Source organism: Sorex araneus, chromosome 5 (genome assembly GCF_027595985.1).
Source record: "Sorex araneus isolate mSorAra2 chromosome 5, mSorAra2.pri, whole genome shotgun sequence".
In the NCBI taxonomy this organism is placed as follows: domain Eukaryota; kingdom Metazoa; phylum Chordata; class Mammalia; order Eulipotyphla; family Soricidae; genus Sorex; species Sorex araneus.
The window spans coordinates 33,626,760-33,763,319 of NC_073306.1; the positions used below are offsets into that span (position 1 = coordinate 33,626,760).

Here is a 136,560-nt window from a genome sequence, read left to right on the forward strand (position 1 = left end):
ATGATAGCCAGTGGCAATCTGTTCCCAGAGGTGGAGCTGAAGGGAAGGAAGCTGCCAAGCAGGGGGTTACCCTTGAGCCCAGCTGGACCCCAAAGTCTGAGTGGGCCTGTGAACAGGACGGATTGGGTTCTCCCAACAAACACTGCACTCAGAGCTTCCATTTGTCCACGCCAGCACAGAAAATATGCCGAAATGATGTCTACACGGAAACTTACCACAGTTTTGAGAAGCAATTTAGCATAGCCATGAAGAATTTAAACATGTTCCCAGTTTTTTGACCATGTAATTTCAACCATATGAATCTGCCCAATTATTCCAGTTGTGGTTGAAGTACATTCGTCTGAATGATTCCCAAAAAGCATTCAGGGGCTGGATGGAAGAGAGTTCAAAGGGCAGGAGCCCCAGGTGCTAGCACATTGCACTAAAAAGTCAGTAAGAGGCTGAAGGGTACTAGAGAGATACTACAGCCGGGAGGGTGCTTGCCTTGCACGTAGCTCACCCAGATTCGACCCCCCAGAACCCCATATGGTTACTGAAGCTCCACCAGGAGTCATCCCTGAGTGCAAAACCAGGAGTAGCCTTGAGCACAGCCGGGTGTGGCTTCAAAACATAAAGAAACCCAGGAAGAGGCTCAGAAGCTCAGAAAAGTCTAGGATCTCTCTCACCCCTTTCCACTCCCACCCTGGGGCCAGGGCACAGATGTCGGGTTTCTGGGCTTGTCCAGCCCTAAGTCAATGGCAGCTGTTTCTCAACACGACACCCCAGCTCCTTCCACTCCCCTCAGCGCTCACTTTTCATCGCTCTCTGGTTCTCCATTATTCAAGTTTCTACAGTTCCCCTCAATCGCCAGGGGCATTGCCTCTTGACTAGCGGTGTTTCCTTGTTGGAACTAGAAGGAATCGGGACCGTTATCTTTCTGAACAGGACAAGGAATGGATCTTCTGCAAGTTCCAGGATGAATGCCCTTTGACTAGCGGACACTCTCCCCCTCACACCACTCTCCAACTGGGGCTGAGGGGACAGCATCCCACCTCACCCCCATTCCATCCAGTGGTGGAGCAGGTTTTCTTTGAAAGGGTTTTGGATAGGCAAGTCCTTAATGGGGAATGACCATATAGACATCAGAACACAAGGAAAAGATTCAGCAGCCAGGGGCTGGAGTGATAGTACAGCAGGGAGGGCGTTCCCCTTGCATGCGGCTGACCCAGGTTTGATTCCTGACATCCCTGTGCCAGGAGTAATTCCTGAGCACACAGCCAGGAGTAACCCCCAAAGCATCACTGGGTGTGACCCAAAAAGGAAAAAAAAATTCAATAGACACCATAAGATACTTTTACAAGACAAATTGAAAAGCTCTAACGTTTTATGATAAAGTCTAGGTCTGGAGCAATGGCCAGCTGCTGAGATGGCTTTGAAAATCAGTGAAGAGATGCAAAATAAGAGAAAAAAAAAGCAGGTCATACAAAACACAGTAACAGTACACTCAGTGTTCTTGAAGGAAAAATGACATGTTTCTTGCTCTATTTTCCCTTTTTTCGGGGGCCAGATGAGCTCAGAGGCAGTAGCCAACAATGCTGGGGACTTTGCAAATGACCAAACCAGAGACTGGGGCGTGGGTGTATGGCTGGTGCTCATCGACGGATGGCGACACCCCTTTGAGCGGTCTCTGAGGCTTGGCATGTTCCTTTTCTAACTGGTAAGGGCAAGTTAATGGGCTCTAGTGCCCTAATGGGTTTGGCCGGTCCTTCCCTCCCCTCCCCTCCCCTTCCCTCCTCTCCTTTCTCTTTGGGTCACACCCAGCGATGCACAGGGGTTACTCCTGGCTTTGCACTCAGGAATTACCCCTGGCGGTGCTCAGGGGACCATATGGGATGCTGAGAATCAAACCGGGTCGGCCGCGTGCAAAGCAAACAAGGCAAACGCCCTACCCGCTGTGCTATTGCTCCAGGCCCTCTCTTTTCTTAAAAAAAAAAATAATAATAATAAAACAACAAAAAAAAAACAAACCACACACACACATATGCATGTATTTCTTTCGTTCTTTTGGGGCTTTAGGTCACACCCGGCGCTACTAGGGTCTTAGTCCTGGCTCTGGGCTCCGGGGACGCTATGGGGTCCCGGGGATCCACCCCGGGTCGGCTGCGGGTGAATGCCTGACCCGTTGGATTCTCTCTCTGGCCCCGCCACGCCGCCACCCCCGTCGTCCCCGCCTTCCGCCTTCCGGCCGCGCGAGTCCCCGCCGGCCATGGCCCCGCTGCGCTTCTCGGCCAACGTGTCGTGGCTGTTCCCCGAGCTCCCCGGGCTCGCGGAGCGCCTCCAGGCCGCGGGCCGCGCGGGCTTCGAGGCGGCCGAGGTGGCCTGGCCCTACGCGGAGCCGCCCGAGGAGCTGGCGCGCGCGGCGCGGGGCGCGGGGCTGCAGCTGGTGCTCATCAACACGCCCCCGGGTGCGCGCGGGGTCCGGGAGAGGGACGCGGGGGTCGGGGGCTGCGGCTGGTGCTCATCCACACGCCCCCGGCAGCGCGCGGGGGCCGGGCGGGGGGCGCGGGGGTCGGGGGCTGCGGCTGGTGCTCATCCACACGCCCCCGGGTGCTCGCGGGGACCGGGAGGGGGGGGCGCGGGGGTCCGGGGCTGCGGCTGGTGCTCATTCAAAAGCCCCCGGGTGCGCGCGGGTGTGCGGGGCGCGGGGCTGGTGCTCATCCACTCGCCCCCGGGTGCGCGCGGGGACGGGGCGGGGGGCGCGGGCCGCGCGGGGCTGAAGCCCCTTCTCCCCGCAGGAGACCGAGAGAAAGGGGAGCTGGGGCTGGGCGCCGTGCCCGGGCGCCAGGCGGCCTTCCGAGAGGGCCTGGAGCAGGCCGTGCTGTACGCCAAGGCGCTGGGCTGCCCCAGGTACCGGGTCCCCACGAGCCTCCGCGCTCGGGAAAGCGCCCCTAGCGCTGGCTCCGTCCTGAGTCGCTCTCGCCCCCACCGAGGCCCGCGGGAGGGGGCTCGGGGCGGGCGGGGAGGAGTGGGCACTCGTGCCTGGCTGCACGCGAGAGGCCGCGTGCCCGCGTGGAGCGAGTCCAGGGTGGGCGCGGAGAGTGCCCGCGATGCAGCGTGCCGGGGCTGGTTGGGGGCCGGGGAGGGGAGGCGGTTCCGAGCGGCGCTAACGGCCAAGCCTGTGGCGGCAGAGAAGGAACTGGCCGGTGGGGCGACTGCTGAGTGCCCGGAGCCGGCCAGGGGGAGAGCCCAGGCAGGGAAACGCAGGCTTTAATAGCTGCGCCTCATGCATACTGGCTGTGAAGGGCCCGGGGAAAGACAGGTTAAAGGTACGGGGCCCGGCGCTTGCTTGCCTTGCACACGACCCACCATGGTCCCATCCCCGGCATCTTAATCCCTTAGTGCAGAGCCAGGAGTAGCCCCTGCGCATCTTTGGGCGTGGCCCTCCAACGAGAGAACAAGGGTCCAGAGCCTGAGTGTGGAGGCAGGAAGATGACACCCCCCCAAGATGTGGGGGTGGGGGAGGCCTGAGGAGACCTGAGAGCTGGCCAGGTGGTGCAGAGGGGAGAGGGGGCAGCTGGGAGAGATGCGCACAGGGACTGAGGGTCCCCTCAGCACCGACGGGCTGCACAGCGCCCCCTGGCGCCGTCCTCCCCCAGGATCCACCTGATGGCCGGCCGAGTGCCCCAGGGGGCTGATGCAGCGGCCGTCAGGGGTGAGATGGAGGCAGTGCTCCTGGATAACCTGCGGCACGCCGCTGGGGTTCTGGCTCAGGTGAGACCGCAGGAAGGGCCACATGACTGTGCGCCGAGGAGGTGGGGACGAAGCTGAGGTGCAGGCTTGGCGCCTGCTGGGCTCAGTGGGGCTGGCGAGGGTCTGATGGGAGACAGAGACGTGGCGGATCCTCCAGTCCCGGATCCCACGTGGCACTAGGAGAACCTCGTGGGACTGCTGGAGCCCATCAACACCCGTGTCACAGACCCCCGATATTTCCTGGATACGCCCCAGCAGGGTAGGACACCCCCCTGCCCCCCGCCCGACCCCGCGGTCCCTCCTGCCCTCTGGTTCTTGTGCTGTCCAGGGCCTCACGGCCCCTCCTGGTCTCTCTGCCAGCGGCTGCCATCTTGCAGAAGGTCGGAAGGCCCAACCTCCAGTTACAAATGGTGAGTGGAAGGAAGGAGAGCACCCCGGGTCTGGGAAGAGTGGGGGGCCCGGAGGGTCTCTGACTGGGACTCTCCGCGCCAGGACTTATTCCACTGGCAGATCATGGACGGGAACCTGACGGAAAACATCCGGGCGTTCCTGCCCATTGTGGGTAGGAAGAGCCCCTTCCCTCGCGCTCCTGCTCTGCAGGGCCGCTTCCTCCACCGTTCCCCCGTCCCACCCCCGATCTGAGCCCGCTGCTGCCCGTATCTGTCGCCAGGGCACGTGCAGGTGGCACAGGTGCCGGGCCGGGGGGAGCCTGACAGCCCGGGAGAGCTGAGCTACCCCTACCTGTTCCAACTCCTGGAGGACGAGGGCTACGGGGGCTTTGTGGGCTGCGAGTACCGGCCTCAAGGTGAGGGGCTGGCTGAGGCGCGGGCTGGGGAGGGGAGCCCCGAGGGGCAGGTGTCGGACAAGCACGTCCCTCTCTCCTCAGGAGACACGGCGGAGGGCCTGAGCTGGCTCCGGTCCTACTGGGATAAGCGGGGCTACCCCCGGGCTGGCCAGTGAGCCGGGCAGTGGAGTCACTGAATAAAGACGAGCGGCCGGACCTTTTCGCGTGTCTGTTATTGGGGCGGGGGACGGGACACACAGTGTCTAATCCTTCAGTTCCTGCGGGCCACTTCCCTCCTGCGGAGAAGGGATCTGGGCCCCTCCAGTCCTTGGGCGTGCCCGGGAAGGGGAGAGCTCGCAGCCCACCTCCTCGTTTCCGGACAGGACCGAGGGACCCGGCAGGGGACGCGCCTGTGCTCCCAGGGGCTTAAAGGCACGCCGGGGTGGCAGCCGCCTTGTCGTGTCCATGGCGATGTCCAGCTGGAGACCGGAGGGAAACGAGGTGGGGCAGGGGCCCTCAAAGGCGCGAGTGCCCGTGCTCAGGCCTCCCTGGGCTCCACCTGGTGTGGCACAGGGCGCGTCTTTCTGGAAGGGTCGGGTGGCTGAGAGGAACTGATCCGACCCTCCCGCGTGCTGGGCTGGTCAGCAGCTGGGAGTTCTGGCTGCTAGGCCGAGAGATGTCACTGAGCTCTCAGTGTCCCAAGTCTCTGGCCTGCTCTGCGGTGGCCGCTTTAAGTGGGCGGCGTGGTCACTCCGGGAGCGGAGGAAGTGGGGTTCAGCTCTTCCTCAGAGGAGGCGGGTCCAGAGGGTGAAACAGGCTGTGTTGATGACCGACTCCAGGTGGTGGTAGGTGGACACCAGCTGGGCTGGGGGGCTCTCGCTGTCCTGGGGCTGGACCGGGAAGGGCTCTCGGAAAACCACCGTCAGCGACTGTGAGGGACACGGGGTGCAGTGCTGAGGCGGCGGGGGTGCACACGGGGGCCGGGCTGCCCCAGGAAGGCTGCAAGCCCCGACCTCAGAAGGTCTGAAGGGGCAGCACGGGGGTACCGCCGCCCACCTGGTGGACCCTGTCCTCACCGTCTTTCCCAAGTGGGAGTCCAGAAAGACGAGCACGAAACAGTCGGTGAACTTCTGATTCAGCACGACCTGTGGCGAACAAGCAGCCGGGCGGGCAGTGGGGCTGGCTCGGCACGGGGGAGCCTGGCGCTCTGAGCTCCCACTCAGAGCCTGCCTCTGTCCCACACCTGTCCCCTCGTTCGGGCCCGCCCACTGAGCCTCACAGGGTGAGGGGTGCTTGTCGGGCAGGTGCCAGGCTCTTCCATGGGCAGGCCCTGCACTGAGCTGGCTGTGCAGAGTTCCGAACCCGGGACATGACTCTCCTGGCACCCTGCCCTGGAGCTTCTCTCTCGCGATTCCTGGCACTGCCTCTGAGGTCTGCCCCTGACGCCCAGCTGGGCCTCAGCCTTTTCTTCTACTTCTGGGACCTCCATCGCTGCCCCTGAGCTCCGATCCCCCATGGACACAGACTTCCCAGACTGCCGGGGTCCTGGGGGGTCCTCAGTCTCATCACCTCCCCTGGATCCACGCCCGCTGCACATTTCCACCACCCACCCCAACTCCCAGTGTTCTCCTCGTGTCTGGGCTGCTCCAGATGACCCTTCAGCCCTGACCCTGCTCTTCCCACCAGCAGCTGCACGAGCCTGGCATGGTCCAACTCCCCCCATCCTGAGTCTTCCCTGGCAGCCTAGACTGGGCCTCCTCTGTCGCCCAGGGTCGACACAGCAGGGTCTGTACCCCCTGTCCAGCACCGCGCTCCACCGCTAAATCAGTCACTAGGGCCGGGCGGGTCTGGGTGACAGGCTTGTGAGGTCTCCAGCCCGGAGTCCGAAGGGGCTCTGGGGGCGTTTCTATGGTAAGTCCAGAGCCGGCCTTGTGACTCTGGCCAAGGCGCGTTTGTGTGCCTGTGGGCGGCCTCCCTGGCCTGGCTTGGGGACACGTGCCGTCTCTGAGGAGGGTTCTGCTGTCTCCCCTTTCAGCGCGGGGCCCAGAAGCACTTACCAGGTACTGAGTGCTCAGGTCTGGGCTCTGGAAATGGCGACAGCTCTGGGGAAAGCGGCTTAGGAGAACCTTGATGAGACTCTGGTACCAGGAGACCGTCATGGACAGGAAGCAGTCCTGGGGGAGGGTCCACAGGCCCTGACATGCAGCCTGAGCCACCCGAGGCACTCCCCGCACCCACCCCAGCCCCCTGTGCATCCACAGCCTCTCACCAGCTGGGGGTCAATGTCCCCGATGGACTTGGCATGCACCGCTTCCAGGAGCTCCTCCAGCTCGGCCAGGGCCAGCCGCCCCCCGAGCCGCAGCCGGTCAGGCCCCGGGGGCTCGAGCAGGAAGAGGCGCTTCCAGAGCGTGTCCCGTCGGCAGTGCCCCCCCGCCAGCCGCACCAGCTGAGCCAGCCGTGCCCGTGCAACGCCCACCTCTGCAGCCAGAGGGGGGAACATGGGAGCCAGTCCAGGGCCCAGACCCACACCCGAGGCCTCCCCAGGGCTCCCGGCTGAGGTCCCCGTCGCCTCGGGCTCAGGAGGCAGCCTGGGGGGCTTCCGGAAGCGGCGGATGTCGGCGGTGAGCCTGGGGAAGAGCTCGCGCTGGCTGGTGAGCACCACGAAGAACTGCAGCCTGCAGGGAGGGAGACAGGCGCGGTGGTGGCCACGGCGGGACCCTCCCCAGGCCGGGGCAGGAGGAGGGGGAGGACAGGCGTGGCCAGGACGGGGGACCCACTGACCGCAGGACGTGCCGCTCGGCCTCTCCTTGCTCCTCGAAGGGCGCCGCAGAGTGACAGACGAGCAGAGACACGTCGAAGTCGTCCTGGTGGCGAAGGCCCTCCGAGTCCAGGTAGGAGCCAGAACTGGGGGGGCGGGGGGGAAGTCAACCCGAGGCGCTAAAGCAGCCGGCCCCTTCTGCCCACCAAGGGCAGTCTCTCCTGCAGGTGTGCCCGTGCCCGCTGTACCTGTGCCACGCCGACACCAGGGCATACTCATTCTGCTCTGGACCCCCGGGCCGGGCCATGCGCAGCGGCTTCATGTGGTAGGAGCTGGCGTGGTCGGCCACGTAGTTGTAGAGCTGGTGGGCGGCGATGAGGGGGGTGGGGAGCTCCAGGGTCCCTGCCGGCAAGTGACAAGACACCCCTGTAGAGCCTGGGCCAGGCGGTGGTCTGGAGGGGCCAGGGGTGGGGCCGCGCTCAGGGCTCTTGAGGACAGGCTCGGGGGAGGCCCCGTGGGACCAGGAGCGGGGACGGAGTGGCCCAGGACACACAGAGAGTGCGGGCCGAGACCCTCGGTTCCAACAGACAGCCTGAAGAACCGAAGGCTCGGTATGGCGTCTGAGTGCGGCACAGCGGCGGGCAACACCCACACCGGGCACCCGCTGGGCTCGCCCTCGGCACCCACCTTGGTAAATGTGATTGCGGCCGAAGTGGGGCCCGTCGGGGTGGTGGGCCAGGAAGTGGTGCAGGAAGGTGGTGAGGTGGTAGCCGTGGCGCAGGGCCAGGTGGGTGCCCAGCACGTGCTGGTGCACGAGGCGCAGGTGAAAGTCGTAGCTGAACGAGTGCACGTGCATCAGGTCCCGCACCTTGTCGCACTCCTCCGTGAACAGCAGGGACAGCTGCGGGCACACGGCACGGTGAGGGGCGGCACTGCCCGGTGCCTCACCTTTGCCTCATGCCTTTTTTGATTTCTTTTTGGGTCACATCTGGCGATGCTCAGGGGTTCCTGCTGGCTCTGCATTGTGGTGTCGGGGGACCTTATGGGATGCTGGGAATCGAACCTGGTCGGCTGTATGCAAGGCAAACACCCTACCCACTGTGCTATCACTCCAGCCCCAGAGGGCAACTTCTGGGGGGGGCCCTTCCTCCTCCCCCTCTAGGACACTGCCCGTGCTGAGAGCGGGCCATTGCTTCTCTTCTGGGGTGGAGGGGCAGCCCCAGGGGTGCTCAGGGGACCTTCGGGGAACCCAAGGCGCCTGTACGTAGAGCCAGGTGGGCCTTATTCATCTGTCCTTAGGGGAGGGCCCAGGCCCGGGGGTGCTCGGGAGGCGGGGGCCACCCCTGCAGAGCTCTGCCTGAGGGGGCAGGCCTTATGGTTCAGTGCTCAGGCTCAGGCTCCCACTGGGGTGACCTCCTGGGTCCTGTGGTTTTACAGCCCACATGCGGCGGTGCCGGGGGGATGCAGTGCTGGGCTCGGGAGGCCTCACGCGTGCAAACTGCATCCTCCACCACTGAAGCCTAACACCCACTCCTGAGACGGGCCTTTTCACGCTGCCTCCCGCGGGCCCTGAAGCCTGGCCCAGGTTGGCGGACACACAAAGGAGTGCCTGGCAGGGGCCGACCTGGCACTGCTACAGCGCTGGGGATGCACCAGGCCAGGGAGCCCGACCCAGCCCTCCTGGAGGGCACGGGAGCCAGGAAACGGGGCGTCGGGAGAGGTCCACAGCACACCCAGAGGAGGGCGTGTGGAAACACCGTGAGTCATGTGCCTGGCCCCTTCCCGGCTCCCCAGCCCCCTCTCCCCAGCTCACTACCGGCTCTGCTCAAGAACACGACACTGTTCTCCCCTCCGCACTTTCGTCCCGTGTGCCTGGAACACGCTCCCTGGTCCCCAGAGCTGGCAAATGCCGACTCACTCATACAGCTTCACCTGGGAATCCTGCCAGGGCTAGGTCAGGGCAGGCCTCCTGCACTCGGGCTGTGAATGAGTGGACAAAGCCGGGATGGAGAGAGAAAGGAGGCCGGGACACGGAGCTGGCACGCCTCTGGGTGGACATGGCATTGGCGGGAGGGAGCAGCGGTGCTGGGGCTCGGGATGCAGTGCTGGACAGCGTTGCCAAGGAGGAAAGAACGGCCGGCAAAGCAGCACCAGCCCGGGGCTCAGAGGAGCCGTGTGTCCCAGACAAATGGCCGCTTCCCCATTTCAGAATCATAAAGGTCTGGGGCCGGAGCGACAGGACAGCACGAGGGCGTTTGCCCTGCACAGGGCCAGCTGGGGTTCCATTCCCAGCAACCCATATGGTCCCCCGGGCACCTCCACGGTGATTCCTGAGAGCAGAGCCGGGAGGAGCCCCTGAGCATTGCTGGGTGTGGCCCCCAAACAAACCAAACACCAAACCAGATCATCTGGGTCTTCCCAAGGCCAGAGGCAGCGTGCTGACCCGAAACGACCAAGAAGAGCCCCCAGAAACCGGGATTTCAACTCTGTAGTGCTACCAACTGTGTGCCCAGGGGCCACTTAATCTCCAGGAACCCATTTCTCCTTTGGACTGCAGAAGTAGCTCTCCTTTGTACTCAGTGTAGGTACTTGAAGCCTGACACACAATTGCAACAATGAAGCAATTCAGAAATCTAAGTAGAAGCAGAGATTAGATAAGGCGGAGAGAGGGTAGGGTGGGAGCCAGAGGGTCTCCATTAGCTGGAGCGTCCGGGGCGGGGGCGGGGGGCTGCTTCACCGTGGAGGCTCTGGCACCGGCCGGCCCCTGCACACACTCCCCCTTCCTACCAGCTCCACTATCCCATAACCTGGTTTTCACACCAAGTCAAAGGCGGTCACCCAGGGGAGCTGAGAAGGGTCTGTCTGTGCTGGAGGGGACGGCCTGGGTCCTGTCTGGTCCTGGTCTCCCAGACCCTACAGGTGACAGGCCCGGCGCTAGTACAGGGCCTCCTGGGCCCACCCATCCCTCCCACTCACTCTGAGTGCTCCTGGGCCTGGCTCCCCGGCAGCTCTCACTCGGTGTGACTGAACGGTGACCCTCGGCCCAAGTGCCGGTGTCTGGATGGGCACTGTCTCACTAGGCCCAGCCAAAGCCCACCCACGCTAGACTGTTCTCTGCCTAACCGACCAGGCATGACCACAGGGTCACAGCGGCCACTGCGAGGGACAGCCTGGTGCCCTCCAAGCTCTGAGCCTGCAGATGGCACTGCAATGGCCTCTGAGCTTGCTGGCCCCCTGTGCTGATCGTCACTGGGCCCCGTCAGGCACTGCTCCTACGGGCCGAGCACACCAGGGGTGCATGGACAATGCCCGAGACCTCCGGGCCTGTCTCCACCACCTACCTGAGAGTTGACGGCTTGTCCCATGGGGATCCGGGAACACTCCAAGGCAAACTGTTTGACACAGAAGTAACAGCCCTGGGGGAGGGTGGAGACGAGGTCAGGAGGGCAGCTGAGAGGCAGAGTGGCTCCCTCAGCGCCCTGCTGCTCACCTGGAACGTCAGCTCTATGAGGATGATGCCCCCGGGCAGCGCCCGCTGCAGGTGGTAGGTGGTGACCGGAGAGCCCGTGCTCTGGAGAAAGGAGAGGCGGGCTCAGCGGGGAGGCCGGGGGGTGCCAGCCAGGAGCCGGCAGGGAGGCAGCCCCCCGGGTTCGGGCTGCAGGGGTGGGATGCAGGGCACGCTCTCGGGCCCGGGGGAGGAATCCAGGCCCCGGGCAGCAGCCACACGGCCAGTTTCACTGTGGTGAAGGTCTGTGGCCCATTACCTTGGGGCTCCCATCGGTCTTGGTTTTGGGGCAGGAGAAGGACCCGCGGCCCTCTGTTCCGAGGATGGCCATGGCCCGCAGCCGGCTGGTGCTACAGAGACAGAGAGGGAAGAGGATGCGGTGGGCACCCCTAGCAGGTCAGCGTGCACGGCACCTGCTCTGCTCGGCTTGCGGGGGAGCCTGCACCGGGCACTGCGGGTGCTACGTGACGAGGCGGTGAGTGGAATCCAGCAGCCGCTGCCTTCTGGGCCGTGCAGGCCGGGCGCAGTGGGACGCTGGGGTGGGGGGTGAAGGCAGGAGAGACACTCTGCAGTTGGGACACACCGGAAACAGGGATGTCTGAGACCGCCAACAGGGACGCCCAAGAAGGTGGTGATGCCTGCCTGGACTCTTCGCTCCTCTGATGGGGGAACAGCAGCTTCAACATTCCAGAGGCCCGCTCGGGTTCAAGGAGGTGCCATGAAGCACGAAACAAAAGGGCAGTGGGCTCACACAGGGCAACTGTACTCTGCAGAGGGGCTGCTGTGTGTGTGTGTGTCTCTGAGGGGAAGAAACGTCCCATTTAATCCTCTAGGAAACTGTGACGAGACTTCACTGGTGACGGCTACAGACTGGTGAGAAGGCCTAACTTTAGACTCTGTCCTAGAAACGTATTTTGTTTTTAACCCAGTTGTCTTTCATTTTAAAAAAGGAACTCAGAGGCTGAGAGAGAGTATAGGGTTAAGGCACTGGCCCTGCACGTGGCTGGCCCTAGTTTAATCCCCAGCACCACAGGCCCCTGAGAATTGCTGGGGATAGTTGTGGAGGTCCCTGGCACATCCTCAGGCCCCGGTGCTGAACCACTGATCTGGCTAGCTGAGGAGTGTCTGGGGGGAACTTTCTGGTCTCCTGAACGCTGTCTGAGAGATGCCACTGCAAAAAAAAAAAAAGGAATTTCTGGGGCTGGAGACACCACACAGGAATTAAGGCCTTGAATGCAGCTGACCTTTTACATTTTTTTAGCTTTTGGGGTCACACCTGGTGATGCTCAGGGGACTATGTGGGATTATGGGATGGCGGGGATTGAATCCAGGTTGGCCGCATGCAAGGCAAACACCTTAGTATCTCTCAGGCTCGAATGCAGCCAATCCTGCCTTGATATCTGGCATCACATATGGTCCTCTGTGTACTGCCAGGAGTGGTTCTTGAGTACAAAGTCAGTCCTGAGCACAGCAGGGTGTGGCCAAAAATACAAAACACGTAGAAAAAGAAAAAGCAACTTTCGCTAACTGCTCTGACAAGGCTCTGCTCACTATCTTAAAAACAGAAAGAAAATGCCCAGTTTAAGTCACAGATGTGGAGGCTCAGAGTAACCTGCCTTGTGAACAGATACTTCCCCAGACAGCCCTGGGAAGGGGCTGGGATCCGAGACGCCGAGAGCAGGGGATCTGGGAGCAAATGGGGTCTGAGGGCTGACATGGAATGGGGAAGGTGGTGTGGAGGTGTCTATGGGCTCTGGGGAGATGGAGGGCAGAACAGGCCAGGGAGACTGAGGCCAGGGGACCCAGGTGGAAGTCCCCGGGCAGACAGAAAACTGGCCTCGTGAGAAGTCCCTCCTGGGCTAGTAACCAGGAGAGGTGACGATTCACCAGGATAATCATTCTGACGCGGAACCTGCAGCTTAGGTGCCTGTCCCCAGTCCACATGGCGGGGTTGTGTGTGTGTGTGTGTGAGAGAAAGAGAGAGAGATATGGAAGCACTGAGTTCAGAGAGTCAGTATGTGGTTGTGTGTCCTGATGGCAGGGTGTGTGGTGTGGTGTGTGAATGTGTGTGTGTGTGTGTGTGTGGTGTGTTTGTGTGTGAGATGGAAGCACTGAGTTGGGATATGGCTGTGTGTCCTGCTTCGGTGGAGAGTTCCAGGCTCCGTGTGGGGTGGTGGTACGTGCCCGTGTGTGCGCTGAGGTGCCGGGGGCGGGGGGGGACGCACCTGCGGGCGGGCGAGGGGGGCCGCAGCGGCACCAGCACGAAGCCCACGCTCTGCAGGTACTGCACGTACTGCTGCAGGAAGGCCAGGCTCAGCTCCTTCAGCCAGGGCTCCTCACGGGGGCCGGGCGGGGTCGCATCCGACGGCTCGCAGCCGCCGGGGGCTTCTCGGCTGCCAGAGGCTGACTCGGGGCGCCGCCGCTGTGGAGAGGGGGACGAGAAGGCTCCAGGCACCGCCAGCCTGCCCCGCGGGGTGCCCGAGGGGGCGCGGCAGCCTTACCTGGCCCTCGGGGGGCGCGGAGGGCTCGGGTGGGCCGTGCAGCCAGGCGGCCGGGTGGAAGAGCAGGGCCGTGGCACAGTAATGCACCAGGCGTGACGACTGCTTCAGGGTCTCCAGCTCGCCGGCCTGGCGGGACAGGGGCAGTGAGTGCCGGCATGGGGTGGGGGCCGGGCCGGGCCACGGGCGGGGGGTGGGCACTCACACTGATGGGCATGCCGGCCGGGGCCGAGCGCTGCTGCCAGGTCACGAACAGGTTCTCCATCTTCATCTGGCGTTCCAGCTCTGGGGACGGAGACCACCGTGACGGCCCCGAGCCGCAGAGGCCGCAGGGGCGCCCTGGCCCCCCCCACCCCCCGCCCCGCTTCGTGCCCTCACCTCTGCGCTCGGCCATCTTGATCTCCAGGAACTGCTGCCCGTGGTAGGTGACGGGGTCGGGGGGCCGGGGCGCGGGGCCCAGTGAGGAGCTGGGGCGAGCAGCGGTGATGTCCCTCAGGGTCTCGTCGAAGGGGAACGTGTCCAGGGCCAGGGCGCCACCACCCCGAGAGGAGCCCCCCAGCCGGCCCTGCTCTCGGCTCAGCGGGGGGCTGGCGCTCCGGATGAGGGTCTCGGCTTCCATGCTGGGTAGGAGGAAGGGGTTTGGGTCCTGAGAGAGACGGAGCCTCACCGTGAGTGAGTGGCCCCCAGAGACCCCCCTCCCTGAACAGCACTGTCAAGCCCCAGGGCCGCAGCACGCAAGGGCGGGGCGGCGGGCACCTTCTCGTCCCGCACGGGGAAGTCCAGCTGCCCGTAGTGGTGGAAGAGGCCGAGCTTCTGGCTGAGGAGGCAGAAGATGAGGTGGGCGCGTGCGTTCTGCCACTGCACCAGGCGGCCCAGCGCGCGGCCCAGCGCTGCGCCCAGGTCGGGAGCCCAGTTGTAGGTCAGGAGCTGCAGCTGGAAGGCAGGTCAGGGTCAGCGGGCTGCAGCAGCTGCCCCGCCCCCCGCCCCCGGGCCCCCACCTACCTTCTTGTCCACCACCTCCAGCAGCAAGAACCTCTGTCGGGGAGCGTTTCGCCCCGCGCTCCCGTCACTGCCAGGCTCGAAGCGCTGCATGGTTTTGGCAGCTGAGGAGGACGGGGAGGAGAGCAGCAGAGTGAGGGGCGGCGGGGCGGGGGGGAGGCCCCACAGGAGCAGAGTCCCCCCCCCCAGCACCCCCAGCCAGGCCCTCACCCTGCTGGGTCGGTCGCCTCCACTGCAGGAAGTTCCTCCCCAGAAGCAGCAGGTGCCGCTGGGCGGCCGGGTGGGGGTTGGGGCCGAGCTGTCCCAGGGAGCAGGGGCTGAAGACCGCGGGCTCCGGACCCCTGGGGAGGGAGGGCACACTGCAGACCAGCCCCCGCCAGGCCCGGCCCTGCCCCTGCTCAGCCTCCCTGCCACGTGGAACTCACACGTGCTCCTCAAAGACACGGACACTGGTGTCTCCGGCCATGGAGGTGACCAGCGCGGTGAACTCCGCCAGGATGGACGGCAGGAGGAAGCGGGACACTGTGTGGGCGGCACTCTTGGACACGGAGGCACAGCCTGGAAGCGGGGCAGAGGCACCGGGTGGAGCGGGCTGGGGGCCGCACGCGGGCATGGGGCGGGGCCGGGAGAGCGGGGCGGCGCTCACCGATCTGGACCATGAACTCCATCCAGCGCTGGGCGACATGCGCGAACACGGGCTGCAGGGTCCCCGCCTCGCCCTCCTCAAGCTGCGTAGTTCGGCGTCTGAGAGACAGAGGGAGCAAGACCCCCGCAACGCTCACGACACTGGGTGACGCCCGCCCAGGACCCCCCCTAAGGGAGTCCACGCCACACCCTAGAGACACAAGTCATGCTCACTTCGGCCTCTGGGCCCCGGAGTCCGGGCCGGGCGCCCGCTCGGTTCCACCTGGCGTCCGAACGTTTTCCGTTTTGTGGCGCCTCCGGCCCCGGGTGTCTTCTGGCCGGTCCAGGACGATGTCGTCTGTTGTTTTGGGGGAGCCCAAGTCCCCACACTCTGTTTTACTCTGCAGTGCAACGCAGTGAGTGAGGACGGGGCACGGGGTGGGGTTGGGCGGGGGGCATTGTGCAATGGGGGTCAAGCCAGAGGAGGCAGGGCCAGGCGAGGCCCGGCTTCCCCCGAGGCTGACCGGGGGGCCCTGGAGGGGCCTGTCTCCTCACTGGCCCAAGCCTCGTCTCGGCCAGGCGCCGAGGCCCTGATGGGGAGAAACGGACGCGAGGCACTGACCCGGCACAGAGGCCCACGGCCTGTGAGCTCAGGCCAGGGACGCGGCATTTTCACGTGAAAGGAGATGGGCGGGTGGGGACTGGGGGGCAGGCTCAAAGGGCCGGAGAGCATGCTTCACGTGTGGGGGCCCGAGACCCCCTGCCCGCTGCTGGGAGTGGTCCCCGAGCACTCTACCAGGAGGAGACCCTGAGCCCGGAGCACTACAGGCGTGGCCTCCCCAGCCGCCCGCGGACGAGAAGGAACCCGGCAGGGCCTGAGGGGGCACGAGGAGGCAGACGAGGAGGCAGAGGCCGCGCGTCCTCCCCTGCTCCATTACCAGCATGTCCCAGAAGCTCCGGCGACCAGCTTTGCTGGGGGGAGTCACAGGCTCGCCGGGGCCGGGGCCCGGGGGGAAGGTGCTCGCCCGGCACGCGGGGCTCTTGGTCTCCAGTGAGCCGCCCCGGAGACCTCCTGTGGACAGCGGACACTGCAGAGCCCCGCCCCCCAGCACCACCCCCTGTGCCACACGCGCCGGCCCCCGGGAGGGGGTGGCTGCAGGGGCTCCCTCGGCGTCCACGGTGTGGCCCGGCCCTGACCTGGAGGGGCGTCCTCTGAGCACAGCGGGGCGGGGAGCAGCTGCAGCTCCAGGACGGCGTCGGCCAGCGCCTGGCGCGCTGCTGCCCGCAGCTTCTCCTCCAGCTGCACGATGCTGATGTTCCCCTTCTCCCACACGTCCAGGCGGAGCCGAGGGGCCCCGCTCTGAGCTGGAGGAAACGGGGGGGGGGTCACCTGAAGATGCTCCTCACCCCCACAGTGCTCTCGGGAGCCCCACCCTCTGACCCACCTGGAGGGCTGTCTGTCCCGAGGGGGCAGCGAGTGACCTGGGTCAGCTGCTCAAAGTCCTCCTCTTGCAGGAGGTCTGGGGACCCCAGAGGAGGGGGTGCCCACGGAGCCAGCGAGATGGGGGCCCCTCTCTCGTCCACAAAGGCTAGTGTGATGCAGGCGACCCCTGGGGGGGAAATCCACGGGAAGGCTCAGGCCGGGACCACCACCTCCCCCCCTACCATTCTCCACAGGCCCACCACCGCCGAGACACGGTACCTTTGCCCCCGGTGCCCTGTCCCCCGGGCTTGTTATATAAGTAGATGTCCAGGTCGGGGAGGCCACCCTGGGGTGGGAGAGGGTGCTGGGGAGAGAAGGACGCAGAGCCCTGAGACACGCACACCGGGGCGGCGTGGGCCGTGGGGGGTGGGGGCGGGTACCCTAGAACACCGGAAGACACAGGGACCGACTACAGGCGTGGGGAGGGGACAGGTCCAGAGGCAGACGCAGACTTGGGGCAACAGGTGAAAGGGCTCACGGTCCGGGGGGCCGGTGGGCGCGGGGATGGACTGGCACCTGGAAGTGGTTCCGGCTGTTGCTGTCGGTGTACTTGGGGGAGTGCAGGAAGATGAGCAGGTTCTGCCGCAGGTACCAGGCCAGGGCCGGGAGCCAGGGCCGGCAGGAGGTGGGCAGGCCCAGGTGCAGCACCTCGGAGGGGGGGCTCCCGGGGGGCTGGATGAACTGCGCGGCGGGGAGGGGCAAGAGTCAGGGCCAGAGCGGCTGCCCCGGGCCGGAGGAGGGCTGGGCTCGGGGAGCAGGCTGACCTCCACGTCCGCGGGCGTCAGCTTGCAGTTCCGGACCAGCATGACGGTGATGACGTCCAGCGTGGCCTCGTCCAGGCGCCGGCGCAGAACCCGCACCAGCTCATCCGTGATCTCCGGACCTTGCCGCGGCCAGGGGAGGGAAGGAGGATGAAGCCACACCCCCCCATCCCCGCCCTCACCCTCAGACGCACACGTCACCCCGTGTCCTGGAGTTAGCCAGCACGCCATTCACTGTGAGGGGGGACCGGTGGGCCTTGCCCTGGACCCTCAGTGTCTCCATCCACAAAATGGGAATAACAACGGTAGCAGCTCAGTACATGGGCCCAGTACTCACTGAGTGAGCCGGAAATGTTCGCGGGACACCTCAGGTCAACACATCTAACAGAGCCCCTGCCGTCAGCTATGGACCCCCGTATACCCAGTGTCGCTCTCCGTGGCCCCTCCGCACTCCAGGTAGCCTCAGCCCCGAGCCCTAAGCGTCCCAGGGGCCTGTCCTTCACCCGCTCAGCAGAGCTGGACAGAAGCCAGAGCGCAGCACAGGCTGATGTCAGTGGAAGGCTCCGTGAACACGCCAGAGGATTCCGGACCCTCCCCTGGGCCCCCGCCCCCACCCGTGTGCTCCCTACCTGCCTGCCCCACGCCGTGCACCAGCAGCTGGATGTGTCTGTCCACCTGGCCCACGGGACGCGCGGTGTCCGAGCTGCGGCTGGCAGCCATGTCCAGCGGGGAGCGAGGGGGGCCCTGTGGGGAGGGCAGGTCAGGGCCCGGCTGCGGGGCACGGGGCGGGCGGGGGCGAGTGGGGGCGGGCGGGGAGACGTGCCGAGGCCTCCTCCGAGCAGATGGGCTCCTGGCTTCGGGACAGGGCAAGTGACGGGGGCAGAGCATCGCCATCCCACGGCCGCTCGCTGCACGACGTCTCCAGGAGCCTGGGGAGAGGGGGAGAGCACCGGGTCTGCGCACGGCGCCCTCCCACCACCACCCCCGACCCAGGCGCGACCTCCCCGTCCCGGGGCCCCTACCGGAGATAGTACACCGCCTTCGTGGCCCGTTCCTGATACACAAACATGTTCTTCCGGTTCACCACCGAGAAGGCATTGAGCACTGAGCGCAGGGCCTGGATGGCTGTGGGCAGCAGCGGGGGTCAGAGGCGCCCTCTGCCCTCCTTCGCCCCCCGCACCCCCCGCGCCTGCTCATGCCGGCCACGTACCCCGAGAGACACCCATGCTGGGCCCCATTTTGAGGCGCGAGTGGACTCGAATCACGGTCCCCCACACAACGTCACAGGAGAAATGGCCAGGGACGAACTGCATGGTGGCGGCCAGGTACCCGCGGGGCGCACAGCTCTCGTCAGCAGCGTAATCTAGTGGGAGGGGAGACCCCGGACCCTCAGCCAGGGCCCAGCTCAGACGTCTCCCCCAGGAGCCGGCCTGCACGGTCTCACTCCCCGTGGCGCCTCTGCCCGCAGGAGGACGGGGCCAGGCAGGTCAGAGCACAGGGAGAGGAGGAGGGACTCCAGATGCAACTATTCCGACTCGTGCTGTGAGGCCTGCCGTAGCTCTTATCTGTGTCCTCACGGGCGCGGGTGGAAAGCACCCCCCCTGAGGAAGGCGGGCTGTGCGGGTGCTCTGGAGCACTGCGGGCCTGGGGCACGCGCAGGGCTGTGTGAAGAGCCCCGGCACGGCCGGGCCCGGCTGAGCCCCTCTGGGCTTCCGGGTTCCCAGGGCTGCTTTCAGCAGGCCAGAGGGAGCCGGGAGGTCCCCCCGGGGAAGCTGCCACGAGACCCGAGCGGCCCTGAGGGGGCCCAGGGGTGGCTGGGGGCTCCGGGGACACCACACGGCGAGCCTGCACCGCGGCTGGGCCTCATTCTGCGGCAGAAGGGCCCGGCTTCCCCTGCCTGCGGGGTCTCACCGCGGCTGCCTCCACGTCCCCGGGAAGCCCCTAGCTGTGGGCATGGCGCTCTGTCGCGCAGACAGCCCGGGATTCGGAGACACGCGCTCCTGCCCGGCAGTCGCCAACAGACTGGCTCAGGATGTGGAAGCAAGCAGCTGGTTGGTTTCACCTTGACCGGGAGGGCGGAGGAGCCAGGGGAGGACGATGACTGCGCTCTCCTCCCCGAGCCAGCGAGAGGCCGCGGGAGGAGGGACAGCAGGGACTGGGGAATGGTTTCCCCATCGCCCAGGGGGGCCGGGGCCTGCTTGCTGGAGGGAAAGCCCACTGGGAGGCCCCTCCCCGCACCAGGCCTCAGGCCCGTCCACCCTGGTACCCCCCAGAGAGACGGTCACCCTGGGAACTGAGGCAGGCCAGGCAGAGGCTGCCCAGGGAAGGCAGGCCCTGGAAGCCCGTCCTGCGTCCCTTGGCCTCTCCCGCCTAGCGGCTCTTCCTCTCGCTCCCGTGCACTCACGCGGTCTTCACTGCCCAGCTGCCTGGCAGAGCCGTCATGCCCCCCCTGCCCCCGAGAGCCCTGTGGGGTCCCTGCCTCTCCTCCCCTGCCACTCCCTGGTTGGGGCTGCAGTCCGTCCTGGCACTGGTCACCCGAGAGCTGGCCGGTGCTGCCCTCCTTGCTCTCCCCGGGCGCCACGGCCCCCAGACCAGGCGGGGACGGCGACCGTCTCTGGCTTCTCACGTGAGGACTGGGTGAGGGGCGGGGGGGGGCGCTCACCATCGCTGGGCAGGGGGGCCCGCTGGCGCGAGTGGAAGAGGCTCTCGCTGCGCCACAGGTCCTCCTCGCTCTCGGCCACCAGAAGCGAGTTGCACACGTGGCTGTCGTGAAGGTCCTGGAGCAGCAGCCGCTGCAGGGGCAGGCGGCAGCGTCAGGCACCCTGGAGGGGTCCCTCGGACACTAGCGGGGGGGTGGGGGGAGGAGAGGCGAGCAGAGGCCAGGGAGCTCTGCAGGGGCCGCTCAGCAAGCACTGGGCAGTCTGCGGTGGCCCCCAGCCTCTGGGCTCCAGCCAGGACCGCCTGCCCCTGCCCCAGGCCAGAATCTAGCACCACCCTCGGGTCTCAGCGTAGCAGGCACCGCCCCCAGGGCTGGACCCGCCGCCCTTCTCTGCCCCTCCTCGGCAGTCCTCCACAAGAACACTGGAACTTGGTAGACTTGGGGGGCTCCCTGGCTCGCTCCCCCACCGACCTCTGTCCCAGAGTCACCTGCTTTCTCCTCTCCCCTCATGCCGGCACTGAGCCGATCCCAGTCCCCAGGGGGAGTGGCAGGGGGACCCGCATTATGGGGCAGGAGCGGAGAGGCAGGTTTAGATCCGGGGAAACAACGCCCCGGGAAGCAGGGGTCACGGGCGACCTCCCGGCAGCCCCTCACCTGGTTGACTTCCCTGCAGATCTCCCCCACGCGCCTCACCAGGAGCTGCTGCAGGTGGCGGCACTCGGAGCCGGGGCCACTGCCCTCCCGGTGCAGGCTCCTGGGAAAAGCACACCACGCAAAATCAAAGCAGGGAGAAAAGGGGCGCACTCGGGCAGGGGTGTCGGGCCACGGGAGGGGGCCACGAGGACCCGTGAAGGCCAAGGAGAGCAGGGGAGGAAGTGGGGAACCGGGGCTCCCCACTCTCTGGAAGCTCCGGGTCCTCGCTCTGGTTGCCCATCAGCCGCTCCTCCCCTCCCAGGCCGTGCCCACCCCTCTCTGGTCACAGCAGCGCCGAGCCAGCTGCCGGGGGGGACTGCCACCATGGCTGGCTCTCCGGGGCCCAGTGGGGAAGGCAATGCCCCCCAGGTGGCCGACCTGGGTTCTATCCCCGGCACCCCACATGGTCCCTCAAGTCCTGCCAGGCATGGTCCCGGAGCACAGATTGAAGAGTAAGCCCTAAGCACTGCCAGGTGTGGCCCCCAGACAAACAGAAGGACAGCAATACTTGGCGGGGCTGTTACAGAGCAGATAGCAAGGCCACTAGGGAAGCACGCGTCAAATGCCACCCACGCCCCCTCCTCTCAGAAGCCCCTCAGGCTCTGCGCCTCAGGTAGGAGCCCAAACCCTCTCCGGCTTTCCGACCCCACCTGGGAAGCCGAGGGACGAGCTTCTTGCTCCCCATGGCAGGAAGTGGCCGGGCGCCCCCCACTGCACACCGTCAGTGCTGACCCTGGCCTGCCCCACCCTCGGGCCCGGGGAGGGCTGTTCGGGACAGGGAGCGCGGCTTCCCGCTCCTCCTACCGCGCGTGCGCGTAGACTTCCACACGGTCCTGCAGCACCCGCGCGATGAGCCAGAAGTCTGGCAGGCCGGGGCCGGGGAGGCTGGCGAGCGCAGGCTGTGGGGGCACCAGTCCCGGAGGGGTCCGCAGCGCGAAGGGGGCCTTCCCGCCCAGGGTCTCGCTGGGACCCTCACTGTCAGAGCCGCTGCTGCCACCGTCATATCCTGCGTCAGATGTGCCCGAGCTGAAGCCTGCTCTTAGCGGCCTGGTGCACCCGCTGAGGCCCGGGGGCATGCAGCCCGAGCTGTAGCCTGTTCTTAGAGGCCTGGTACACCCGCTGAGGCCTGTTCTTAGCCGGCCTGGTGCGCCCGCTGAGGCCCGGAGGCACGTGGCCTGAGCTGAAGCCTGCTCTTAGCCGGCCTGGTGCGCCCACTGAGGCCCGGGGGCACGTGGCCCGAGGCGCCGCGCGCCAGACCTTTCTGCATTTCCCACCAGCTGAGAGTCCCTCGTCCCCGGGCGCCCACTTACCCAGGTGGTCTGAGTCCACACTGCCCTGACTGGACATAAGGCTCAGTCCCCGGCGAGGCCCCGGCTGGCCCCCTGGGGAGAGAAGGAAGACGCCTGAGCGCTCTCGGCCCTGCCCAGGACGGCCACTCTGCCGGTGGCAGCCAGAACAGAGCCAAGACCGGGGCGGGCCCCACCTCTGCTGCGCGGTCGTCTCTTACCTCCCTGCGGCAGGCTAGGGGGACTGCTGAGAGGCGGCCCCTCGGAGTCCTCTGGAGAGCCGGGGGCTGGGGGGCTGGACGGCAGGGCCTGCGGGGAAGAAGGCTGGCTGAGAAAAGGAGGGAAGACGAGACACCCCACCCCCGCCAGGACGCCCCCCCTCCGAGACCCACCTCCCCTCTGATGCCTTTGGCCTCAGGGCTGTGCCACGGCCAGGCTGCTGCGGGGGGCACCCCTGGAGCCCCGTCTGGCTGCTGGCCTGCTGCCACGAAGTAGAAGCCGCTGTCAGGGTCCTCCAGAAGAACGTGGCCGGGGAGGTGGAGTCGGCGGAACTCCTAGGGTCGGGAGCCGAAGTCGGAGTCAGTGCCCGCCTCTGCCCGGACCCTCGTGTTCCCTGCACGCCCTCGGCCGGGGCGGGCACCAAGAGGCTCAGTGGCCAGATGGGCGGGGGTGCAACAGGCTCGCTGGCAAGGCTGGGGGCTGGGTCTCTGCTCCCGGGGGGGCTGCCTGGGGTATGTGAGGAGACGAACGGGTGGGTAACTCTAAGCCCCAAGGCTGGAGGGGCCTCCCACTGTGCCCGCGGCCCAGGGACTGTCGCGTCACGGCGTCAGGAGTGTTCCGAGGGCAGCAGACCTCCTTGAACTGCGCGAGGGAGCGCTCCGGCCCAAACACAAAGCTCAGCGGCAAGGTCTGGCGAAGGCAGGTGGAGCGCCCGGGAGAGCTGTGGATGTGGGCAGCCGCGCGGTGCAGGGCGGGGCTCTGCGGCAGGCCCCCTCTCCGGAGTGCCCCCACCATCTCGTCCTCCAGCAGCCAGCGGATCTGCAGAGAGAGCAAGCCGGGAAGCAGGGGCCAGCTCACAACCCCGGCTGAGTGGCATCAGTTCACTTCTATGTATATATATATATTTGAGGTGGGGGAGGGAGGGGGGCACAGCAAGCAGTGTACGGGACTCGCTCCTGGTTCTGCACTCAGGGATCTCTTCTGGCAGGAGCCGGGGATCAAGCCCAGCTCAGCCGCATGCAAAGCAAGTGCCCTCCCTGCTGTACTGTCTCCGCCCTCACTAGAAACTGCCAGGAGAGACAGCGTCGCACGGGCTCGGGAGGCCAGCGTGGTCCTGAGTCAGGAAGGCTTCCTCCCCCTGTGCTCCCTGAGCCCCGGCACCGCTGGGGCCCCTACCTCGCTCATGGTGGTCTCAACTGCCAGTCTGTGGGGGGCAGCCAAGCTGGACAGTCCCGGGTGCCTGGTTGGAAGGAACGTTCAGATACTCATTTCCCGAGGCCAGTGCTGAGGGGGCTGGGAACTCTGAGGGGCACAAGGAAGCACCTGTCGTCATCTGGGGCTGGCAGGGGGGGGCCCAGGCCATCGTCGGACCTCAGGGACGACGGCTGTCCTGGAGAGCGTGGGAAGGAAGTGCTGCTCTCAGAGGCCGACCTGAACAGGGGGAGCACAGGGCAAGGTCAGCTGCTGCCAACACCCACCACCCTGCGCCCTGGCCCCCAACCTCCTCAGCACTCTCTCTTGGAATGTGCTTAATCCCCCACTCCCCGAAGTCCTCACGGCCACAGGCCCATACCGGTGGTGCTGAGGGTCTGACGTCGGGGGCAGCTCCACTTCCAGGGGCAAGGTCAGCACGAAGACATCCAGGGTGACGCTCAGGTCCCTCAGGAGCACGCGGCCTCCGATGGGGGGGCCTTCCAGATTGGCCAGCACCTGGCCTGGGAGGGGGAAAGCTCGGGGTTATAGAGATTCTCGAAGGCTTAGCGCTGTAGAGGGAGACCCGAGACCGCTCTCCCACCTCCCAGGCAGGCGGGCGCCCCCTGCCGCTGCACACGGGGACCGAGAACCGAGCTGGGCCGCACCCCAACATGACCCACCCTCCCATGTGCTCTCGTGTGCACACACACACACATGCATGCATGCATACACGCACACACACATACACATACACACACGGGCTGCCCCGTGCCTGCAATGCACCCAGGCAGGTGGGCTATACAAGGGGACTGAGCTGTGTTGTCCCCCTCACCTGTGTGAGCGCGCGCACACACACACACACACACACACACACACACACATACACATACACACACGGGCTGCCCCGTGCCTGCAATGCACCCAGGCAGGTGGGCTATACAAGGGGACTGAGCTGTGTTGTCCCCCTCACCTGTGTGAGCGCGCGCACACACACACACACACACACACACACACACACATGCACACACACACACACACATGCACACAGGCACTCACGCAGGCCGCCCCGTGCCGGCACGCACCCAGGCAGGTGGGCAGGCTGCACACGGGGACGGAGCTGTGCTGCCCGCGCAGTCGCACGGAGCAGGTGAGGTGCAGGAAGAGAGGCGGCAGGTCATGCACGAGGCTCTCGGGGCCCGTGGGCGAGTCGCCCCCCAGGATGCTGAAGGAGTCCTCATCCGGGTTCACGGTGTCTGCGTCCGAGAGCGAGGCGGAGTCCAGCCCCACGGGCCCCAGCTCGGCCTCCCGGCTCTCCCGGTACTCCACCTCCAGCTCGGGGTCACTCTCGGTGACTGCACAGCCCGCAGACGTGTCTCCTAGAGAGGCAGCCAGCCCGCACGGTCACGGGGGCCGGGGGCGGGGGGCGGGGGGCTGAGCTCTCCCCACCCCCACCCACCTGCCCACACACCTTCTTCGCCCAGGAGCTCAGCCTCGGAGAACTCCAGGTCACTGACTTTCCTGTCTACCGCGTCCCGGGGACCCTCGTCCTGGGCAGGAGGAGAGACAGCTGGGCCAAGGCAGGGTGCGGGGGCCACTGCTAGGCCTTAGGGGTGGGGAAGGTGTGGGGCTGGGAGGAAGCGGGCCTCACCTCCCGCCTGCTGCTCGGGGGGCAGTAGAAGAAGTAGTGTGGGTTGGAGGGCACCGTGCGGAAGTGCAGGCCGCTGATCTCCAGGAACTTCTCCTGGGTGGGGGGCAGGAGGCCGCAGTGTCAGCCGGCCCTCGGCACACCCCCCCCCAGCCCGGAACAGCCGAATGGCCCACCTGGATGAGGCAGTGCAGCGCCTCGTGGGCCTCCCCCCTGAGCTGGCACACGTCCGCCAGGGAGATCTCCAGGCCAGGGTCCAGCGGGCCCGTGACGCGCGTGCTCTGGAACTCGGGCTCGCTCAGGTCCTCGGTCTCGATGCTGCAGGTCGGGGAGAAGGTGCGGGATGTGCACGTGCCGGGCGGGGGAGCCCCGAGGAGCAGCACCCCAGTCTGCCGGAGTCTCGGGGAAGGGGGCTGAGCACGATGTATCAGCAGGCAGGGGCAACAGGAACCCGCCCACACATGTGGGCTCCCCAAACTGTGGGGGAGCCTGGACTGGTCAGAGCTCAGAGGGTTGGGGCTGGGGGGGGGGACCAGACCCTTCAAGTCACACCCCAGCCCTGAGTCCCTTTGTGCTGGACGCTTCTGAAGTACAGGAAGGAGTGAGGGTGACTCCGCTTTCGGTCTGGGATCTGTGGGTGGGGGGTTCCCAGGTCCTGGTCCCTGAGAATCGAGAGCCCAGGAGGAGCCGGGAGGAAAAGGCAAATGCCAGGCACGGCCGGTGTCTCTACCTCCCGCCCAGGACAGCAAGGACGCGGCTCTGTGCCCAGCCCAGGTTCTGCGGGAAGCGCCTGCCAGGCTGTGACTGTGCTGTCCTGCAGGCGGATTTCTCCGTTCACAGGGGCCTCCCTGGAGCCCCAACTCGGGGGAGAGATGGGAAGAGTGCGGGAGGGGGAAGGGCAGAGCCAGGCAGGGCACGACAGTGTCCTGGGGCTACCGAGCGTGGCCACCCTCCACCCTTGGGGGGGGGGTCCTTGCCAGTGGGCTGTGGGTGCCACCGTCCCGTCTCTCAAGAACACGCTTCACCTGGACTCCGAAGCCAGGATGGTCCGCTCCCGGGGCTCGGGGCCCTCCTCGAGGCTGCTGCTGAAGAGCCCCGGGCTCGGGGGCGCCTGGGGGAGGGCCCTGGCGTGGCCGCACAGGGCGAGCAGGAAAGGGGTGATGTCCACCTCCTGGAGGAGCTCCTCGCAGGCATCCACCGCCAGCTGCAGGTCCTGGGCCGCCACGCTCTGTGCCTGCTGTAAGCTCCGGAACAGCCCTGCAGAGGTGGGGGCCCCGGGGCTCGAGCTCCAGAGCGACCCCCGGGGTCCCCCCACCCGCCCAGCCCGGGTCTCCTGGGGCCCCTGGCGGGCGTGGCCTGCTCACCGCGGACGTAGCAGCGCTGCGCGTGCTCCTGCAGCAGGGCACAGTGGTTGGCCGCCTCCTTGCACCGGGGCTCCATCCAGGCCGAGGGCGGGGAGGGCTGCTCCAGGAACTGAGTCCTGGGGCCCCAGGGGAGAGTTCAGCCGCCTCCCAGCCGAGCCCTCGGGCTCACCCGCCACCCACCATGTGCCACTGGCGCCTGTGCGGGACCCTCCCCGTGGGCTGCGGCAGGCCAGCCAGCCCCCGGTAAGCAGTGGAGTTCCTGCACCGCCCCCACCCCCCCGCCCTGTCCGAGCCCCCAGCTTCAGCACTCACCGGAAGACGAGGTCCCGGGGCACCTGAGGGGGCTGCAGGCCAACCATCTGCTCCCTCAGCGCCTCCAGGGCGCAGCTGTAGATGTAGACAGGACACCGGGTGCGGGGCCCATCGGCACCCTCGGTCTGCAGAGCCAGACGGCCCGCGCCCGCCTGGGGGTCCTGGCACAGAGGGGAGCTCAGCGCCTCTGGGCCCGGGGCGCTGTCCGCGGGCAGAGGGCTCACGCGGCCCTCCAGGCCTCCACTGAGCCCCACCCCTGCGTCCCCTGCGGAGTCGGCAGCCGCGCCGCCAGCCGGGGTGACGCTGACGAGGGGCACGTGGGCCCCGGGGGCCCCGACGCCAGAGCCTCCCGGGTCCTTCAGGCTGGGGCCCCCACTCCAATCCCCAAACTTAGGCTTCGGGTCCTCCTGCGAGGGTCCCTCCAGGCCACACGCGGCCAGATGCTGGACGTCTGCAGAGGAAAGTAGAGGCCGGCATCAGAGCCCGGGGCGGGTCCCCAGGGTGCCCACGAGGCAGGCGGGGTGGGTACCTGAGAAGGTGGCTGGGAGGAAAGTCAGAAACACGTGCTGGGGGGTGACCAGCCTCGCATAGCAGCGCCACTGGGGGGGCTGAGCAGAGAGGAGCGGCCTGAGCGCCTCGGGCGGGCCGACGCTCTGGAAGAGAGAAACCGAGTCAGCTCTCCGGAGGGGACATCCCACACCCGGCCCCCCTCCCCACTGAGGTCAGTCCCTGCAGTGTCCAGCGTCTGGGCACAGGGGGCGGACTCCCCATCAGGGACAGAGGGGCAATGAGGCCCAGGGCGGTATAGCTCTCGGGGATGATGGCACCACGCTGGGAGGAAGGAAGGAGAGGGGTGGACGGGGGCCGGGGCTGACCCAGGCGGGAAGCGCAGAGTCTCCTGCGGCCTGGCTGCTGCTGACCGCTTGGCCCGTCAGGATGCCATGGCCCCCCGCGGGTGGGTCCTCCGGACCTACAAGGAGAGAGAGGTGGTGGAGGGGGGCACGGCCAGCAGGGAGGCGGGGAGGGGAGGGGAGTGGCTGGGCGGGGGCGTGGGGCTCACCGGGGCCGGGGCAGCTCCGCCGCTGCACCTCCCTCAGGAAGGTGGCCTGGTCCGCAGGGGCCAGCGGGATCTCCCGGTCACTCAGCTCCTGCCCCAGGCAGCTGTGCAGCAGGCACAGCACCATGTCGTTGGCGGGACAGGGCCCCTCGGCGAGAGGGACGCCCTCTGGCTCTGCCCGACACACACGCGGCTCAGCACCAGGAGCCTCCTGCTGCCCCCCACTCCAGCCCGGCCTGCCGCCCCTCTGCTCCCCACCACCACCCCGGGGCGGGCACAGCGCTCAGCCACCTCTGGAAAGCAGCAGGAAGGACATCTGCAGCTGCTGGCACTGGGGCAGCAGTCCCATGAGGTCAAAGTGGAAAGGGATCTCGTGGACACAGGCGTCGCCCCGCCGGTCTGACCCTGGTGGGGGGGAGACACGCCCTGTGATGGGGCCTGGGCGTCCCTGGGCGCAGCTGCACCCTTCCCGCCCACTGCCCTGCTGCGGGGGCTCCGTCCGCACTGACCATCGGCGACCCGCAGCTCCGGGGGCAGGGGACTCCACTCCTTGCTCTGGCACAGCTGGATCAGGTACTCGAAGCTCAGCAGGGAGCCTATGCAGGCCGCGTCCCGAGGGTGGAGCTGCGGGAGGACGAGCAGAGGTCACGGCCCCCCACCGCCCCGCCGGACGGCCCCGGGTTGGGGTCCACCGAGGGGGAGGCTGGGGGCCACTCACGGCTTGCGGGATCTCCGAGTACGTCAGACCCCGGAGGTGCCGCCAGCTCTCGGGGCCAGGCCCCACGTGCCCGTACTGCGGCTCCACCCACACCTCCGTCACCAGGTTGAGCTCCGAGTCCCCCTCCAGGGCCTCCACCTCCACGTCGTTGTCGTCATCTGTGGAGAAGCTGGAGGAAGACGGGGCTGAGTGTGGCCGCAGGGCTGAGCCCATGGCCGCAGCGGGCGGGCGGGCCGGGCCTCACCTGTCTTTGGTGGAGGTGGAGTGCGGGGGGAAGAGGATGTACTGGACCACGCACGTGTGCCTCTCGTCCGCGGCAGCCTGGCCCGGGGGCTCGTTCTGTGGGTGGTGGCCAGCCAGGTAGAGTGGGCAGGACCCGCTGGCCCTCAGAGCATCAGCTCCACAGCACCCCTGCAAGGCGGAGTTTCCCGCCGCCCCCTCCCTCCCCCAGCTCAGGGGGGCGCATCCCAGGGACGATGACGACAAGGCGTGGTGGGGAGGGGTCCGCGGGCTGCCACCCACCTGGATGGGGAGCTCCAGGACCATGTTGATGATCCCTTCCCCACTGCAGGCAAAGTGGAACCCCTCAGAGAGCCGGACCCTGAGCCAGAGAGCAGGGCAAGGGCGGGATGAGACTGGGTGAGACGCAGAGGACTGCCCTGCCCCCGTGTGTCCACCCCCCGGCAGCCACCACGGTCCCTTCACTCTTAATAGGCGAGCGAGGGCCAGGGATGGGCAGGGCGTGGGACAGGGCAGAGGGGCAGTGCCCGGCGCGCTTCCGGCACGTACTCGGTGAGGACAGACAGCAGCTGGGCGATGGCGCTGAGGGGCAGCGCGGGGGCCAGCCCCGAGGGCACGCTCCAGAGCCAGCGCTGGTGGTACAGGTAGCGGGACAGCGAGGCGAGGCTGGAGGAGGCGGAGCGGCCCGACACCAAGGGCAGCGGGCCCGGGGGCTCCAGGGTCAGCAGGAAGGGGGCCCGGTAGTCCAGGGGCAGCTTCTCATACCTGGGGGAGGAGGCAGCTCCCAGGTCACCTGCCCTGCCCCGGCCCGGCCCGGCCCCTGGCCACGCCCCACACCCACCTGATGAGCAGCTTGTCCAGCGGTTTGTGCAAGACCACCAGGCAGGGCCGGTCAGACAGGGCCTGCTGGGGCCCCAGCACGGCGGGGGACTTGGAGGGAGAGCTGCCCCCCGCCACGCCCCCCAGCCCCTTCCGCTTCACCTTGGGGGTGGGCTCCTTGCTCTGTACCCGGTGGGGGAAGCGCAGCCGCAGGATCTCTTCCCGCAAGTCCGACACGATCTGGGGAGAGGGGGGCCCACAGGGCTGGGGCCGGCGTCCAGGGCGCCGGGAGGGGCACCGCGCCCCTGGCCTGCCCTCCCAGGGCCTACCTTGTGCCGGGCCTGGGCCGGCGTGCCGATGGGGAAGCCCAGGCGCAGGACCATGCAGGGGGCCTTGGAGATGATACGGACCATGTAGAAGGAGAAGGGGGGCTGGTCGGGGGCGCTGGGGAGGAACGGGAGCCGGTGAGCTGCTGGGGGTGGGGCTGGGGCGGGGGCGGGGGGCGCCTGGGGGGTCCCGCCCCACACCTGGAGAGCAGCTTCACGTAGGAGTAGCCCTCGACCAGCACGAAGCTGCTCCAGTCCCGCAGCAGGGAGGTGAGGGACGAGTGCGAGATGCGGCACTGCACGGTGCTGTAGCGCCCGTTGCTGCCCGGCGCGTGCAGGTGCTTGGGGATGGGCCTGGGCGGGGGCAGAGGCTGCGGTCACACCTCCCGGCTGGCAAGGGCCGGGCACGTGCGGCAGCTGCTGACCTCCCCTCACCCCCCACTTTCCAGGAGGTGACGCACGTGTCGTGCTCCAGGATGAGCACCAGGCGGTGCATGTGCAGCCACCGCTGCCAGGAGTTGGCATCCATGGACAGCACCGGCTTCCAGTAGGCAGCGAACTGGGCATGGGATGAGTCAGAGGCACTCTGCTGCAGGGACAGCACCTGGGCAGGACAGACGTGCGGGGGGCGGGTGGGCAAGGGGGCACTTCCGAGCAGCAGCAGGGCAGCAGACGCAGCAGTCGTGTTTTTTTTTGTTTTGTTTTGTTTTTTAACGCTTTTCTGAGTTTGGGGCCACACCCATCAGTGCTAAGGGCTCTTGGCTCTGTGCTCAGGGATCAGGTTGGGGGACCCTATTTGGTGCTGGGGCCAAACCCAGGCTGGTCCTGTCCCGCAGGCCCCAGAGATGGCAGAGTCTTGGGGTTACAGGAAGCTGCAGCCCAGCCTGGGACGCCCAGCCTGAGAGTTTTGGTTAGGAGGCACGGGCCTGGGATTTTGGGGGGCCCCTCAAAAGCTGAGCACAAGGGCCGGAGAAGGTGCTGCAGGCTGGAGCTGGGGTTCCATCCCCAAAAGCCACCAGGAATGACGCCACCCCTGTGGCAAGAGCCTCCTGCACTTCCGGCTAGGCTGGCGGCTGCAGGCCAAGTGCCAAGGGATCGCGGAGAAAGTGCCGTCTCCAGGAAGGGCCCGTTCACGGTGGCCGGCAGGGGCTGGCGCAAGGGAGGGCCAGGCCAGACTATGCCAGGAGGAGATGGGTGAGCGGGCCCGCGCCTGCTGGGACACCACCCAGCGGCCTGCAGGTCAGGCTGCGCACAGCCTGGTCTGAGGCGGGCAACAGTGCCGCCACAGAGCTCGGCCCCCAGGCTGGCGCACGGGGCAGGACCTGGGCGGGCAGCGGGAGAAAAGGTGGCTGGACCCAAGGCCAGGCGGGCAGGCCCGCGGCACTCACCGGGGCGGTGGAGCCGGGAGGGATGTAGAAGAGGGGCACTCCGCTCTTGGTGCTGTCGGGAAGCGTGAAGTGCTCCGGGACGGAGGAGAAGGACTGCAGGTGAGCGAGCATCTGGTCTGTCTGGTTGATGCTGGGGGACGAGCCGCCCTGAGCCACAGGCCCCGGGGACGGGGGGATGGGGGTGCCCCGGGCAGCTCCACCCCCACATGGTGGGCGCCGGCCCTCCCTCCCTCCCTCCCTCCCTCACCTCTGCAGCGTGTTCCAGAACCGCCGGATGACGTGCGTGCGGTAGAGCGAGCGGATGGGCTGCCTGAGCGCACAGGACACGTCGTGCAGGATGTCGTAGCCGCCTTCCATGGTCACCTCCACCCGCGTCCCCCGCGGGCCCTCGGGCTCCAGGGGCCAGGGCGCCACCGCCATGTACTCGATGCGCATGTTGTGTTTCCACAGCAGCACCAGCTTCACCTCCAGCTGGGCCCCGCCTGCGGCGAGAGGGGGCGGAGGGGGCCCTGGGTGTGGCAAGCCACCGGGGGAAGTTTGGGGGCGCAAACAGAGCGGAGCTCGGGGGCCCACCTCGCCCTCGCTGCCCCCGGGCGAGGACAAGGAATCGGGATGCGACGTGCCGCTCAGACAACCAGCACAGCCTGTCACCGTGACGCGCATGAGCTGTGGGTACGCGTGGTTGGGGGTCAGCGGAGACACAGCGGGGTGCAGAGAACCCTCAGGACTCGGTGACCCTTACCTTTGGCCAGGGTGACCTCGCGGACACTGTAGCCCTCTCGGAGCCGCACGGACACGGTGCTGACCAAGTCAGCCGGCACCTCCTTCTCCGTGTGCTTCTTCCGGCGCAGGGCTAAGGCGGGGTTGCTGCTGGCGGAGACCAGGTGCTCGTTGAACAGGCGGTGCTGGGAGCCTAGTGTGTGAGGACAGGAAGGGAGAAGGCTGTCCCCGGGCTGGCAGAGAGACAGAGGCAGGACTGCAGGGAGATCCCGGGATCTTGGCATCTGTGCCCGGGCACCCAGACCTAGAGGGGTTCCTGCAGGGTCAGTGGGCCCCTCTCCGTGGCCCCCGCCCACCCCTCACCGCAGTAATACTCCGGGTTCAGGGCTTCTCCACTGCGCAGGAAGGAGTAGAGGAGGAACGCCCGGTGGTAGACGGTCAGACCCAGGTTGCCTGGCTCCGGCTCGGGACACGTGGACAGGTAGGAGCCGAACGTTGCCATTGCGATGAACTTCATCAACTCCACGTTGGGCACGTGGCCGAAGCTGCAGTCGTAAGAGTAAACTCCTCCCACCTGGAGAGACGAGCCATCCGGGACCCTTGCTCCAAAAGGGGCCCCAGAGGAGGAGGTCCCTCTCGGAGGAAAAGCCTGCGTGGGGGCCGTGCCCAGGCTCCGGGTCACCGAGTAGGAGGCCCTCTCCGCAGGGCCCCTGCTCTGCAGGCTGCCTTCCCCGGCCTCTGTCTGGAGCCCAGCCTCTGACCACACCCTCAGCTGCAAACGCTGGTCCCACCCGAAAGCCCCTTGGCTCCTGATGTGGGCGAAGGGTCCACTGGACTCTTCGCAAGACATGTGAGGATCCCTCTATCCTATGGGAACGCAGCCACATCCCTTATCTTCAGGGGTCCCTGTCTGCCTTCGCGCCGCTGGATCGGAGATGGGCACAGGCGTCCCTGACGCATCATGGCGTTCCTTCCCAGTTTCTGGACTTCATACCAAGGTTACACCCATGTGCTCAGGGCGTACTCCTAGCTTTGTGCTCAGCGATCACTCCTGGTGGGCTCAGGGGGCCATACTGGATGCTTGCTGGGGATCAAACCTGGGTTGGTCGCATGCATGGCAAATGCTCTGCCCACTGGACTAGCACTCTGGCCCCGAGGCCCATCCGTTCAGAATACTGACTGGCCCTTGTTTGCAGCGCACCTTTGGAAACCTCACTCAACTCTCCAGCCCCTTAGCCCTTAACCTCATCTTTAGGAATCGTCTCTTTTACCCCCACGCCCACTGCCTGACCTGGGACGAGCTCACTGTGCCTTACTGGTCACACAGGCACCCCCTGGGTCCCTTCCACACAGCTGCCGCTGTCTAACTTCACCGAGACGGCTGGTCACGAACCTCTGCCTTCTCTAGGTCCGCATATCCTCCCAGCCCCCTCTGAGTTCCAAACAGGAATGTAACGTAAGCACATTTATTAGACTCACTCTCAATGTCCTGATCCTCCTCACTATTTTCTATTTTTGAGGCTGGGGAGGGGGGGGGGGAACCTGCCGTACTCAGGGAACCCCCATGGTGGCGATCAAAGGCTGGTCGTATATGGTGCTGGGGACTGAACCAGGGCTGGCCGCATGCAGGTGTCTTAACCCCTGGACTGGCTCTCCGGCCCTGTTCCCTCACTGTTTTCTGCTTCCCTCCCCAACGCCCCGTCAGGTTCACCCCACTGACCCCCAAGTCCTACGTGGCCAACACGACACTGCTGTGCAGGCAGGCAGCACCTCCGCTCTCTGCACCCCACCCAGCTGGCCTCCACCGGTCCCGTCCTCCTGAGACCAATCCCCCACCCAGAATTCAGCCCCCCTTTCACTTCGGAGAGAAGCTGAAGGCGCGTGGCTGAATTATCTGCATCTCTTCATCTGTCACCTGACGGGGGGACACTCCCGCTGCGGAGTCCCTCCCCCTGTCTCAAGAGCCAGTGTCCCCGTCAGGCCAGGGCCTTTACTCCCTCCGGCCTCCTTCTATTTCCTTACTGCAACCTCAGCTTCATGATGGTCCTTTAGGAACACGCTCAGGTTTCTAGCTCAAAAACAAAAAAAATGACATAACCCTCCTCCCACCCTGCACTTGGCCCTGCCTCTCCCGCCCTCCCCCACCACTTGATCTGAACAGTCAAATTGCCAAATTCCGTCTGTCAACACTTGCCCGACCCTCCTCCTCTTCTACGCACTTCTTCAGCCACTGCAATTATTTCCCCTGCCACCTCTTCACAGAAACAGCCTGAAAATGAGCCCCGTGACCTCGGCACCACCAGATCTGAAGGACACTTTTCACTCATTTTACATCCTCTTTCTGTTGTTTTTAGCCATTTCTTTTGTCCCCAAACTTTGACTCTTCTGAACAAACAACAAACAAAAAATCAGAATTCACCAGAGTCTCCTGCTTCTTGTCTGTTTTCCTACATCCTCTGCCGGGCCTCTTCTTCTGAAAGCCCTTTATTCACAGGTATTCTCTTGGTTCTTTGGGGATCCTCTCTTCCTCTTAATTGCCATCCATAAGTTGATAAATCTCTCCCCTCAGTGCTGTCTCCTGAGTGTCAGATCTCTATCTCCAACTGCTAACTGCTATGAATACCAACCATTTTTTTCCTTTTTCTTTTTTGGGCCATACCCAGTGATGCTCAGGGGTTGTTCCTGGCTCAGCGCTCAACAATTATTTCTGGCAGTGCACAGAAGACCATATGGAATGCCGGGAACTGAACCTGGGTCAGCCATGTGCAAGGCAAATGCCCTACCACCGGTACCACCACTGACTCTGAATTCAAATCGTTTTTATTTATGAAACATTACTGATTGCAGTGATGGGAGGCAAACCCAGGTCTTATACCTACAAGGCACACATTTTATACAGTGTCAGATCCCAAAGAAGTAGGTACTATATTATAACCGCCAATCATAAGTGAAACTGACCAAGAAGTGATGGGTCAAATGTTATACAACTCACAAGTGGAACCAGATTGGACCCAGACAAGCCTAACTCCAGAACAAGGATCCTTACGACTATCCTGCTTTCCCATAAGCTTTTTTTTTTTTTTTTGAAGTAAAATAGTGTTTATTCGGAGGTTTTGAAGGGGAGGAGGAGGAGAAAGTGGGAGAGAGTGGAGGGGAATGTGCTCAAGAGAGAACTCGGGCTTCTCCAAGGGCAGAGAGAGTCTCTACACACATTCCAGCATTAGACAGGAGAGCATGAACGTGCACATCTCAACACAAGAGACACGTATGCCACACGTGCTCATGCACCACATGTGCTTAGCCATCTGGGCACAAGCAACACATCCCATAAGCTTTTTGAACACATGCACAAACCTGAACTCAGACCCTTAACTCACTCTTTTTTTAAAAAATAATTTATTTGTTTATTTGCCTTTTTGGGTCGTGTCTGAAGAGGCTCAGGGTTACTCCTGGCTCTGCACTGAGTAATTACTCCTAGCAATGCTCAGGGGGCCATATGGGATGCCAGGGATCGAACCTGGGTTGGCCACGTGCAAGGCAAACGCCCTCCCTGCTATACTATTGCTCCGGCACTATCTTAACTCATACTCTTGTCTTCATCCTCGGCAGCTGCCTTGCTTCCTGCTGACTTTGCTGACTTCCCCAGGAATCCCTGAAATCAGAAACTCCAGGGTCTTCTTAATGCCTCGTTCTCGCTCAGCCCTCCTGTATCTCCATGCTAATCTCTCATTTTCTCAATACTATCCTCTTTCTCCTCTTACTCTTAACCCCTCTCATTTAAGCTCTGAGGTAGCACTGAACGCTGCAATAGATAGCTTCTTTCACCCAGATGCAAGCATGGTTTTATGCGCATCAACCCAATCTGCGGCATTCTGCCCACACATCTGCACACGCCTGCTCCATGCTGCAACTTCCCACTCCAGCTTCTTCCGCCTCAGTCCCCCTGCTCTCCAGCTCCTTGCCCCCACGTCTATGCCTCCCACTCGCCGGTATGTTGGTTTAAACTGGCTGTAGTTCTGAGTTTAGGCTTATGGAGCCCTACCCCTTCGCTGTGTAGATACTTTGAGCTGAACTTTCTGATCCTTGCACATAAAAAAAGGAATTGGGGGCTGGGATGGTCAGGTTAGTGCTTGCTGTGACTCCTGCCCCACACCCTGAGGGAAGGTGACCAAGCTCAAGCCTTCTCCCTCCCCTGCACTAGGCCCTGTGGTAGGCACGACACCTCTCTCCTCCACCCCCCCACCCAGCTCTGTTGCTGGCTTTCCCAAGGACAGCCAGCCGTGCCCCCTTGCCTTCCTCACCTGCACGAAGGAGCAGGCCACGGTGCCACTGCGCAGCTGGTTCAGCAGCGTCTCACAGACAGCAACATCGGGTACACTGGTCACGCCGTCTGTGATCACAATGATGCCTGGAACAGGAAACCCCGGGCTGAGACCTGGGAACGTGGACTGCTTCGAAGACACGAGGGCAGGCACTGATTCTCGGGATGGGGCCCTGGGTTAGCCAACCAATGTGCTGCTACCTTTAAAAAATATATGACCCGGGGGCTGGAGCTATGGCACAGCGGGTAGGGCGTTTGCCTTGCACGCGGCCGACCCGGGTTCGATTCCCAGCATCCCATATGGTCCCTTGAGCACCGCCAGGGGTAATTCCTGAGTGCAGAGCCAGGAGTAACCCCTGTGCATCGCTGGGTGTGATCCAAAAAGCAAAAAAAAAAAAATATGACCCTTTGACTTTGACTCTCAGAGGGGTCACATCCAACAGAGCTTGGGGGAACAGGGTAAGGGGGGGAGCAGGGCTCCCCTACAGTATATATATATGTAGTTTCCCCCCCTTCTTCCTGTTGATTTTTGGACCACACCTGGTGATGCTCATGGGTTACTGCCGGCTTTGGCCTTGGGAATTACTCCTGGAGTATTCAGGGGACAAATGAGATGCTGGGGATTGAACTCGGGTTGGCCACGTGCAAGGCAGAAATCCTGCCCACCACAATATACTACCGCTCTGGCCCCCTGGAAACTATTCTTGCTGACCATGGCCCCCCCCACATCACCATCCCCATTGAAACCTATTTCTCCAGTTACGCCAACATTCTCTCTACTGACCTGCGCTTGAGTTCGAGGGCAGCAACTGCAGTGCCAAGATGCCCTGACGAATCATACTGACCAGCCCAAGGTCAGCGGTCACCATGGAGACTCCCACCTTCCGGCCGGGGGGCTCCCCCGTGTCTGGAGACTGGTCTTCTGCCTGACCCAAGGGACAGAAAGGGAAAACGGGACACACGGCACTGTGGTTCCCAGGCAAGCCAAGGCAGAACATGCAGTGCAGCACTGCCCGGGCCAGACGAGTCGACCGTCAGAGAACCCCAGAGCCTCTGCTCTGCCATGGGGTCCTGACTAGGCTCCCCACCTGTGTGTGAGGAGCTCAGCATCCACTCCGGACCAGCAGCCCTGCCCCCCACTTTGCTAATAAGGCCCCTTTTCCTTTCCCATTATGAAATATTAACTAGATCAACCAGCTTAAGTCTTCGGGCAGAGAGAACTGACATTTTCTTGGCTACTTCGAGGCTACCCAGAGGAACCAGTGCATTCTACTGAGCTCAAGCAGTTTCAGCCCTGATCATACAAAATGTAACTAGAGATCAAAGTCACCCCTGATCGCCTCCTCAAGTCCACTGTGAGGGGGGGAGAGGAGGCCCAGGGCTGACATACACAAGCACCAGCTACTGGCCTCTCGTCTTCTCCCAGAGGCGTCTCGGAGAGCGCCTCTGAGCTCTCTGCCAGGGCGACTGTGCTCAGCTGGTCCCTCTCCCAGCACCCGGGCCCCTCCCCTGCACGTACCTGGCCCTGGGGGTCATACTGCTGCTGCAGAGTGGCCGCCACCTTATCCTCAAAGAGGCAGAGCTGCTCATTGACCTGCTGCAGGAAGACCTCCCGCTGGGAAGGGTCCAAGAGACAGCCCTGCACCAGCACCTGAGAAGCACAAAGGCGTGACGGGGGTGGGGAGGCGCCGGCAGGACCCCTGTTTATGCTTCACCGCTCCCTTGGGTGATTCTGACTTCTACTCCACGGGGTCTGAGGTGGATGAAGTCCACAACCAGTTCTCCCTCACTAGAACATCTCTTATCTGGGCCTTCCCTCCCTGACAGGTTCACCCTGTCACTCCTCAGGGTACGAGTCATTCAGCACCTACCTGGGGTGGCGGGGGCATGGGGGGGAGGTGCTACCTTCTGCTCAGAGTCCTCTCCACTCCGAGCTTCCCCAGATTCCCGCATGGGGGCGCCACAGACCTAGCTCCTTCCATCTTGGGCCACTAGACTGGCCCTGGGGCAGTGGGCCAGAGCCCATTTCATTCTAACTCACACTTTTCCGGTAGGTTTGGTTTTGGTCTTGGTGTTTGGGCTACAGTCATTGGTTCTCAGGGGCTACTCCTGGCTCAGGGCTCAAGGTTGCTCCCAGTGAGACTGGAGGAGGGTGGGGGGGAAGGGGACGAAGTGGTGTCAGGGATAGAACTGGGTGTCTAGCCTGCAAAGCATGCACTCAGCCTGCTGAGCTCCGTCCCTTACTCACTGGAGGGGGGAGGGGGACTGCGGGCTGGGGAGCAAGCCAGGAGGTCACACAGGTGCTCTACTGCTGCCCCATCTGTTTTTGTTTGGGGGCCACCCAGCACAGAGGATACTCCTAGTTGTGCTCAGGGGAACCCTATGTGGGAAGCTGGATACCAAACCAGGGTAGGCTGCGCCAAAGGCAACCCTCCTGCCCTGTCCACTTCACTGGAGAAAGGAAACCAGTCAATAGGAAATCCCCCCTTTCCTGAATCCCGGGGTGGGGGGACTCCAACGAACTAAAAATGCCTCAATGGACGCTGAGTCTCTTTTTAAAGTTTTGGTTTTTGGGGATACACCGGGTGACGGTGATGCTCAGGACTTCTACTGACTTTGTTGTTTTTAGTGGTGGTGGAGGTGCAGGAACTTTGCACATCAAAACCACAATGTTGGCATCACTGGCACCATGTTCAACTAAGATAAAAATAAATATTAAAAACTAAAGATTCATGCTTTCAAGAATATTCAGTGACAGACAAAAGTGACCACAATATACTAAAAATAAAACACTTAAAAGGAGTGTCTGGGAGGAACCCAGCACCACTCCTCTAGCTGGGTGGAGGAGTGTCTGTGAGGGAGAAGGCAGACAGACTCAAAGACAAGGCTGGGGTGTTATGGGTGAGTTTTTTTTTTCTTTTTGGGTCACACCTGGCGATGCACAGGGGTTACTCCTGGCTCTGCACTCAGGAATTACCCCTGGCGGTGCTCAGGGGACCATATGGGATGCTGGGATTCAAACCCGGGTCAGCCGCGTGCAAGGCAAATGCCCTACCTGTTGTGCTATCGCTCTAGCCCCACATCCTGAGCTTTTAACTACACATTCAACTCCTGTACAGAATCAAATTCAAGTCCTTTTTTGTTTGTTTTTAATTTTTGCATCACCACACCCAGTGATGCTCAGGGGTCACTCCTGGCTCTGCACTCAGGAATCACTTCTACCAGTGCTCATGGAACCATACAGGATGCCAGGGATTGAACCTGGGTTGGCCATGTGCAAGACAAGCACCCAACCTCCTGTACAGGCTAACATCTATACAGGCTCCAGCCACCTCAAATTAAAGTCTTTACTGACTACACTCATTTGTGGAATATAAAATAACATAACGTGAAACTGACACCCAAGGGCTGTAGACACAGGGCCAGGAATATTGCTCCATAGTTGGGAGTCTGTCTCATGAGCTGGGGGAGAAGACAGCTGGAATAGAGAAGTCAGTGATGGTTGGAGGGATCGTTTGGGATGGGAGATGTGTGCTGAAAGTAGATAAAGGACCAAATGTGATAGCCTCTCACATTATTGCAAACCATAATGCCCAAAAGTAGAGTCAGAGTATGGGGGAAATTGTCTGCCACAGAGGCAGGGGGAAGACTGGGAAGCTGGGGTGAAGGGTGGGGGTGGGGGTGGGGGTGGGGGATACTGGGGTCATTGGTGTGGAAAATGTGCACTAGTGGAGGGATGGTTGTTTGATCACTGTATGACTGGAAGTCATATTTTTTGTGCTGAGGGATCACACCAGGTGGGAGTCGAGGGCAGCTGTGTATAAGCAAAGCACCCTCTCCATTGTACTATCTCTCTGGCCCCGCCCTAGTAGACAGCTCTAAAGAATCTTGCTTTTTTGCCCCTCTGCCTGGTGAGCCCATTTCCCTTTCTTTGAGTGGTGAACCTTAATTCCTCCTGCAAGAACCAATTCAAATGCCCCTTTGTCCAAAAGTCTTCCCCACTGCTATCCCAGGCCTAGCTGGGTGCTTCCATATCACCTGCGTCATAATTTATCAGTACCCTTATCACAGTCCTTTGAAATGAACTTTTTTTTTTTTTAATTTTTTATTGTGGAAAGTTACAAAGTTACAAAGTTTTCAGGTTTAAATCTCAGTTATACAATGCTCGAATACCCATCCCTTCACCAGTGCTCATATTCCACCACCAAGAATCCCAGTATAGCTCCACCCCGCCCCCTCACACCCCAAACACCCCCACGCCCCTAGCTGAAATGAACTTTTCATCTGCCTCTGCTACGAAGCTTTCAACTCCCCGGCTCAGGATAGAGCCATTTTCTAATTTATCTGGTTAGAGCAGCTAACCCAAGCTTCAGGGTGTTTTTGCCCAAATGGAACCAAGTGTTGAATAATTATCTAACATCCGGGCTTTCTAAATCTGGGCCTTCAGCACCTACAAAGCCTGGTCTCTGTCTGAAGAGGAGGCCCCCAGCCAGCAGTGCCCAGGGCTGTATCAGGACAGGACTTCAAACCAGGGGAGACCTGGGAGCCATTCATTGCGTGGCTGTATATTTCAAACCCTTGGGTGTTATTTCCAGTACCCCGTCTCTCAAAGCTAGTTTGGTAGCTAAGGAAATAACCAAATGATCAGGGAATGATCTGGGGTAAGCTCCTCCTGATGATTTCAGGGTGGTTAAGAGAAGAGGAGGGGGAAACAGGGCCATTGCTTATCTAAGCCAAAAACTGATATTCTAGTAACAGACTTGGCCATTCTCCAAAAGGAGTGCCCTGCAACCGCCCGCATGGGGGCCAGATAAGCCCTACATCATCCGTGTGGTGAGCATGGCCCCAACAGATCACAGGGCTCTCAGCAAACAATCTTTCTCTGCCCTCAGAAACTATGTCTGTGTATTTTTTATATGTAAAAATCATAAAACTATTCCAAAAGACCATCTCCTAGGGGTTCATGCCTGGATACTAGCAAACCTGATCGAATAAAAGGAGGGTTGAAGGAAGGCAGAGAGAACAGACACCAGCAGCCAGCACCAGAGAGAGGAGAGAGACATGTGGACCAATCAATACTAAACTGACAGGAAGTTCCTGGGATGGCCCTAAAGACTAGAGGAATGGAGACTTCTCAGGAGGTGAGAGGCTCAGGGAGATGACAGGCCCAAGCAGGCAGCAGAGCTGGGGACTAAGGCCAGGACAACAGAGACAGACTAAGGGCTTGGTCTGCGGACTGCCACAGGTGAGAGCTGAAGGCACAAAGGCTGCAATACCTGGTGGGACTGTAGGCCAATGATGGAGGAGTAGGCCTGGATAGTTACGTAGATCTCGGGCTGGAAGTCAATGCAAGATCCGGGCACTCGGAAAGGTCGAAGCAGCCCCCCGAGGCAGCGAGAGAGGGCATGGAAAACTTCATCAAACAAGATCTCCCCTGTGGAATCATCCTGGGGGCAATGCAAAGAAAGGTCTCACGAGGGTAAGCAGAGGCCCCCACTGACAGAGGGCAGAAAAACAAGCCACTTCCATGGGTAATGGGACTTTCATCTTCAGGTTGACTGTCCCCAAATCCAGTGACACAGGTAGGACAGGGTTTGTCTTCCAATACCCACCAGTCCTTTACGAGCCTGACCCTCCCAACCCTGACAGGCAGGAGTCCTTTCTCACCTCCTTCCACCCTTTCCCGATCCTTCTCGCCCCCCCACCCGATCCTTCCTTCCCACGGCCTTGCCAAACCCTTACCACGATGCCTGTCGAGGGGCTAAGGTCCAGTTCAATAACAAATCGATACTGCCAAGCCAGGAAGGTGACCCGGGTGGAAGGCACGAGGAGGAAAGGCCTTGGGGTCACTGGTTCATCCGGCTGCCACCCGGGGGGCAGCACACTGAGGACTTCCAACTCCTGCTCAGACTGGAGCTGACAGTCAGGGTGGGGAGAAGAAGAAGAAACACTCAGGGAACGGCCACTCCTTCTTGCCAAGAACATGCTGCAGTCTCCACTGTGACATACCACTGGACCCACTGCCCACAACCGAGCCATACAGCCTTCCTCCCACTAGCTGGAAAAATTATTCAATAAAACTGCCCTGATGAAATCAGCGTGAGTGGGAAAAGCCACGTGGCCCTCCCGGAGTTAGAGCCCTCAGAGTTAGTCTCCTTCCCCATCTGTTTCCAGCACCCTCCTAAAAACACTCCTGATGGGCCAAGCCCCTCTAGTGCTGTGTGTCTCTGGACCTCACCAGTGTCTCCTGAGGTGTGGCCTGCACCGTCTGATGCAGGTGATTGAGGAACCAAGCCAGGCGAACATTTCGGGAGATTCTATAATCCTTTTTCATCAACAGGAACACCTGCCCAGCTTCTTCCACCTGGAGACAAAAAAAAAACATTAATAGATGTCTAAAGAATTACTGCTTTATATTTTGGCTTGAGAGCTGAAACAGGATAGGCTTTCGGTGTGCTAGGATTCCTCCTGATTTTTATACTGATTCACAGTGATAAGGATGAGTCCATAAATTGTACATCAGGTTCCATCTTAAAGTTGGACATACACTCTTTTTGGCTTACATGCAAACCAGATTAAGATGTACCTAGAAATGGCCTCTCTGAAAACAGCACGTGGCTGATCATTTTGAGTTCCTTTGGACAATTACTCCTTGTGCCATTAGGAAGTGTTAATGCCCATGGAGCGTTCTCACTGAAGGGCAATCATGTATGAACCAGTCAGTATTGTTTTTAAACAGCAGCTACTGTGTAGACTTATCATCTCTATTTGAAGAAACATTTATCCAAGTTTGTGCAACAATAAAACAACAAAACCCATCCACAGAGAACAGAGAATAATTGTAGCACATAAGCACTTAGAGGGCCAGGGGCATGAGAAAGTTCAAGGTGATCTCCCGTAGAAAACTTGTGGGCCCATTCAGGATTGTCATTTGGGAATAGCTCTTCCCTTGTTGAACTATTTCATTCTTTTGTCCCTTGGTTTTTAGTAATGAAAATATACATTGCAGTGGGTACATCAATCTCTTGTTGTAGTTGCTTGTTGTTTTGTTCGTTGGTTGGGGGACACCACTGGAGCTCAGGCTTTACTCCTGGCAGTGCCCAGGGGAACATACATGGTGCCAGGGACCGAACCAAGGTCAGGCACATGCAAGGTAAGCCCTCTTCCCCCCGTACTGTCTCGAGCCCAGGCAATCTTTCTAACCTTCATGCTTTGATCATCGAAGGACTGTGCTACCTCTCAGAAGTTGAACTAATGCCTATGGACATCATTTCCTGCCTTTTAAATAATGCTCTTTTCAAAGATTAGTTGCTTCCTGGTGCAGGTTTATGAACTCTTTGGATAGGAGCGGGAGAAGGAGGCTGTGCAGGTGGGGGAAAATTTTCTCAGACTTTTAAATTTATAGGGGGCTGGCGCCTTGCATGCGGCCAACCGGGGTTCGATTACCAGCATCCCTATGCATCGCCAGGTGTGACCCAAAAAGCAAAAAAAAAATAAGAAGAAGAAATAAATTTACAATGAAGGTAGTTTTTGAAAATCAAGTTATGTGTATCTGAAAAAGCCGGAAAAGTTCCTATTGCCTATAGATCACTGTGTAAGTAATTTGTCCAAAGAGTTGAATAATCCCAAAGTGATAGACCAACTAACCCGACCTCCACGTAAGGTCTTTCCAAGAATTCAATTCCCAACTCTCTGCTCCCAGGCCCCCTTTATAGACAAAGTGAGTTATTCATATTATCACATGGGTGAATTTCTCTTATAAATTCCTTGAGAGCAAGGGTTGCGTCTTCTATTTTTGTGTTCATGAGCTTGGCAAATTGCTTAAAATAGAATACTCAATAATGCTAGACAGCTCCTTCTAATAAGCATCAATTAGCAGAAGGCACTTCGAGACATCTGTTGGGGGGAAGAAAACCCTTCTGAATGTCTCAACAATAAAACATCTGAAGAAACAACCCCCCACCCCCGAACTTACCAATTGTGAACAGTCTAATCCCTTCTTTGTATTAATTCGTGAACAGTCAATTCAACAATTGACAAGAATCCGTCGCCCAAATCTTCACCCCTCTCCTACAGTTCTCCCCCAGCATGACTCAGGATGATGAACCCGATGCTCTCCTATAAACCATGCCAGCTGCACTCAGACGAAAAGAATATCACCTGCCAATGGTGCCATTTCTAGCAGGTATTTACCAATCCTTTATTTGCCAGGTATTCAATCTTATCTGTTCCACTTAGAAAGTCTGCCAATCAGAGACAGTGCAGCAGGCAGGCACTTGCCTCGCATGTTGACAGCCAGGTTTGGTTCCTGGCATCACATACCATTCCCTGAGCACTGCCAGGAATGAGTCCTGGGCTTAGAACCAGGAAGAAGCCCTGGGTACTGCATTATAAACCAAACAAAGAAAAAGGGAAAGAGAGAGGAAGGTTGCCAATCCCTCAAGCTCTTCTCTCTCAGCACTAAAAGGTGCTTTCTGTTTCAGATAGAAAACCGGGGTGAACTGGTCTGAAATTGTTTTCTTCCAGATTAATCCTTAGTTGTAATATTCCTTTATTCTCTTACTCTTGCCTTAGACAATTATGACACTCTTTCTGTTCTAGACAACTGCAAATTTCATCTCCTGAGTAGTGACAGAAGAAACTGAGATCAAAAAATGTCGTGAAGGGGCTGGAGCGATAAGCACAGTGGGTAGGGCGTTTGCCTTGCACGCGGCCGACCCGGGTTCGATTCCCAGCATCCCATATGGTTCCCTGAGCACCGCCAGGAGCGATTCCTCAATGCAGAGCCAGGAGTAACCCCTGTGCATCGCCAGGTGTGACCCAAAAAGCAAAAAAAAAAGTTGTGAAAAAAAATTTTTAATTAAAAAAACAAACATCAAAATTCAAATGACTTAAAACACTTTGCAGATAAAAGGTCAGAAGTGAAACAGGTCAATATGCTACAAAAATCTACTAAGAGTGATAAATAGTAAAATTAGAACTTTAAGAGCAGAAAAGTCTTACAGTAGTCACAAAGAAGGGGATGGATGGGGGATTTACATGAGCAGAAAGAATATTCTAACATAATCAGGAAGCCAAAAAGACATTGACAGGATGTGAACCAATGCTATTTTGTTTCCTGTCTCTATCCATGTCACATAAGATCACACTTTGGGAAATCTTCCTATTACACTGCTTCCCTGCACCGTGCTGAGGAGTCTGGGTTTGATCCTGAGAGTTAGGTCAAGCTACCAAACTTGCAGCAGGGCAGTAACACTAGATCTGCATTTAGAAAGATTCTGCATGTTACCAGGAGTTCCTGGAAAGAGCCTCGGGACCAGGAGCCTCGACCAAAGCAGCTATTCTGCAAACTGTTTAGGAGAGGTCCCTAAAGAGACGGATAGTTGAGTTTGAATGCAACTACCATTGTTTCCAGAGTCTTGACATGGGGGTTGGGGGGGGGGAGTCAGCTAAACCAGCCATGTGAGCACAGTTACACTGTAAGGGATTTCTAGAATATAACAGACTAGAAGTGAGGAGGAAAGTAACGAAAAGAAAGAAAGGTGTCCAGGATGACTAAAATAGCATCGGAAAACAAGATGCAGAAAATTTCCAAGCATGCTAGAGAAGCTAAGAGCTATTTACCATCATTTCTATCTCCTATCCCTCTCACAAGCCCTGGCAAATTATACTGCCATGCTCCCCCAAACAGAAAGGGTATCTGCTGGCAAAGAAGAAATTGCATCATCTCCTTCTGCCTTCTCTTCCTCTGCTCCTTGGTCTCAGGGCAAGCTATTCTAATAAACCAGGCAGCCTCTCCCTCAGGACTGACAGTGCTGGTGTCAGGATATTCGTGGATGCTTCTGTTTGGGAGTTCACTGTTGGATGCCTGCCAGGGCTCATATCTAAAAAAGGATGATGGGTTGAGGCTCAGAGAATTATCAGAAAAGGAAGGTTATCACAATTCAGCAGTCCTTTGTTTATCACTCCATCCCCAGAGCCTCATGCAGGCCCCAGCATATAGGATCCCAACAAATATTTACAGAGTAAGTGAGTTCAATAGGTGTTCTAAGAAAAGCAGATTCCACATTTAAAATTAAACATGGGGTAAGGCAGGCAATTTCGGAGTTAGGGCACCTGCTTTGCTTGGGGGCCTGATCCTGCTTGATCCCTGGCACAGCACAGCATTTTGGGGTGCCCAGTTCATCCCTAGCACTGCAGGGTCAATTAGAGCCACATCCTTGGGCCCCTGCATTGAACCTCTGCTTTAGTTGGCCATTAGCCACGAGGTGCCCTTGGGCCTCCTGAGTAACCCTTCGAAGACTTCACAGAAACAAAAGAAAAAGTCAATCACAGGGGCCGGAGCGATAGTGCAGCAGGAAGGGTGTTTGCCTTGCATGCGGTCAACACGGGTTCTATCTCCGGCATCACATATGGTCCCCCAAGGACCGCCAGGAGTAATTCCTGAGTGCAGAGCCAGGTGTAACTCCTGAGCATTGCCAGGTGTGACCCAAAAAGGAAAAAAAAAAAACCTCATCATAGCCCCAACACTGGAGGGAGCTGACAGAATTGCAGAAAGCTGCCTAAGGCTCCCCCTCAGGCAGCCCCCTCAGGCCTCCACTCGGCCCCAAGCCGAGTGACAAGAGCTGCTATGACAAGAGCTGCTATGCTGTCACCACCCCTCCTAGAGGGGGCCTCCAGCAACCAGCAGCCCAGCCCCAGAGGGAGTTGAAGGGCCACGAAGAGGCAGCAGTACACGGCCACTAGGGGGAGCCCCACAACTCTCACCTGGGCCCAGAACCCTGAGGGAGACAGCAGCGAGGAACAAGCCACCAGCCCCAGGCTCCTTCCTAGGTGTCATCAGACCGAGGGGGAAGCATTCATGCTCAGCGCAGGGCAGAGAAACAAAGCACCAAGAGGCCACTGAGGCCACCTCCTCCCCTTCAGATCTGGTGCCCTACGCAAGCTCCGCTCTCGGGGAAATTGTTAAGCACAGTGGGTAGGGCATCTGCCTTGCACTCGGCCGACCCAGGTTCGATTCCTCTGTCCCTCTTGGAGAGCCCGGCAAGCTACGGAGAGTATCCCGCCTCCATGGCAGAGCCTGGCAAGCTACCTGTGGAGTATTCGATATGCCGAAAACAGTAACAAGTCTCACAATGGAGACTTTACTGGTGCCCGCTCGAGCAAATCGACGAACAATGGGAGGGCAGTGCTACAGTGCTTGGCTAGGGGCCTGGAGAGACTGCTCAAAGGGCTGAGAACTTTGCATGCTGGAGACCAGAGTTCCAGCTCTGGGAGCGACCCCAGAGCACAGAGCCTGGAGTAGTCCCCAAGTACTGCTTTGATGTAAAACAAACATAACATAAATAAAATATGTATTGGGGACAGAAGACTAGATGAAGAAACAATGGTACATATACACAGTGGAACACTACTTGAGAAAAGAAGAAATCCTGCGATTTGTTCCTACTTGGATTGGAAATGGAGAACATCATGCTGAGTGACGTCAGCCAGGAGGAAAGGGACCCATAAAGAACGATCTCGCTCATATGCAGGAGATAAAGAAATGCAGCGAGGGAATAACAACTGGCCAAAGGCAACAGAACCTGAGAACTGTCTACAGAGCTGAGCTTACCATAGTGCCGGGGCCGGGGGAGGGGAGAGGGGCTCCGGGGGTGAACCCCGAGACAAAGGTGGAGGGAAGTGAACATTCCGCTGGAGGGTGCAGAGCTGGAATACTGTATGTGTGAACGCCTAACATGAGCACGACTATAAATCACAGTGACGGAAATCATCAGGCTCAGGAGAATCATGCAGTGAATGCTTTCCAGGATGCCCAAGCGTGGTCAAAATCAGGCACCCTCGTGAATATCAGGTCTGTCTGGAGGCCCAGGGCATCTGGGTACTCCAGTGCACCAGTAACCAACTGAGCCCAAACTGGCGGGACTGGTGGAGAGCATCAAGGCTGTGGTCAAGCACCAAAAGGCGTGAAGCTCAGAGGGCCCTTCCTCTCCAGGGGTCCAGTCAATCTCATAAGCTTGAGACTAACTCCTGGCAGTAAACAAAACCCATAGTGGCCCTGAACACTATCATTCGCATAGCACCAGACATAATAAGGAAGTGGAGGAATTCAGCTGCACTAATGGATGAGGACAAAGTCTTGGAAGGGTCCCAAGTACGCAAGACCTCTCTAAACTCCCTGATGAAGAATTAAAAGTGACAGCTTTAACACTGGGCAATTTTAACAATGAATTGAGAAAATAAGACCTCTAAAAAAAAAAAAAGAGTGTAAGCAAATACTTCTATCAGAAATCTCTAATCAGGGGGCTGGAGAGATAGTATAGCAAATTAGGTGCTTGCCTTGCACTAAGCAGACCCAGATTCAATCCCTAATACTCCAAGCCTGCCAGGAGTGATCTCTGAGCACAGAACCAGGAGTAAGCCCTGAGCACAGCCAAGTGTGGCCCCAAAACAAAACCAAACAACCTCCAATGAGAACAATAACCAGTGTTGGCATGAATGTGTAGGGGAAAGCAACCTCATTTGGTGCTGGTGGGAACGTCAACTAGCCAGTCCCTCACCCCCCCCACCTTTTTTGTTTGTTTTTGGGCCACAACAGACAGTGCTCAGGGCTTACTCCTGGTTCAGTGCTAAGGGATCACTCTTGAAGCGGAGGACCATGTTGGGGTACTGGGGATTGAACAAGGATTATTGGCCATCTGCAAGGCGCGCATGCTACCCACTCAGCTAGCCTACCTTTGGTGTAGTACTTCTGGAAAGCTTCTCAAAAACCCAAGAATAAAGCTTCCATATGACCTGGCAACCCCACTTCTTGGCATCTACCTCAAGGGCTCAAAATCTATTCAGAAAAGACATCTCCACCACTGGAGCACTACTCAACATGAGCCAAAACCTGGAAACAACCCACATGTCCAAGCACTGAAGACTGGACAAAGGTACATGGGCACCATGATATACCACTTGGCTATGAGAAAAGATGAAATGCAATTTTCTGGATGGATCTGTAGAGTTTCATGCTAAGTTAGTCAGAAAAGGAACAGCACAGAATGTAATCTCTCATATACAGGAAATAAAGAAACAGAGTTGGGGATTAACAAATGCCCAAGGGTAGCAGAGACGGAGAGCTGGTCTTCAGGAGGAAGCTTACCATGTGGGTAGGATGGTTGTGGGGGGCAGAATGGGGTGAGGAGACACCACTGTGGAGGGTGTGCTGCTGAAATGTGTGATGAATGAAACCCTACCATTAAAAGTCTCGAAAACCACAGTGCCTAAAAATAAATATGTCAATAGAAAATCACCAATCAGGGCTGGTGAGATGGTATGGGGGTTAAGGTAGACGACCAATCCTGGCTTAATCCCTAGTAGTGCCAGTACCTCCAAGTACTGCCTGAGCACAGAACCTGAAGTAAGCCCTGAACACCACTGCCTGTAGCCCCAAAACAAAACAAACAAAAGAAGCCAATCTATTGTAGTGGGCCTCTTGCATGTAAAGCATGTGCTTGGACCCACTGAACCACCTCCCTGGCCCAAAAATCACCAATCAGAAGAGCATAGTCGGAGACATTTTAAAAGCAGTAAAGGGAACAGCAGTAGAATGACAGATGCCTAAGAATGAACTGGCATGTCTGAAGATGATACACATGAAACCATCTAAAAAGAACAGAGGAAGGAACCAGAGAGAATACAGAGAGGAAGGCCTCGCACACAGTCAACCCCAGTTCAGTCCCTGGTACCACATACAGTCTCCTGAACACTGCTAGGTATGGCCCAACTACTACCTCCCCACACACAAAAAATAATTGTTCTGTTTTGTTTGGGGGCTATACCCAGTGGTACTCAGGACTTACTCCTGGCTCTGTGCTCAAGGCTCACTCCTGGCGGACTTGGGGGACCATATGGGATGTCAGGGATCAAACTTAGATCATCCCTATGCTAGGCAAATGTCCTACCTGCTGTACCTGCTCTGGGCCAAATAATGTTTTTTTTGAATGATGGAAATATGAGAGATCTATGACACAATCTGAAGAGAAGTAACACCCAAACTACAGGCGTCTCAGAGCAGAGAAAAGTGACTGGGAAAGAAGTTTTCATGAGATAAATTAAAGTTAAAAATGTTCCCAATCTGAAGATCAACTTAGACAATGCAAATCAGGAAGCTTAAACAGAATAAACCCAAACAAAATAAAGCCAAACAGAAAAATACCAAGACACATCATAATTAAAATGACACGAGATAAAAAATAATGTAATTATAATAAGAGTAAAGGCAAAGTAAAAAACTATATAGGAGCACCTTTAAAAATCTCAGATCTGAGATCAGAAAGATAGTTCAGTGGGTTAGGTGCTGGCTTTGCATGCAGCTAACTCAGGTTCAATCTCCTGCATCTCATATGGTCCATCCAACTCTGGTCACGAGTAAGCCCTGAGCACCATCACTTGTGGCCCCAAAACCAAACCAACAACAACAACAAAAAATTCATCACAGGGTTTTCCAGTGAAATCCCTCAGGTTAGGAAGCCAATAGTATGAGACAGCCAACAAGCTAAATGAAAAGGCATCCGAAGAAGAATACTTCATCCAGCTAGGTTACCATCCAAACTCGATGGTGCAAGATAAAACTTCACTGACAAGCAGCCAAAGAAGCTCTTGGTCACTAAACCAGCACTGCAAGATGCACTACATGGTTTCATATGAAAGGCTAAAGAAACAAACACTACAGAAACACCCAGGACCCATTTGCTCCCTCCTCCAATGGCATTCAATTACTTTATTTAAATCATTTTGTTTCATGTCAATGGCCTGAACTCACCAAGAACATGGCTAAGTGGGTCAAAACACCAAAGCCGACCGTCTGAAGCTTATGAGAGACTCATGCAAACCGTCATGATAAACCCAGACACCAAGTAAAAAGTTGGAAAACAATCAGACTGGTAAACAGTAGACTAAAAGAAGTGGGAGGGATGAAGCAGTAATACAGCAGGTAGAGTACCTGCCTTCCATGCTGCCAACTTGGGTGGATCCCTGGCACCACAGCAAATCCTGCCAGGAGTGATCACTGAGCACAGAGTCAGGAATAAGCCCTAAGCACCTCCAAGTGTGGCGAACAACAATAAAAATAAATAAAAATTTAAAAATATGAAAGGTGAGAATGCCCATATTTACAGCCAGAAATAGAATTCAATCTGATCAAGGTAATAAAAGATAAAAATAAGCATTATATAATGATCAAAGATCTATACTTACAGAAGACTTAACTCTCGTTAACATACATGCGCCAAGTGGAAGACCATCAAAATATATAAAACTACTAGCAGAACTGAAAGAAAGTATCAACAGTAACAAAAGAGTGGGTGGAGGTTTTAATACCATCCTTTCACCGCTGGAAGAACACTAGAGATTTAAGGAAACAGCCACCTTAAAAGAAGAAACAGAAAAGATGAGCTTATCAGACTCACATAGGGCTCTCCAACCCCCAAAACGTGAGTACACATTCATCTCCAGCGCTCATGGATCATTTTCTACCATAGACCAAATGCTGGCACCCCAAACAAGGAACGAAAATCATATCAAGTATCCTCTCAGGTCAGGTAGAAATAAACCAAAAGCTGGAAAAATTCAAACACTTGGAAGTTGGAAAACACACACACACACACACACACACACACACACACACACACACACACATTCCTGGGCTATAGAGGAATGCAAAAAAAGAAATGAAAAGATTCCTAGATACAAAGAGGAATGAGCATATGAGCTACCAGAAATTAAGGGACATAGCAAAAACTTTATTAAGAGGGAAGTTCATTTTAAAAAAAAGGAAAAAGAGGGGCTGGAGCAATAGCACAGCGGGTAGGGTGTTTGCCTTGCACGCGGCTGACCCGGGTTCGATTCCCAGCATCCCATATGGTCCCCTGAGCACCGCCAGGAGTAATTCCTGAGTGCAGAGCCAGGAGTAACCCCTGTGCATTGCCGGGTGTGACCCAAAAAGCAAAAAAAAAAAAAAAAAAAGGAAAAAGAGGGAAGTTTATAATACTACGGCTGTTCATCAGGAAACAAGAGCAGGTGCAAATAAATGTTCCAATATAACATCTTTATAAACCAGGAAACAACAACAAAGGGAGACCACAGTAAGTAGAAAGGGCAAAACAGCAGAAATCCGTATGATCCACAATCTGCCTCCCATCTTAGCACACCAACAGCCTGGTCCAGAGACACAGCAGCGAGTCCCGGATGACACCACAGCACCGGAGATCTCTCCGGGCCCCATGCCGAGCCAAGTTAATAAGGGCATCCCAGATGAAGCAGGTGCACTCTCCCTGCCCACTCCAGATGGAATCCCGGCGACCAAGAGCTTCCACAAGCATGGCCCAGGCATGCAGGTTCCAGGACTGAGTCTCCAGGCTGCACGGCTGCAGAGGAGTTGGGCTGTCCCTCCCCGGCTACCACCAGCTCGGTGGCCTGGCTGTCACGCCCACAGTCTGCCTCCAGGAGCCATCTTAGCGCACCAACAGCCCTGGTACAGAGACTCCCCGCTGAATCCCAAAATGGATTAGTGCCCTACAGTGATGTCTCTGGAACCCAACCATTTACAATCTCAGAATTCCAGAAGTGCGCAAGGGCTGTTGTGGCTGCGTGACCTCGGTGATACTCAATATGAGCAATGGAAAATAAATATCTAGCATCTGTCCCTGGCAGGTAGGCTTGAACGGTGATGGGAAATTTTGAGCAAAATATAACAAAATATAATGGCCAAAAGTGGAGAGAGAATATGGGGGAAATTGTCTGCCATAGAGGCAGGGGGAGCACTGGCATTGGGGTGGAGGTGGGGGATAATGGGGACATTGGTGGTGGAAAATACGCATTGGTAGAGGGATGGGTGTTCGATCTTTGTATGGCTGAATCTCAGACATGAAAGCTTTGTAACTGTATCTCACAGTGATTCAATAAAAACAAACAAAAAAAAACCCATATGATCATTTCCATAGATGCAAGAAGGCATCTGACAAAATTCAATACCTGTTCACTGGTATCCCCTCAACAAAAAGGGGTAATAGAAAGTTATCTCAATATTGTTGCCACAAACCCAGAGTTAACATCATCCTTAGGGGCAGGAGAGTTAGTACAGTGGGTAGGAGATCACCACCACCTCATGTGGTTCCTCAAACTCTGCCAGGAATGATCTCTCAGCACAGAGCCAAGACTAAGCACTGCCAGGTGTGCCCCTTCTACCCTTACTGCCCCCCTCCAAAAAAAAAAATCACAGTGGACACCATCCTTAATAGGGAAAAACGGAAGTCTTTCCTCTGAGATCTGGCACAAGACATGGAAATATACTTTCACAGCTACTATTAAAAACAGTACTGGAGGTCTCCTTGACATAGCAACAAGACGAGAAAGAGAAACAAAGAAAGTAAAATTGGTAAAGAAGTCAAACTTTTTTGGGATCAGAAAAATAGTACAGCTGGTAGGGTGTTTGCCTTGAATGCAGCTGACCAGGGGTTGATACCCAGCATTCCATATAGTCCCCAGAGCACTGCCATGAGTAATTCCTGAGTGCAGAGCAAGGAGTAACTTCTGAGCATCACTGGGTATAACCCCAAGAAACAAAATATAAATTTTTTTAAAAAAGTAAAATTCTCGGGGCTGGAGAGATAGCACAGCGGGTAGGGCGTTTGCCTTGCACTCGGCCGACCCGGGTTCAAACCCCAGCATCCCATATGGTCCCCTGAGCACGGCCAGGGGTAATTCCTGAGTGCAGAGCCAGGAGTAACCCCTGTGCATCGCCAGGTGTGACCCAAAAAACAAAAAAAAAAAAAAAAAAAAAAGTAAAATTCTCACTATTTGCAGATCGCATGATGTTGTACGCATCTTTAAACTTTAAAGCCTCCAACAACAACAACAAAACTGAAAAAACAAACTTATAAAATAGCAGGTTATACAACCAATGCACAGAAGTCTGTCACTGTCCTTTTTTACTTTTTGGCCACACTCTGCTGTGCTTAGACTTACTCCTGGCAGGCTCAGAGGATCGTATGGTGTGCCAGGGATTGAACCCAGGTCAACCATGGGCAAGGCAAGTGCCTTACCCCGCTGGATTATCGCTTCAGTGTCCTTATGTAAGCAATGATGTAGAAGAGCAACTCCACTCACAATTTTTTAAAGAGAGAAAACCACAACAACCACTCAAATGTTGAAGGATCGAGTTAACAAAAGAGGTAAAAATATTTATTTAGTTACTAAAAACTATGAATCAGTTGAAACAAATGAAAGACAAGAGAAAATGGAAACATTTCTTGTTCATGAATTAGAAGTATCAACATAATTAAAATAACAATTTAGCTGAAAGCAAGTTAAAAATACAGAACAATGCTCATCAAAATTCCATGGCATTTTTAAGGACCTAAAAAGAAATACTTCAAAATTCATATGGAGGGGCTGGAGTGATAGCACAGCAGGTAGGGCATTTGCCTTGCATGAGGCTGACCCAGGTTCAATTCCCAGAATCCCGTATGATCCCCCAGCACCGCCAGGAGTAATTCCTGAGTGCATGAGCCAGGAGTAACCCCTGTGCATCGCCGGGTATGACCCAAAAAGCAAAATAATAATAATAATAACAAATTAATTAATAAAATTTTAAAAATTCATATGGAACCAGAAAAACTCCCAGAATAGCCAAAACATTCCTGAGAGGAAAAAATGAAACACAACATGCCCAAATATCAAAAGATACTACAGAGGCTGGAGCGATAGTACAGTGGGTAGGGCATTTGCCTTACAGATGGTCAATCAGGGTTCGATCCTTGGCACCCCATATGGTAGCCAGGAGTAAGCCCTGAGCATTACTGGATATGACCTTCCCCTTTACTAAATACATAAATAAAAATACAACAAAGCTACAGTAGGGCTGGAACGATAGCACCATAGTTCGATTCCTCTGCCCCTCTCGGAGAGCCCGGCAAGCTACGGAGAGTATGGAACCCGCATGGCAGAGCCTGGCGAGCTACCTGTGCGTATTGGATATGCCAAAAACAGTAACAATAAGTCTCTCAATGAGAGACAGTTACTGGTGCCCACTCGAACAAATCGATGAGCAACGGAATGACAGTTCACTGACAGTTCATTGACAAAGCTATAGTAATCAAACTACATGGTACTGACACAAAGACAGACTCTCAGAGCAATGAAACAGAATTGATGGCCTAGAGGAAAACCTTAGATGTACAAATAGTTAATTTATGACAAAAAAGGCTAAGTACATGAAGTAGTACAAGAAGATCCTCTTCAAAAAATGGTGCTGGAACATGTGCACTGGTGAAGGGATGAGGGTTCAATCATTGTATGACTGAGACTTACACCTGAAAGCTTTGTATTTTTTTTTCTCACGGTGATTCAATATAATAAAATAAAATTCAAAATGTTTAAAAAAAATGGTGCTGGGAAAACTTAATAGCAAAAGGCAAAAATAAAAAATTAGGGGCTGGAGCAATAGCACAGTGGGTAGGGTGTTTGCCTTGCACAAGGCCAACCTGGGTTCGAGTCCCAGCATCCCATATGGTCCCCTGAGTACCTCCAGGAGTGATTCCTGAATGCAGAGCCAGGAGTAACCTCTGTGCATTGCCGGGTGTGACCCAAAAAGCAAAAAAAAAATTTTTTTAAATGAAATTAAAGGGCTGGAGCCATAGTATAGATGGTAGAGCACTTGCCTTGTACATTACCAACTGGGCTTCGATCCCCAGCACCACATATGGTTGCCTGCACCCTACTGGGAGTGACCCGAGTGCAGACTGTGGAGTTAAAGCCTGAGCACTGCTGGGTGTGACCCAAACCCTCCTCCCCCTAAAAAGCAATTAGACTCTTTCTCATGCCATAAACAAGGGTTAACTCAAAATGGATTAAAGACCTTACTATTAAATATATATCCATAAAATGCACTAAGGAAAACAGGCTGGATTCTCCATGATATTGCAGATGAGTATTCCTTCATATGACATTGGCTAAGAAAATAAAAGCAGAAACAAATGGGTCTGGAGAGATATTACAGTGGAAAGTTCTTGCCTCATAAACAGCCAAGAACTTGATCTCTGGCACCCCATATGGTCACCCAAACCCTGAGCAGAGCCAGGAGTAAGACTTGAACACCAACAGGTGTGGCCCCAAAACAAAGAAAAAACAACAAATAGGAACGCATCAGACTAAAAGTACAGAAGTACTGCAAAAGAAATGAGGCTAAAATAAAAAGAGACCCTGTTGGTTGTGAGACAATATTTGCAAATCATATACCAAAGGGCAAATTTCCAAGATGCATAAAGTACTCTTAAAGTTCAACAAAACGCCACCTATCAAAATACAGGGAGAGGAGATGAACAGATGCTTCCTCAAAGATGACATAAGATGGCCAACACACGTATGAAAGTGCTCACCTTCATTATCGGAAGATGCTAATCAAAATATGAGGTATTACCTCACACCCGCAAGAATGGTCTGTAGGGTGGGATGTACTAAGAAAATGAACTCTTGCTCACTGCTGGTGGGATTGTTGCGTGTTTCAGCCTCTCTTGGAAAACGGTTTGGAGATGCCTCAAAAAACTAAGAACAGAGCTTCCATAAGACGCTGTAATTTCATTCCTGGGCATCTACCCCAAGAACATAGAAATCACTAATTTGAGAGGAATATGCACAAGCTGTGTTCATCACAGTTGGAAACAACTCAGGTGCCCAGGATCAGAAGGGCAGATAAAGAAAGTGTGGTCTATATATACTAATACTGCTCAGCTATGAGAAGAGATGAAATCTTACAGTTTGCTGTAACTTGGATGGAAATGAAGGGTATCATGCTAAGGGAAGTGAATCAGAAAGGAAAAGGCAAACACCAGGTGATCTTGCTCATTTGTGGAGTATAAAGAAGAGATCAGACGATCCCAAACAGTAACAAACCCTAAGACAGGGTACTTTGGAGCCTGGAGGTGAGGATACTAAGGCTGAGGTGACAGAGGGTGGACAGAGTCCCTGGGACAATGGTGGAGGGATCCCAGCACTCTAGGGGCAGTGTGGGCTATCAGTACAGGAAGTTTTTAAACAATAGCACTAGTATTGTTGCAAAATAAGAAATATAGTATCAAATAACTGTGCTATATACTTTGGCATGTCTTATTCAACTATGCATCCATGTTTAATGGTCTTAATAGCTTTCTAAGCAAAATGTTACAATATTCTGTTCAAATATGTGTAAAACTAATTGTAGTCAATACAACTCTTCACGACATGACATAATTTTCACACTTGCCAAACTATTTTCCTTTGACTTTTCTGATAGAAATAAATTTAAATTTGCAAGGTAAAGAAATGCACAGGTTAGTAATAAAAAGGTGTGGTTTCTTTGAGGCTAAACATCTGTTTACTTCAGCTTTTTGTGCTCATTCCCACTTAGTTTTTCAATACCAGCCTGTTTCAACTACAAAAGGAAACACCCACGGAAAAAGTCAGGGTCACAGTGAGCCAAAAATAGTGAGGAAAACACCTAAGGGTCAGCACCACAAGGACAGCTGGGGACACTGAGTTCTTCATCTAGGACTGAAGTCTTGGCAAGTCTGGGTTTATTAAGTGTCTCTCCCAGGCTCCCTGCACTGTTTAAGTACCCCTGCTTGGCTTTCACAAAGCAGTCTGAGTTCTGCACAGCACCCCGACAGCTGATGATGACGGTTTGTGTGCTTTTCAATCTTTGTTTCCCCTATGAATCTAGACACCCCAGGCGGAGTATATGTTATATAGCCATATTCTATATATAGCTATACATAGTTATCTGCTGTATCCCTAGCAACTAGCACAGCCAGAGGCAAAAGACAACAGGTGTTCAGATAATATTTGCTAGATAAATGTATATATAATTGAGGAAAACTGTTCTAAGAAGCTGCATTAGTTAGGGTCTTATCTGTAGCACTATCATCCACCGATTTGCTCGAGTGGGCACCAATAACGTCTCCATTGTGAGACTTGTTGTTACTGTTTTTGGCATATCGAATACGCCACGCGGGCGGGATGCTCTCGATCGCTTCCCGGGCTCTCCGAGAGGGACAGAGGAATTGAACCCAGGTTGGCCATGTGCAAGCAAACGCCCTACCCACTGTGCTATTGCTCCAGTCCATGGTCTTATCAGTCGCTTCAAAATTTTAATTTCTATCAACATCTGTTTTTTTGGTATTGGAAAGTTCCCATTCTTCTTCACCCCTCTTTATGGAAAAACTGACCTATTATATTGTTTAACTTTTTCCCCACAGGCATCTGTGAAAGTTGTTTTCAGGTTTTTCAGGTTTTCACTATCAGCTCTTGGCTGATACTATCTTCCTTTCACTATTCCCAGGTCAGGGGAGAGGAATTCTCTAGTGTGAGTTCTAACGAATTTGCATTAGAAAGAAGGAACAGTGCTAACGAAGAAAGTCTAATTTGACAGAACTCTTGAGCTTAAACTCTAGCTTCTACCTTTATGAAATAACATCACCGATCCCAAAGATGCACGATAGCACTTGGTAAAAGTTAAAATGCGGTACAAACACACAGGTTAGTAATAAGATCTGGCTTCTTTGAGGCTAGAAGTCTGCTTTTTGTGCTCTTCCTCATTTACTTGGCATACTTGGAAATTGCTTCATATTGATCCTGTGTGTGTGTTTGTGTGTGTATGTGTGTGTCTCTGTGTGTGTGTGTTTGTATTGCCAGGGTCTCGCACATGTAAGGTATGCTCTCTTTAACAAGCCTCAGCCCAGGATCTGTCTCTTGATATTATTTTAAGACATTAAAAAAAAACTGCTCCCATCTTTCTTTGTTGGGGGTGTGGGGCACCCAAACAATGCTAGGAGAGCTTAGGGGCCACACTGCTGTAATACTTGGCCAACGGGACAGGCAGTTGAATGCTAAGACCCAAGGATGTGCAGGGGCCAGAGGCTATGGTGGGGACTTCACCCAGAGATGCTCAGATTATACCCAGCAATGCTCGGAGGCTTCCAAGACCCCACCCGACAAGCTCAGGTGTCTCCAGGGGTATACCCAGCAATGCTCAGGAGGTCCCATGGGGCTGAGGACCAAACCCAGGCCAGGTGCATGCATGCCTTACCCACGGTAGCTTCTCCTTTCCCCCCATATCTGGTCTCCGAAAGCTCAGTGGTACAACACTTATTTTGCATATGTGAGCAAATCCCAACACCACTAAATTAATGAATAAAAATAAAAACATATGTTAAGCCATTATAATTTTACCTAAGGTCACATAAGCAAATTAAGATACTCTGGCACTGGAGAATCTATTTAATCTATTAGATAGGTTAGAATCTAATAATAGCAATGAATTTTTGTTTCTCCATAACAAACATTTCCAGGCTCTCTAAGCAAGTTTCACATAGCAACGCATCAAGTCTCATAACTATTTCAAATCTCATAACTATTTTATGTCTTAAAAAATGAAAATATAAATTGGTCTACCTTTCCATCTAAAACGTGGAGGCCAACTACAACCAAAATGTGCTCAAGACCACAACTAAACTTTGAGTCCTGGCTAGCATCTCTGCCAAGTATGCCAGGACCAGATTATTAGCAACCTGGTATGCGACCTCTGGGGAGCACACCTCAATGTGTGATACGTGTATGCGTATGTGTATGTGTGTGACCCCCAAACCCCCACAGCAACAGTAACATCAACAACAAAGGGAAGAGAAGGAGAGGGGCAACTCGGTAGCCGAAATGAACTGTAACGCCCAGAATGCAGGTGACTCAGTCTCTACATTCTCTTTCCATTTTGAAAAGCTTCAGTCTACTGTTGACTCATGAAGCCACCGTCATTTCCTCACTTGTGCTTCTAAGTCTTCCATTCTGTCCTCATACGGTTGGCTTTTTAGACACAATAAATCAATTTATTGTATTACATGGGATAAATCCAATTCTTCTATTTTGTTTGGGGCCACAGACAGCAATACTCAAGGTTCACTCCCGGCTCCAAGCTCCAAAGATCATATGGAGTGCGGGGATGAACTTGGATCAGCCATGTGCAAGGCAAGCAGCTTGCTCACTATATCATCCCTCTGGCTCCCCTGTTCTTCTATTTCAAACCTCAGAGTGCTGCTTTCTGTAAATCTCTTTCCAGCTCAGTTACCCTGCTAATTTGATCAAGATGCCACTGTGACCTCATTCAAGTCCAGAAAGAGCAAAGGCTAGGTAAATGTGCATTCATTCCTTAATCACCAAATTTACGGAGAACCTAATAATAACTGTCACTAACAAGGTTCTAAAGATACAGTGGAAGGCAAAAAATTGGAATTCTCTGCACTTCCAAAATTTACCTTTTAAGGAAGAAAAAAAACTGCACTAATTATTGCATTGTCACAAACTGAGTAAGTGTGCCAAAGGATAGAAATGTGATTCTACGACATTATTGTAACAAAGCTAACTCAATTTAGAATTTCTGGAGAAAATGACATTGAAGGTTGAGCAGGGTTTGCTAAGTGAGGAGGGAAAGCAAGACAAATCAATGGAGAATGTAGACCAGCACTGCTATTGTTGAACAATTGCTATTGTTCAGATTATTAGTTCATAGGTTGCTTACTTTCACTACCACTCAGCTTCCTTTTCTCTACTTTGTCTTGGAGGCAATTTTGAAAGATGTACTGGGACTAGAGCGATAGCACAGGGATTGAGGCACTTCCTTACAGCCATTTTGATTCCTGGCACCACATATGGTCCCCTGAGCACTGCCAGGAGTAATCCCTGAGCACAGAGCAAGGAGTAAACCCTGAGCACCACCAGCTGGGGCCCAAAAATTAACAAAAAAGATAGAACTGACCATCCAAGGTCAAACTGAAGTTTACTCATCAGCAAGTTCTTATAGAATCCACTCTTGAAACCAGGAACATTTGCCTAACTCAAGCTTTCTTGCATCAGTCCCCTTTATACACGGTACCTCAACATCACCAAATATATTTCAAAACATCACTCCTAAGTTCTCCACATCACACACTTATTTAATAGAATCAGAAGACAGTTTAAAAGGCTACAGTGGCGTTTTTCAAAGTGTTACTCAAGGACCAGCATCAGAACCACCTGGTGTGCATATTTACACACAGATTCCCGGGTACTACAGAAACCAACTGAATTTAAGTTGATGGGGCTCATCAATCTACATTTAACAAGCTTCCCTATAGATTCTTCCACTTTAGGTTTGCGGTTCCCCGAGTATGTTGTGTTCTCATAGCATCTGTACCCATACAGAACTCAAATTCCCAATATTTAGCTCCAAAATCTGAAGTGCATTACTCCTTTTTCGGTTTGGTTTTGTTTTGGGGCCACACCCAGCAATGCTCAGGGTTTACTCCTGGCTCTGTGTTCGGAGTTCACTCCTGGTGGGCTCGGGCGACCATATGGGATGCTGGGGAATGAACCCAGGTTGGCTGTGTGCAAAGTAAACACCCTATCGCTGTACTGTCACTTGAGCCCCTGAAGTGCATTACTTCATTTCACAAGATGGGTCAAGAGTAGTCCTGACCCATCTTGGCGAAGACAAAGTGAGGTTTTGGAGTCAGACACCAGAGACCTGGATTCAAATCTGGTTCTACTACTTGCTATCAAAGTGAGCTTGGACAAGTTACCTAATTTTCCCAGCCTCAGTTTCTTCATTGATAGCATATGGATAAGAAAAGCTACTTCAAAGCATGTTGTTGCAATTAAACAGGAGTCAGACCAATGACAAGGGAAGCCTATCATTCTTTGGAACACTTACTGAAGCCTACATACCATTTATGATGAGATGAATAAAACATTATCAGCCTCAGTGCGGCATACCACGGATACCAGAGAAGGAAACATTGTCATCTGATCAAGTTTTTTCATTTGTTTGTTTTTGTACTATCTCTTTGTGATTAAGGTATAAGTTTCTTAAGCTTTTCGAAACTTCATGTCACTTGGTGTTAATAGACTCTCAGGAAATCACGTATTTTCCCCTGGATCTGAAAACTCCTTGCCACCATACTTATGCCAAAATCTTGAGCCTCTAGCATGGTCTCAGCTAGAATGTTCTTTTCCAGCCTTATCTCTCACTAACCTCACCAAGTAAAGCAAGCACTCACGGTTATGGTGCCCTTGATCAAGTTACTTAAACGCTGTGCCTTAGGCTGGCACCATAGTGAGTGGCTGACATGACCCAGCACCACACACGGTCCCCCGAGGCCTGCCAGGAGCAACTCATGAGTGCATACCTAGGAATAAGCCCTGGACACCGGGTGTGACCCAAAAACAAAACAAAACTCCCTCTGTCTTAGTTTCCTCATCCATGAAACAGAACAGCACACACTTCCTAGGGGTTTTGTGAGTATCACTCTTTCCTCCCACACGATATCCGTGTTAGCAGCTGCTTCACTTCCTTTCCTGTAAGCTCCTCATCGCAGGATTTTCACCATGTGCCTCTAAGACATTCTTGGCTTCTCTCTGGGCCAACTTCTACTCATTCTTCAGGCTTAAATGTCATCCCTCTCAGGTTGCTCCCCAAACTACCCCTTCCCACCACTTCCTAGCAAAAGTAGGCTAAGCACCCCTTTTGAAGATGCATTTTTTCCTTTGGTGCACTTATCACCATTCAGTGTTTACTTCATAGAAATATTGACTATGTTTTACACTATGCCACATCTACTTTGACAACACGATTCTGAGTCCACAGCAGCACTCTGAAAATATAAGTATCTGATGCATGATTTCTTAAAATTGACTACGACCTTCAGAATGGAGAGGTAGTACAGCGGGCAGAGCATGCAGCTGCCTTGCCTGAAGCTGACCCTAGTTCAATCCCCCCAGCATCCCCTCTGTTCCCCAAAAAGCGCCAGGAGTGATCCCTGGGCATAGAACCAAGAGGAAACACTGAGCACCCCAGGTGTAGCACTAAACAAACAAAAAACTGACTGAACTCCATGGATTGTAACAACCTCTGCCACTTTATGCCCAAGAGCGAAATTCTTTACTCCCTTTATCTTCTATGATAAAATTTTCAGAAACCAAAAAATAAACAACAGATGTTTAGCTTTGGGTTGGCTGAGGTTCCTAGAAAGGTAATGACTAAACTCTAAGAGTTACTTTAAATCTACACTGTTCAATAAGGTTTTACACACACACAGAGTTATGGGGCTAAGCACTTGAAGCTTCTGGTACAAAATAAGATGTGCTCTAGGTGCAAAATAAACACTTGGAGTTAAAAAATATTTGGTATAGGGGGCTGGCGAGATAGCACAGTGGGTAGGGCGTTTGCCTTGCACTCGGCCAACCCGGGTTCAATTCCCAGCATCCCATATGGTCCCCTGAGCACCGCCAGGGGTGATTCCTGAGTGCAGAGCCAGGAGTAACCTCTGAGCATCGCCGGGTGTGACCCAAAAAGCAAAAGAAAATATATATATATGGTATAAATAATAATATTAAATATCTCATAAGCTTTAATGTTTATTACACATTGAAATAACATTTTGGAAATATGAGTTATTAAATTAACTTCACCTGTTTTCTTTTATCTGAAAAAATTAACTTTATTATGTATCTTGACTTTTGGGTCACAGTTGGTGATCCTCAGGGTCCACTTTCATCTGTCTCAGTACTTAGGGGGTTGCTACTGGTGATCCTCAAGGGACCACAGGAACCTGGAGCTCAGGCATGCAAAGCATCTGTGACAACTGAGCGACCTCCCTAGCCAAACAGATTGTTTTTTTGTTTTGTTTGGGGGCCACATATGACAGCTCTCTGGGCTTACTCCTGGCTCTGTGCTCTGGGATCACTCCAGGTGGGGCTGAGGGGGCAATATGCAGTGCTGGGGATAGAACCCAGGTTGGCTGTGTGTTAACTGCCCTACCTGCTGTACTATCTCTCCAGCCACTTAGACAAAAATTTTAATGTGGCTACCAAACATTTTATGTAGCCTTCATTAGACTTCTATTTTCACTACCTTCTTAGAAGACATATAGTATTTCATATCGCTCCACTTCCTTTTTTTTTTTTTTGCAGTGATAAGGATTGAGTCCAGGGTCAGAGACACGTGAGGCTCTACACGTGTCCTCTACCACTAAATCACACTCCCCAGCCCCACTTCCTCTTTATCCAGGAGACATACTTCAAATTCTTTCATGGTTTATCACAACACTGATGTCTGATATGGGTGATTTCCCCACTCATGTGGTGGAGTGAACATGTCTGATTCTTCGATACAAGGGACTAGTTATCTACAACCATACCATTATGGCTAAGAAGAGATCTGGAGTCCTGATTCTACTGCTTACTAGCTTTTTAACTTGAGTTAGTCTGGTTCTGTTTAGGGGGCCACACTTGGCTGTGTGCAGGGCTTACTCTTGGCTCTGTGCTTGAATCACTCCCAGCAGGGCAAAGGGGACCCTTTGTGGTGCCAGGGATCAAACCTAGGCCTGCAAAGTACAAGGCAAGCGCCCTACCTACCCGTCCTATCACTCTGGACCCCTTAACCTGGTTAGTCTTAACTTCTCTGTGCCTGAGCATTCACATCTAAAAACGGGGAATGATTGTCTACACCAAAGAATGAGAGTTAACTGATACTGGCAAAGTGCTTAGAATGGTGTTTGGCTTGCAATAAGCATTCATGGAGAAACGATTTTTTTTTTTTTTGCCTTTTGGGTCATACCCAGCGATGCTCAGGGGTTACTCCTGGCTTTGCACTCAGGAATTACTCCTGGCAATGCTTGGGGGACCATATGGGATGCCGGGGATCAAACCTGGGTCGGCCGCATGCAAGGCAAACGCCCTACCCGCTGTGCTATCGCTCCGGCCCTAAGTAACGATTATTTTTGTCCCACACACATCCTTTACCCTTTCCAGCTATTCTATCTGCCTCTCGTAATACTGGGCACTTCTCCTAGTGATGGTCTTCCAAACTTGGAAAAGGGCCATGCTCAGATCTTCTAACTACGGAATTCTATTACTCCCCGGCTGAGTGGCACTTGGGTACTCAATCTCTCATTTCTCAGTCTCTTCATCTGTAAATCCGGATGGATATGCAACCTTGCAGCCACAAGCTCCAACAGCACAATGTTTGAACAAACATCAAGTTGTCTGCCTCTTCCTGAGCACCTAATGGTTTCTTGTTCTAATGCATCTTCTGGTTAAGTACATGTGAGCCTCACGGCACGCTGTGCGATCGGTACTTTACAGCAAAGGGGACAGGACCCGGGAAGTCCAGACTTGCCCAGAGCTGCAGAAAGCTGCATGGCAGCGCCAATTTCGGAACCAGGCTTCCCGCAACCAAAGAAAGCTACTCTCCCAAAGCACGAGCGCCAGAACGAATCCATTCTTGCAGCTTATGGCGTTCGGAATGTTTGGAGAAAAGCAGAAACCAGCCGAGTGAATCCACTGGGGTGGGGCGGGGTGGGGTGGGGGTGGGGGGGTCCACGTTTCAACGCCAACAGCAAACCGATAAGGGATCTGCTAAGACCAGAAGTAGATCAAAGAGCCCGCGAGCAGTCAAGTGCACGACGCGGACCTGTCAGCAAACAAAACAAAACAAAGGACAGCGGTCTCTTCTAGCCCCGGGAGGGATTGCGGGACGGGGTGGGGGTGGCGGGGGGCGCGGGTTCAAGGGTCGGTCGCTCGGAGCTCGGACCTGTCCCTGCCCAGGCTCCGCGGCCCGGCCGCCCCCAGACCCGGAGGGGGCCACGGCCGCGCCAGGCCGCCGGACCCTCCCCCTCGGATCTCGGGGCCCAGCGCCGCGCCCGCCCGCCCCTCACCTCCGGCTCCGGGCGCTCCGAGGCCATCACACAGCCCTCCCGCGCCGGCCCGGGCCAGAGAAGATGCTCCGCTCGTGACCCCTGACCCGGCGGCCGCGCAGCCGGCCGGGACCGGAAGTGCGTGGGCGGGCCGACTTCTGCGCTTCTGATTGGTGCGCGAAACTCTCTCCGCCGGCGCCCGGGAGGAGGGAACCGGAAGAGGAAGTCGCCGCCGCCGCCGCCGCCGCCGCCGCAATGCAGGTAAGGGCTGGCTTGGGGTTGTGGACCACTAGCGAGCGTGGGCTCGCCGGACGGTGCGTGGGCTGGTCGCGGGGAGAGTGAGGAATTGAGTATGGGAGGAGCGGGCAGAGATCTGGGCGGGCGGAGAGAGAAACGTGGGGTGCGAGGAAGGCGACGGCAGCAGAAGCGGCGCGGGCAGAGGGCTGGAGCCCGGCTGGTGCAGCCCATCAGGGCGGGAGGCTCCGAAGGCAGCCCCGACTGCTGGCCGTCGTGGGGCAAGGCTGACAGGCGGGCCAACGGACGGGGCCCAGGAGAGCGACGGGCTGGCTCCGCCCTCGACTCTTGGAGCTGTGCATGGAGAGAAGTTTAAGGCTCTGAAGGCTTTGTTGAGCCGTGGTGGCCGAAAGTTCGACTCGTCCTACCTACCCCGAGGCTTGAGGGTAGAACCCCGGAGCACGGATCCCGTCCAGTACGTTTGCAAGATCGTGGTTTTTTTTTTTTTTTTGCATCATTCTTCCTCATGCGTGCTCCGGGGTTGTTAGAAATGGTGACATGAAGTAAAACAGTTGGGAACAATTTGCGCCTTAAATTGTCTGGTACCTCGGAGCATTTGTTCGTTTGTTTTGCTGTTCACTTGTCCCTTAGTTTCTCGCATCGAGCCGTGTGTCAAGTGCTTATAAGGAAGGATGACCAAGTTTATGGAAAGGACCCAAGAATATTGGAACAGAGATAAAATTTGAGTGCAAGTTATGGGGTCCCCAGTGGGCTACAGAGTATGCTTTGCATGCTGGAGGCCCAGTTGAATCTCCTGCACTGTGTAGCCCACCAAATTCTGAGTCGCCTACTTCACTGAGCTCAGAGTGGCCCCTGAACACCAGAAATAAAGATTGCAGATAAATTTAAGCAAGAAGGCAGTTGAAACAGCAAACGCTGAGGGCAAACATAGAATTGGGAGCGGGTCCGATGGCAGTGGTGCTGCAAGGCTAGTGTTAATAGAAAACTTTGTCTGCAGGTAGATTTCCTACACATGTGCCATTGACAAGAACAACCTGCAACTTGTCAGGCAGAGGAAGTTGACGTGTGCTGCTGCTGGGCACAAAAACTAATTAGACTCAAAAATTAGGTCTGGTGAAAATTTCTTAATGAGTGGAAATAGAGTAGACCTAATCCAGGTGGAAACCAGACATGGATTAGGAGGGCATGAAAGAGAGGCGAAATTGAGGTCAAGTGAGCAAATTGAAATCTGAAGCTGTCTCTAACCCACATAGCAAAGATAGCCAACAGCCAGGCTCTCCCATGCCAGTGAAATCCCGTGTCCCTTGACTATGGTAGCATACTGTCTCTGGGTTTTCAGCCTTCCTCTGTGTGTGTCATATTCACATCCAGCTGGCTAACCAGCTCATCCTATTGGTGCAGAGGGAAGAGAAGCAGCTTGAGGCGTCATTAGATGCACTGCTGAGTCAAGTGGGTGATTTGAAGAATTCACTGGGGAGTTTCATTTATAAGTTGGAGAACGAGTATGACCGGCTAACCTGGTAAGGGTTCCCGGTGTAAGCCGGGGAGGGCTCCATGGGTGGCGGGGTGAGGGGGGGGGGCGGGGAACCAGGCCTCCAAGTGGATAGGACATCTCATTGATGGAATTAGTGATCAGTTTGTCAACATCTGATTTGGAAAGAGCTGGGTTTCTCAATATTTTACAGACAAAGTTTGGCTTAGGACTTCAATGACAAGGAAGTAGATGAATGCCTCGTGTCCCAATCTGGATTATTTCAAGCTTTTGATTTTCACCCTTTGACTTTTCTAGGAGCAGGTCCTCCCATGGATAGTTTTCTTGCTGGATCTCTTGCTGCTGATATTGTTGAGTTCTTTAGATTCGGCCTATTTTGAAAATATAAATTATATTTCCCAACTGAAAAAGTGGCTTTCATCTAGTTTCTGCATATTTGGTGATAACAGAGTAGCCATGGTTCCAGTTTTGCCACTGTTTCTTAGCCTGCTCATCTCATTCTGAAGTCTGTTGCAAACAAAGTGTTTTCCTGTTTCTTAGCCCCACAGTTTCATGAGCTAGTCTGACTCCTGTCCAAGCCATCAATAGACTCATGAATATTCCTAGTTTGAAACCTCTTTGAGGGCTGGCTGATAGTACAGCAGGTAGGGTGCTTGCCTGGCATGCAGTAGATCCAGGTTCCATCGTCAGCATTCTCTGTGGTCCCCGAATCTCCACCAGGAGTAACTCTCTGAGCGCAGAGCCAGGAGTGAGCCCTGAGTGTTCCCGGGTATGGCCTCCAAACAGGAAGCAAACAAAATGCTATCCCTTTGATCCTAATATAACAGGAATATTCTGATGCCTTCCTGTCACCACCAGGCCCTCTGTCCTCGATAGTTTTGCCTTGCTCTCTGGACAGTTGAACACTTTGAACAAGGTCTTGAAGCATGAAAAGACACCACTGTTCCGTAACCAGGTCATCATCCCTCTGGTGTTGTCCCCGGACCGAGATGAAGATCTCATGGTAAGAAGAAAAGGGTTTGACTTCGGAGATCCAGTTCTTAGTTGAGACCCTGGACCACAGTAGTTGGTTTTCTAGGTATTCTGAGTGGAGAGTAATGTGTGGCAGTAAGAGGGGAGGATTGTGGTTTGGAGGCCTTGATTTTTCGTTTCTGCAGCTGGGGAGGCACTCTCACATAGTCAACCTGAGGCCTGTGTCACCAACGAAAAGACCCTCCTCTTTCAGCATCTCTCACAAAGGAGAAGCCTGTTCTTGTGTAACTTTATCTCTGAGCCTGTCACTAAAAACTGATATGCCCCTAAATCTATTCAAAGTGTGAGGAAACAAGTGTGCAGGCTAGTGTGAAGGGGATAATGTCCTAGAAAGCTATAATATAATAAAGATATAATAGGTCCCAGGCATTTCTAACAGTCCCAGTAGAATCTGCGTGGGAACTAATACTCATAGTTTCAGTAAAATCTGTGTGCCAACAGCGACAGACTGAAGGACGAGTACCTGTTTTCAGCCATGAGGTTGTCCCAGATCACCTGAGAACCAAGCCTGACCCTGAGGTAGAAGAGCAAGAGAAGCAACTGACGACAGATGCTGCCCGTATTGGTGCTGATGCTGCCCAGGTTGGACTGAGCCCTGGCCCCACTGCCCTCCCTGCTTGCCCTGGCTTCTGACCCCTGCTGTGAGGTGCTAGACGTTGCTAGCTTCCCAGTTGGTAGGGATGCACCATTGTTGTCCATGCAAGTCACGTCTCCATAATCATTTCTTGCTCGCCCTAGTTTCCGAATAAATTTGTGTGTTTCAGAAGCAGATCCAGAGCTTGAATAAGATGTGCTCAAACCTTCTGGAGAAAATAAGCAAAGAGGAACGAGAATCAGAGAGTGGAGGTATGAAGGGATCGGTGGTCTATGGAGATGAAATAAAGGATGAGTTCATGGAAATAGGACTGGTGATTTGGGTGAGGCAGAGACATGTGAGCTGGCAGAGTCAGGCTGTGCGTCCCTTCTGGGTTAGCCTTTTGGATTTAAGGCCAATCCTGAAAAGGAGGTGGCAGGAAGGGGCAGAATAGAGAGGGAGAAGTGTGCGCTACTTGTGAAGTCCCTTGGGTCTTGCTCAGGGCTTGCAGGAAATCTGCATGCCGCTCGTGTCAGAACCCCAAACCCTGGTGCTCATACTGGGTCAGAAGCCGGCTTCAGGAGCCCCACATACCTTTTCCTTCAGGTCTCCGGCCGAACAAGCAGACATTTAACCCAGCGGACACCAATGCCTTGGTGGCAGCTGTTGCCTTTGGGAAGGGGCTGTCTAACTGGAGACCTTCAGGCAGCAGTGGCCCTGGCCAGCCAGGCCAGCAGGGAGCTGGAACAATCCTTGCAGGAGCCTCGGGACTGCAGCAGGTGCAGATGGCAGGAGCGCCAAGCCAGCAGCAGCCCATGCTCAGTGGTGTGCAAATGGCCCAGGCTGGTCAGCCAGGTAAGGAGCAAGGAGGTGACCTGGTAGCAGACCTTGAGCAGGGGAGGAGGACGAAGCCAGATTCTCCTCTCCAGAGCAGGAGATTTCCTTCTTTTCTGCCCCGTAGACTGTGACTCAAGAAGCAATTTTTTAAGCGTGAAAAATCTCGTTTGAGAATCTGTAACAGGCTCCAGAGAGTGAGGAGTAGCTGGATCTGTTCTCACTTTCCAGTCCTATCTCAGACCTCTGTCTCAGCTTTCTCTCTTCCACTTACCTTTGGATATTAGGTGATTGTCAGGATCTTTTCTTAGGTTGAGAAACTAGTGACATCTTAGTTAAATACCATTTGGTTTGTGCATTGGGAATTGACAGGGCAGCAAGTTTCAGCACTGTACGTCGTCTTTTTTTCCCCCTCTATCCTATCCCATTTTAGTAATTAGACTAATCTGGAGAAGTTCAGGTATAAGCAGCTAGAAGAGGCATTTTCTTCTAAACCACCCAAGAAAAGACAATTAAGAGAATGCAGTGTTCTTTTGTTTTTGACATTAAATGGAGGTCACAAAAATTTAACTTAATTTTCCAGGACTAAGCAATCTAGAGATAAGGGAGGATGTTTTGACCCTTTTTGCAATCCCCCATGTTACCCATAATATTCTCTTCATACTATTGGCCGCCTTTCTTCCTAAATTAACCATTAGGAGAAGAGGCAGGTAAGGCACTACACCTCTGATCTCTGCCTCCCAGAGTTAATGCCAGAGATTCTGAGATAGAGAACCTGGCAGAAGGGGGCCTGCAAGAGGTTTTGTTTCGTTTTGTTGCTTTTTGGGTCACACTTGGCGATGTGTAGGGGTGAACTCCTGGCTCCGCACTCAGAAATTACTCCTTGCAGTGCGAGAACATACTTCTGATCGTCATGAAAGTTACTGTGATTCAGATGTCCTTCCTGTTCTTTTTAGGAAAAATGCCAAGTGGAATAAAAACCAATATCAAGTCAGCTTCAATGCATCCCTACCAGCGGTGACTGTGGCCAGCAACCTCCAATCCCAGCGCTGTTTGCAGCATTGGGTGGAGAAGTTGGTTTTTGCCAAGCTAAACCTAAGTGAGCGCAGAAGAGAGAAGCTTTCAGCAATGGCTTTCAGCAATGGCTTTCAGCAATGGACAGATTTCATCCATACTGCTGACGAGGTGTGTGATCTTGGGCAAACGACCTAGTTTTCCTTAGGCTGTTTTCTTGCTTGTAAGTGATAACAGTACCTACCTCATAGGGTTGTTGTGAGGATTAAAGTGAGAAAATGTAAAGCACTTAGCAAACTATGTGAAGTAGTGGGTACTCAATAAATAATAGTCACTTTTCGCCCACTGCCCTTCTTAATCCTCAATCCAGAACTTAGTCTAATGTGATGCTGTTTCACTTCAATGGTGGACCCCTGGAAACAACACCATGGACCACTCAGCTCTTTTTAAAAGTCTGGCAGCCACTAAGACCTTAGAAACACACTGTCTCGCAAGCCTGCCCGCCTGGCCGGGTTCCTCACCATCCCTCCGGGCTGCAGGTACGACTCTCTGCGTCTGAGGAAGCTCCGGCCTGCTCTGCTCTCCACCTTTGAGAAGCCAGTCCAGCTCTCACCTAGAAAGTAGTCGCAGAGTCCCTTGTCCTGGGCCCCACCCCGTGTGTATGCAGCGAGTTGTCAAAGGACTGGCTGGTGAGAGCTTCCTTGGGAAGTGAGGCAGGACTGTGAGAAAGGTTTTAATATGTCAAATGGAAAAAAAAAATCCCTTCCTGGGAACCGGAGAGAGAGTATGCTTATCACATGCACCCAACCTGGATCTAATCTCTGGCACCTCAGATGGTTCCCCAAGCCTGCCAGCAGTGACCCCTGAGTGCAGAGCCAAGAGAAATCCCTGGGCTCCCTTCCATTTCTTTTATTTTGTAGGGAGAAGGGAGTTGCTCTCATCATCTTTTATCAGGCATTAGTGTCCCGTTAGTGCCTCCCTTCTGGCCTTCGTTGGATTTCCTCGTTCGCTGAACCAGAAGCTAGAGGAGCCAGATGGATGATGGGCGAAGCAGCCCATGATTTTCTTCATGCTTTAGAAAGCTGCGGAGCTACTGCCGTTCTTAGCTCTCCTTTGGGCAAAGGCAAGAAAAGAGAGTGGGTTAAAGAGTTTGGGGGCTAAAGAGACCGTGCAGGGGTTAAGGCATTTGCCTTCAATGTAGGTGACCCTGGTACCACATGACCCACCAGGTGTCACTGGGTAATCCCTGGCACCACAGGCCCCAAGGAGCACTATCCTCAGCCCCTCAAATTGAACCATGGGCCTGGTTGCCTGAGAATCACCAAGAGGGTTCCTAAGCCTCCTGATGACTGCTTGCGACCCCCTCTATCCTGGAAAATAGGAACAAAGGGTTTTTCTAAATAAAGTTTTCTGACTCGATGGATACTGTGTCAGGCGTATCTAACTGATCTATAAGGTGTTAGAGGTGTTACAGTATCAGTCAAGGACTTCAAGGTGCTCCAAGGTGATTCAAGTCTGTGCCCCTTGAAAAGTTTATCTTTGATTGGCTTTGATCTAAAGTCCTGAGAGGTGAGAGGGCCTGCTCAGAGCTTCCAGCGGCCTTTCCTGTTTCTTCTCACATTAGTACTTTGACATTGGTTCAGTGCCAGGCAGCATTCTGCCAGGCTGTGGCAGCAAAGGACTGAAAACCCGGTCCCAGGGTCACAGTCCTTTCTGTTCCGTCAGGGCAAGAAAGTAGTCTCAACCCAAAAGCTCATGCTCACGAGCTTTGGAAGCACTGGGACCTGTCGCCCTTCTGAGGCAATGCCTCACCTTTCCCTCACTGCTGCAGGACTGCCTGACCAGCCTGTCGGCCCACTCTGATGCTCCCGGCTCCCACCTCTCCCCTGCCCACTGAAACCAGAGCTAACCAGTACTGCCCAGATTTCCAGCTGTGCCGGAAACTCAGGAGAACCTGCTGGGGTCGCGCTGCACTTTCCGAAAGGGTGCTCGCTGCGGGGCTCCAGCCTTGGGTCCTCTGGCCCCAAGCTCTTGTAGATTTCATCCCCTCTGTTCGATGTGAAGCGGAGTCCTCAGCCAAGAGGGGAGAGACCATGGCCCAACAGAAACAGGCAGCCTTGCCTATGTATGTCTTGTGCCTCTCAGGAAACAGCCCTTGTTCTCTCTCCCTCTTTTTTTTAAAAATTATTTTAGTTTGGGATCACACCCAGCAGTTACTCCCGCCTCTGTGCTCATGGATCCCTCTTGGTGGTGCCAGGGGACCATATGGGGTGCCCCCACCGAACCTGGGTCAGCCATGTACAAGGCAAGCACCCTACCCATTGTCCTATCTCTGATCCCTATTTCTTACTCTCCAGGCACTCCATATTCTTCACTCTGGGGCCACGTGTTCTCATTTTGAGTCCCCTACCCTCACATCCTCCAGTGTGTATAAACCACTAACTCGGGAGCCCATAAAACCCGATAACTGGCTTCAGTGAACACCTCTGCGGCCCCTATCACACTTGATTCTCTTGGGAGGGAAACTACATGCAGTGTCACCTGAAGAAAGCGCGACCTTACTCGCTTGGAGGATTTGCAAAAGATGGCCCTCTCGTTCCACTCCAGCAGGCAGCGCCTCCCTGCTGCATTTGATTTGCGGACCGTGGCTCTGGGGGATGATATCAGGGTGTTTTCCTCCCAGGTCTGTGTCTCGGAAGGAGAAAGCAGCCGCAGCAGGCAACCTTGAGGCCTTGGCACAAGCACAGAGTTTGTCCTGCCACAGTTGGAAGCTGACTGGATTGATGTCAGTGTCACACCCATTGCTAGGACCTCTCCCTCTTGAGCTCTGCCCTGAGGCAGGGATCCGGCCACTGCTGGACCTCCCCTTTACTCACTGCCCCAGTCACCCCATTCTTTTCCTCCTCTGGTGTCTTTTATTGCCCTACCTAGCTGGCTTACTTAACCTTATACTTCCTTGGGAAACAGCCAAGGCAGATAAGATAGAACTAAGTGCTCCGTCCTTCTTACTCTGTGTCAGGCCTTGGCATGAAGTCTGAGCTGGTGGGGGTGTGTTGCCACCTCCCGTCCTGCTGCTGAAGGGAAGAAGCGGAACGCTGCAGGAATGCCGTAGTGCACGGCTGGGCCCTTTCCCACCCCCTCCTCACGTCCCCCAGGCAGCTGGAAACAACCTCTCCCTTTGTCTGAGCTCCTTGTACAGAATAATCCTCCTTATGGACAATGTCTTCTCTGTGCCCTGTGGACACAGGAGCCGTGTGAGTGGATCCCAGCACCAGGCAGGACGGAGGCTGAATCCTTCCCAACGCCCACCCTGAGTCAACTCCTGATTATGGTCCAGAGAAACTGAGGGTTGTGCGTTTTCTTCCATCTGTCCTGGTTTTGGGCGGGGGGTGGTGTTAGGGAGAGCCTACCAGTGATTGGCCAGGAATAGGGCAGGAGGCGATCATCCCTCTTTACCATACCGACCTGTGGAGGCTTTGTTTGGCACTGACCTGACAGCCTCGAAACATGGGGTTTGGGAAGAGATTTATACCCTTCAGGTGGGGTTTTGTAACTGCAACGGAGGCAAATGCACCGGTGTAACTGACAACAACCTAGCATCCTGTCACCTGGTTCTGTCCCACAGGACAGACTTGCTCTTTTCCTATTAACGTCTTTCTTGTCTCCTCTCGAGTTCCTGTCCGTCACTGCTGCAGAACCGTGATCTCTTCTGTGTTCTCAGGTATTACCTGCCAGTGGCAGCCTGCTCGGGTGCCGCACGAGCCGGGGACCTAACTTCCGTGGGCTGGCTTTTCCTCTGGGTGATTCCACTGATTCTCCCTCGTTCTGGAATCTCTAATCATGATTCTGAAGCCTATTTGTCTCATTCATTTTCTTTCATTTTTCTTACACAGCCATTTTATATAAAATAAGACTTTTGTTTTCCTAAATCAGTCTCCAAAATTCCATGAACTGCTACAAATGACCCCCCAAAGTTCTCCCTTCCTGTCCCCTGCAGTTGGGCATAGCGACATCCCTCTAAACCGCTTTCCCCAAGTTTTCGAGCTCTCACTGGTTCTCTGGTGAAAACTCCTCAGAGCAGAGCTGAGTTACCCTGAGAGTCAGGTTGAGTTGCCAGTATAATGCTGCTTGTACTGCATCTCAAGTCACTTTCCCACCTGCTTCCCAGGACAGTGAAGGCAGCTGAAATGCTTCCCTTTGGTAGCAGCCACCTTCCCTCCTAAATCAGAGTCATAGGGCTTCCCTTTCCTGTACTCCGCTGCCCGCCTTTGCTGTCACTCTAATATTTCTAGTCACTCAACATGCTGATTCTTTACCTTCTCTGGTCCGTGCCCCAACAGTGGACCATTTTTGGGTTTTGTACTGGTTTCTTGGGTTGCACCCATTTTGCTGGTCCTGATTCAGGTCCTTTTCAAATCTGTTCCATGATGATCCCCTTCCCACCATGCCCCCAACTCCTTCACAGCCACACTCTCAAAACACGGCAAACGTGTCTCTCCTGCCATTCCTCCTGTTCACTCTTTGCCTCCCTTTTTTTGGAACTACTCTCTGAAAGGTCACTGTTGGCCTACGAGCTAAATGGATTCCTTTTTCACTGCTCACACTTGACCCCCATAGGAGTGTAGTGTTGCTAACCATTTCTTTTTCATACCCTTCTTGTCTTCATTCCCTTATTTGGGGGGCGGGGGTGGGTGGGTGGAGGCGTTGGCCTGGCCCCTTGATCTTCTTTTTCAATGCCATTATTCTCCAGGTCTTTGTCCTTAGCCTCTTCTACCTCTTCTTTCTAGGACCACCACTTTTTTTTTTTTCTGTTTGTTCTATTTCTTTTTTTTTTTTTAATTTATTTTATTGAATCACCATGTGGAAAGTTGAGACTTTCCACATGGTGATTAGGCTTATGTTCTCAGGCTTATGTCTCAGTTATACAATGCTCAAACACCCGTCCTTTCACCAGTGCCCATATTCCACCACACAAAAAAAAACCAGTATACCTCCCATCCCCCCACCCCCAACCCTCCACCCCCACCTGCATAACTGATAAATTTCACTACATTTTCTCTTTACCTTGATTACATTCCATATTTCAACACAAAACTCACTATTGTTGTTGGAGTTTCAACACAGAACTCACTATTCTTGTTGTTTATCCCCCAAAAATACGGCCCTATTGACAAGCAAACATTTGACAATTAGTTTTCCATTGATAAGAATGAAGAGATATAAAGTCCGCGGCCGTGCAGTTTATGATTTCTGTATTTTAGTAATTAAGTCCAGGGAGATTTAAGTTGGAAATTGCATCATTTCCCTTCCTGGGGCAGCATGTGTAGCGCTCTCATCTCATTGTTCATCGATTTGCTCCAGCGAGCGCACATCAGTAACGTCTCCATTGTGAGACTTGTTACTGTTTTGGCATATCGGATACACCACGGGGAGCTTGCCAGGCTCTTCGAGAGGGATGGAAATTTTTATTTTATAAGGTAGTTCACAATATTTGATTACATTTAATACTCAAACACCAACCCCACCACCATTACACCTTCCTTCCACCATATTTTGGATGTTTCCATCCCAAACCCCAATCCCTGCCCCAAAGCAGAACCCAAATAATATATTTTGTATTGTTTGTTATGAAAAACCTATGAAAATGCTACAAAAAAAGTATCCTTAGAGGAAACAAGTGTGAAGATTGATGTGTTTCACCCAGGGGCCATTAAGCCCTTCTATAAGAGATCGCCAACATGTTGTTAAAGGTTGAGCCTTGTGTGCATGTGTGTATATATCACTGTCACTGTATCACGGTCATCCCATTGTTCATTGATTTGCAGGGTTGGGTGCCAGTCACATCTCCATTTGTCCTAGCCCTGAGATTTTAGCAGCCTCTCTTTACTTGTCCTTCCCAACAGTGCCACAATGTAGCACTGTCATCCCCTTCATTGATTTTCTCCAGTGGGCACCAGTAACATTTCCATTGTGAGACTTGTTACTGTTTTTGGCATATTGAATACCCCATGGGTAGCTTGCCAGGCTCTGTTGTGCGGGCAGGATACTCTCCTTAGCTTGCCGGGCTCTCCGAGGGACGGAGGAATCGAACCCGGATAGCTCTCGTGCAAGGCAAACGCCCTACCCGCTGTACTGTCTCTCCAGTCCATATATATATATGAATGAAAAAAAATATTTCCCTCTCTACCAATCTCTAAGGTTGGTTGCCTCCTATTTTGAACCCCATCAAATGATCAACACTTTTATGTACAATACTCTCAGGCAAGTTTTCTTTCTGGCCCACGCCTCATTGCTGTACTGCATCCCTACCCACGATCCACAGGTACCTCTGGTTTTGAATATCCAAATCAGTCATCCTTCCCTCCAACCTGTTCCATTTCTAGTTTTTCTAGAAGTGACCTAAGTCATACCTATGCAAGCCATCCCAAACTCCTCTGTCCCCTGTCCTTCAATTCTGTCTTCTCAGTTCATCTGTCATATAGTGTAAGTCCAAGTTCTCCCATCCTAAAGGTACTGCTTGCCTTCCTTTTTCTAGTCTTAACCTCCTTTCTCTCATCTACCGTATGAATGTCAGATGCCTGATTAAAATCTTTTTGAGGATAGGGATGTCGCTCAATATTAAAGTACCATGCCCTGCAAGCATGAGACCTGGGTTTAATCTTCAGCACCACAAGAAAAAAGAGTAATACTTTTTTTTTTAAGATAAAGTATTTCACATCTTAATGTTCCCACATTTCTCAAATGGAGCTCACTGTACCTGGCAGGTCTTGTAGGGGCAGTATGCCAGGCAGACTGAAGGTCATAGATAAAATCATCCTGGGACACCCTGTTTACTGGAGGGTAGGTAATTGCAAATGAAAAAAATACCATGTATAGAGTATGTAGAGAGAACAGACTTTAGAGACTTAGCAGGAGTTCATACTAAGCTACCAGATTCCCTGGGAATGTTAAAACACCCCCTAGACTCCCCATTATCTTTTCTTCATTGGAAACCGTTGAAAAATAGTTCAGATTTCCTGGGCAATGAAATTTCATGTGTTCTAACCCCCTGAATTCTGACTTAGGTTTATTGTCCCACAAGACCCAGGCATACCAACTGCTTGAGGTTTCCTGAATATGAGCCTCTTACTGTCCTCCATCCCTCTTCCCCTTTGCCCCATTATTCTGATGAATACTCAGTCTTTTAGACATCAACTCACAAGTCAGTCCTGGGTGAAGCTGATAGTCATCTCTGCTGCTCTACCAGATAAATCAATTACAGCCTCTCTTGTGTGCCACACTTGTGCCTTACGCAAAATGATGGTCGCTCCTGCTCTCTTTCATTGTCCCCCAAGCGCAGACACCCAAAACTATCAGCATTAGCATTCCTCCTGGAGATGTCTAACCTTTGGCAAGAAATGTGTGTTTCAGTCAGATTAGAACGTTTGGCCTATAAGTGGTCGTTGCTTCTATTACTGTTGCTAATAAGAATTAGTTGACTTTGGAGAAATACCTTAATACTACATTTTGGTTAAAAGAGAAGGTTCTAGTGTCAAACTGCCTGGGTTCAAATCCTAGCTGTGTCGTGGACTAGCTTTGTAAGCTAATTCTATGCCCCAGTTTCTTTCTGGAGAGGATGATAATAGTGACTGTTCATTGGGTTGCTTTGAGCTTTAAATGGGTAAGTATGGGAACCTAGGGAGATAGTATAGCTGGTAAGGCACTTGTCTTGCATATTTGATGCCCAGCACCTCACATGGTTCCCTAAGCTCGTAGTGATCCCTGAGCACAGATCCGGGAGTAAGTCCTAGGCACTTCTTGAGTGTGGTCCAAAAACAAACAAACAAAAGGTGGGGTATTAATATATAGAAAGTGCTTAATAGAAGAGTGCCTGGTAATCGGAGCTTGACAAACATTAGCCATCCTCAGCGTAGTGTCAGAATCTGCTCTCAGCAGTGACTGCTTAGATCAGTGATTGACCAATTCTCTGAGGATGTAACCTCTTCTCTGCGCTCACCGCTCAGGAGTGTGGCCTCAGGAGACATCTTTGTATACATTTCACCCCCCTTCCTGGTATGGAAGCCAGCACCAGAGTATTTTTGTATTGGCTTGCTCTACGGAATTTCATGTTTGAGTCCAGTTTGGTGGATTTTCTTCCACAGAGGAGACACTATATTTTTGGAGGTAAAGCCCAGTTCTTAAATTGTGTTCTTTTAATTTGAGATAACATGACAGGCTGATCCCTCCCCTGAAATATTCTTTTTCATCCTTCCTAAATTCTCTTAACAGGCCAGGACTCAGTTCCACAGTTTTACTCCATTCTATCTCTAAGGGAGATTTTTCACTCCTAAAGTTCTTTCTGTGCAACAGAAATGTCCATTTTAGAAGACTTGGTCTCAGGTTTTCATTGGTGGCTGTATACGACTCTGGACATAGAGATCAGAGCTACAGATTTGCCTGTCTTCCCTTCACATTCAACCACCAGTCCTTCAGGCCTTGTTTGGTTGGTTGTGGTTTGTTTTTTTGTTTTTTTGGTTGTGGTTTAAGTCATGTTTTTACCACTGAACTAGCTGTAGGAAATACCTGGGGCCAGCTCCTGTCTTACACCTCTGGTTTACACGTGCTTCGTCCCCTACCTGAAACTTCTGTATTCATCTTTCTTGCTCCTACCTCCTGGGTCATTGGTGATGCAGGACAACCTACTATTTTTACTGCTTCCAGGCCAGAGCAATAGTACAACGGGAAGGCATTTGCCTTGCCTTGCCAACCCAGGTTTTATCCCCGGCATCCCATATGGTTCCCTGAGCACCACCAGGAGTAATTGCTGAATACACAACTAGGAGTAACCCTGATCATCACCACGTGTGATCCAAAAAGATAAAAAAAAAAAAAAACAAAAAAGAAAACCTTTATTGCTTCTTCCCTCCCTACTTGGCTAGGCTTAACAGGCTTAAATGTAGGTTGGAGAGATCGTCCGGTGTACTGAGCACATACTTTGCATGTAGAATGTGTCCCTGACACCAAATGGTTCCCTGATCACTACGGGGAGGAAGCCAAATTACAGAGCTAGAAATGTCACCCCAAACTAATAGGTGTCATCCTAAAACCAAACCACTTTTGTTTTTACTGGTTTCAGGGTCGCAATTGGCAGTGATTAGGGCAACAAATCCAAACAAACACCTTTCCATTATAGTACCTACAGTTCCATTTCAGTTTACTTGTCTACAAATGCAAATTCTGGGGACCAGTGGGTCGAACAATGGTAAGACTTTGGTCTTGCATGCAACTGATCCAGGTTTGATCCCTGGCACTGCGTATGGTCCCACAGGCCACACCTGGATGCTCCCTGAGCACAGAGCAAGGAGTAACCCTCAATGCTTCTGGGTGTGATCCCAAAAAATAAGCACACAATAAAAGACAAATTCTGATGTAGGCACCCATTAAATTACTTCTGGCAAATTACTGCTAAGAACTTCAATTTCCTTCTGTTTCAGTTGAAATTATAGCTTATTTGTAAGCTTATCTAAGATCACTTGTATCACTTGTCATCTTCGATTTGCTCAAGAGGGCGCCAGTAATGTCTCCATTCGTCCCTGTCTCGTGCTAGTGTAGCCCAATGATATCTGTTCGCTCCAGGAACAGGAAGAGCCTTAAACCATTTCTTCAGGGTTTTGATGAAGAAGTCTGACCATCTCGTAGGTGGGTGGCCATGCAGTCTTTTGACGTCCCATGGAATCCAGTTGGTAACAGCTCTAATCCAGTGGTCATCTCTGAATCGCATTACGTGTCCGGCCCATCTGATTTTTGACACCTTGGCAAATGAGACAGCGTCCCTGATTCTTGACCGTTGACAGAGGTCAGAACTCTGGATTCCTTCTCTCACTTGAGTAAAACGTGATACTCCTAGCATAGCTCTTTCGATTCCTCTTTGGGATACCCAAATAGTGTTCTCATCCTATTTTCGTAGGGCCCAGGTCTCTGAGGCATATGTTAGTGCAGGAAGAACGGTGAAATCGAAAAGATGTGCCAGGAGCTGGAGGTTTTTTGTCCTCTTAATCACTTCCTCAACATTCTTGAAGGTGTTTCACGCTGCTCTCTTCCTCCTGCGCAGTTCTGGCGCCAAGTCATTCTTCATGTTGAGTTCTCAATCTAGGTACACATAGCTGCTGCATTCGGAGATGTTCATTCCGTTGAGAGCAAGTGAAATGTCAGGGACTAGTTCGTTTTTCATGAGCATCGTTTTGGTGAGATTCACCTGTAGTCCAACCTTTCCACACTCGCGGTCAAAGTCAGCCAGCATTTGTGCCGCTTGTCTAATGTTTGGTGTTATTAGAACAATGTCATCAGCGAAGCGGAGGTGGTGTAGTTGCCGACCATCTATCTTCACTCCCATTTCTTCCCATTCCAGTTGTCGCATGACGTTCTCGAGGGGGTACTGAAGAGTTTCGGTGAAATGGTATCACCCTGATGAACCCCTCTCTTTACATCAGTGATCAATTCCTTGTAGAATGGTGAGATCCTGGTGGTGAATCTGTAATACAGCTCTCGGAGGATCTTGATGGACTGAATTTGAACGCCCTGTTTGGCTAGGGCTTTGATGACCACTTCAGCCTAACAACCCAAATCAGACGATTACGCTTGAATAGATGTGGCTCGATGCCAGCAGTTTCTATCTTCGTCATCTACGCACCAACATCCAACTACAATGAAGAAGAAATTGAGAAGTTCTGCATGGAGCTGGAGAAGTTCTATAAAAAAGACCACACCTTCTACAAGATCCTTGTTGGTGATTTTAATGCCAACATAGGACCGAGAAGGTTGCCCGAAGAACTCCACATTGGGACCCATGGCCTAGAATGGAACAAACAGGGTGAGAGACTGTCTGAGTTCATCATGTTGACCAAGACCATCCATGGTACCTCACAGTTCCAGGAGGCCGAATCTAAACGTTGGACATGGGAGTCTCCCGGTGGACAGTTCCACAATGAAATTGACCACAGAAGAAAACTCCAAGAATGACCACCAACTGGGAACTCTTTGGCACTATTGCAGCAACATGGGAAGATGCCATCGTTGACATCGACGAGGAATACGATTGACTGGTTCAGCACGTCCATGACTGTGTGAAGAATGCCAAGAGTAGGAAAGCCACAAACAGACACCTGTCTTTGGAAACTCTCAAGCTCATTCACCAACATGGTTTGGCACGGGCCTCATAAACTAATGTCCGAGCTTGCAAAGCTGTGCAGAGAAGTGATAAAGGAAGATCTCAGAGAGAGAAGAGCAGCAGTGTTGGCCAATATGGCAGAAGCCGGGAAAAGTATTCATAACGCTCTCCTGTCCTTCGCCAACTACAAGACCAAGATGACTGCCCTCCGACATCCTGATGGATCTATCACATCTTCCAGAAGGGCAATGGAGAGGATTATTCACAACTTCTATTAGGATCTCTTTGATAGCCACCTGCCCACATACCAAACTCCACAGGAGGGATATGTTGTTCCTAATGTCCTCCCTTCCGAAATCCAAGACGCCACTTCATTGGTAAAGACGCATACAGCACCCAGTTCAGACAAGGTCAGACCCAAACACCTGAAGATTCTGCTGCCAGTACTCATCAGTACAATGGCTCGGCTCTTCACACGCTACCTGACTGTATGCAAGGTTCTGTCCCAGTGGAAAACCAGCAGGACCGTCCTGTTGTACAAGAAAGGAGACATCCATGACATTGCCAATCTTCCTGTTGTTCGTCATCTACAAGTTGTTCATTTGAGTCATCCTGAATAGAATAGGCAGAACACTAGATGAAGGACAACCATGTGAGCAAGCTGGGTTCCTTAAAGGATTCAGCACAATTGACCGTATCCACACAGTGACCAAGCTCATTGAAGTTTTGTGAAAGTTCAAGATGCCACTCTGTCTAACGTTCATCAATTGAAAGAAGGCCTTTTATATAAGTTATATAAACTTATCTTAAGCTTATCTTAAAGAATACTTTCAACTGAACATATATAAAATTAAATTTAAGTCTTTAAATGACACTTCAATTTTGGGGGCCAGAGAGATAGTATAGCAGATAGGGCGCTTGCCTTGCACGCAGCTGACTCGAGTTTGGCCCCGTTATCTCATGTGATCCCCCAAGCCCACCAGGAGCGATCACTGAGTGCAGAGCCAGGAGAAACCCTTGAGCACTGCCAGAGGGACCCCAAAACAAAAAATAAATAAATTCTATTTTCTACAGAAAAAAAGTTCAAGATTCTTAGGTATAAGACCCTTTGGACATGCTGTCAGTGTATAAAAGTTACTATTCTTCTCTTCCTCTACTTTCCTAAACAACCTCATTACTCTTGCATGGCAGATTACACTATTTTGATTACAACACTTGCAATTAACTTTGCTTAACCAAAACCAACCAAACAAAAACGTGCATTCAACTGTATTTGGATTGTATTTGGGAATTTGAGGAATGACTGGCTTTAGACAGGCCCAGGGGCTCTATCTTTGTCTTGACCTTTTTTTGGGGTGGAGGAGGGCGCCTACACCCAGCAGTGTGCAGGGCTTGCTCTTGGCCCTGCGCTCAGGAATCACTCCTGGGAACCACAGAGGATGCTGGGGATCTACCCAGGTTGGCCACATACAAGGCAAGTGCCCTACCTGCTGTATTGTTGCTCTGACCCTTGTCTTGACTTCTTGTCACCGCTTCTCCACTCTGAAGCACGGGAGCTTGGATTGGGGGGAAACAGAGTGGGGGAGAACATGATTATTGTGTCTGTGGAACAGACCTGGAATTCCCTAGAGGAAATAACAGGGAAGGGTAGAAAAAGAGACTGAATATGACTGAAACAAAAGCTGCTTTCATCCCTACTCGAGATTTTCTTCTCGAGCCTGTCCTTTCTCAACATATGGCCCTGTGTTTCAGATGGTCCGTGAAATGTGCCATCTCCCCATCTCGCCTAAACTCAGGTATCACACCACCTCAGGTGGCTGGGTAGACAGAGCGCATGCTTTGTATGCAGGGGGTCCACATTCTCTCCCTGGCACCTTGCCCCGCAGAGCACTACTAGGAGTGGCCAAAACAAACACAAAACAAAGCTGCATTCATTTTATGCAGTTTGCTACACCTGAGTTATCCAGCTTAACAGTTTTTATCAGTTCTGGCTGGGACCATCTCCACTCTCCTGTTCCTTTTCACAGCCGTTGTTCTCTGCCAGATCTTCAGGTGATAACACCTGGGCCTCTGTGCTGGTCTCCTGTCTCCATCCTCAGCTTCCACTTAACAGTGCGTCTCACTGTCTCCAGGTTTGTCTCTCTGAAGTTTAATGGGAGTCACACCAGCCCCTTTCTTAAGAATCCTGAAGCAATAGCACAGTGGGTAGGGCGTTTGCCTTGAATGCGCCCGACCCGGGTTCGATTCCCAGCATCCCATATGGTCCCCTGAGCACCGCCAGGGGTAATTCCTGGGTGCAGAGCCAGGAGGAACCCCTGTGCATCGCCGGGTGTGACCCAAAAAGCAAAAAAAAAAAAAAAAAATCTTGAAGGAGGGACTGGAGAAAAATTTCAGTGGGTAAGATGCTTGCTTTGCATGCAGCAGACCCGGGTTCATTTCACAGCACCCCTCATGGTCCTTGAACTCTGCTCTGAGTACAGAGCCAGGATTAAGTCCTGAGCATAGCCAGATGTGACCCCCCAAAAAAATTTATTTCCAGGGATACCCCAATTCAAATGAAATAATATATTTTTTATTCAAAACACTTCATGATTTGGGCCAACTATTTAACATTAAAGATTTATTCATTCACAGTATCACATGTTTTACTCACAATATCTTCTAGTCCAGGGCTTTTTAAACCTTTTTCCATTCGTGACACCTTCACCTGAGAAATGCAACATGGCTACATGTCTCAGGAAACACCTGATTCATTATGCGTTTGATTTTGAATATGTTTTTAGTTATTGAGCATTTAAAAACTTCAGTGTTTTTCTGGTTTTTTCCATGGGTCTCACACTCAGTTACATGACCCCATTGGTGACCCACAGTTTGCTTCTGCTTCTGGTTTTTCAAACAGACCTGATGAAGCTCAAAGCTGCTTCCTGTTCTGTGCTTTGGAGGTGCTTCCATGTTCAGGGGGCCATGTAGTGCAGAGGATGAAACCCAGGACTTTTGCGTGTAAACATGTGTTCCTTCCTTTGAGCCATCTGTCACGGTTTAAGAAGCCAGATTCGGCCTCATGAGCTGGGGAAGAAGGCAGCTGGAATAGAGAAGGGATCATTAAGTCAATGATGTTGGAGGGATCATTTGGGATGGGAGATGTGTGCTGAAAGTAGATAAAGGATCAAACGCGATAACCTCTCAGTATCTATATTGCAAACCATAATGACCTAAAGTTGAGAGAGAATATGGGGTAAATTGTCTGCCTTAGAGGCAGGGGGAAGGTTGAGATGAGGACATTGGTAGTGGAAAATGCGCACTGGTAGAGGAATGGGTGTTTGATCATTGTATCACTGAAACTCAAACATGAAAGCTTTGTAACTGTATCTCATGGTGGTTCAATAGAAAATAAAATAAAAATAGAAAAACCAAGCTTGATTGGACCGGAGTGATAATACAGCCAGTAGGGCATTGTTTGCCTTGCATATAGCCAATCAGGGTTCAATCCCCGACATCCCATATAATTCCCTGAGCACTGTCAGGAGTAATTCCTGAGTGTAGAGCCAGAAGTAACCCCTGAGCATTGCTGGGTGACCCAAAAAGCAAAATAAATAAAATAATATAAAAGAAGCCAGGTTCTTGTCAAAGGGAGCCACTTGTAACTCCCTACCCCTGTGTCTGTCCCTTTATCCACACTTTCTCCTTAGCTTGAGACACTTATATTGCTTCCACCATACTTCCCGAGATGACCTAGAGAAAAAGTCTTCACCCCTCTCATCCCATTCTTTTCATTTGTTAAATGATGGTGACTTATAATATTGAACCCTAACAGCACTTGGAAAGCAGTAGGCCCTGTCCTTGCCAGAGAAGATACTCAAGAGTAAGCTGTGTTTCCTCGTTTTCCTTTTTGGTCCTTCGAGATCCCGCTAATTACCATAGCAAGGTCTTAATTGACTCCCCGGGCTCCCTTGGCGTGTCACGTAACCCCAAGCCTCCCCGGTCCTCTCTCCAGCGCTGTTCCTATAGGTCCTCTCACAGCCCTCTGCTCCTGCTGACTCTCTGTATTGAAATTCAGCTCATGAAAACGATGCCCCTGGTGTGTTGGCGAGATCGGACCTTGTCCCTGACCCCTCAGCGCTCCCGGAAACCCCCCCAAATTCCATGATAGGATGAGTGTTTACCTGAGTCTCTCCTGCCAAACACGTGTCTTTCCAGCCAAGGACCCAGCCTGAAGAAGAGGACGCTGGCTGGCTGGCTAAGGCCCAGGGGCACGCAGAATGATTAACCGACAGATCCTTCACCCTCATCTTTGCTCCACTGTGCTCAAGGACTCAGCCCTCCCCCCAGCCCCTCTGTGTGGGTGCTGTGTAGAAAGTGCCCTTTGTCCTGTACAGGACCAAAGGGAAAAGCTATGCACTGTCCCAAGGAAGGAGGCCGCTCTGTCTCCACCTGCCACTCCTCGACTCACAGAGCCGGCTGCTCTCCACCTGTTCCTCCCTCTCTTTCCTCCTCTGTATCCTCCTGTTCCACTGACTCCCTCCTTGTCTGCTTCACTCCCTCCCACACAGGGAGGCATACTTTTTCCCATTTTTCCCTCTTTTCCAAGCCTGCTGTTTCGATCCTATTTCCCATTAATTTTTTACAGCTGAAAGAGAAAGCCTCAGACGATCATGCCGTGGAGTTGTTAGAAGTGATGTCGATGGCCGTTTTCAGCCTGAATCCCTGGAGCCAGTCACGCTGTGGTTTATCTTCTGGGGGAAGAGAATAAAGGGCACCTTAGAAAGCAGTGAGTGAGGAGTGAGTCAGCCAGGGTGGGACCCAACGGAAGTTGTCATGTCACTTCCCTTGAGAGAGGAAGTCTCCCGAGGGAGGGGGAATTTGAACTATTGGACTGGGATTTCATTCCCCCTCACACCTAGCCTCCAACCCTAAGGACTTCGAGTTCCGAGTTCCTGGGCCCTTTTTCTTCAGCTTACCAGCCTGCTGGAAGCTCTCTTACCCCCAAGGCCATCGACTGAGTTTGCAGGTCCCAAACAGCCCTATTTCTCCCCAGGTCACACTGATAGACTTACTCTTCTTTAGCATCCTTTTCCACCTGTAAAGAGCTCTCCTTAGCTGGAGGTTAACCTCCTCAGTCCCTGCTTCTGTAGTCTCTTTGCACACAGCACATGAACGTGCTCTTCCCATTAGCATCCGCCTCGAGGTGAGAACCAGGCATTGGTATTTTTCTTGCTTTTTGTTTTGGAGCAATGCAAAGGGCTTATTCCTGGCTCTGCACTCAGAAATCACTCCTGGTGGGGCTCAGGGGTCATTTGAGATGGCAAGGGTCAAACCCAGGTGCAAGGCAAACACCCTGCCCCCTGTACTATCTCTCTAGCCCCAGACATTTATATTTTGAAAACTCCCCAGGTGTTTCTAGTGTGCTGGCTGGGTAGAATAAAATCCACACTTTTTCTTTTTTTTAAGTCAATAAAATTTTTTTTAAGTCACTTTCTGTTGTAAAATCTACACTCCTTGTAGAGGTTTCCAGGGCTCTTGCTACCAATTCCTGGCTTTATCTGTGTGCAGAATTTCCAAGTCGGAGTCCCTGAACTACCTAGAGGACCCCAAACCTGCCACATCTTTTGTTCATATGCCTTCGTATACATGTTCTGCACTGCCCAGGATGCCTTTCCCTGCCTTCTAGAGAATGTTCTTTAGCGTACCTTAGGTGAACTTCTGTGACTCTTCCCAGAACTAACCCCTACCCTGGGATAAGCTGCCCCAGCTCTTCCTCCCCCACCCCAGCCCCCTTGCTTGAATTCATCTGGGTTTATCTTGCATCGATGCTGCTTGCATCGATACTCTGTTAGTCAAGATGTCTAGGCAATGAATGTTGGACAGGAACCCTATGCAGAGATGTCATTTGGCTGCAACTGGGGCTAGGGCTTATAGCATGTTTATTATTATTATTATTTTTTTTTATTCTGGTTTGTTTTAGGGGCCACACCTCATGGTGTTCAGATTTTCCCCTTGGCTCTGTGCTCAGGGACCACACCTGGTAGGGGTTGGGGAACTATATGTGGTGCCAGGAATTGAAACCAGGTTGGTCACATGCTACACAAGCACCTTACCTCTCTCTGGCCCCTTACAGCCCCTTACAGATGTTTATGGATGCTTTCTCGCAGGACCAGGACAAGAACTGAGCAAAGTGAGTCCTTGGGCATGTTCTTCGTGTAGTTGATCAGTAATTACTGAGGGCTCGACCTAGAGTGAAAGCTTGCCGAGTTGGGCACATGCAAAACATGCTTTGCATGTAGAAGGCCCAGCTTGAATTCCTGGCTCCACAAGGTCCCCACAGTACTGCCAGGAGCAACTCCACACACCACTGGGCATGGTCTCCCCAAAGAAGAAACAAACCAAAAAAAGCCCCCCACTGATGGAGTACTTGCTGTATTCACTTACTAGTGTGACCCAGGTGAATAATTAATTGCAGCATCAACTTTCCCATGATTGCTCTGTTTGACCTCTGGGACAGTTTCGTTGTCTCTAATAGTCGGCTTTGTCCACCTCTGATTCATTTCTGGATGGACACTGACTCCCAAACCTCTCATTAGTGCTCTCAAAGCAATGCTTTGCACACAGTAGCACTTAGAAAAATGTGTTAAATGACTACTAATGAGTCTACATATAAGTACATATCCTCTTGGCATACTGATTGCTTTCCACATCATTAAATGTGAGATAGAAACAATGCAAAGCGTTTCGAATGGCTTATTTCCTATAATCTTCACCACAGCCTACGGAGACAGTAAAACTGTTCACATTTTCTAGAGGTTCAGCGACTTCCATAAGGTCACACAGACACTTAACTGGAAGATTGAAACCCAGACCTTTGGAGTCAGATATGACCCCAAAGCCACCACCTAAAACACACATGACTTCCAATAAGCATTTATTGACATAGTGAATAAATACTTATTTATTGGAAAGTACATGAGGAAAGTAGGATGGTGGGGCTGGAGAAGTAGTACATGGCTGGGCACTTGCATTGTACGCAACCAACCCGGGTTCAGTCCCTGACATTCTGTATGGTCCCCTGAGCACCACCAGGACTGATTCCTGAGGGAAGAGCCAGGAGTAACCCCTGAGTACTGCCAGGTGTGGCCCCAAAACAAACCCTGTGAAACCTTCCCCACTCGACTCTGGGCCCCTCAAACTTCCCTTCTTCAGTCTCATTCACTCTCGTCATTTTACAAACATCTGTAGCACTGTCCTCCCATTGTTCATCAATTTGCTCAAGCGGGCACCAGTAATGTCTCCATTGTGAGACTTGTTACTGTTTTGGCGGCATATCGAATATACCACGGGGAGCTTGCCAGGCTTTGCTGTGCGGGCGGGATACTCTCGGTAGCTTGCCAGGCTCTCCGAGAGGGAAGGAGGAATTGGACCCTGGTCAGCGTGTGCAAGGCAAACGCCCTACCCGCTGTGTTTATAAACAGCACAGAATGTAAAATGCCCCAGACAGTGGGCCAGATGTCAGAGATAGAGACAACTAAAACATGGTTCCTGCTGAGAGCAGGGGTAGAGTAAGGCTGTAGTAGGCTGTAGGAGCAAGAGGTGGGAGTGACTTCCTGCCGATTCTTCCCTGTACGGGGCCAAGGGACAGGGCTTGGAGGGGTAGGGAGTCAGAGATGCGGACATCCTGGGATAATGGTTAAAGCATAAGATGGGGCTGAGGAGAATGGCACAAACAAAGTGGGAAACCAAAGGCCAGATCAGGTAGAGCTTCAGAGTACAATGCTAAGAACTTTGAACAATTAAAAAAAAAATTTGCTATCGTTTTGGCCTATGCCCGGCAGTGTTCAGAGCTTACACCTTGCTCTGCTTTCAGGGATCACTCCTGGTGTGCTTTTGGGGACCATGTGTGGTGCCAGGGATCAAATCCAGGTTGGCCACGTGTAAGATAATCACCTTACCTGTTGTACTGTCTCTCTGGCCCAGAACTTTGAGCCTTTCAAAGAGTTGGATCACTTTGACATTTCCTTCCGAGGGTAGGTACTAATGGGCTGTACTTTGCCTCCGACCTCTTGTCTCTAAGCACATAGCTACATCCCAACACTTAGGAGCTTATTCTTTTTCTCGGTGACCTACTGCCTGGTCTGAATTCCCTAATCCTGTCTCCCCTTACGTCATCCTATCCTACAGTGATTGGATCACAATATGCAAAACACTGTTTCCAGGAGCTGCTTCAGATCAGATTTCATAAAACCAAGTCTTCACCCGCAGTCCTTCAGTCAATCTAGTTGTTTGTTGGGGGGTGTCGAGACAACACAGACAGCCTGGGCATATAGCTCAGTATGTGTGTGTGTGTGTGTGTGTGTGTGTGTGTGTGTGGTTGGGGGGTGTCGAGACAATGCAGATAGCCTGGGCAGATAGCTCAGTGTGTGTGTGTGTGTGTGTGTGTGTGTGTGCTTGGATGAGGCCGGCAGCACTGCTCCTTAGACTGGAGAACCCCCCCCCCCCCCCGCCGCGGACCCTCCACTTGCTGGCTGCCATTTTGAAGGGGCTGTGAGCCCAGGTGCAGGGCACACACCTGCCGCATCCCCGGACGTGTGGCCAGCAGCACTGACCCGCCTGGCACCCAGTAGGTGGACAATAAACAGGGGATGACTGCTGGATGGTACCTGCCTGGTTTGTCGCCACATCCAACTTTCACCCAGGCTTCCACAGTGAAAGCTCCTGGTGGCCCCCGGGCCTCAGCATCCAGCCAGCGCGGCTCTCCGCCCCCTATGACCCCCTCGCAGGCGGGGTGGCCGGGGAGCAGGACCCCCGGCGCCCGCCCACCGCTCCTCGCCCACCTCCCCCGCGCCCCGTGCTGCGGGCCCCGCCGGGCCAGGCCGGACCCGGGCGTCGGGGCCCCTCGTGCGCCCCGGCGGGGCGGGCAGGCCGGCGGGGGGCGTGCGGGGCGCGGCGGGGGCGGCGGGGGCGGCGGGCCGCGCTGGCCGGCGGGGCCCAGGCGGCGGCGCCCTGGCCGCGGCGGGCGGGCGGGCGGCGGGGCGAGGCCGGGCTGGGCGGGCTCCCGGGCCGGGCCCGCCCCTCGGGCCCCGCCGCCGCCGCCCAATCAGCAGGCGCCCCCCGCCCGGCACGCCCCCTCCCCCTCTGGTGACAGAAAGTCGGCCCAGCAGATGAGGAAGTGGCAGGCAGGCTGGCCCCGGGGACTTCTCGCTGGCCCTACTCCCGCCGAGCCCGCCGCGACCGCCCGCCTGGCCCCCGCCGGTGAGTGTGGCCCCGCCGCGGGCCCCCACGTGCCCGGCCCCCGCCCGCGGCCCGGCCCGGCCCGGCCCGGCCCTGCCCCGGCTGTGGGCGAGGCTGTTCCTGGGGAGAGGGGGTGGGAGGTCCCAGCGCGCCGGGCCGGCCTCCCCGGCCACCTCCCCCGACCCTGGCCCCCGCTCGCGGCCAGCTAGGCCTCCCGCCGCCGCCGCCGCCGCCCCCTGCCCACCCGCCTCCCCCTCCCGCCGGCCCCCTCCCCTCCCCCGTCCTTGGCCTGACTCCTTTTCCTTCCATCCATCTTAAAGGAAGGAAGGAACGGGCTGAGTTCCCTGCCGGGACCACACCCAGATTCCTCGCAAACTTGGGGAGAGGTCCTTCCCACAGGCGGAGCACCCCCCCAAACATCCAGGGGTGTGTGTGTGTGTGTCTGTGTGTGTGTCTGTGTCTGTGTGTCTGTGTGTGTGCAACCGCGCGCGTGTGGTCATTCTGGGCCCGCTGTGTTTGAGAGCGGGAAGGGCCTGGGAGCACCGAGTGTCTGGGTTTGTGCTCGCCACCGGCCCTGCACAGCTCACCTGTGGCAGCTGACAAGCAGCCTGGCACAGCTGACAGGGACCTGGCTGGGAATGAATGGAGGATGCTGTCAGCCCCCCAGGAGCTGGGCCTGTGGGCGGCCGGGGGCTCCGCGGGTCCGGCCTGGGAAGGTTTCACCCGGGCCACATGGGCCTGTGATGCGCACGCACGTGTGTGTCTGTGTGTGCGCTGACCCCGCGTGCCTGCCCTGTAAGCAGAAGTGCTTGCACATGGGAAGCCAGCGCGGGCCGGCGGGCGTGTGAGTGTTTGGTGTGTGTTGGCCTGAGCGCGTGTAGTTAAGGGCAGGTCTGGGTATTAGAAACTATGCGTGTCAAAGTTCACGCGGGCTTGTGGGGTGGGGTGTGAGCCCAGGGCAGCTGGGCGCAGTAGGAGGTACGTGGGCTCAGGGAATACCGGGGTGCTGGCCATGGGTGACTGTGTGGGGGTGGAACGGGGGGTGTGTTGGGTATGTGTGGTGTTGGGAGCCCTTGACCACAGGGTGGGGGGTGCTTGTGAGTCTGGGAGGCTGAGGGCACTGCTCGGAGGTGTGTTCCGAGAGGACAGCGTGGACACGTGCACAGCCCCTGACGGCGTGTCGTGACTGCAGAGCCTGGTCCCTGTGTGCATGTAGTCTTGCTGGCCGCATGCCTAGTCCCCTGGGACCAGGCTCCCCTCTGTTCTGTGTCCCTGTGCGCCCTCCCCCGGCATTCCTCCGGGCTCATTAGGACCCCTCCCTCAGGGAGGAGAAGATTCCTGAGACCTCCCCCACGCCCCCACCTCCTCACATGCCACTGGTTTCCCTGCCTCTTGGGGCAGGCAGGAATCGTACCCATTCTCAAGTAGGGCACACTGAGTGTTGGGGGGGGGGGCTTGTTTAGGAGAGGCGCCCCCTGGTGGGTACCCAGCCGTTTCCTTGGGGCACAGCTCGAAACGGGGCAGAGCCAGGGTGGTTTCTGACACGGAACCTGGTGCCTGAGTTCATCTGGCAGTACCAGGGTGGGTGGTTGGTGAGTCCTGGCTCCCCGGCTTTCTCAATCCTGGTGGGTCCTGCTCCTCCAGGCACTGACCTGTGGCCTGGACCCACCCTCCACCCCTTGCGCAGGGCAGCGGGGGCGGACGGAGGGCGGGGCTGCTGCCAGAGCTAGTCAGACAGGTGGAGCCGCCAGGGCTGGAGTCTCAAAGAGCCAGGCTCGGGGAGAGGAAGGGCGAGAGGAGGCTGCCGAGAGGCTGGAGGTGAGAGCCGGGGACAGCAGAGCCCTAGGGAGGGCATCCCAGGTGGCCGGAGTTCCAGAAAGGGCTGGGGGACCGGAAGCAGGGAGTCTCGGCAGCGGGGAGAATAGACTAGACCTTCCTAAAAGACAGATGAGCATCCCCAGAGGGGAGAGGCGAGGTTGAAGGGGAGGAGCCTGGAGACCCTCAGGGCCTGCAGCGGGCGAGGAGCAGGCCCGGAGGACAGGAGAGGCAGCCCCTTCTAGGACGAGGTAGTTCCCTTCTGGGCCATGTTGACCTCGCTGGAAGGAGACCAGAACTGGAGTTCTCTAGGGGAAGAGCGGAGGGGAGGGCCGGTCCGGAAGGGACTGTCCCTGCAGAGGGGCAGAGCAAGGAGCGCAGAGTGAGGTGTGGGCAGGATGTGCGCACACACGCCTCCTCCTGCCCGCCTCGTCCCCGAGGTTCCTTCCTCTTGCCGGCCTGCCCTGGCTCCCCAGAGGTGTGGGGAATCCTCTGGCCGTGGAATCTGTGGATTGGTGGCATGGTGGCGGCACAGTAAGCCCAGGTGACACCCACCTTCTAACCTCCCCAGAGCCCTTAGCCAGGATGGAGGCCGTCGTGAACTTGTACCAGGAGATGATGAAGCATGCAGGTAAGATGCAGTCGACCCGCCCTTCCTCGCCCCGGGTTCCCAGGGCTCAGGGCTGTCTCCTTCTAGAGAGCCCCAGTGGACTTCTCGTTCTGTGTGTGTGTGGGGAGAGGAGCTCCCAAGCAGTGCTCAGGGCTGCGGGGGCCACCCTGCTGGTGGTGGAGGACATTGTGGAGCCGGGAGTAGAACCTGAGGCGTCCACACGCCAGGCACGCGCTCCAGCCTTAGCGCCATCGGCCTGGACCTGCAGAGGCTTGTTGACCTGACATGCCCTTGTCCTGACTCTTCTGACCCTTCTTCACAGATCCCCGGATACAGGGCTATCCGCTGATGGGATCTCCCTTGCTAATGACCTCCATCCTCCTGACCTACGTGTACTTTGTCCTCTCGCTTGGGCCGCGAGTCATGGCCAATCGGAAGCCCTTCCAGCTACGAGGCTTCATGATCGTCTACAATTTCTCCCTGGTGGCGCTCTCCCTCTACATTGTCTATGAGGTGGGCCCTGTGGGGGCTTCCTAGATAACGTTCGGTGCGTTTGTGCAGAGGGGGGGCTCGGCAGGGGCAGGCCCAGGCCCAGGGCACCTCCTTTCCAGATGGCTCACATCCGTTTCTTTGGCTAAGAAGGGGAGGGCTTGAAGTGAGATGGGGTAGGGAAAAAGAGAGACCTCCGGGGGTCTCATGCACACCCTTTCCTAGTTCTTGATGTCTGGCTGGCTGAGTACCTATACCTGGCGCTGTGACCCCGTGGACTACTCCAATAGCCCCGAGGCGCTGAGGGTAAGAGAGCTCCCAAGGAGCTGGGTGGAGGAGCAGTTTGGCTGTGACCTGTGCTCATGGCCATTTACGGGGAGTCACGGTGCAGTGCAGGGGTGCTGAGGCTGCTCTGGCTTCTTGCAGATGGTTCGAGTCGCCTGGCTCTTCCTCTTTTCCAAGTTCATTGAGTTGATGGACACAGTGAGTAGTTACGCCATGTGCAAACCCCGGGGAGAAAGGAGGAGTGCCATATCCAGGGCTGAGCCCCCTTCTCTGACCCCCTCTTCTCCCAGGTGATCTTTATTCTCCGGAAAAAAGATGGCCAGGTGACCTTCCTACATGTCTTCCACCACTCAGTGCTTCCCTGGAGCTGGTGGTGGGGAGTCAAAATTGCCCCAGGTGAGTAGCAAAGGCCCCGAGGGGAGGAGGGCCGTGCTACAGCAGACAAGGGGCTCGGCCCCTAATCCTCTTCCCTGTCCACTCGCAGGAGGAATGGGCTCTTTCCATGCCATGGTCAACTCCTCTGTGCATGTTGTCATGTACCTGTACTATGGACTGTCTGCGCTCGGCCCTGTGGCGCAGCCCTACCTGTGGTGGAAGAAGCACATGACAGCCATTCAGCTGGTGAGGCGCCTGAGCCGGGCTTGCATCCATCCCTAACTCGGGTCCCTACTTTTGTCCAGCTGACCTCACCTTTGACCCTTCAGTTTCCCTCCTTCCCGCCGCGCCCCGCTCACCCTGCTTTTCTCTCCCAGATCCAGTTTGTCCTGGTCTCGCTGCACATCTCCCAGTACTACTTCATCCCCTCCTGTAACTACCAGTACCCCATCATCATCCACCTCATCTGGATGTACGGCACCATCTTCTTTGTGCTCTTCTCCAATTTCTGGTATCACTCCTACACCAAAGGAAAGCGGCTGCCCCGAGCACAGCAGCAGAATGGAGCTCCAGGTACTGCCAAGGTCAAGGCCAACTGAGTAACGTGGCCCAGCTAGGCGCCCACCTAAGTGCCTCAGGACTGCACCTTGGGCAGCATCCGCCAGTGTCCTCCCCACCTACACCTGTGACCAGGGCTATGTGGTCAGGACTGAGCAGGGGACAGGCCCTCCCCTCCCCACAGCTGGCACACAGGGACCACTTCCGTTCCTCACCCACTTCTCCCGGTCAGCCCCAGGGACGTGGCCTCAATGCCCTCTGCCACTGAGTGGAGAGCTGAAAGGGCTGGACACTTACTGCCCTCCCTGCCTTAAACTTGGGAGAGGAGCACTCAGGGCTGGCCCGCACCAGGGCCTTGTGGCCTTTTCCCTCACACTGAAGAGGTCAGCAATAATCCGTCACTGTGGACTCGGGCTCCTCCCTTACCCACCCCTCACTGAAGCAGGAGCTTCTTGGCCAAAGGTCAGGGTGGCTGGGGGCCTGGGAATGCAGCCCACGGGGGCTGCTCATTCATTGTCTTCATTAAACGTGACAGAGGAAATCGCCAAGGCTGTGTGTCTGTGTGTGAATGGAGGAGGGGAGCAGGCGGGTCAGGGCAGCGCTCTGTGGTTCCGATCCCAGTAGGGAACCTTGGGGATGTCTGATACCAAGAGCAGGCAAGAGGAGAGGAAGAGGAAACTTTATTAGAAAAATAAAAAAAAAACAAACCAAAACAAACAACTCGGGCGTGCTGAGTCCTTAGCGGATGCCCTGGTGGATGAGGCTGCTTTTGGTTGCACTGGCCTTTTCCCGCTCCCGCCGGCGGGCGGGATCCAACTCAAAGCACCGCCAGAGCCGCAAGGTCTCATCCGCAGCTGCTGATGCCACTGTGACCCCATCTGGGCTCATGGTGAGATTCAGGACACGGGCTGTGTGACCTGGGACACAAGGGGAAAGGTGAGGGCAGCACAGTGATAGACTCACGGACCTTTCCCATAAGTAGAGTCAGACATTATGTAGCCCTTTGCGTCTGGCTTCTTTCACTTGGCACTTACCTTTGAGCTCTGCAACCCTGGCCATGGTTGGGTACTTCCAAATAACCAGCTGGTTTTGGGCAAAGCCGTGGCCTGAGATGAGCTCCCGGTAGTGGGAAGACCAGAGGATGGAGCACACCTGTGGAGAAGGGATGGCATGAGAATGACAGCCAGTGCTGCTAAAATCAGAACAAAGTCACTGTCAGGTGCCACGACTCCATGATTGCCATCCTTACAAAAACTTTTGAGAGATGATCTGTTGAGTTTTACAGATGAGGAATCAAGCAGGAGGAGGAAGTTCATCAAGTCACATGCAAGTGAACTTGGGTGATGATCTGAATTTGAACTCTAGCTCTGTAACCCAGGTTGAGAATGAAGGTTGCTTGTGGGGAATGAAAGGAAATGCAGTTGCAGTGGATATAGGAAGCCTCCTCACAAGGGCCTCAAATGCCATCTGATAGATCTAGATTCTTTGCTGCAGGTGATGGGGAGCAGGGTTTAAAGTAGAGCAGTAGTAGACTACCCAAACCAGTTGTGAGTACGGCATTTCAGGAAGAAAGCTGGGAAACCAATGCAGTGGGCCTCACTGGGCAGGGGAGGGAAGGGGACAGGTAACTAGATAAAAAGAATGAGACTCTCATAGATCTAGCAGATTTCTCCAGAGGTTTGACCCCTTTCCAACTGAGAGGAAATAGATTTCAGGGAGGAAAGGCGAAGTGACAAGTCGAGAATCCTCTTGAGAATCCTACAAGGACACAGGATTGGAGATAAGCCACGGCCTGGGAAGTTTGGGTCTAGAATTGTGTGTAAACACTGGGTTAGAAGTTTTAAGAATCACTAGCAAGTAATTAGATAAGCATGCGGGCATAAATGGCTGGAATGGACCAGTCTACCTGGGAGTGGGCATCTACGGCGCTCAAACAGGCCCCCGAACAGACGTTCCAGATGCGAATGTGTCGATCACTAGTGCCCCCTCCAGTTGCCAGGATACTGGGTTGCCAGGGACACCAAGCTACAGCCTAGGTGGACAAAGGTGAGGTCAGCAGGAACTAGAGCTAGACAAGGAGCTGCAGGAGTACCAACTGGCCCAATCCCACCACCCCACCTCCACAGGGGTCTGCAGAGGCCCCAGCCCAGCTTCACCTTGACAGCCCCTTGATGCTGGGTGAATGTCTGCAGGGGCACCCATCCACCTTCTCCAGGAGTACTGGGCCACACATTGACCAAGTTATCGTTGCCACCACTGGCCAAATGTCGGCCATCAGGGGCCCAGCGCAGCCCACACACTTCCTGGCTATGGCCACTCAGTGTGGCCACATGGTGATCTGCTACCCGGACATCATGGTGATGGATATGACCAGAGCGGGAGCCACTGGAGGAAGACGAAGGGAATTAAGTTATGGGGCAGTGCCCACCGCCACAGGCAGAGGGCAAATATCTAGGCTTATCTAGCCACAGTCTAGCCAACCCCTGACCTGGACAGGATATAGCTGTTCCAACACAGGGAGCCTACTCGGGCAGAGTGACTGGTCATGTTTCGAAGCCGTTTCTGCTGTTGCACATCCCATAGCTAGAGAAAGAGAGACATCATGAGGATCAGAGACGGAGATGACAGCTGCTTCTGGTGGGGCAAGCCCCCAGGCCTGGAAGGCCAGATTGCTGCAGCACAGAGACAAGCCTCACCTGCACCTCAGCATTGCTAGTGCCCACTGCCAGGTAGTTGCCCTCTTTGATCCAAGCCACAGAAGACACATAGTCCCCAGGCTGTTCCATCTGCAGCAGCTGCAGGATGTCACCAGTGCCAGCATTCCACAAGTACACGCTATTGTCCAGTGCCACGGCCAGTGTGTTTCCAGAACTCCAGTCCAAAAGATTCAGGTCTGCCAGAGGGGCAAAGGGAAGAGTGGGCATGAGCTTCCTTGTTGGCTGGCCTGGGGTCCTTTCTCCAGCCCTGCCTGAAGGGCTGTACTTACAGTAGTCATTCCGGATCTCCGGGGCATCCAGGATGCGGTCTGGCAGGGAAGGGATGTAACGGCATGTCTTGCGGCTGGAGCCGGGGGTGTTCTTCTGACTGTAGAGTACTTTCAGCCTGTTCTGGTAACCTGGGGCAACCAACGCAAGACAGGTCCAGACAGGTCCCCAGCTGCAGTGGACAGCTAAGTTTCCCCTCCCCTTCCCTCAGACTCTCCTCCACCCAAGGGGGGGGGATGGGCTTCCAGCAGCCCCACACAGAACTGCAGTTCTCACCCTCTGGGGCGTTCTGCGGTTTTCCACTGAGCCTGAGGATCTTGGCTTCCTCCACATCAAAACCGTTCAGGTTCAGAGCCCAGGCCTTCTGATGCTCCTGCTCGCGGAGACAGGAAGGCGTCCCCCACGGAGCACAAGGACGGGCATCCCCACCCCCGCCCACACCTCTCGCCCCCTCGCCCCTCTAGCTCTGCTGGACCTTACCTTCCTGGTGGGAGTCTCGCTGTTTTCCTGCTGGTTCTCCTTGCTGAGGAGGAAGCTGGCCACCTCCATCTGGGAAGTGCTGCGGTGGGGGATATAGCGGTCACCGCCGGGCTTGCTGGGAGTGGTCTGAGCCTTGGAGCTGCCTTTGCCTGGGGCCGGGAAGAGAAGGCAGCCAGTAAGACCGGGCTCCCGGTGTGTGTGTGTGGGGGGAGGGGGGGAACACTGAAGGCTGTTCGCAGCCCTTCCCGTGCCCACCCCGGTTCCCATCGCCCCCGACTCACCGGGAGTCCGGCCCGGGGTCCTGCCGGCGCTGTGGGATCGGTTGGCGGCCCGCATGGGCGAGGGGGCCGGCCCGCCGGCCTCCCTGGCTTTGCGCTGCCAGCGAGCAGGGGGTGCATTGGGGATGGGTGCGTCCAGCTGAAGCAGCGAGTGCAGATCACTCTCGAACACGAACTGAGACATAGGGGCGTCTGGAGCGGGCCGGGGCCGGGGAGTGCGCGCCCGCCGGGACCTGGCGGGAGAAGCGACCGCGCTCGGGAGACGCCGGGCCACGCCGCCGCGGTCCTGGCTCGGCTCGTCGCAGCCCTTACGGCCCAGTGCCCAGCAGGTTCCAATTCCAGACCGCCTTGGGAATGCCTACCTACGCGTCTTAAACCCAGCGCTCCGAGCCCTCATTGGCTCCTTCAAAACCCAACCGTCTCAACCGTCGCCCCGGCCCATTGGCCTCTCCGGCCCCGGGGGGCGGGTCTTCCGGGACAAGTCCCGGGTCTCACGAGAGTCCAGCCTGGAGCGGGATTTGAAGAAGGGGAGTGGGCTGGACCGCCGAAAGCACGCCGCACGCCGCCGCCGCCGCCGCCGCCGCCGGGTTTGAAAGCGAGGGGGCGGGGCGAGGGGCGGGGCCTGAGACGACTCCGCCCCCAGGCGCTTCCATTCATTCCTCGGCTTCCCCGCCCCCGCCTCTCCCTCTCGACGCCCGAGTTTGGATGTTGTATTTGATGACACTCAGGTGCAGAACTCCACGGAGGGACCTAAAGCCCCTGAGCTGTTCCCAGAAGAAACAGCGCGTGGCAGGCAGGCCGTGGAGGCGCGGGGGGAAGGAGCTGGGAAGTTTGGGAGTCAGGACTTTATTTAGTTCCTTTGCTTGTCACTTCTGTTTGCTTGAGCGCAGGTACGAGCCCTGCTGGGAAGGAAGGACTGCGTATTTTCGTGTTTGTCTTGTTTTGTTTTTGCTTTTTGGGTCACACCTGGCGTTGTACAGGAGTTCCTCCTGGCTCTGCACTCAGGAATTACTCCTGGCGGTATCAGGGGACCATATGGGATGCTGGGAATTGAACCCGGGTCAGCCTCGTGCAAGGCAAATGCCCTACCCGCTGTGCTATCTCTCCAGCCCCTCGTGTTTGTTTGTTTGTTTTTAACTGAATCATTTTACAAACAGGGAGGATGAGACTGAAGAAGAAATGTGAATTCCTTAAGGTCATGAAAAAGAACTGGGACGGCGATATATGGGTCAGTGGTGTCGCGCACGCCTAGCTTGTGTAATCCTTGGCACTCTGACACTGCAAAACACAACGACCAGGTAAACCCTGAGCACAACCGGGTGTGGCCCCCACCAAACCCATGGAAACAAAGCAAGAACAAAGAAAAAGGCTTAAGACAGACCTGCCTAGGTGGAAGATAAGGTTGGATTGGGTTAGGTTGGAGTCCCCCAAGCACTCTGCACTGTGGCTTCCTTGCTGGGGCTCAGGAGCCATACAGATGCTGCTCATCTGGTCTGTGTCTCCATCCTCCTTATTCTGGCCACATACCTGCATTCCTGGAGCCTGGAGAAGGGATTTGACCAAGGTCACATAGGTGAGTGGGAACCTAGGATTGACTCCCCATTCCATTCAGTGCTTTAATAATGACTTGAATAAATTAGGTGAATAGCTTAGAGGTGATGTAGCAATAATAAAAATAATAATGGGTGCCGTTTACGAGCCGTCTGCTAACTACTGCTTAAACAGTTTGTATTAGTTCACTTCCTTATTGGCTTTGGGCAACTTTCTAACCCAGACTGGATCATTCTGATGCAGGCAGTACCTTTTCCTGTAAAAGCAAAACAAACAAGCGAAAAACACAACCTTTTTTTTTTTTTTAAATTACAGAAAAAGGGACCGCATCAGAAAAGCCCAGTCTGGGTTAGAAACTTGCCCACAGCCAATAATAATAAAGAGTGAGCCAAACCATGACTAATCCCCACAACTCGTAACCTTGTGCTATACTGTCTCAGAAAGAGGCTGGAAAAAGCACGTTCACCATCATTGGCCTAAAGTCAACCCTGGTGATGACGGAGAAAAACCCAAACTGTGGTGTTAATTTTGACCTTGAAACATTCATGTTCTATATTTCCAGTTACCTTAGGAAACAAGGAATTGGATGTTAGGATTGAAAATGGGGAGCCCATAAGCCCTAGAGAACATGGGAAAGACTTGGTCAGGATGACCTGGGCCTTCAATGCTAAGTTTAAGAGTTTGTTCTTTATCTGCTAGACATTGTAGCATCAGTTTCTGTGCCAGGAAGAGCCAAACAAAGCACATGAGTCTTGTTCATTCCGCAGTAAGCACAGCTGTACAGGAAAAGGAGAGGATAAATAAGGGAGTTCATGCATTTTTCTTTATTTATTTTGCATTTGGGGTCACACCCAGCGATGCACAGGGGTTATTCCTGGCTCATGAACTCAGGAATTACCCCTGGCAGTGCTCAGAGGACCACATGGGATGATGGGAATCGAACCTGGGTCGGCCGTGTGCAAGGCAAATGCCGTACCTGCTGTGCTATTGCTTCAGCCCCATGGAGTTCATGCATTTTTAAATAAAGGAAATTAGCCAGGGCTGGAGTGATACCACAGCAATAGGACATTTGCCCTGTATGCAGACCACCAGGGTTTGATCCTCCGCACCCCATATGGACCCCTGAGCCAGGCAAAAGTAATCCCTGAGCACTTCCTGGACACTTAAGTTGTGGCTCCAAAACCAAAAAATTAAAAAAAGAAGAAGGAAATAAGCCAATGGAGATTGTACTGACAGGAACCTGTGAATCTAAGCTGAGGCCAAAAGGTTAGGCAGAATGAGGACAGAAAATGTGGGATTTCAGGGCTGGAGTAATAGCACAGTGGGTAGGGCATTTGCCTTGCATGCTGCTGACCTGGGTTTGATTCCCAGCATCCCATATGGTCCCCTGAGCACCGCCAGGGGTAATTCCTGAGTGCAGAGCCAGGAGTGACCCCTGTGCATCGCCGGGTGTGACCCAAAAAGAAAAAAATGTGGAATTTGGCCACTGAGAAAGGCATCAATGAAGAAAGCAGGATCAGGGCAGTGGATACCGGGTTTCCGTTTAGAATTGGATGCACAAAAGGGGCCAGAGCGATAGCACCTGCATGCAGATGACCCAGGTCCAGTCCCCAGCACCCTACATGGTCCCACAAGCCTGCCAGCAGGATCCCTGACCACAGAGCCAGGAGTAAGCCCTGAGTACAACCAGGTGTAGCCCCCAAACAAAACCAAACAAAAAAAGAAGTGGGTGCAGAAAGAAGGGTGGGGAGAGCTTGGGGGGCAGGCCACTTAGGTAACACACTTGGGGGCGAGAAAGGAGCAGCGCCCGAGTACCCAAGGGAATGCCAGCCCCAGAGGTCTGCAGTGGTTTGAGGAGAGGCCAGAGAGTCAAAGGAAAAGAAAAGGTCAAGGCAAGGGCCAGCTGATAGAGAAGAGAGAGAGAGAGAGAGAGAGAGAGAGAGAGAGAGAGAGAGAGAGAGAGAGAGAGAGAGTGCATCAAGTGTTTTCAGTCTAAGAAAGTTTATCCAAAAGGAGAGGGAAAAACCAGGCGTTAGAGACAGAGATTGAGAAACTGGTTGGTGATGGGTAATACCTGCACTAGAATGAAGGAATAAAATAAATATGAGTACTATTCATGCAGGTGAAGAGCCCATTTGGAATCATAATAAAAAATAATTAAACCCCGAAGGGTTTTACTGAGTGCTTTGCATCCTGTTAACATTGGTGCAGCTGTGCAGGGGTGGTCAATCCAAGCTCTGTGCTCTGGGTACCATATGTACCTGTGATCAAATCAGGAGCAGCCACATGCAGGGCAAGCAGCCTAACCCCTGTCCTGTATCTCTGGCCCCAACACTTTTAATGTTTATGGGGGAAATAGTAGAAGAGAAAGAGATCAGATTCTGAAGATTTATTTTATTGGTGGGAGGGTTACTGGGAATATTGGTGGTGGAGAAAGGGCACTGGTGGAGAGATGAGTACTTGAACATTGATTGGAATGCAATCATGAAAGTTTGTAAGTCTGTAACTATCTCAGGATGATCCATTAAAATATTTTTTTAAAAGATTTATTATTTTTATCTTTAAATAATAAAGATTTATTATGGATGGAGCGATAACACAGCAGGTAGGGCATTTGCTTTGCACACAGCCAACCTGAGTTCAATTCCTCTGTCCCTCTTGGAGAGCCTGGCAAGCTACCAAGACTATCCCACCTGCACAGCAGAGCCTGGCAAGCTCCCCGTGGTGTATTCGATATGCGAAAAACAGTTACAACAAGTCTCACAATGGAGACGTTACTGGTGCCCGCTCAAGCAAATTGGTGAACAATGTAGATGGCAGTGCTACAGTGCTATTCTTTTTATATGGGCTGAGCCATACCCAGGCTGCTAGCTTCTATTTGGGTTTCCCCATTAGGAGGTATATTATAGACCAAATTGTGTTTCCCACCAATTCATATACTGAATTAGGAGGTATATTATAGACCAAATTGTGTTTCCCACCAATTCATATACTTCCTCATCCCAGGTACTTGAAAATGTGACCATATTTAGGAATAAGATTGTGGTGGATATAAGTTGAGGCCTTTTGGGTGTTCAAGTGCTCCTGGCTGGTTCTATGTAAGATAGGGCAACAGAGGCCAGAGAGATAGGACAGCAGGTAGGGTGCTTGCCTTGCATGAGGTCAACCCAGATTTGATCCCTGGGACTGCATATGATACCCAGAGCACCACCAGGTATGATTCCCTGAGCCCTGCTGGGTGCAGCTCAGACACCAACAATAAATAAGGAACTTGCACACAGACTCATTTAGGGAAAATACCATGTGAGTATAAAAGTAGAATTTGGGGGGTTGCTCTTACAGGCCAAGAATACAAAGATCTTGCAGGAAAACACCCAAAAGAGGATGAAAGAGGGGTCAAAATGATAGTGCAACAAGTGGGGTATCTGCCTTGCATGCCACTGGCCCAGGTTCCATCCCCAACATCACACGTGGTCCTCCAAATCCTGCTAAGATTAATCTCAAGAGAGCCAGGAATAAGTCTGAGCAAAAATGTGGCCTGCTCATGATTAAACTTCCATCAGGATGTTTATATGTTTATGTTTATGTTTATGTTTATGTTTATGTTTATGTTTAATGGAGCACACCATCTGATTCTGCCAAGACCCCCCCCCACCACCCCATACAGTGGGTACATTTGGAGCCAGCAACAAATAAATAAATAAACAAACAAACAAACATAGGCATTGTGTTTGCAAATTTGGATGGGTCAGGGAAATCTGTAACCAGAATGGCCTAAGCCCAGTTATCTCTGCTATGAATGACTTAGAGGACAAGGGAGTTTGGCTTGAGGAGAACTAGCATAGTTCGGAAAGATTTTATTTATTTAAAAAACATTTATTGAAGTTTTGCTGCCATGTACCAAGCACTATTGAAGGTGCTGAGACGGGGCTGGGGGACGACAAATCAGTCACGGCCCTTGCCCTCCAGGAGCTCACAATCTAGGAATAATATAGGGAGGACCAGAGGGAAAAAAGGTAGAGTGAACTAAGAGAATTCCCCAGTGTGGAATGAATATGCACCCTGGCTATGCAGAAGATAATACTTTCAAACTCCTTACTCTTCCCCAACCCCTTTGTCTCACTAACCTGGATATCTTAAACTCATTGCAAAGTGTCCACTCATCTCTCTAGCTATGAAAATAGGAAGAAGGCTTTTTACCTCTCCCTGGGTCTCCCCGTCCTTCCTTTTGCTTCCTTAAAGTTTCTACTAAATAAGCCATCTATTCTCTGGCCCTCCACTTTCAGTCTTGACTGCCTAAAGACAGGAACCCAAACCAACCATCCAGTGTGTTTTAACAGGAGCAGGAGAGAGACTTAGAGTTTTTGCCCAAGGCATTACAGGTGCTATACAGAAATCTGGGCTGAAGACAAGAACGTCAGCATATAGTCGGCATATAGAAGGGCCATGAGAAGGATTGGGATGGAAGACTGCTTTAAGAAGGGACTCTTGAGGAACTATAATAACTAGGGGGTGAAAGAGAAGCCCGAATGCAAGATTAGGAAGGAATGATGGAAGTAGCTGAGATACGTTAAGCCCCACATAATGACCTAGGCTCTATGCTTTACTTAGATTATGTCACATAATCCTTTCCACAGTTTTATGGCTTTCTTCTGTTATGCCTGTTTGATAGATGTGAAAATGGGGCACAAAGATGGTAGGTTATTTGCCCAAGGCAGCAAATGGAAAAAATAAGAACTGAACGACTCTGATGCGTTTAACTCTCGTACTCAGAGAGTCAGGAAAAGAGACCCAAGAGACAGATTGTGGGATCCAGGGTGGAGAAACAGCTGTCCTGAGACAGATGTCACAGAGAAATATCAAGTGCTACTTAACAAGATCCCACTGAATCTAGTAATGAGAAGGTCTAGGGTGAGCTTGCCTGAGCAGAGGGGGCCACATTGAGGTTGTCTGAAGAGCAAATGGGAAGTGGGGCTTTCTTTCCAAAGAGTTTGGCTTTCAACTGGACAAAGACGGTCAAAGGGGAGCTGGTGGAATGAGTCTTGCCTAAAGGAGGGCGGGTCCTGGATGGATTGAATGCTCGCAGGCAGCGTAAAAAGGTCCGTGTTACAAAGCCCAGCTGTGAGGTCTGGGGTGCTGGTGGAGTGGCGGTAGGAGAGGAGGAAGCTAAGGAAGAGTTTAGATCTGTCCAGGGTACGGGGAATGGGGGACCTGCCAGCAGCTGAGTGGTAAGTAGGAATGGTTGGCGATGTGCGTGGTGCAGTAAGACCCTGACTCGGTCGTGAATGAGCACACCGTCAGGGGCACAGGCCCCAGGCAAGAAGGCTGCAATCCTCGGTAATCCATCTGGGCCTGAGAAGAACACAGAGGCAAGGGGGTCTTCTCTGATGACTTAGGTAGAATTTCAAGGAGGCTGGGCTCCACTTCCTCATAGGCATCTGAGGCGGTGGCCTTGGGCTGGGAGAGATGGGGAGAAGGGTCTGGGTTAGAGCAGATCAGGCAGGGAGAAGGACTGGATTATGTGGAAGGAGCATCTGGCTAGTGGCAGGAGTCAGAGATGGTGTGCAGGTGTAGTCAAGGGCTTTGGAAAAGTTGTGTTGAGGGGTCGAGGATCCAGCTCCAAGCCGGGCTGGTGGTGCATAGTGGGCTGCGAATTCTACTCACCGCACTCAGGGCTGCAGTATCCCTAAGGTACTGGCCCAGGACCCGGTGCAGATCTGGAAGTGAGGGCCACAGGGCATGCCTCAGGCTCCTTAGGAGAGAGAAGGGGCCCAGTCATGGGGGTGAGCTGAGAAGGAGGAAGAGAGCATTGAGCTAAAGCAGGCAGCAATAAGGTGGAAAAGTAAGTCTTGGACAGGTAAGAGTGTAGTCGGGGCAGGAAGGTAAGTACGATGTGCATAGGTGGAAAGGTAACCTCAGGTAAGAGAGGGAAGTCAGCCATGGTGAGATTCATCTTGGGATGGTACAGATTATCCTCAAGTATTCCTGCCTCAGGGCTCTGTATTTTCTGCTTTCTGCCTGCAACACTCAGTTTATTCCCTCACTTCATTTAGTCTTCCTCTCAGATGTCATCCTGATGAGAGCCCCTCCCTGCTTTTCCTGTCTGAAACTACCAACTCCCTTGCTCCACTGTCCCAGGCTCTGCTTCATTTTTCCATCTCTCAGTTGATGTATTACATTATCATATGTACTTGGTCTTTTTTGTGTTTGTTCTGGGGCCACACTCAGCACTGCTCAGGGTTTACTCCCGACTCTGCACTCAGGATTCCCTCTTGGCAGCCTCAGTAGGGTACCAAATGGGATGCCAGGGATCAAACCTGAGAGTAGACTGTGTACCAGGCAAGTTCTTTACCCACCATGCTATCTTTATCAGCCCCTCATATGTATGTGTTTTTGTCTGTCTCACAAGTCCTTGAGAGCAGAGTTTATTTGCTCACTCCTGTATCTATAGGATTTAGAAAAGTGCCTGGCTTAAAGTAGAGTTTAAGAAATGTGTAGGAGGCTGCAAAGATATCTCAACAGACCGCGTGCTTCCTTTGTCAGTGGAAGACCCAGATTCGATCCCCAGCACTACATAGTCCCCTCAGTACCATGGCAACAACCCTTAAAAACAGAGCCAGGAATTCCCCCCTCCTATTCTCCTATTCCCCAAGGATTTCTGGTATGTGCCCCCCCCAAAAAAAAGAGAAGAGTGTGGGGTGGGGGAGGGAGGGAGAGATAAGGAGGAAAGAAACAAACAAAAGAAAGAGAAAGAAAGAAAGAAAGAAAGAAAGAAAGAAAGAAAGAAAGAAAGAAAGAAAGAAAGAAAGAAAGAAAGAAAGAAAGAAAGAAAGAAAAAGAAAGAAGGAAAGAAAGAAATAGAGAAAGAAATAAAATATTTGTCAGATGGAATAGAGAAGGGATCACTAAGAAAATGATGGCTGGATGAACCAGTTGGGATGGGAGATGCATGCCGAAAATAGATAATGGACCAAATGACCTCTCAGTGTCTGTGTTACAAGCGATAATGCCCAAAAGTAGAGAGAGAGTATGGAGAATATTGTCTGCCATGGAGGCAGGGGGAGGGTGGGAAAGGGGGAGTATACCCAGGATATTGGTGGTGGGGAATGTGCACTGGTGGAGGGATGGGTGTTTGATCATTGTGTGATTGTAACCCAAACATTAAAGCTTGTAACTATCTCATGGTGATTCAATAAAAAAAAAAAAGAAAGAAAATGTTTGTTCAGAAACTGAATGAACTTTTTAAAAAAGTGTTTTTCGGGGGCCATCCCACCAGTGTTCAGGGGCTACTCCTGGCGGTACTTAGGAGGTGGTGCGAAGGCCAAACTAGTGCTGAAGGCCAAACTAGAGTCAACTGCATGCAAGCACCTTTCCCCATGCTGTCTCTCCCTATGATTAAGTTACTGTGGAGGATGGTCTAACTGGGAAAAGTAAGGATTAAAGTATGTTGGAAAACACCTCCAACTTTCCACACTCACATTTCCATATGAAGGAGCTCTTGCAAAACAAAGCTCTTTTGGGTCCCTTGGAGGAGCTCAGTGACTTCTCTCCAGGGGAGGAGGACCGGCTGAGAGAGTGAGAGACTGACTGACAGAGAAAGGATCTGGGTCTGGCTGGTTCAGCGGCTCCACCTCTCTTCTCTCCCCTAACATTTTTGTTGGCTCCCGGTCTGGAGGTTCTGTCCCAGTCTGTTTGTACAAATTAAAAGCTCAAAGAAAGACATGTTCCAGGAGAGATGGGAGCTTACAAGAGGGCCGCCTAAGCTAGCCTAGGACCAGAGAGGCGGCCTTCCGAGCCAAGTCTTCTAGAGCCAAAAGACATTATCCCCCCAAGAGAGGGTTGTTCTGGACCCCAGTCTGCGTACTGACAGCTTCCAGTGCCCTTTCTCCTCAGTCTTAGCTTCTCGCACAGCTGAGTTACTCACTAATAACAGTTAGTTCAGGGCCTGTATTTGGCAGGTGCTCTGCTGAGGATTTAAGGATGACCAAGTAAGGAAGAATAAGACATAAAGAGGAAGGCAGGAAACTGCTACTGTTACTGTGAAGAGGTCTGCACGGGGCACAGGCAGAGCAGCCACTAGGTAACTCTGAAAGGTTTCTCAGAGTTGGTGAAGAAAGTTATTTAAAGATAAATGGGTATTAGTCATCCAGGGAGGATATTCCGGGCAGAGGGGACTTTATGTGCCAAAGCAGTGAGAAGTAAAACTGCTTGTCTTGTGTGTGGACAAGATCGCCAAGAGTTGGTAGGGGGTGGGTGGGGTGGAAATGCTGGTGGGGGCTGGGATTTGCCCACGTCATTCCAGACTGAACTCTATTTTGGGGGCTAATGAATGATGAAAACCAGGGAAGGGACTGAAAACTCGTTCCTGTGTGGTTTAGAAAACCCACTTCCGAGGGGTGTGGGTGCTAAAGTGGAATAAGAAGAGGTGGTGTGTGTGTGTGTGTGTGTGTGTGTGTGTGTGTGTGTGTGTGTGTGTGTGTGTGTGTGTGTGTATTAGAGAAAGGGACACATAGTTTGAGTATTGCTTAGGAGGTGGCTGACCAGGCCAGATCCGGTAAAGGTTCCTAAGGGTTCTGACTGGCCTTGTCAGAGATGAGTCACGAGGTGGAATGGACACCTCAAGGTGTCCAGTTTAAAGGGCATATAGGAGTGTAAAGAGGGGGTGGGACTCTCAGGGGAGAGAGGCAGGAAGTGGCTTGAAGCCAGCTGGGGGAGGGGGTTGGGGGGACGTTCCGTAATCAGGAAAGAGGGGTATCACCACCACCCTAGGATGCACGTTTAGTGGACCTCGGCTCGTCTTCCACCTGGCCGGGGCGGTACCTGTAGTGCGCAGGAAACTGCCACCTCAGTAGCAGCAGGCCCAGGAAGGCGCTGAGGCCCAGCACCAGGAGCAGAGCCGTCACCAAAGAAATCCAGGCTGCGGGACAGAAACTGTCAGACCTAGGACCGTCCGAGGTCGGAGCCCCGCTCGCAGGCTGTCATGCCCCGCCCAGCACCTCTCAGGCCCCTCCCACCATAGACCACGCCCACTCAAGCCCCGCCCCTCCATGCCCCGCCCCGGCCCCGCCCCGGCCCTCGGTGCTCGCCCCGCCCCGCGCTGCGCCAGCGCCCCTGCACCCGCGCAGCCGCAGAGGTTCGGGGGCTGAGCCCTCACCCGTCTCGGAGGCCGTCTCCACCCTCACTGGGTCGGACCAGGAGCTCCAGGGGCCTTGGTAGGTGGGCCCGTGCAGCCTGGCGCGCAGCTGTAAACGGTAGCGGGAGCGGGGACGCAGCTCCAGGGTCTCTCCCAGGGCCCCGAGAGGCGGCTCCAGCACCTACGCAGAGTATGCAAGCCAGTGGCCTTCGGGTGCCACCGGGTCGGTGTCAGCGCCTCTGGTGGACCAGCCCCCGCCCTCTCCCCAAAGAGCGTCACCGACTGCTGACACACGCATCCCAGCGGAAACTGGCGAGATGGAACCACCTCGTCCTGCCCGAGGCACACCCTGCCCTGGACACACAGTGACACACAGACCTCATCTGCCCAGAGAGCTGCTCATCCTCGCACAAGTACAAACAGTCCACCCGAGAGACCTCCTGGTGATGCGGAGACGCGGAGAAGGGCCGGGAGCGCGCCCCAGAATCCCAGACACTTTTAGGGCCACACAGACACGCGCCACGAAGGACACTTTTGTAGCGAAGGGTGCAAACATGGAGCCGGCGTTACAAAGACAAATTGCAAGCAGTGGGAAAGAGTAGCCTATGGAACAGCGGGGAGACTTTATTAATCAGTCGACAAACATTTATGAATTGGGGTGAGAGGCCAAGCATTGGGATAGGCACGGAGGATAAAATAAAAGTGGTCTCTCATCTATCTAATGAGGCAGACATCCAAACGAGTAAATAATTACAAGTAATTATGAATAAATAATTACAATAATAATGATTGACAGTAGGCTTGCAAGGAGCACAGGGAAGTATTGACGGCTGCATTGAGTTGCTCTGTTGGGGGTAACAGGGTAATTTGGCACTAAGAGCCTAAGGGTCCAAATTGAGTGGTAAAAGGTGAGATGAAGAGAGCAGTGCAAAGGGTTGGAGGGTTGTTAGTACAATAAATTCAGCTTCCGGTTGATAAATATGGGGAAGAAACAAAAGAAAAAGAAAAGAAGAACCAGTAATTCTAGGTGTGGGTAACTGAGTAAGGGATGGTGCCAATGCCAGACAGAAAATAGAGGAAAAGTAAGTTCAGAGAAGAGCTACTGTACGGTTCATTCTATAAAGTTCAGTAACAACCAAAACTCATCTCTGGTAATGTCAGAATAGTGTTTATCTTGGAGAGGAGGGTGCAGGGGGTGTGAGGAGCCTCCAGGTGCTAGATATAATCTATCTTGCATGGGCAATTATTATATGGGTGTATACAAGGTACAAATCAGCTGTATATTCAAGATTTGTGTACTTTCTGTAAGTCATAAGTCAGTGTTTCAGAAATGAAATAAATTTGGGGAGGAAGAGAAATGCAGTTGATATATTGGGTCTGAAATGCCTGAAAGTGGGCAGATGTTTATATATTCAATTTTTTTTCACTTTACCTCTTTGGGATAGATAGATTTAATCTCATTTCACCAACAAGGAAATTGAGACTCCAGACGCTTAGATAATTTGTCCGTGGTTTATAAGTTCCTTTCCCTGTGGTGTTGAAATGATAAATTTGGGATGATTAATGGTTAGCTGTTAGAACTCTGGAGTTGAAGTGCTCACCTACGGAGATTATACATATTAATTTATCCAGAGGAGAAAAGGTTCTAGGATATGGTTCCATCAAGACAATATATTAAGAGATAAAAAAAAAAAAAGAAACAGTAGGGAACAGCAAATCAAGGTCATCAGAATTGAAGATTTTGAGATTTTGTATAGAACTGAGCTTACATAGTGGGGGTGGGGGGTGGGAAGTGGGAGGGGTCCTTGGAACACAGGTGGAGGGAAGGGGGACTCTGGTGATGGGTGTAGTATTGGAATGATGTATGCATGAACAGTGTCAGTAATGATATTATAAATACAAATACTTTAATAAAAATGATTTAAAGAAGAAATAAAATATTATCCAATGAAATAATATGAGGAATGGTTAAAAAAAAGAGGAGGATTCAGGAAAAGAGAGTAAGAAAGTTGGGTGAGTCACCTGCCATAGAGTCAGGCTGGGGGGTAAGGGATGGGGGTGATGGGAGGGAACCTGGGGACACTGGTGCTGGGAAATGTACACTGGTGGAGGGATGGGTGTTGGAATACTGTACAACTGAAAGCTAATCATGAGCAACTTTGTTAGGGTCTATCTCATAGTGATTCAATAAAAGGAGTAAAACAATTTTTGGGGGGGGGTCACACCCAGCGATGCACAGGGGTCACTCCTGGCTCATGCACTCAGGAATTACTCCTGGCGGTGCTTGGGGGATCATATGGGATGCTGGGAATCGAACCCGGTCGGTCACATGCAAGGCAAATGCCTTACCCACTGTGCTATTGCTCCAGCCCCTAAAACAATTTTTTTTAAGAAGGTTGGGTGAGAGAGATAGGAGAATGACATTTCAAAGGCAAAAGAAGAGAGAATATTTGTAGTCGGAATAGTGAACTGTGTCAGACGCCAAAGAGTGATGCCAAGAGATGCCAACTGAATCAGATAAGCTGAGAGAGACAAGCCCAGACTTGACACAGGGGCACCTTCACTCCTGATAACAGAACATGGTGAAACTCAAATAGCCAGAGTAGTGAGGTCTGTGGGCATTTGATCCTGTACCTTCCAGTCCTGATGGCCTTCTCCTGTGTATCGAAGCTGATAGCACATCTCTTGGGCTGCCCAGGAGGTGGGGTGCTGCCACTCCAACTTCAGCCGCCCGCTGGACACCTCCCTCCAGTGAAAATTGGGGGTGGGGATGAGCACTACAGGAACATTAGCAGGAGCTGGCATGAGATCTTCCTTCTGTGCTTGGGACAGCGTGCCACTAGGACCACAGGTCAGAGTGGCAGAGTCGGGGATCCTGGGGATGGGGTCAGAAAAGGGAGGGGTAGACTCTGCTTGGGGGATAAGGGAAGAATGTCCTTACCAGCTTGGTGAATCCAAAAAGGGGAGCCCAAGTAGCTATGAACAGCACCCTGCAGTGTGGTCACCTCCACAAGGATGTGTATAATACTGTCGTTTTGTGACTTGAAGTGGCAGCGAGAGAATGGAGAGGGTTGTGATCCAGGATTGGTTTTCTCTTCCTCTTCACACTTCTCCCAAATGGGGTCCCTAAAAGTCAGCCCCAATTGAGTGATTGAATCACACCTGCCTCTACTTAAACTCCCCCAACGTCTGTTTTACTAAGAATAGAATCCGAACTCCATACCATGACCTGCAGGGTTCAATATGACTTAGCTCTTCTCCACCACGCCATTCCCATTTCCTAGAAATCTCACACCAGTTTACCAGCCCCAGAAACTCATCCTGATCCCCATCCCCCTGCCCCAAACCCGCACCACTTCTGCAGAGCAATGGCCCGTATGGGTTATAACCTCGCTCTTCCCTTGGATGAACCTCTAGGACCTTCTCTTTTTTTTTTTTTTTTTAAATTTTTATTAAATCACCATGTGGAAAGTTACAAAGTTCTCAGGTTTATATGTCAGTTATACAATATTCAAACACCCATCCCTTCACCAGTGCCCAAATTCCACCACCAGAAACCCCAGTTTACCCCCCGCCCCCACCCCCTACCCCCTACTGTATAACTAATGAATTTCACTTCATTTTTTCTTTACCTTGATTACATTCCATAATTCAACACAAAACTCACTATAGTTGACATAACTCTCTCTCTCTCTTTTTTTTCTCTTTTTCCTTTTCCATTTTTTTTTTTAATTTTTCCCCCTCATCCCCCTTCCTGCGCCTCATAGTATGGTGTACTCCACGCCACGTTGGCCAGCGTGGGGCTTTTGCTTAGCTCATAGTCCAGGGGTGGCTGTTACATTAAGAACCTTCAATATTTCAACAAAAACTTACTGTTATTATTTGGAGTTTCCCCCCCAAGTCTGACCTGTTCAAATGGAACCCTTTCACATTGATCACAATTATAAATGTTAAGTCGCGCGGACGCTGCCGCGTCCGCGCGGTTTTGGATTTCTGTATAAAGTCCTGGGAAAATTCTGCCAGAAATTACATATTTCCTCCGTTAGCCGGCGTGGGGCAAAGGCTTAATTCACAGTCTCCATACATGGGTGCAGGCACTTGCTGGAACCCCAATTCCTAAAGCTGTCTAGGACCTTCTCTTGATCTTAATGTCAGGCTTTTCTTTTCTGAAGTTTGGTTTGGTAGTCAACTTCCCCTTAAAGATATAACACATGAAACCACCATGATACAGGAAAATGGCATGAGATATAAAGGTAAGGTTTTTTTTTGGTGGGAGGGGTCACACTCGTCGATTCTCAGGGATTATTCCTGGCTCTGTACTCAGGAATTACCCCTGGCGGTGCTCAGGGGACCATATGGGATGCTGAGAATCAAACCCAGGTCAGCCACATGCAAGGCAAACACCCTACCCGCTGTGCTATCGCTCCAGCCCCTGAAGTTAAGGTCTTGACTGAATGGGAAAATGATTTATTTCTGTCCCTGTTTTCTCATTTGTAACATGGGCTTTACAGAACTGTTTAGAATATCAAAGAATCTTCATTCTCTGGAGGAGAGCAGTCTTAGATTTTTCATCTTTTAACATGTAGCAGACTTCTAAGTTACCGCTCCATTTTATGTACCTATTAAATGATGACAATGGTCTCCTTGATTGGTTTTTCTGGCATTTTTCCTACTTCCTTCAATTTGTTCTCCACCTGGCTACCAGAATCTGCTTCCAAAGTCTTGACCTGATAATGTTCGGAATATATCATAAATCCTTACATCATTTTGATGTATGTGTGTGTGTGTGTATGTGCGTGTGTGTGGGGGGGATGAGCGGTGGGTGGGTGGGTGGTGGTGTTGGGACCACATCTGCTGGTTCTCAAAACTTACTTCTGGGTCTGTGCTCAGAGGTTACTCCTGCTGCAGTGCTCAGAGGACAGGCAATGAGCAAGGCAAATGCTATGCCCTCTGTACGCTCTCTTTTATTTTGGTCACATTAAACTATTATTATCTTTTGCTGGATCAAGCTAGGTTTCTAACCTAGTGATCCTTCTTATGTTCTTACTTTATCATTTCACAGAGAAACAGGTCTTTCAAAAACATATACCACATGTTAGTTATTCTTTTACTTAAACTCCCTCAATGTCTCTGTTTTACTAAGAAAAAAATCCAAATTCCATACCATGGCCTGCAGGATTCCATATAATTTAGCTCTTTCCTACCACGCCATTCCCGTTTCCTAGAATTCTCACACCAGTTTACCATCCTTCATGTACGTAAGTCTTCTTTCTGGGCTACAGATATGTCAAATGCATCATCTTTGCACACCGCCTTTGCCCTGGATTGCTCTCTGTGTGTCTTTCTTTCTTGTCACTTTGGCCCACTGTCACCTGTCAGCTTATGTCTCATCTCCTTGGTGAGACCTCCCCTGACTGTTGACATTAGCACCCCTCCCTCCATTGTGCCCCTTTGTCTATCATAAACCTTGTTCCTCAATTTTCTGTTTGTCTCCTTCCTTCCTTCCTTCCTTCCTTCCTTCCTTCCTTCCTTCCTTCCTTCCTTCCTTCCTTCCTTCCTTCCTTCCTTCCTTCCTTCCTTCCTTCCTTCCCCCCCCCTCTCTCTCTCTCTCTTTCTTTTGTTTTTGTTTTTTGTTTTTTGGGCTATCCTTGGCGATACTCAGGGCTTACTCTTGGCCCTGTGCTCAGGAATTACTTTTGGCAGTGCTCAGGGGACCATATGGGATGTCAGGAATTGAACCTGGGTAGATATGGAAGGCAAATGCCCCACCAACTGTAATACCTTTTCAGCTCCAGTCTCCTTCCTTTCTACCCTCTAAAATGCTGGAACTTTTCTGTTTTGTTGGTCACTGACCCCAATGCCTGACACCTGGTCACTCAGGAGTTGCTTTTTATTTGTGTTGTTTGTGTCCTTGCACCTTCCCATGCTCAAGGACTGCTCCCAGCTTAGGATCACGAGGCTGGGCATTGAACCTGGGCATCACACAAAGCATCCACTCAGCTCATTGAACTATCTGCCTCTTTAATCCATTAATTACTTACTGTACAAATGATTTGTATTTCCTTATTTGTTACAATCCCTCTAAGTGGCTTACTATTACTAAAACCATCATTTAAAAATCTATTTAGGGGGCTGGAGTAACAGCACAGTGTGTAGGGTTTGATCCCTCCCAACCCAATTGGTCCACTAAGCTCTGTCAGTAGTGATCCCTGAGCACAAAGCCAGGAGTAAGTCCTCAGCACCACCAGACGTGGCCCCCTCCCCCCTCCAAAAATGAAAAAAAAAAACCACCCCCAAACCAAAAAGTACATTTAGACTCATCCATTCAACAAATTATGGCACAGTGCTAGGCCTTACAGAAGGACATTACAGAAGAATATTCTTGCAGGAGAATAATCTTAAAGCAGGTCTCATTTCAGTGGGAGAGACAGACAGTATTTTTGTATGATGTAGGTCGATTGATTGGGAAGGTCAGGAGGGTCATATTCCTGAACTAGGCAGTCTTAGGCTGAGTTTTTGACAACCAAGAGGACAGGCAAAGGGACAAAGAGGCCTTCAGACTCATGCATGTGCAGAAATGATGTGGTGTTTTGAGGGAAACTTGAAATAGTGCAAAAGGCTTTTAGGCTAAAGAGCCTGATGGTGACTGGGAAACGGAGAAGGCAGAGCATGGCAGAGGTGACCTTGTCATCTTTCTAGGGAGATGCACTGAACCTGGCAGCTAGGATGTAAACACTTTGGGGTTTGACACAAGGTGTTTGTCCTTAGCTTCATTCTTGGAGAATATCCGCATAGCTACTGTCTGTAGAAACGATTTGCAAGGTGAGCTTGCAAGGAATATGCGAGGAAACCCATTAGGACATTGTTAGTGTTAGTGTCTGTGTGCAAAGCATCTGAAAATAGAATTGTGGCAATGGTGATAAAAGGGTCTAAGAGATACCAAAGAGGGAGACATGACAAGTTTGTCTGATTTACCCTGGAGTGTGTGGTTTCCGAGTTTCAGGCCCAAGAAACTGAGTTCCTAGAAAGATAGAGGCACTCAGAGGAGAAGTAGGTTTCGGTAGAACTTCTGGTCCATAAGGGCATCTCTATTCTGTATAAATCTGTGCAATTGTTTAAAAGAATGAGTTACTTTTTGGGGTAATTATCTCCAAGACTGTGGCAGTGAAGAGAGGGTTGGGTCACACCCAGCTGTGCTCAGGGCTGCGCTTGGCATCAGGTATTACTTATGGCAGAGCTCAGGGAACCGTATGTGGTGTCAGCAATTGAAACTGGGTTGGCTACATGCCAGGGGGAAATGCCTAAACCCGGTACTATCTCTCTTAAAGATATCTTTTTAAGTGAAAAAAATTAAGTCATAAACCACATATATAATGAAAGTTAATTAGTATTAAAACCAATATTGTATAGACATATGCAAATATTTAGAACAACTGATGGAATCATTACAACGTTTTTTTCCTTTGTTTGCCTTTGGGACACATTCAGCTTTGTAGTGCTCAGGGAATATTCCTGGTTCTGTGCTTAGGGGTTGCTGCTGGCTGTGCTCTGGGGACCATGCAAGTTTTGGTTGAGCCCAGACTTCGTGTATGCAAAGCCTATGTTCAGCCTTCCTTCCTTCCTTCCTTCCTTCCTTCCTTCCTTCCTTCCTTCCTTCCTTCCTTCCTTCCTTCCTTCCTTCCTTCCTTCCTTCCTTCCTTCCTTCCTTCTCTTTCTTTCTTTCTTTCTTTCTTTCTTTCTTTCTTTCTTTCTTTCTTTCTTTCTTTCTTTCTTTCTTTCTTTCTTTCTTTCTTTCTTTCTTTCTTTCTTTCTTTCTTTCTTTCTTTCTTTCTTTCTCTTTCTTCCTTTCTATTGATATGCAGTAGACACTAACTTTGCTACATGGATCATGTTTATGGGGAGTATACATCCACTTAAGAAAGATTAGCCTTGGGGCTGGAGCCATAGCACAGCAGGTAGGGCATTTGCCTTGCACGTGGCTGACCTGGGTTCGATTCCCAGCATCCCATATGGTCCCCTGAGCGCCGCCAGAAGTGATTCCTGAGTGCATGAGCCAGGAGTAACCCCTGAGCATTGCCAGATGTGACACAAAAAGCAAAAGCAAAAAAAAACAAAGATTGGCCTTTCTCATTTGGAGTTCTGGCAGAGGATTGTATTGTCAATGAAGTTATCAGATAAAGCATAAATATAAAATTGTATCTATGGCAAATGCTTGTGAAGAAGAGGTTAGTACAACAAGGATGTTTGCCCATACTATTGGACCTAAAGAGGAAGGTTGGGGAGGGTTCCCTGAGAAAGTGACACTAGGGTTGAGCTCTAGAGGATAGTAAAAGCCAAGTAAAGAGAAGAGGGCTTGGCCATAGGCGTGAGAGGAAGAGAAGGAATATGGGAGATAGGAGGGAAGCTTAAAGGCCAATACTGAAGCGGGAGCAAAAGCCAGCATAGAATAAGATGAAGCTGAAGACACAGGGCATGTTGATCTCTTAGGACATTCCAAGCCACAGATTTTCCCTTTAACCCGAGGCAAGTGGGAAGCTCTTGAAGATTTGAAGCAAGGAGTGTTCTGTTCATTTTGCACATCACTCCATCTCCTAGGTGGAGAATGATTAGAAAGATTCAGGAAGTGCTCCATTGGGCAGTCTTGACAGTGACCCAAATGGGAGGCAATAATGACTTGTACCAAGGAAATGACAGTAATGAACCGAAGTGGACACACTTGGGTCATATTTAATGAGTAAAACAGCCGAAGTTGTTTATAGATTGTCTGTGGAGTGGGTGAAAGATCAGTGAAGTATTGGGTAGAAATCCTATGAAATTTTAATTAGGTTTGATGGGTAGGGGAAGGTCACAGTATTCATTTGGGCAGAGGAGGTCACCCAATGTTTGATTTTAGCAGAGGTTGCTCTGTCAGCACCGAGAGGAATAAATTAGATGAGAATGAGTCTTTAAAGTCTCCAGGACAAGACTCTAAATTATCCAGGAGTGAGACTTTAGAACTGTCTAGGCTAGGAAAAATAAGAGACCCAAGACATTCCAGTGGGCACAGAGAAGCTAAGAAGACACAATACCCGTCGGAGAACGAGAGCATGGAAGCCATTTTGTTTGGGGACAAATGAGGGGCTTGAAAGCGCTAAGAACAAACTCTCCCTTCCTTCTGCAAGACTGTTCCGCTCCCCATGATATCAAGTTCAAACAGCAGTTGACCTCACCTGTTTCTAGGGCAGCACCACACTCTACTGTGGTAGAAGAAGCCCTGGGAGCTAGCATGGTCCCGTTGCCGCCATTGGCAGGTGACGTTCTTCAGGTCCAGAGTGAAGCACTGCAGCCCGATTTCCACTGTACTCAAAGGAGATTCCCGTCAGGGCCCACAGTGTCCAGACCAACTTCGTACCTATCACCTGGAATACTTCCTTCTGTCCTTAGCTCTCCCCTTGACCGTACTCTCACCCCCCCCCCCCCCATTGCTCCTCTTTCTTTCTTTTTTTTTTTTTGTTTTGTGTTTTTGGGTCACTCCCAGTGATGCTCAGGGCATACTCCTTGCTCTGCACTCAGGAATTAACTTCTGGTGACCATAGGGGTCAGGTGGCCATAGGGGAATGCCAGGTATCAAACCCGGGTCAGCCTCATGCAAGGCAAACACCCTACCCGCTGTCCTATCGCTCTGGCACCCCATCACTCTTTCTGGTGGCAAGGGAGCAAACTCACCGCCATGAGCATTTCCACATCCAGCCCCGACCTCCCGAGAGATCTCTGCCTTGTCCTCCTATGTCCCCCTCCTGTTGGTGACTCACCTGCATCCCCGGGCAGGTCTACAGTCACGGGGAGGGACCAGGACCCCCAGGAGCCATGGAGGGAGACCCCATCTGGTTGGCTGCGCAGCTGGAGCCAGTAGGAGTTACCAGGCTGGAGCCCGGAGATGAGGCACCTTCCACCTTTGACTGCCAGAGACAGAACCTCGGGAGAAGAATCCTGCCGTCAGAAGCCAGGTCTGCCTCTCTGCCAGCACCGGCTCCATCTTCATCTGAAGCCCCCCTGCAGGCCTGTGGTGAGCCCCTTAGCTCCTGGCTGCATGGACCTGAGAACAGACTGGTCATCAGGGAGGCAGGCATCTCCCAGGAAATGGCCATCCATTGAGAAGCCTGAAGCACTCACCTTTGTCGGTGTGAGTGACCTCAAGTGGGGGGTTCCCCCGAGAGCTAAGGAGGGCCGTCACTCACTCCAACGCTGGCTGGGGCTGGAATCCCTAACCTTTGACCCATCTTCTCTTGGAACCACAGTGGGGGGAAGGGCTAGAGCAAAAGAGGCCAGGGTACTTCTCTCGTTGGGGAGGTCCATTCTGGTCCTCTGTGCTGGGGCTCCTCGGCCTGGGCGCAGGGAGGTGGGCCCAGGGCTGGGTGTGGCCTCGGCGGGGCTGGGCAGCAGGTCTCTGCGGACAGCAGCTGCAGGACAGCGGGGCCCGTGGTGTTCTCAGCATCCTTAGGGCTGTAGCGGAGCTCATGCCTCAGGAAATCGCTGATTTCGGGAGCTGGGGCCTCCCAGCTGATCTGGAGTTCCCCTGGCTGGCTTCCACGCAGGGTCCTGATGGTACTGGGGGGAGCTGGCTGTCCTGAGGGCAAGATGAAGCATGTTGGGATTCCCCCCCAACAGCAAGTCTGGGGTTGACGCTGGGGAGAGGCGTGCTGGAGACTGGGTGGGGGGAAGCCCCCGGGGCCTGAAACGTCTCAGGCTTTGGCACTCCTGGAGGGGAGGGCACCAGGGAAGCTTCTGGCCCTGTTCTGCGGTCCTCGTGGCAGTGGTGACCACAGTACCCGTGCGCTGGACTCGTGCTTCTCAGGAGCGGGGACCTTTGCATCTCAGCATCCTTGTCCCTCGGCCCCTGGCCCGGCACAGAGCAGGTTCCTGGGTTTTTGTGTGTGTGTTTGTTTGTTTGCTTTTTGGGTCACACCTGGCGTTGCACAGGTTCGTGCACTCAGGAATTACTCCTGGCGGTGCTCGGGGGACCATATGGGATGCTGGGAATCGAACCCAGGTCGGCCGCGTGCTATCGCTCCAGCCCCCAGAGTAGGTTCCTGGACTGCTGGTGGGTGAATAAAGGGACAGGTTCAAGTCGGAACCCCCCAAAGGCCAGGTCCAGGTGGCAAGACTCGGGGGGAGGAGGATCAGGGGCCAGAGGTGCTGCCTGGAGTCTGGTGAAGGAGGATGTCCCTCAGGATGCCCCCCGGGCACTGCCCAGTCTGCTCACAGAAGCAGCCCAAGGGCAGCACCTGGGAGGGCCAGGGGCGCCAGAGGTGGCCTTACCCACGTGGTCCACAAAGAGCACCCGCTTGGCCCGCGTCTGGTTGAGGACCACATTCTTCACCCAGAGGTGCAGCGGGAAGAAGAGACGCACTTCATCCTGGGCGGGGAACCGGCAGACGTATCTCGTTCCAGAGGGGAAGGTGCGCTGGGAGCTCAGGGGGCAAGGCCGGGGCTGTTCCCTGTGGGGGGAGAAGCCCGCACACTGCCAGGCCCCCCCGCAGACCCAGGCCCTAGGAGAAAGGGGATGCGGGGTTCTGGCAGGGTCAGACGAGGGGGGCGCCCAGGGAGAGTCAAAGCTCCTGTTTGCTCAATACCCATTTAGGGGGTGCCCTTGGAGCAGTCCTCCGGCGGGGAGTTGGGCACAGGGAGGCGAGCCTGGGGCAGAAGAGGGTGGGGCCCAACCACCGCACGTACCCGGGGTAGGCGTACAGCAGCTGGTACGTCCCGTTGGGCGCTGCCTCTTCCTCATCCCAGAAGCAAGTGAGGTCCTCAAACGTCCGAGAGAAACAGCTCAGGGGCTCTGAGTCTGGGGTCCGCAAAGAGGCATCTGAGGAACAGCCCGTAAGTTGGACTCTCTGGTTACTCCCGGTCTGTTTAAGGGCAATTGTGAAGGGGGGGGCACTGGGAACCTCCTCCCTTGCACCCCTGCCAGGACTCCCTCTTCCTCGGTGCAGATGATCTCCACCCTCCACAAGCCTCACCTTGGCCGGTGACTTGTGCCAGGTGTTGGGGGGCCAGGAGGAGGCAGGAGGTGACCCCCAAGAGGGCCCAGGAGGGCATCTTCCGCAGCACTGTGCCTGCTTCGCCCATCCTCCCCTCAGGAAGCTGGGCCCCAGTCCCCTCCCGGGCCAGCCCCGCAGGTTCCTGTCAGATACAGCCCCACGTCCTGTCCCTGTCCCTGCCCCCGTGGGGCCCATCCAGACCACACTGGGGCTGGGGGCCGGGGCAGGGGGAGTGGGACTGGGCAGGAGAGCAGGAGGAATTTGCTTGTTTTATTTTGTTTTGGGGCCACACCAGGGGTGCTCAGGACTTAATCCTGGCTCTGTGCTTAGGAATCACTCCTGTCAGGGTTCGAGGGACCATATGGGGTGCCCGGTATCGAACCCGGGTCTGCCGAGTACCAAGCAAGCACCTCACCCACTGCACTATCTCTTCAGCTGCAAGAGTAGGAGGAATTTGAGAGTAGGAGGGTACAGGTGTTTGGTAGGAGAGAAGTGAGGTTTTTGTCTTGGACTGGGCTCCAAAGCATACTGAATCTCTCTCTCTCCCTTTCTCTCTCTCTCTCCCTCTCTCTCTCCCCCTCTCTCCCTCCCTCCCTCTCTCTTCTCTCTCTCTTTCTGTCTATGTGTGTCTGTGTTAACTGTGGTGAACAAGAATAGCGATGTCTATTGGCCAGCTCTTCTTCACATCAGTCTTACCTTTTCTATTTCTGAGATGAGAAAATTGAGATGGAAAGAAGTTTACAATCACCTGCTTAGGAGGAGGCTTTAGAAGCATGCTTTGCCGTGGGAAGGTATAAACGGATGAGCTACAAGGCCTGCCTTACAGCCACGGGGAGAACAGTGACTCCACACACAGATGGGGCTTGTGTCTTTCCGCGTCAATAAGTCTCTTCTCCCGTCCATCACACTCATGACTACCCTGCATTGCCCCAGCGAGGTCTTAGATACTCAAAGTGCGGTTAGTAGAACAGGAGCCACAGAGAGACCTGGGAGTTTATTAGAAATAATGCAGAATCTTAGGCGCGACTGAAACAGAATCTGTACTTTCCCCCGAGTCCAGAGAGTATGAATACTCACTGAAGTTTGAAAGCCCTGGCCTTCCTTCCTTCCATCCGGGTAATCTCAGTCCTTCAGCTCGTGTTCATCTTCATGAGTGGCAGGGTGGTGGGTGTAAGCCCTGGCCTGAAGCTCAGACGTTCTGGAACAGGACAGCAGGTGTAAGAAACTTTTTCTGCCAACTCTGCGCTTTGACTCTTAGGAGAAGTGGTGGGGGAATGGGAGAGTGCATGTCACTTAATGCTCATCTTTAGCACCTCTTTTTCTTCATTTTTTTGTTTCGGGGCCACATTCAGCAGAGTTCAGGACTTATTCCTGGCTCTGCACTCAGGAATTACTCCTGGCAGTGCTCAGGGGACATACGGAATGCCGAGAATCATGCAGCAGGTCAGCTGCATGCAAGACAAATGCTCTACCTGCTGTTCTATCGCTCTGGCCCCTTAGCACCTCTTCTGGGCTCTCCAGACTAAGTAGTCTCAGCTTCACCCTTTTCTCTTCCTCTTGATGTAATGTAACTTACAGAAATATGGCATGCGGGAAGGGGAAATAGAAGGTAAATAGAAATCCTTCGATCCTCCCCCCCCCCCCCCCCACTGAGAAACTCTTAGTTTCTCAGTGAGGAGTCTCTGAGCCGAATTTGTCCTGAGTTCTGTGTGGCTCTTAAGTTATAAGGAACGACTTCCTGGGAAGACTGTGGATTTGCCTTCTAGTCTCCAGGCAAAGGCAATCCTGCCTCTTTTGGACAAGTGGGAGAGGAAACCATAGCTTTCACATTCACACACTTTCAGGATTTAGAGCTGGTTTCAAAACCAATGTCTCCCGCTGGGACTTGCCGCAGACTCCAGATGTGGAAGGACACAGACTTACCTGGCACTCTACTTGCCTGTCTAATGGCATCTCATACTTAAAGATAACCAAAGCAAAACTCTTGATTCTGGATCCCATCCCTAACCCTTTGATTTCCACACTAATTTTGGTGCCCCTCTCTAAAAGGCACCACTATCTACTTAGTAGACCACACCCCAACCTTCAGTACTCCCAGATCCTACTTCTCTACCCTCCATTCAATTCAAGAGCAAGTCTTATTTTCCAAACATACTGTGATTTTGAACACCCAGTGACCAGCTCCATGCTCCCACTCATGTCTGAGCTTCTTAACAGCCTTTAATCTGCTCTTCTCAGGCCGTCCTCTAAGTGGAGAGAAGTGTGGAAAATGGAATTCCCATTTCTTCACTCCCAGGAATGACATTCGACTGCACTTAGAATGAGATCCATGTCTAAAGTGCTACCTGATCTGCCTCATCTTCTTCAATCTCAACTAGCCACAAGAACCTCATCATGTCTCTTATCTTTGTCCTCTATACTTAATCTTTTTACAACATTTAATATTCTCCTTCCTTGGGTTTCACAGCATGTCATGGCCTCCTGGTTTCTTTCCACCGCCAAAACATTCCTTCCTGGTTTCTTCCCTGCTCCTCTTAAATGTTGCCATTCTCTAATATTCTCCAACATAAAGGAGGTACCTTGCTTCCTCTATAGTGATTCCATTGTTTACTTCCACCTATCTATTGAGACCTTGCTGTTCTTTTGAGTTATATTTTCTTTTTTTAAAATTTATTATTTTTTTTATTGAATCACCAAGTGGAAAGTTACAAAGCTTTCAGGCTTAAGTCTCAGTTATACAATGCTCAAACTCCCATTCCTTCACAAGTACACATATTCCTCCACCAAGAACCACAGTAAACCTCCCTCCCACCCCGCCAGAGTTATATTTTCTTATTTTTATTTTTTGTTTGGTTTTGGGGGTACACCCAGCTGTGCTAAAGGCTGATTCCTAGCTCTGCACTCAAGAATCACTCTTGGCTCAGAAATCACTCTTGGCAGATCTCAGGGAACCATATATGGTGCTGGGGATCAAACTCAGATCAGCTGCGTGCAAATCAAGTGCCCTACCCACTGTACTGTCCCTTTGGCTCTTTTAATCACATTTTTGTTGTTGTGGTGGTTGTGGGGCCACACCCAGTGGTCTCAGGAGTTACTCCTGGTTTTGCATTCAGGAATTACTCCTGACAGTGCTTGGGGAATATGGGATGCTGGGGATTGAATCTGGGTCAGTCATTTGCAAGTCAAATTCCCTGCCCGCTGTATATCACTCTGTTCTCTCTCTCTCTCTCTCTCTCTCTTTCTCTCTATCTCTCCCTCTCTTTCTATAATTGAATCACTGTGAGATGAATCACATTTTCAATTGCTTTTTTTGTTCAAGCTCGCAGGTCCAAACAGAACCATTACTAACTCTCATACACTCTTTTGGATCTTTTTGTCTTCTGTTCTACCTCTCAGCATAGATAGTAGACTTTTTAAAAATCTTTCTTTTTCTTTCTTTCTTTCTTTCTTTCTTTCTTTCTTTCTTTCTTTCTTTCTTTCTTTCTTTCTTTCTTTCTTTCTTTCTTTCTTTCTTTCTTTCTTTCTTTCTTTCTTTCTTTCTTTCTTTCTTTCTTTCTTTCTTTCTTTCTTTCTTTCTTTCTTTCTGTCACACCTGGTGACGCTCAGGAGTTACTCCTGATTCTGTACTCAGGAATTACTCCTGGCGGTGCTCAGGGGACCATATGGAATGTTGGGAATTGAGCCCAGGTCAGCAGTGTGCAAGACTGCCCTACCCTCTGTACTATTGCTCCAGCCCCACTAGTTGACTTCTAAGTATAAGATTTATCCTCCGGGCTTGGAGCGATAGTACAGCAGGTAGGGTGTTTGCTGTACAGGTAGGGTGGGAATTGAGCCCAGGTCAGCAGTGTGCAAAAATGCCCTACCCTCTGTAATATTGCTCCAGCCCCACTAGTTGACTTCTAAATATAAGACTTATCCTCCGGGTCCGGAGCGATAGTACAGGAGGTAGGGTGTTTGCCTTGCATGCAGCCAACCTGAGTTTAATTCCTAGCATCTCATATGGTCCCCTGAGCACTGACAGGAGTAATTCCTGAGTGCAGAGCCAGGAGTTAACCCTTAGCACTGCTGTGCACTGCTGGGTGTGCTGTCCCCCTGCCACCCCGCCCCAAAGCTACAGAGTCCACAAGCCAGACTCATTCTGAGTATGAGAGTGGAGATGTGATTACGTATCTCATGGTGATTCAATAAAAGTAAATAAATTAAAATAAAGTGTTTTTAAAGAGAGTGGAAATAGGAACCTTCAGCTTCCTCATGGAGTGGGTCCAGCTGCTTCTCCCTGTCGTTTGCCCACTGCTCTCTGTTCCCACATGCGAAAGAAGTGCCCTCCCCGTCCTTTCCTGCTGGAGTAGGCCAAGGAGAGAGGGGCCTGCTTATCCATGTTTACTCTGGCTAGGGAATCTTGCTGGCTCCTGGGGTCTGCAGCAGGCCTGCTGAGCTCTGCGTAGGGGTGGAGGAGGCGGGAGCCCTGGCTGAGCTGTGGGCAGTGCTGCTCAGAAGCCAAGGTCTTGCTCAGTGCGAGTTGGCTTGGCGAAGGTGTGCCGGTAATCGTCACTTTGGGACGGATGTAGCTTCATTTGTCGTATTTGCTCCTTTGGGTGATTAAACTACTCCCACCATGGCTAAGTTTTCAATTAATTAATTAATTGTGGGTTTGGGGCCACACTTGGTGATGCTTAGGGGTTACTCTGGGCTCTGTACTAAGGACTTATCCCAGCGGTGCTCAGGGGACCATATGGGATGCTGGGGATAGAATCCATGTCAATCTCGTGCAAGGTACTATTTTTCCTGTACTATTATTTCTCTGGTCCCCCCACGGCCAATTTTAATGGACTAACACGATATTTCTGAATAGTGAGTAAGAGGGCTAGAGAGATAGTACAGTAGGTAAGGCACTTCCCTTGTACATAGCTGTCCTGAGCTCAATCCCTGGCTCAATCCCTGGTCTCAATTCCCTGACTCCTGCCAGGAGTGATCCTTGAGCAAAGAGCTGAGTGAGCCCTGAACACCACTGGGTGTGAACCCCAAAGCCATGAGTAGGACAGAGAATTGAGTCTTGTGAACCTACCCTGTGGCCTTACCCCCAGGTCCTCACCTTCCCAGCTTTCCCAGTATCTGCCGTTTACACCCAGTGCCAAAGTCTGGATAGGGAAGTTTAGGGGACCATATGGGATGCTGGGAACTGAACCTGGGTTGGCCACATGCAAGGCAAATGCCCTACCCACTGTGCTATCGCTCCAGCCCCAGGATAGAGAAGTCTAGAATCCTCTATTTAGTCTATCTCACTGTCTCTTTCTCAGCATTGCCAAGCTTCTTTCCTTAATGGTTGTTGCCTTCACACCTGTAGAAGCATGTTAGGGTTTTATATTTCTCCCATACCTTTGTCGATGTTGTTTTATATTTGCCCGTAGAGTTGACAAATGGTGTATCCTTACCCACATTTGAGCTTTTTCTGAAGCTCAAATTGGTTTTTATTCATCCCTGCTTGAATCCTTCATGGTTCCACACGACCCTCTGGATCAAAACTCATCTCTTAAACTGGAACTGAGATCCTCCGACCTTTCATCGGAGGCTCCTGGCATCTCTGTCTCCTGATGTTTCCTTTACTATTTCCCAAGCCCAGTCCGTTTCTGCTATAGGTCCTTGTGTTTTTACTTCCCCAGCTCAGAAATTTCTAATCCATTGACCTGTTGGAACTTTGTGATTCAAGAAAAACATCCCCTCAATCCAACACCTCTTGGAAATCTTTTCTTATTCCCCACTATATGTAGTGGGTAAAAAGCCCAATTAAGAAAGAGGAATTCTGTTTCCTGTTCCTTCAGAGGCCCCATAGCTCTTTGATGTGAGCAGACAGCCTGGTGAGCACTGGGGCATGGTCTTGATAGGAAGGAATCAGAGACCGAAATTACCTGAACAGGAAATGGATGAGAGTTCTGGAGTAGGTTGAAGAAATCCCAGAGAAAAAGCATGAAGGCAAGGAAAGCAAAAGAAGCAATCTAACAGGAAGTCTTTGTTTTTTAGGCCTCCCAAACAATGCTCAGGGAATCTGGGGGCCAGTCCTGGAGATACTTGGATACTTGGCTAACAAAGCCATCATCAGTTCACAACTAGGGCCTGAGGGTATGGTGGGCCCTATGGTGTAGGGGACCACCAAGTCTCTAGGGCCATACCTGACAATGCTTGGGAAGCCACGTGATATCAGAAATTGAACCCGAATAAGACACATACATAAGTTCTCACCCTTGTCTTTCTGGCCCCATGTTTTGTATTAATTTTTTAAAATTAGGCATTGTGATTTACCGTACTGTGAAGAGTAATGCTTCAGGGATATAAGGTAGCTACACCACAACTACCACCAGAGGGTCAATGTCCCTCCCACCATCTGTAGGCCCCCTCTTGCCCTCCACTATAGCCAACTCAGTTCTATAGGCTGACTTTCAGGTCTGTTACCATAGAGTATTGCTTATTCCCCCATTATGATTTTTCCTTTTTGGTTTGTTTTTTGTTTGGGGGCTAGACCCAGCCTTAATGCCTAGGGCTGACTCCTGGCTCTGCACTCAGGGATCACTACTGGTGGTGTTTGGGTTACCATATGTGGTGCCAGGGATTAAACCTGGGTTGGCTGCATGCAGGGCAAGCACCGTACCCTCAGTGAGATCTCTGCCAACAATTTTCTACTGGAATTCGTAAGGATTTGACTTTCTTCTCCTTATCACTTGTGACTAGTGAAGCTGACACACATCATGGAGATTAGACATGTTGGCAGGGATGTGGGGGGAAAGAATCAGCCTCTGCTGTCTGTCTGTGAGAGTCTCATCATGCAGCCTCTATGGAAAGCAGTATGGAAAACAGCCTCTCGGAAAATTAAGAACTGTGTTTCCATCTGAACCAGGTGTTCTGCTTATTGCCACCTACTCCAGGAACCCAAAAACATTCATTCAGAGGCCAGGAAGATGGTACAGCCAGTTGGGTGCTTGCCTTGCAAGCTGCTGACCCAGATTCAATCCCCAGAAGACCTGGAAAACTTGAGCCCACCAGGAGTGATCCCTGTGAGCAGAACCAGTTGGAGGCCCTGGGCGCAGTGGGGCATGGCCCCAAAATTTTTTTTTAAAAAGCATTTATTCAAAAAGGTATTTTCACTCCTATATTCATAATCGTTAAGCTCTGGAAACAACCAAGGTGTTTAAGAACTGATGAGTGGATAAAGAAATTTCAATAGATGAAACACTATTGGATATTTCAGAACAGTGGTCACTGTCACTGTCATCCCGTTGCTCATCGATTTGTTCGAGCGGGCACCAGTTATGTCTCTCATTGTGAGACTTATTGTTACTGTTTTTGGCATATCGAATACGCCACGGGTAGCTTGCTGGGCTCTCCGAGAGGGAAGGAGGAATCGAACCCAGGTCGACAGATTTCAGGAACACAACTGGTCCAGGAGGATGTGTCTCTTTAGGGGCCTCAACCAGGGCGAGTATGGTTTCACCTGGGCTGGGACAAGGACTGAGAATTCTAAGCGGATAGAAGTGGAAGAGAGGCTTTCAAAAGTTGTAAGTCTTGAGGACATTGGGCTGCACACACTTCACCTTTCCTTCTTCTGAGAATATTGTATTTCTCTGGGAATGTTTTTGTATATAAACGCCCAAATTATACTTTCGCCCTAGCTAGAAAATCAGGAACACCACCGTGTGGGGACTGTCACCTTTACTTACTCCTGCCAGGGGGAAAGTGAGGTGGAAGGCGGCCTTCTCCCCCCGTTGAGTCCCTGCCCTGCTTTCATCCTGCCAACTTCCCTTAGTGAATGCTTGAAACTTGACAGGACCACACTAATGCGTTATCTCTCTTCATCCCAGATGACTTCTAAGGAGCTTGTCCTTACTCTGGGGAAGAGAAAACAAAGATCAGGGTGGATAAAATGAGTCCAGAGTCCTGAGTTAAGATTCTTTGATTTGGGGCTCTTGTTTTTATTTTTTTTCCCCAGTCACTACAAGGACACCTCTGACCAAGGCCACGGATTCTTCCGTTGCTTTCGTGTATTTCTGTGTCTGGCATGAGGCCTGCTGCATGTGTCTCTTGGAGGGTGAGGCCGGCTGCAGTACAAACTTCAGAAGGGATCCAGGTCAAGTGGACAAGGACCAGCAGTGACCCGTTTGAGAGTCGGTGAGAACTCAAGTGGGTCAGCCCTCTATCCTCCGGAGCTGCCCTCAATCCAAAGCCAACCTAGGGAACTCGAGAACCAGCCCTGACAGCCCGACCCTGGCTAGCCTGCTGACTCGGGAGAGGGAACAGGAGAGGGAGAGGGAGCGGGGCCGGGAGAGATAAGAGGACGAAAACACCGTGCAGGGGAGGAGCGTGAGCGAGGAGAGGGCCTGCAGGAAATGCCCCTTCCTGAAGAGCCAAGGGTGGAATGACTCAGGCCGACTGCTGGCAGTTCCGTTTCTGTGGCCAGAACCAGTGAGGCCCCTCTGTCGAGTGTGCGGGCTCTCATGCCCCCGCTACCAGTCCAACGCGCCTTTATGAGTGGTGTCTTGGCCTTTTTCTTCCCTTTTCCCATTGTTTGTTTGTGCTGCGGGGCTGGTATCTCCCCCAACCCCTGTCCACCCTGCACGGTGTCCTGTGAGAAGCCTGTGCAGAGCGAAGCAGCAAGAACAGAAGCTGGCAGGTGGGGGGGTGGGGGGGTGGGGGGCTGGTGGGGGTGAGGCCGAGAACCAGATGCTCCCCACTGCAAAGTGGAACTGTCGGTAGTGGGACTCTCGGGCTGCCATGGAAACGTGGGGAGCTCCTGTTGGGAAGAGTGCCCTGGGACTTGGCCTGTGATATGTGATCAGCGGAGTTGTGTATATTTGGAAGAAGTGTGTATTGTGTAGACGCATAATACCCATGTGTACTGAACACAGTCCAGTCTGGCTCTTCGCAGCGGTGCCGGAGAAACCACACAGTGCTCTGGCTAACGGGAGGTGCTCCAGAGTTAACCAGCTAGCAGGCTGGAACCCCACCTGGGCCTTTGCTAGCTGTCGACCAGGGGGCAGGGGCTTCTGAGTTTGCTTTGTGCTGCTGTAAGGGGGAATGGTAACGGCAGTGTCTGCTTGCTAGGCGGGTCGAAGAATGAAGGGGTTAATAGGCACAAAGTACTTGGAATGGGGCCTGGCGATTATGTTCCATGTAAGTATGAACTGTTTTGTTCTTTCAGTGCTTGCCTCTCCATCAACCCTGTCAGCTAAACAGAAGTTTGGCAGGGCCCCTGGCCTCTCCCCTCCACGCCAGGCTCAGCCCCTGTCCTCTCATCTCACTCTTTCTTTCAGTTCTCCACCGCCACCTGGTTATTTCCCGCTGCACCCCCTGTCAGAGTTGATCACTAACCTCTCCCCTCCACTGTTTTGTTTTGTGTTTTGGGGCCACACCTGGCAGTCCTCTGGGGCTTCTTCCACTCTGCACTCTGGGGTTGCTCCTGGTGATGCTCGGGGGACCAATGTGATGCCAGGGATCCAATTCAGGTCTCCTGCATGCAAAGTAAGTGTTCAGCCTTTTAACACTATTTCTTAAGAAGAAAGTGTTACTGAAAGGAAAAGGAAACAAAGAGACAAACAAAAATAATATCGTTGGGGCTGGTGAGATAGTACAGCCAGCAGGATGTTTGCCTTGCACACAGTTGACCCAGGTTCAATCCCTGGCATCCTATCTGGTCTCCTGAGTAGTGTCAGGAGAGATTCTTGAGTGCAAAGCCAGGAGTAAGCCTGAACACCTCAGGGTGTGGTCCCCAAACAAAAGTAAAATTTAAAAAAAAGCAACAGTTTCACTGAGATATACTTCACACTCCAGACAATACACTTATTAAAAATGCACAATTCTGGGGCTGGAGTGATAGCACAGTGGTTAGGACGTTTGCCTTGCACGCGGTTGACCTGGGTTGTTTCCCAGCATCCCATATGGTCCCCTGAGCACCGCCAGGAGTAATTCCTGAGTGCAGAGCCAGGAGTAACCCCTGTGCATACCCAGGTGTGACCCCAAAAGGCAAAAAAGCAAAAATAAAAGTGCACAATTCAATAACTTTTATATTCACAGAAATGTGTAAGCAGTTAATATTTTTTTCCATTATTCTGGTTTTTTTGAGGGGGAGGGTGCAAATGGGGGATCCCAGTGGTGCTCTGGAGGCTGAGGGCCGGTGAATCTGGGCAAACTGGCAGTGCTGCTTCAGTCCAGCAGTGCTGGGGGTTTCTTGGCCCACCCTTGGGCCAGGGGTCTCTAGGGCAGCAGCTGTGACGTTCAGGAACTGTGTGGTGCTGAGGACTGAACCAGGTTGGCTGAGTGCAAGGAATGTGCCTTAACCCCTGACTATCTCTCCGGCCCTGCAACCACGATTATTGTTAATCTTGAATCATTTTTATTATCTCAAAAAGAAGTCCAGGGGCTGGAGCAATAGCACAGCGGGTAGGGCGTTTGCCTTGCACGCGGCTGACCCGGGTTCGATTCCCAGCATCCCATATGGTCCCCCGAGCACTGCCAGGAGTAATTCCTGAGTGCATGAGCCAGGAGTAACCCCTGTGCATTGCCGGGTGTGACCCAAAAAGCAAAAAAAAAAAAAAAAAAAAGAAGAAGTCCAAGGCCTTTTAACTAGTGCCCCCATTGTCCCTCCTGCCTTGCCCTATTTTTCTCCCAGCCATAAGAGACCATTAATTTACTTTCTAGCTTTGAATTTGCTTATTCTGGAAAGTCCACATACATAAAACATAAATAAAACATGTAATCTTTTGTCACTAACTTCTTTCATTTAGCTTATTTTCAAGGTTTATCTATGTTAAGGTATTTTATACCCTTTCGGTGACAAAATAGTGTTTAAATGTACATAGAGAATACATTTTGTTTCTTCTTTGGTCAGTTAATGGACAACTGAGGTTTATTTCTACTTCCTGACTATGAAGAATAAACATTCATGTACCAGGTTTTGTGTGGACCCATATTTTGATTTCTCCTGGGGATAGAACTAGAAGTGGAATTACTGAGTACTATAGTCACTCTATGTTTAAGGAATTCAGTGACTGTCTAACGTCTCGAAATAGATTTCATGGTTTTTTGGTTTGGTGTTTGCTTTTTGGTCATATTCAGTGGTGCTCAGGGGTTACTCCCGGCATGTTGCTGTGGGATTGTTCCCAGCAGTGCTTGGAGGGAGAATGTGATGCTGGGAATTAAACCCAGGCCTTCCCCATGCATTTGCACTTGCCCTTTGAGCTGTCTTCCTAGCTCCAGGTTGCATAAATTTATGTTCCTACCAGCAGGACTGGAGCGATGACACAGCGGGTAGGGCGTTTGCCTTGCACGCAGCTGACCCGGGTTTGATTCCTCTGTTCCTCTCGGAGAGCCCGGCAAGCTACTGAGAGTATCCTGCCCGAATGGCAGAACCTGGCAAGCTACCCATGGCGTATTTGATATGCCAAAAACAGTAACAACAAGTCTCATAATGGACACGTTACTGGTGCCTGCTCGAGCAAATCGATGAAAAATGGAATGACAGTGCTACTGTGTTACAGTGCTATCAGCAGTTTATGAGGATTCTGATTTCTCTTTGCCAAACCTTCTTGCCATCCCACTTGGTAATTATAGCCATCCCAGTAGGTGTAAAGTCCTATCATTTCCCTGATATCATGTTGAACATCTTCTGATATCATGTTGACCGTATGTTATTGGTCATATCTCCTTTGAAGAAAGACCTATTCATATTCTTTGTTCATTAAAAAAATTGAATTGGGGCTGGAGTGATAGCACAACGGGTAGGGCATTTACCTTGCATGTGGCCAACCCGGGTTCAATTCCCAGCATCCCATTATGGTCCCCTGAGCACTGCCAGGAGTAATTCCTGAGTGCATGAGCCAGGAGTAATCCCTGTGCATCTGCTGGGTGTGACCCAAAAATCCACCTCCAAAAAAAAAATTGGAAAAAAAACTTGAGTTAGGGACTGGAAAGATAATACAATGGATAAAGCATTTACCTTAGATACAGCTGACCCTGGTTCCATACCCAACACTGCATATAGTCCCCTGAGCCCACAAGGACTTATCCCTGAGCTTAGAATCAGGAGTAAGTTCTGAGAACGGCCAAGTGTGGCTCCCAAACAAAAACAATTGAATTATTTGTCTTTATTGAATGGTAAGACTTCTCTTTTTTGGTGGAGGTAGTGGGGTGGGGGCAGAGGGCACACAGTGGTGCTCCTGGCTCTGTGCTCAGGAATCACTCCTGATAGGACCTGGGGGACCATATGGGATGCTGGGGATTGAAACTGTTCTGTCAAGTGCAAGGCAAGCGCCCTCCCCGCTGTACCATCTCTCCAGTCCCAAGTTGTATGACTTTTAATTTTATGACTTTTTGTGGTTCCAGAGGTAACACTTTTTTTTTTATTTTTGGGTCACACCTGGCAATGCTCAGGGGTTAAGTCCTGGCTCTGCACTAAGGAATTACTCCTGGCAGTGCTCGGGGGACCATATCAGATGCTGGGGATCTTGCCGCATGCAAGGCAAACTCCCTCCTCACTGTATTATCACTCCGGCCCCAGAGGTAAGACTCATTACCTGATTGATTTTATTATTTTCTTTTTTTGTGGTCCAGGGACTGAACCCAAGGTCTCACACATGCAAGCACTCTACTCGCTGACCCTTATCCCCAGCCTTCCACCCTCCACACTGGAGTTTCAGTGATCCTGCAAATCCACAGCAAATCTTATCCTGACATACCCCGTCTGGAGCTCTCTCTGGGGTCATTCTCTGCCACCCCGATCCCAACACTGCCTCCGAGGTCGCCAGGCCTGGCGCGGGCACCTCTCTGGCTTCAGTACCACACAGAGCTCTGCTCTCCCTCTGTTCCCGCCACAGAGCTCGTGGCAGTGCTTGCTCCGTCTCCTCTGCTGGGATCCCCTCTTCTGCTGAGCTCCAGCTCTCTTTCCACCGCAGGCCGTCTGATAGCATCACGGTCTCGCCCGTTTCCTTTCTCGGCTGCTCCCTAGACTCTCTCCTTCTCTTCCCGCACACACGGCTCGAAGTCATTGTTTGCTTCCCCATCTGCCACCCCACACAGGCATCCCTGTTTCTATGCCTATCTCCAGCAGGGACCGTTTTCAAGGCTTGTGGATGCTGCCACCCCTGGACCTGACAACATCGCTCTAGTGGATCTGAGATGAAATTCTACTCTAGCAAATCCCATTTTCCTCTTCCTACCTAGCCTTCAGTTAATTTTTTTTTTTTTTTGCTTTTGGGTCACACCCGGTGATGCACAGGGGTTACTCCTGGCTCTGCACTCAGGAATTACCCCTGGTGGTGCTCAGGGGACCATATGGGATGCTGGGAATCGAACCCGGGTCGGTGGCGTGCAAGGCAAACGCCCTACCTACTGTGCTATCATTCCAGCCCTGCCTTTCCTTTTACCAAAAGGAAAAAAAAATTTTTTTTTTCAGTGCCGAGATCGAACCCAGAACTTCACAGAGGCAAGGGAAGTGCTTTATCTCTGAGCTACATCCCCGGCCCCCAGTTCTTCTTCCATTCAGCACCCCCTGCCCCCCAGGCCATCCGTTGAAGTTGTTTTGGAATACTGGTTCTGATCATCGCCAGCCTCCCCCCAACTCCCTGCCTCTGTGTCTACTGTCAGTGTATCTGACAATAAACACGGGCCGTGCACCAGGCCCCACGCTCTGAAGAATGGGCCTGTGTGATCTCATCTGGTGCTAACAGCTGGGAGGCTGGCATTGCTCACCCAACTCCAGAGGGAAAAAAAACTGAAGCTCTAAAAGGGTAAGTGACGTGGCCAGCGTCACACAGACAGTGAATGATAGAGCAGGACTGGGTCATGTGAGTCCAGAATCTGTGGGGTCACACCTGGCTCTGTGCTCAGGGTTGACACCACCTCTTGGGTCTCTCTTCGGCCCTAGAATTATTTTTGGGGGGGAGAGGAATGGTCATCCCCAGTGGTGCTCAGTTCTTACTCCTGGCTCTGTGCTTAGGAATCACTCCTGGAGATCACTCAGGGGATCAAATGCAGTGCCAAGGACTGAACCTGGGTCAGTTGTGTGTAAGGCAAGTTCCCTACCCGCTGTACCCCATCTGCAGCCCCAGAATCTGTGTTCTTAACCACAGTGCCGTGTCTCTGACTCACACATGCGCACAAGTGGTGAAGCCAGACAAGTCTTGATTCTTTTTTTTTTTTGCTTTTTGGGTCACACCCGGCGATGCACAGGGGTCACTCCTGCCTCATGCACTCAGGAATTACCCCTGGAGGTGCTCAGGGGACCATATGGGAAGCTGGGATTCGAACTTGGGTTGGCCGCGTGCAAGGCAAACGCCCTATCCACTGTGCTATCGCTCCAGTCCCAAGTCTTGATTCTTAAGAATCGGGGGGAGAGAAACGTGAGGGCAGTAGAAACAAATGCAGGAGAGGCCCATCAGAAGGCCACACAGAGTGGGGTGGACATGTGTGATGGGCTTTCAGGACTCCCAGAAGACTCAGGTGCTGAGGCTGGAAAAGGGATTCTCTCGTGCTGGCTAAAGTTGGGGTGACCCCCTGGCCTTCTTCTCCCTGGACTCACGGGCTGGGTAGTC

The 136,560-nt window shown here is 53.2% G+C and overlaps 6 protein-coding genes across 7 annotated transcripts; 3 read left to right on the forward strand and 3 right to left on the reverse strand.

The window, feature by feature from the left end:
* The first annotated feature begins 2,103 nt into the window (after nucleotides 1–2,103).
* On the forward strand, nucleotides 2,104–4,729 carry HYI (hydroxypyruvate isomerase (putative)). Its single transcript, XM_004614182.2, has 8 exons — nucleotides 2,104–2,444; nucleotides 2,775–2,886; nucleotides 3,636–3,750; nucleotides 3,910–3,988; nucleotides 4,090–4,139; nucleotides 4,222–4,291; nucleotides 4,400–4,534; nucleotides 4,616–4,729. Exons 1-8 carry the CDS (start codon nucleotides 2,150–2,152, stop codon nucleotides 4,687–4,689), a joined length of 930 nt encoding a protein of 309 aa, XP_004614239.2. The 5' UTR covers nucleotides 2,104–2,149; the 3' UTR covers nucleotides 4,690–4,729.
* Nucleotides 4,730–4,733: 4 nt separating this feature from the next.
* Nucleotides 4,734–65,954, reverse strand: SZT2 (SZT2 subunit of KICSTOR complex). The gene is made up of 71 exons (XM_055138539.1): nucleotides 65,865–65,954; nucleotides 42,341–42,466; nucleotides 41,845–42,018; nucleotides 41,379–41,549; nucleotides 37,622–37,753; nucleotides 36,887–37,028; nucleotides 36,083–36,189; nucleotides 32,145–32,355; nucleotides 31,804–31,974; nucleotides 31,309–31,543; nucleotides 31,062–31,191; nucleotides 30,135–30,277; nucleotides 29,875–30,027; nucleotides 29,677–29,791; nucleotides 29,370–29,587; nucleotides 29,078–29,293; nucleotides 28,811–28,889; nucleotides 28,533–28,627; nucleotides 28,289–28,457; nucleotides 28,080–28,194; nucleotides 27,862–27,975; nucleotides 27,574–27,744; nucleotides 27,389–27,483; nucleotides 27,043–27,166; nucleotides 26,514–26,964; nucleotides 26,202–26,317; nucleotides 25,863–26,094; nucleotides 25,014–25,155; nucleotides 24,841–24,933; nucleotides 24,661–24,739; nucleotides 24,275–24,568; nucleotides 23,572–23,713; nucleotides 23,322–23,429; nucleotides 23,175–23,238; nucleotides 22,632–22,817; nucleotides 22,172–22,333; nucleotides 22,001–22,088; nucleotides 21,804–21,875; nucleotides 21,298–21,499; nucleotides 20,455–20,554; nucleotides 19,804–19,933; nucleotides 18,352–18,504; nucleotides 18,164–18,266; nucleotides 17,965–18,070; nucleotides 17,771–17,885; nucleotides 17,145–17,263; nucleotides 16,897–17,061; nucleotides 16,600–16,684; nucleotides 16,343–16,507; nucleotides 16,095–16,262; nucleotides 15,836–15,969; nucleotides 15,132–15,298; nucleotides 14,920–15,017; nucleotides 14,699–14,831; nucleotides 14,484–14,614; nucleotides 14,277–14,377; nucleotides 14,031–14,207; nucleotides 13,653–13,920; nucleotides 13,480–13,559; nucleotides 13,278–13,403; nucleotides 13,002–13,198; nucleotides 11,036–11,126; nucleotides 10,762–10,842; nucleotides 10,613–10,687; nucleotides 7,959–8,172; nucleotides 7,520–7,673; nucleotides 7,295–7,417; nucleotides 6,783–7,188; nucleotides 6,571–6,687; nucleotides 5,590–5,658; nucleotides 4,734–5,442 (listed from the first exon to the last, which is right to left on the reverse strand). Exons 1-71 carry the CDS (start codon nucleotides 65,889–65,891, stop codon nucleotides 5,299–5,301), a joined length of 10,359 nt encoding a protein of 3,452 aa, XP_054994514.1. The 5' UTR covers nucleotides 65,892–65,954; the 3' UTR covers nucleotides 4,734–5,298.
* A 110-nt stretch (nucleotides 65,955–66,064) lies between these two features.
* On the forward strand, nucleotides 66,065–81,449 carry MED8 (mediator complex subunit 8). 2 transcript variants are annotated; one of them, XR_008630255.1, is made up of 8 exons: nucleotides 66,065–66,104; nucleotides 67,500–67,618; nucleotides 68,449–68,593; nucleotides 69,064–69,204; nucleotides 69,387–69,468; nucleotides 69,803–70,051; nucleotides 70,987–71,215; nucleotides 81,432–81,449. XR_008630255.1 is itself a non-coding variant. In XM_004614185.2 (7 exons), exons 1-7 carry the CDS (start codon nucleotides 66,099–66,101, stop codon nucleotides 71,049–71,051), a joined length of 807 nt encoding a protein of 268 aa, XP_004614242.1. In that variant the 5' UTR covers nucleotides 66,065–66,098; the 3' UTR covers nucleotides 71,052–72,463. The 2 variants fall into 2 exon arrangements, 1 of the variants encoding a protein (XP_004614242.1); XM_004614185.2 differs by lacking the exon at nucleotides 81,432–81,449 and having other exon boundaries at nucleotides 70,987–72,463.
* A 9,823-nt stretch (nucleotides 81,450–91,272) lies between these two features.
* On the forward strand, nucleotides 91,273–96,089 carry ELOVL1 (ELOVL fatty acid elongase 1). Its single transcript, XM_055139210.1, has 8 exons — nucleotides 91,273–91,430; nucleotides 93,796–93,855; nucleotides 94,157–94,347; nucleotides 94,549–94,629; nucleotides 94,750–94,806; nucleotides 94,899–95,004; nucleotides 95,093–95,229; nucleotides 95,361–96,089. The coding sequence occupies exons 1-8, from the start codon at nucleotides 91,340–91,342 to the stop codon at nucleotides 95,580–95,582; spliced, it is 945 nt and encodes a 314-aa protein (XP_054995185.1). The 5' UTR covers nucleotides 91,273–91,339; the 3' UTR covers nucleotides 95,583–96,089.
* Nucleotides 96,090–96,214: 125 nt separating this feature from the next.
* On the reverse strand, nucleotides 96,215–99,784 carry CDC20 (cell division cycle 20). The gene is made up of 11 exons (XM_004614190.2): nucleotides 99,646–99,784; nucleotides 99,287–99,516; nucleotides 99,006–99,154; nucleotides 98,802–98,898; nucleotides 98,528–98,656; nucleotides 98,238–98,434; nucleotides 98,030–98,124; nucleotides 97,698–97,926; nucleotides 97,448–97,573; nucleotides 96,576–96,693; nucleotides 96,215–96,458 (listed from the first exon to the last, which is right to left on the reverse strand). The coding sequence occupies exons 1-11, from the start codon at nucleotides 99,678–99,680 to the stop codon at nucleotides 96,280–96,282; spliced, it is 1,584 nt and encodes a 527-aa protein (XP_004614247.2). The 5' UTR covers nucleotides 99,681–99,784; the 3' UTR covers nucleotides 96,215–96,279.
* Nucleotides 99,785–104,770: 4,986 nt separating this feature from the next.
* MPL (MPL proto-oncogene, thrombopoietin receptor) lies at nucleotides 104,771–122,045 on the reverse strand. Its single transcript, XM_055139742.1, has 12 exons — nucleotides 121,967–122,045; nucleotides 121,680–121,812; nucleotides 121,266–121,444; nucleotides 120,281–120,573; nucleotides 119,759–119,921; nucleotides 119,177–119,303; nucleotides 112,909–113,093; nucleotides 112,602–112,744; nucleotides 109,989–110,148; nucleotides 109,655–109,751; nucleotides 106,499–106,586; nucleotides 104,771–106,291 (listed from the first exon to the last, which is right to left on the reverse strand). The coding sequence occupies exons 1-12, from the start codon at nucleotides 122,043–122,045 to the stop codon at nucleotides 106,013–106,015; spliced, it is 1,926 nt and encodes a 641-aa protein (XP_054995717.1). The 3' UTR covers nucleotides 104,771–106,012.
* Between the last annotated feature and the right edge of the window lie 14,515 nt (nucleotides 122,046–136,560).

What these genes read in the sequence shown, in the direction of transcription:
- HYI (XM_004614182.2), top strand. Translation starts at nt 2,150, where the DNA reads ATGCCTGACCCGTTGGATTCTCTCTCTGGCCCCGCCACGCCGCCACCC. An exon ending in GCTCATCAACACGCCCCCGG is followed by an intron (nt 2,445 to 2,774) that starts GTGCGCGCGGGG and finishes TTCTCCCCGCAG; the next exon opens with GAGACCGAGAGAAAGGGGAG. An exon ending in CCAACCTCCAGTTACAAATG is followed by an intron (nt 4,140 to 4,221) that starts GTGAGTGGAAGG and finishes TCTCCGCGCCAG; the next exon opens with GACTTATTCCACTGGCAGAT.
- SZT2 (XM_055138539.1), bottom strand. Translation starts at nt 65,891, where the DNA reads ATGGCCTCGGAGCGCCCGGAGCCGGAG. An exon ending in ACTCTGCGCTTCCCGCCTGG is followed by an intron (nt 27,167 to 27,388) that starts GTCAGCCCCGGC and finishes TCTCTCTTCCAG; the next exon opens with AGCGTCGGCCCGCCCGAGGC. An exon ending in ATCCTGGCTTCGGAGTCCAG is followed by an intron (nt 25,156 to 25,862) that starts GTGAAGCGTGTT and finishes CCCGACCTGCAG; the next exon opens with CATCGAGACCGAGGACCTGA.
- MED8 (XM_004614185.2), top strand. An exon ending in TTGGTGCTGATGCTGCCCAG is followed by an intron (nt 69,205 to 69,386) that starts GTTGGACTGAGC and finishes TGTGTGTTTCAG; the next exon opens with AAGCAGATCCAGAGCTTGAA. An exon ending in ACGAGAATCAGAGAGTGGAG is followed by an intron (nt 69,469 to 69,802) that starts GTATGAAGGGAT and finishes CTTTTCCTTCAG; the next exon opens with GTCTCCGGCCGAACAAGCAG.
- ELOVL1 (XM_055139210.1), top strand. Translation starts at nt 91,340, where the DNA reads ATGAGGAAGTGGCAGGCAGGCTGGCCCCGGGGACTTCTCGCTGGCCCT. An exon ending in CGCCCGCCTGGCCCCCGCCG is followed by an intron (nt 91,431 to 93,795) that starts GTGAGTGTGGCC and finishes TAACCTCCCCAG; the next exon opens with AGCCCTTAGCCAGGATGGAG. An exon ending in TCATTGAGTTGATGGACACA is followed by an intron (nt 94,807 to 94,898) that starts GTGAGTAGTTAC and finishes CTCTTCTCCCAG; the next exon opens with GTGATCTTTATTCTCCGGAA.
- CDC20 (XM_004614190.2), bottom strand. Translation starts at nt 99,680, where the DNA reads ATGAGGGCTCGGAGCGCTGGGTTTAAGACGCGTAG. An exon ending in AACAGCTATATCCTGTCCAG is followed by an intron (nt 97,927 to 98,029) that starts GTCAGGGGTTGG and finishes GTCTTCCTCCAG; the next exon opens with TGGCTCCCGCTCTGGTCATA. An exon ending in AGCATCAAGGGGCTGTCAAG is followed by an intron (nt 97,574 to 97,697) that starts GTGAAGCTGGGC and finishes TTGTCCACCTAG; the next exon opens with GCTGTAGCTTGGTGTCCCTG.
- MPL (XM_055139742.1), bottom strand. Translation starts at nt 122,045, where the DNA reads ATGCCCTCCTGGGCCCTCTTGGGGGTCACCTCCTGCCTCCTCCTGGCC. An exon ending in AGACCTGCCCGGGGATGCAG is followed by an intron (nt 119,304 to 119,758) that starts GTGAGTCACCAA and finishes CTTTGAGTACAG; the next exon opens with TGGAAATCGGGCTGCAGTGC. An exon ending in CAGTTTCCTGCGCACTACAG is followed by an intron (nt 106,587 to 109,654) that starts GTACCGCCCCGG and finishes CTCTCTCCTAAG; the next exon opens with GAGCCTGAGGCATGCCCTGT.